We start from the raw sequence: 122,158 nt of genomic DNA, 5'->3' as shown, positions 1-122,158 counted from the left end.
AGGTATATTAAGAACGACCTGATTTAATCGCGTTAATAGTCTTGCACTCGAAAAAAATGAAGTTCGCTTGTCATTTCTGTTTTGCTTACATGAACGAACTGTAACTTTTCAACCTATTTTTGACTGCAATTCCGAATTGGCTCGTGAAAACCGTTTAATTTTATCTCATTTCGTTTACGTTTTATGGCCAATAAGGTATATTAAGAACGACCTGATTTAATCGCGTTAATAGTCTTGCACTCGAAAAAAAATGAAGTTCGCTTGTCATTTCTGTTTTGCTTACATGAACGAACTGTAACTTTTCAAGCTATGTCTAAATGCAATTCCGAATTGACTCGTGAAAACCGTTTAATTTTATCTCATTTCGTTTACGTTTTATAGCCAGCAAGGTACATTAAGAACGACCTGATTTAATCGCGTTAATAGTCTTGCACTCGAAAAAAAATGAAGTTCGCTTGTCATTTCCGTTTTGCTTACATGAACGAATTGAAACTTTTTAAGCTATTTCTGACTGCAATTCCGAATTGGCTCGTGAAAACCGTTTAATTTTATCTCATTTCGTTTACGTTTTATAGCCAATAAGGTATTTTAAGAACGACCTGATTTAATCGCGTTAATAGTCTTGCCCCGGAAAAACAGTATGAAGTTCGCTTGTCATTTCCGTTTTGCTTACATGAACGAATTAAAACTTTGCAAGCTATGTCTGACTGCAATTCCGAATTGGCTCGTGAAAACCGTTTAATTTTATCTCATTTCGTTTACGTTTTATGGCCAATAAGGTATATTAAGAACGACCTGATTTAATCGCGTTAATAGTCTTGCACTCGAAAAAAAATGAAGTTCGCTTGTCATTTCCGTTTTGCTTACATGAACGAACTGTAACTTTTCAAGCTATTTCTGACTGCAATTCCGAATTGGCTCGTGAAAACCGTTTAATTTTATGTCATTTCGTTTACGTTTTATGGCCAGCAAGGTACATTAAGAACGACCTGATTTAATCGCGTTAATAGTCTTGCACTCGAAAAAAATGAAGTTCGCTTGTCATTTCTGTTTTGCTTACATGAACGAACTGTAACTTTTCAAGCTATGTCTAAATGCAATTCCGAATTGGCTCGTGAAAACCGTTTAATTTTATCTCATTTCGTTTACGTTTTATAGCCAATAAGGTATTTTAAGAACGACCTGATTTAATCGCGTTAATAGTCTTGCCCCGGAAAAACAGTATGAAGTTCGCTTGTCATTTCCGTTTTGCTTACATGAACGAATTAAAACTTTGCAAGCTATGTCTGACTGCAATTCCGAATTGGCTCGTGAAAACCGTTTAATTTTATGTCATTTCGTTTACGTTTTATGGCCAGCAAGGTATATTAAGAACGACCTGATTTAATCGCGTTAATAGTCTTGCACTCGAAAAAAAAATGAAGTTTGCTTGTCATTTCCGTTTTGCTTACATGAACGAATTGAAACTTTTCAAGCTATTTTTGACTGCAATTCCGAATTGGCTCGTGAAAACCGTTTAATTTTATCTCATTTCGTTTACGTTTTATAGCCAGTAACGTATATTAAGAACGACCTGATTGAATCGCGTTAATATAGTCGTGCCCCCGAAAAACAGTATGAAGTTCGCTTGTCATTTCCGTTTTGCTTACATGAACGAATTGAAACTTTTCAAGCTATGTCTGACTGGAATTCCGAATTGGCTCGTGAAAACCGTTTAATTTTATCTCATTTCGTTTACGTTTTATGGCCAGTAAGGTATATTAAGAACGACCTGATTTAATCGCGTTAATAGTCTTGTCCTCGAAAAAAAAAGAAGTTCGCTTGTCATTTCCGTTTTGCTTACATGAACGAATCAAAACTTTTCAAGCTATGTCTAAATGCAATTCCGAATTGGCTCGTGAAAACCGTTTGATTTTATCTCATTTCGTTTACGTTTTATGGCCAGTAAGGTATATTAAGAACGACCTGATTTAATTGCGTTAATAGTCTTGCCCTCGAAAAAAAAATGAAGTTCGCTTGTCATTTATGTTTTACTTACATGAACGAATCAAAACTTTTCAAGCTATGTCTAAATGCAATTCCGAATTGGCTCGTGAAAACCGTTTGATTTTATCTCATTTAGTTTACGTTTTATGGCCAGTAAGGTATATTAAGAACGACCTGATTTAATTGCGTTAATAGTCTTGCCCTCGAAAAAAAATGAAGTTCGCTTGTCATTTCCGTTTTACTTACATGAACGAATTGAAACTTTTCAAACTATGTCTCACTGCAATTCCGAATTGGTTCGTGAAAACCGTTTAATTTTATCTCATTTCGTTTACGTTTTATAGCCAGTAACGTATAGAACGACCTGATTTAATCGCGTTAATATAGTCGTGCCCCCGAAAAACAGTATGAAGTTCGCTTGTCATTTCCGTTTTGCTTACATGAACGAATTGAAACTTTTCAAGCTATTTTTGACTGCAATTCCGAATTGCCTCGTGAAAACCGTTTAATTTTATCTCATTTCGTTTACGTTTTATAGCCAGTAAGGTATATTAAGAACGACCTGATTTAATCGCGTTCATAGTCTTGCCCTCGAAAATAAAAAGAAGTTCGCTTGTCATTTCCGTTTTGCTTACATGAACGAATTGAAACTTTTCAAGGTATGTCTCACTGCAATTCCGAATTGGCTCGTGAAAACCGTTTAATTTTATCTCATTTCGTTTACGTTTTATGGCCAGTAAGGTATATTAAGAACGACCTGATTTAATTGCGTTAATAGTCTTGCCCTCGAAAAAAAATGAAGTTCGCTTGTCATTTCCGTTTTGCTTACATGAACGAACTGTAACTTTTCAAGCTATGTCTCACTGCAATTCCGAATTGGCTCGTGAAAACCGTTTAATTTTATGTCATTTCGTTTACGTTTTATGGCCAGTAAGGTATATTAAGAACGACCTGATTTAATTGCGTTAATAGTCTTGCCCTCGAAAATAAAATGAAGTTCGCTTGTCATTTCCGTTTTGCTTACATGAACGAATTGAAACTTTTCAAGCTATTTTTGACTGCAATTCCGAATTGGTTCGTGAAAACCGTTTAATTTTATCTCATTTCGTTTACGTTTTATAGCCAATAAGGTATATTAAGAACGACCTGATTTAATCGCGTTAATAGTCTTGCCCTCGAAAAAAAAATGAAGTTCGCTTGTCATTTCCGTTTTGCTTACATGAACGAACTGTAACTTTTCAAGCTATGTCTAAATGCAATTCCGAATTGGCTCGTGAAAACCGTTTAATTTTATGTCATTTCGTTTACGTTTTATGGCCAGTAAGGTATATTAAGAACGACCTGATTTAATTGCGTTAATAGTCTTGCCCTCGAAAAAAAAATGAAGTTCGCTTGTCATTTCCGTTTTGCTTACATGAACGAATTGAAACTTTTCAAGCTATTTTTGACTGCAATTCCGAATTGGTTCGTGAAAACCGTTTAATTTTATCTCATTTCGTTTACGTTTTATAGCCAATAAGGTATATTAAGAACGACCTGATTTAATCGCGTTAATAGTCTTGCACTCGAAAAAAATGAAGTTCGCTTGTCATTTCTGTTTTGCTTACATGAACGAACTGTAACTTTTCAAGCTATGTCTAAATGCAATTCCGAATTGGCTCGTGAAAACCGTTTAATTTTATCTAATTTCGTTTACGTTTTATGGCCAATAAGGTATATTAAGAACGACCTGATTTAATCGCGTTAATAGTCTTGCACTCGAAAAAAAATGAAGTTCGCTTGTCATTTCCGTTTTGCTTACATGAACGAACTGTAACTTTTCAAGCTATTTCTGACTGCAATTCCGAATTGGCTCGTGAAAACCGTTTAATTTTATGTCATTTCGTTTACGTTTTATGGCCAGCAAGGTACATTAAGAACGACCTGATTTAATCGCGTTAATAGTCTTGCACTCGAAAAAAATGAAGTTCGCTTGTCATTTCTGTTTTGCTTACATGAACGAACTGTAACTTTTCAAGCTATGTCTAAATGCAATTCCGAATTGGCTCGTGAAAACCGTTTAATTTTATCTCATTTCGTTTACGTTTTATAGCCAATAAGGTATTTTAAGAACGACCTGATTTAATCGCGTTAATAGTCTTGCCCCGGAAAAACAGTATGAAGTTCGCTTGTCATTTCCGTTTTGCTTACATGAACGAATTAAAACTTTGCAAGCTATGTCTGACTGCAATTCCGAATTGGCTCGTGAAAACCGTTTAATTTTATGTCATTTCGTTTACGTTTTATGGCCAGCAAGGTATATTAAGAACGACCTGATTTAATCGCGTTAATAGTCTTGCACTCGAAAAAAAAATGAAGTTTGCTTGTCATTTCCGTTTTGCTTACATGAACGAATTGAAACTTTTCAAGCTATTTTTGATTGCAATTCCGAATTGGCTCGTGAAAACCGTTTAATTTTATCTCATTTCGTTTACGTTTTATAGCCAATAAGGTATATTAAGAACGACCTGATTTAATCGCGTTAATAGTCTTGTCCTCGAAAAAAGAAGAAGTTCGCTTGTCATTTCCGTTTTGCTTACATGAACGAATCAAAACTTTTCAAGCTATGTCTAAATGCAATTCCGAATTGGCTCGTGAAAACCGTTTGATTTTATCTCATTTCGTTTACGTTTTATGACCAGTAAGGTATATTAAGAACGACCTGATTTAATTGCGTTAATAGTCTTGCCCTCGAAAAAAAAATGAAGTTCGCTTGTCATTTATGTTTTACTTACATGAACGAATCAAAACTTTTCAAGCTATGTCTAAATGCAATTCCGAATTGGCTCGTGAAAACCGTTTGATTTTATCTCATTTAGTTTACGTTTTATGGCCAGTAAGGTATATTAAGAACGACCTGATTTAATTGCGTTAATAGTCTTGCCCTCGAAAAAAAATGAAGTTCGCTTGTCATTTCCGTTTTACTTACATGAACGAATTGAAACTTTTCAAACTATGTCTCACTGCAATTCCGAATTGGTTCGTGAAAACCGTTTAATTTTATCTCATTTCGTTTACGTTTTATAGCCAGTAACGTATAGAACGACCTGATTTAATTGCGTTAATAGTCTTGCCCTCGAAAATAAAAAGAAGTTCGCTTGTCATTTCCGTTTTGCTTACATGAACGAATTGAAACTTTTCAAGGTATGTCTCACTGCAATTCCGAATTGGCTCGTGAAAACCGTTTAATTTTATCTCATTTCGTTTACGTTTTATGGCCAGTAAGGTATATTAAGAACGACCTGATTTAATTGCGTTAATAGTCTTGCCCTCGAAAAAAAATGAAGTTCGCTTGTCATTTCCGTTTTGCTTACATGAACGAACTGTAACTTTTCAAGCTATGTCTCACTGCAATTCCGAATTGGCTCGTGAAAACCGTTTAATTTTATGTCATTTCGTTTACGTTTTATAGCCAGTAAGGTATATTAAGAACGACCTGATTTAATCGCGTTAATAGTCTTGTCCTCGAAAATAAAAAGAAGTTCGCTTGTCATTTCCGTTTTGCTTACATGAACGAATTGAAACTTTTCAAGGTATGTCTCACTGCAATTCCGAATTGGCTCGTGAAAACCGTTTAATTTTATCTCATTTCGTTTACGTTTTATGGCCAGTAAGGTATATTAAGAACGACCTGATTTAATTGCGTTAATAGTCTTGCCCTCGAAAAAAAATGAAGTTCGCTTGTCATTTCCGTTTTGCTTACATGAACGAACTGTAACTTTTCAAGCTATGTCTCACTGCAATTCCGAATTGGCTCGTGAAAACCGTTTAATTTTATGTCATTTCGTTTACGTTTTATGGCCAGTAAGGTATATTAAGAACGACCTGATTTAATTGCGTTAATAGTCTTGCCCTCGAAAAAAAAATGAAGTTCGCTTGTCATTTCCGTTTTGCTTACATGAACGAATTGAAACTTTTCAAGCTATTTTTGACTGCAATTCCGAATTGGTTCGTGAAAACCGTTTAATTTTATCTCATTTCGTTTACGTTTTATAGCCAATAAGGTATATTAAGAACGACCTGATTTAATCGCGTTAATAGTCTTGCCCTCGAAAAAAAAAAGTTCGCTCGTCATTTCCGTTTTGCTTACATGAACGAATTGAAACTTTTCAAGCTATGTCTCACTGCAATTCCGAATGGGCTCGTGAAAACCGTTTAATTTTATCTCATTTCGTTTACGTTTTATAGCCAATAAGGTATATTAAGAACGACCTGATTTAATCGCGTTAATAGTCTTGCCCTCGAAAAAAAATGAAGTTCGCTTGTCATTTCCGTTTTGCTCACATGAACGAATTGAAACTTTTCAAGCTATGTCTCACTGCAATTCCGAATTGGTTCGTGAAAACCGTTTGATTTTATCTCATTTCGTTTACGTTTTATAGCCAATAAGGTACATTAAGAACGACCTGATTTAATCGCGTTAATAGTCTTGCACTCGAAAAAAAAATGAAGTTCGCTTGTCATTTCCGTTTTGCTTACATGAACGAATTGAAACTTTTCAAGCTATGTCTCACTGCAATTCCGAATTGGTTCGTGAAAACCGTTTAATTTTATGTCATTTCGTTTACGTTTTATGGCCAGCAAGGTACATTAAGAACGACCTGATTTAATCGCGTTAATAGTCTTGCACTCGAAAAAAAATGAAGTTCGCTTGTCATTTCCGTTTTGCTTACATGAACGAACTGTAACTTTTCAAGCTATTTCTGACTGCAATTCCGAATTGGCTCGTGAAAACCGTTTAATTTTATGTCATTTCGTTTACGTTTTATGGCCAGCAAGGTACATTAAGAACGACCTGATTTAATCGCGTTAATAGTCTTGCACTCGAAAAAAAATGAAGTTCGCTTGTCATTTCCGTTTTGCTTACATGAACGAATTGAAACTTTTTAAGCTATTTCTGACTGCAATTCCGAATTGGCTCGTGAAAACCGTTTAATTTTATCTCATTTCGTTTACGTTTTATAGCCAATAAGGTATTTTAAGAACGACCTGATTTAATCGCGTTAATAGTCTTGCCCCGGAAAAACAGTATGAAGTTCGCTTGTCATTTCCGTTTTGCTTACATGAACGAATTAAAACTTTGCAAGCTATGTCTGACTGCAATTCCGAATTGGCTTGTGAAAACCGTTTAATTTTATCTAATTTCGTTTACGTTTTATGGCCAATAAGGTATATTAAGAACGACCTGATTTAATCGCGTTAATAGTCTTGCACTCGAAAAAAATGAAGTTCGCTTGTCATTTCTGTTTTGCTTACATGAACGAACTGTAACTTTTCAAGCTATGTCTAAATGCAATTCCGAATTGGCTCGTGAAAACCGTTTAATTTTATCTCATTTCGTTTACGTTTTATGGCCAATAAGGTATATTAAGAACGACCTGATTTAATCGCGTTAATAGTCTTGCACTCGAAAAAAAATGAAGTTCGCTTGTCATTTCTGTTTTGCTTACATGAACGAATTAAAACTTTGCAAGCTATGTCTAAATGCAATTCCGAATTGGCTCGTGAAAACCGTTTAATTTTATGTCATTTCGTTTACGTTTTATGGCCAATAAGGTATATTAAGAACGACCTGATTTAATCGCGTTAATAGTCTTGCACTCGAAAAAAAATGAAGTTCGCTTGTCATTTCTGTTTTGCTTACATGAACGAATTAAAACTTTGCAAGCTATGTCTAAATGCAATTCCGAATTGGCTCGTGAAAACCGTTTAATTTTATGTCATTTCGTTTACGTTTCATAGCCAATAAGGTATATTAAGAACGACCTGATTTAATCGCGTTAATAGTCATGCACTCGAAAAAAAAAGAAGTTTGCTTGTCATTTCCGTTTTGCTTACATGAACGAATTGAAACTTTTCAAGCTATTTTTGACTGCAATTCCGAATTGGCTCGTGAAAACCGTTTAATTTTATCTAATTTCGTTTACGTTTTATAGCCAGTAACGTATATTAAGAACGACCTGATTTAATCGCGTTAATATAGTCGTGCCCCCGAAAAACAGTATGAAGTTCGCTTGTCATTTCCGTTTTGCTTACATGAACGAATTGAAATTTTTCAAGCTATGTCTGACTGGAATTCCGAATTGGCTCGTGAAAACCGTTTAATTTTATCTCATTTCGTTTACGTTTTATGGCCAGTAAGGTATATTAAGAACGACCTGATTTAATCGCGTTAATAGTCTTGCCCTCGAAAAAAAGAAGTTCGCTTGTCATTTCCGTTTTGCTTACATGAACGAATTAAAACTTTTCAAGCTATGTCTCACTGCAATTCCGAATTGGTTCGTGAAAATCGTTTAATTTTATGTCATTTCGTTTACGTTTTATAGCCAGTAACGTGTATTAAGAACGACCTGATTTAATCGCGTTAATATAGTCGTGCCCCCGAAAAACAGTATGAAGTTCGCTTGTCATTTCCGTTTTGCTTACATGAACGAATTGAAACTTTTCAAGCTATTTTTGACTGCAATTCCGAATTGGCTCGTGAAAACTGTTTAATTTTATCTCATTTCGTTTACGTTTTATAGCCAGTAAGGTATATTAAGAACGACCTGATTTAATCGCGTTAATAGTCTTGTCCTCGAAAATAAAAAGAAGTTCGCTTGTCATTTCCGTTTTGCTTACATGAACGAATTGAAACTTTTCAAGCTATGTCTCACTGCAATTCCGAATTGGCTCGTGAAAACCGTTTGATTTTATCTCATTTCGTTTACGTTTTATGGCCAGTAAGGTATATTAAGAACGACCTGATTTAATTGCGTTAATAGTCTTGCCCTCGAAAAAAAATGAAGTTCGCTTGTCATTTCCGTTTTGCTTACATGAACGAACTGTAACTTTTCAAGCTATTTCTGACTGCAATTCCGAATTGGCTCGTGAAAACCGTTTAATTTTATGTCATTTCGTTTACGTTTTATGGCCAGCAAGGTACATTAAGAACGACCTGATTTAATCGCGTTAATAGTCTTGCACTCGAAAAAAAATGAAGTTCGCTTGTCATTTCCGTTTTGCTTACATGAACGAATTGAAACTTTTTAAGCTATTTCTGACTGCAATTCCGAATTGGCTCGTGAAAACCGTTTAATTTTATCTCATTTCGTTTACGTTTTATAGCCAATAAGGTATTTTAAGAACGACCTGATTTAATCGCGTTAATAGTCTTGCCCCGGAAAAACAGTATGAAGTTCGCTTGTCATTTCCGTTTTGCTTACATGAACGAATTAAAACTTTGCAAGCTATGTCTGACTGCAATTCCGAATTGGCTTGTGAAAACCGTTTAATTTTATCTAATTTCGTTTACGTTTTATGGCCAATAAGGTATATTAAGAACGACCTGATTTAATCGCGTTAATAGTCTTGCACTCGAAAAAAATGAAGTTCGCTTGTCATTTCTGTTTTGCTTACATGAACGAACTGTAACTTTTCAAGCTATGTCTAAATGCAATTCCGAATTGGCTCGTGAAAACCGTTTAATTTTATCTCATTTCGTTTACGTTTTATGTCCAATAAGGTATATTAAGAACGACCTGATTTAATCGCGTTAATAGTCTTGCACTCGAAAAAAAATGAAGTTCGCTTGTCATTTCTGTTTTGCTTACATGAACGAATTAAAACTTTGCAAGCTATGTCTAAATGCAATTCCGAATTGGCTCGTGAAAACCGTTTAATTTTATGTCATTTCGTTTACGTTTTATGGCCAATAAGGTATATTAAGAACGACCTGATTTAATCGCGTTAATAGTCTTGCACTCGAAAAAAAATGAAGTTCGCTTGTCATTTCTGTTTTGCTTACATGAACGAATTAAAACTTTTCAAGCTATGTCTAAATGCAATTCCGAATTGGCTCGTGAAAACCGTTTAATTTTATGTCATTTCGTTTACGTTTCATAGCCAATAAGGTATATTAAGAACGACCTGATTTAATCGCGTTAATAGTCATGCACTCGAAAAAAAAAGAAGTTTGCTTGTCATTTCCGTTTTGCTTACATGAACGAATTGAAACTTTTCAAGCTATTTTTGACTGCAATTCCGAATTGGCTCGTGAAAACCGTTTAATTTTATCTCATTTCGTTTACGTTTTATAGCCAGTAACGTATATTAAGAACGACCTGATTTAATCGCGTTAATATAGTCGTGCCCCCGAAAAACAGTATGAAGTTCGCTTGTCATTTCCGTTTTGCTTACATGAACGAATTGAAATTTTTCAAGCTATGTCTGACTGGAATTCCGAATTGGCTCGTGAAAACCGTTTAATTTTATCTCATTTCGTTTACGTTTTATGGCCAGTAAGGTATATTAAGAACGACCTGATTTAATCGCGTTAATAGTCTTGTCCTCGAAAAAAAAAGAAGTTCGCTTGTCATTTCCGTTTTGCTTACATGAACGAATCAAAACTTTTCAAGCTATGTCTAAATGCAATTCCGAATTGGCTCGTGAAAACCGTTTGATTTTATCTCATTTCGTTTACGTTTTATGGCCAGTAAGGTATATTAAGAACGACCTGATTTAATTGCGTTAATAGTCTTGCCCTCGAAAAAAAAATGAAGTTCGCTTGTCATTTCCGTTTTACTTACATGAACGAATTGAAACTTTTCAAACTATGTCTCACTGCAATTCCGAATTGGTTCGTGAAAACCGTTTAATTTTATCTCATTTCGTTTACGTTTTATAGCCAGTAACGTATATTAAGAACGACCTGATTTAATCGCGTTAATAGTCTTGCCCTCGAAAAAAAGAAGTTCGCTTGTCATTTCCGTTTTGCTTACATGAACGAATTGAAACTTTTCAAGCTATTTTTGACTGCAATTCCGAATTGGCTCGTGAAAACCGTTTAATTTTATCTCATTTCGTTTACGTTTTATGGCCAGTAAGGTATATTAAGAACGACCTGATTTAATCGCGTTAATAGTCTTGCCCTCGAAAAAAAGAAGTTCGCTTGTCATTTCCGTTTTGCTTACATGAACGAATTAAAACTTTTCAAGCTATGTCTAAATGCAATTCCGAATTGGCTCGTGAAAACCGTTTAATTTTATCTCATTTCGTTTTCGTTTGATGGCCAGTGAGGTATATTAAGAACGACCTGATTTAATTGCGTTAATAGTCTTGCCCTCGAAAAAAAATGAAGTTCGCTTGTCATTTCCGTTTTGCTTACATGAACGAATTGAAAATTTTTAAACTATGTCTCACTGCAATTCCGAATTGGTTCGTGAAAATCGTTTAATTTTATCTAATTTCGTTTACGTTTTATAGCCAGTAACGTGTATTAAGAACGACCTGATTTAATCGCGTTAATATAGTCGTGCCCCCGAAAAACAGTATGAAGTTCGCTTGTCATTTCCGTTTTGCTTACATGAACGAATTGAAACTTTTCAAGCTATTTTTGACTGCAATTCCGAATTGGCTCGTGAAAACTGTTTAATTTTATCTCATTTCGTTTACGTTTTATAGCCAGTAAGGTATATTAAGAACGACCTGATTTAATCGCGTTAATAGTCTTGTCCTCGAAAATAAAAAGAAGTTCGCTTGTCATTTCCGTTTTGCTTACATGAACGAATTGAAACTTTTCAAGCTATGTCTCACTGCAATTCCGAATTGGCTCGTGAAAACCGTTTGATTTTATCTCATTTCGTTTACGTTTTATGGCCAGTAAGGTATATTAAGAACGACCTGATTTAATTGCGTTAATAGTCTTGCCCTCGAAAAAAAATGAAGTTCGCTTGTCATTTCCGTTTTGCTTACATGAACGAACTGTAACTTTTCAAGCTATGTCTCACTGCAATTCCGAATTGGCTCGTGAAAACCGTTTAATTTTATGTCATTTCGTTTACGTTTTATGGCCAGTAAGGTATATTAAGAACGACCTGATTTAATCGCGTTAATAGTCTTGCCCTCGAAAAAAAGAAGTTCGCTTGTCATTTCCGTTTTGCTTACATGAACGAATTAAAACTTTTCAAGCTATGTCTAAATGCAATTCCGAATTGGCTCGTGAAAACCGTTTAATTTTATCTCATTTCGTTTTCGTTTGATGGCCAGTGAGGTATATTAAGAACGACCTGATTTAATTGCGTTAATAGTCTTGCCCTCGAAAAAAAATGAAGTTCGCTTGTCATTTCCGTTTTGCTTACATGAACGAATTGAAAATTTTTAAACTATGTCTCACTGCAATTCCGAATTGGTTCGTGAAAATCGTTTAATTTTATCTAATTTCGTTTACGTTTTATAGCCAGTAACGTGTATTAAGAACGACCTGATTTAATCGCGTTAATATAGTCGTGCCCTCGAAAAAAAAATGAAGTTCGCTTGTCATTTCCGTTTTGCTTACATGAACGAATTGAAACTTTTCAAGCTATTTTTGACTGCAATTCCGAATTGGCTCGTGAAAACTGTTTAATTTTATCTCATTTCGTTTACGTTTTGTAGCCAGTAAGGTATATTAAGAACGACCTGATTTAATCGCGTTAATAGTCTTGTCCTCGAAAATAAAAAGAAGTTCGCTTGTCATTTCCGTTTTGCTTACATGAACGAATTGAAACTTTTCAAGCTATGTCTCACTGCAATTCCGAATTGGCTCGTGAAAACCGTTTGATTTTATCTCATTTCGTTTACGTTTTATGGCCAGTAAGGTATATTAAGAACGACCTGATTTAATTGCGTTAATAGTCTTGCCCTCGAAAAAAAATGAAGTTCGCTTGTCATTTCCGTTTTGCTTACATGAACGAACTGTAACTTTTCAAGCTATTTCTGACTGCAATTCCGAATTGGCTCGTGAAAACCGTTTAATTTTATGTCATTTCGTTTACGTTTTATGGCCAGCAAGGTACGATAAGAACGACCTGATTTAATCGCGTTAATAGTCTTGCACTCGAAAAAAAATGAAGTTCGCTTGTCATTTCCGTTTTGCTTACATGAACGAATTGAAACTTTTTAAGCTATTTCTGACTGCAATTCCGAATTGGCTCGTGAAAACCGTTTAATTTTATCTCATTTCGTTTACGTTTTATAGCCAATAAGGTATTTTAAGAACGACCTGATTTAATCGCGTTAATAGTCTTGCCCCGGAAAAACAGTATGAAGTTCGCTTGTCATTTCCGTTTTGCTTACATGAACGAATTAAAACTTTGCAAGCTATGTCTGACTGCAATTCCGAATTGGCTTGTGAAAACCGTTTAATTTTATCTAATTTCGTTTACGTTTTATGGCCAATAAGGTATATTAAGAACGACCTGATTTAATCGCGTTAATAGTCTTGCACTCGAAAAAAATGAAGTTCGCTTGTCATTTCTGTTTTGCTTACATGAACGAACTGTAACTTTTCAAGCTATGTCTAAATGCAATTCCGAATTGGCTCGTGAAAACCGTTTAATTTTATCTCATTTCGTTTACGTTTTATGGCCAATAAGGTATATTAAGAACGACCTGATTTAATCGCGTTAATAGTCTTGCACTCGAAAAAAAATGAAGTTCGCTTGTCATTTCTGTTTTGCTTACATGAACGAATTAAAACTTTGCAAGCTATGTCTAAATGCAATTCCGAATTGGCTCGTGAAAACCGTTTAATTTTATGTCATTTCGTTTACGTTTTATGGCCAATAAGGTATATTAAGAACGACCTGATTTAATCGCGTTAATAGTCTTGCACTCGAAAAAAAATGAAGTTCGCTTGTCATTTCTGTTTTGCTTACATGAACGAATTAAAACTTTTCAAGCTATGTCTAAATGCAATTCCGAATTGGCTCGTGAAAACCGTTTAATTTTATGTCATTTCGTTTACGTTTCATAGCCAATAAGGTATATTAAGAACGACCTGATTTAATCGCGTTAATAGTCATGCACTCGAAAAAAAAAGAAGTTTGCTTGTCATTTCCGTTTTGCTTACATGAACGAATTGAAACTTTTCAAGCTATTTTTGACTGCAATTCCGAATTGGCTCGTGAAAACCGTTTAATTTTATCTCATTTCGTTTACGTTTTATAGCCAGTAACGTATATTAAGAACGACCTGATTTAATCGCGTTAATATAGTCGTGCCCCCGAAAAACAGTATGAAGTTCGCTTGTCATTTCCGTTTTGCTTACATGAACGAATTGAAATTTTTCAAGCTATGTCTGACTGGAATTCCGAATTGGCTCGTGAAAACCGTTTAATTTTATGTCATTTCGTTTACGTTTTATGGCCAGTAAGGTATATTAAGAACGACCTGATTTAATCGCGTTAATAGTCTTGTCCTCGAAAAAAAAAGAAGTTCGCTTGTCATTTCCGTTTTGCTTACATTAACGAATCAAAACTTTTCAAGCTATGTCTAAATGCAATTCCGAATTGGCTCGTGAAAACCGTTTGATTTTATCTCATTTCGTTTACGTTTTATGGCCAGTAAGGTATATTAAGAACGACCTGATTTAATTGCGTTAATAGTCTTGCCCTCGAAAAAAAAATGAAGTTCGCTTGTCATTTCCGTTTTACTTACATGAACGAATTGAAACTTTTCAAACTATGTCTCACTGCAATTCCGAATTGGTTCGTGAAAACCGTTTAATTTTATCTCATTTCGTTTACGTTTTATAGCCAGTAACGTATTTTAAGAACGACCTGATTTAATCGCGTTAATAGTCTTGCCCTCGAAAATAAAAAGAAGTTCGCTTGTCATTTCCGTTTTGCTTACATGAACGAATTGAAACTTTTCAAGCTATGTCTCACTGCAATTCCGAATTGGCTCGTGAAAACCGTTTAATTTTATCTCATTTCGTTTACGTTTTATGGCCAGTAAGGTATATTAAGAACGACCTGATTTAATCGCGTTAATAGTCTTGCCCTCGAAAAAAAGAAGTTCGCTTGTCATTTCCGTTTTGCTTACATGAACGAATTAAAACTTTTCAAGCTATGTCTAAATGCAATTCCGAATTGGCTCGTGAAAACCGTTTAATTTTATCTCATTTCGTTTTCGTTTGATGGCCAGTGAGGTATATTAAGAACGACCTGATTTAATTGCGTTAATAGTCTTGCCCTCGAAAAAAAATGAAGTTCGCTTGTCATTTCCGTTTTGCTTACATGAACGAATTGAAAATTTTTAAACTATGTCTCACTGCAATTCCGAATTGGTTCGTGAAAATCGTTTAATTTTATCTAATTTCGTTTACGTTTTATAGCCAGTAACGTGTATTAAGAACGACCTGATTTAATCGCGTTAATATAGTCGTGCCCCCGAAAAACAGTATGAAGTTCGCTTGTCATTTCCGTTTTGCTTACATGAACGAATTGAAACTTTTCAAGCTATTTTTGACTGCAATTCCGAATTGGCTCGTGAAAACTGTTTAATTTTATCTCATTTCGTTTACGTTTTATAGCCAGTAAGGTATATTAAGAACGACCTGATTTAATCGCGTTAATAGTCTTGTCCTCGAAAATAAAAAGAAGTTCGCTTGTCATTTCCGTTTTGCTTACATGAACGAATTGAAACTTTTCAAGCTATGTCTCACTGCAATTCCGAATTGGCTCGTGAAAACCGTTTGATTTTATCTCATTTCGTTTACGTTTTATGGCCAGTAAGGTATATTAAGAACGACCTGATTTAATTGCGTTAATAGTCTTGCCCTCGAAAAAAAATGAAGTTCGCTTGTCATTTCCGTTTTGCTTACATGAACGAACTGTAACTTTTCAAGCTATGTCTCACTGCAATTCCGAATTGGCTCGTGAAAACCGTTTAATTTTATGTCATTTCGTTTACGTTTTATGGCCAGTAAGGTATATTAAGAACGACCTGATTTAATCGCGTTAATAGTCTTGCCCTCGAAAAAAAAATGAAGTTCGCTTGTCATTTCCGTTTTGCTTACATGAACGAATTGAAACTTTTCAAGCTATTTTTGACTGCAATTCCGAATTGGTTCGTGAAAACCGTTTAATTTTATCTCATTTCGTTTACGTTTTATAACCAATAAGGTATATTAAGAACGACCTGATTTAATCGCGTTAATAGTCTTGCCCTCGAAAAAAAAAAAGTTCGCTTGTCATTTCCGTTTTGCTTACATGAACGAATTGAAACTTTTCAAGCTATGTCTCACTGCAATTCCGAATGGGCTCGTGAAAACCGTTTAATTTTATCTCATTTCGTTTACGTTTTGTAGCCAATAAGGTATATTAAGAACGACCTGATTTAATCGCGTTCATTGTCTTGCCCTCGAAAAAAAATGAAGTTCGCTTGTCATTTCCGTTTTGCTTACATGAACGAATTGAAACTTTTCAAGCTATGTCTGACTGCAATTCCGAATTGGTTCGTGAAAACCGTTTGATTTTATCTCATTTCGTTTACGTTTTATAGCCAATAAGGTATATTAAGAACGACCTGATTTAATCGCGTTAATAGTCTTGCACTCGAAAAAAAATGAAGTTCGCTTGTCATTTCCGTTTTGCTTACATGAACGAATTGAAACTTTTCAAGCTATGTCTCACTGCAATTCCGAATTGGTTCGTTAAAACCGTTTAATTTTATCTCATTTCGTTTACGTTTTATAGCCAATAAGGTATATTAAGAACGACCTGATTTAATCGCGTTAATAGTCTTGCACTCGAAAAAAAATGAATTTCGCTTGTCATTTCCGTTTTGCTTACATGAACGAATTGAAACTTTTTAAGCTATGTCTAAATGCAATTCCGAATTGGCTCGTGAAAACCGTTTAATTTTATCTCATTTCGTTTACGTTTTATGGCCAATAAGGTATATTAAGAACGACCTGATTTAATCGCGTTAATAGTCTTGTCCTCGAAAAAAAAAGGAAGTTCGCTTGTCATTTCCGTTTTGCTTACATGAACGAATTGAAACTTTTCAAGCTATTTTTGACTGCAATTCCGAATTGGCTCGTGAAAACCGTTTGATTTTATCTCATTTCGTTTACGTTTTATAGCCAATAAGGTACATTAAGAACGACCTGATTTAATCGCGTTAATAGTCTTGCCCTCGAAAAAAAATGAAGTTCGCTTTTCATTTCCGTTTTGCTTACATTAACGAATTGAAACTTTTCAAGCTATGTCTAAATGCAATTCCGAATTGGCTCGTGAAAACCGTTTAATTTTATCTCATTTCGTTTACGTTTTATAGCCAATAAGGTATATTAAGAACGACCTGATTTAATCGCGTTAATAGTCTTGCCCTAAAAAAATGAAGTACGCTTGTCATTTCCGTTTTGCTTACATGAACGAATTGAAACTTTTCAAGCTATGTCTCACTGCAATTCCGAATTGGCTCGTGAAAACCGTTTAATTTTATCTCATTTCGTTTACGTTTTATAGCCAATAAGGTATATTAAGAACGACCTGATTTAATCGCGTTAATAGTCTTGCCCTAAAAAAATGAAGTTCGCTTGTCATTTCCGTTTTGCTTACATGAACGAATTGAAACTTTTCAAGCTATTTTTGACTGCAATTCCGAATTGGCTCGTGAAAACCGTTTGATTTTATCTAATTTCGTTTACGTTTTATGGCCAATAAGGTATATTAAGAACGACCTGATTTAATCGCGTTAATAGTCTTGCCCTCGAAAAAAAATGAAGTTCGCTTGTCATTTCCGTTTTGCTTACATGAACGAATTGAAACTTTTCAAGCTATTTTTGACTGCAATTCCGAATTGGCTCGTGAAAACCGTTTGATTTTATCTCATTTCGTTTACGTTTTATGGCCAATAAGGTATATTAAGAACGACCTGATTTAATCGCGTTAATAGTCTTGCCCTCGAAAAAAAATGAAGTTCGCTTGTCATTTCCGTTTTGCTTACATGAACGAATTGAAACTTTTCAAGCTATGTCTGACTGCAATTCCGAATTGGCTTGTGAAAACCGTTTAATTTTATCTCATTTCGTTTACGTTTTATAGCCAATAAGGTATATTAAGAACGACCTGATTTAATCGCGTTAATAGTCTTGCCCTCGAAAAAAATGAAGTTCGCTTGTCATTTCCGTTTTGCTTACATTAACGAATTGAAACTTTTCAAGCTATGTCTAAATGCAATTCCGAATTGGCTCGTGAAAACCGTTTAATTTTATCTCATTTCGTTTACGTTTTATAGCCAATAAGGTATATTAAGAACGACCTGATTTAATCGCGTTAATAGTCTTGCCCTAAAAAAATGAAGTACGCTTGTCATTTCCGTTTTGCTTACATGAACGAATTGAAACTTTTCAAGCTATTTTCGACTGCAATTCCGAATTGGCTCGTGAAAACCGTTTGATTTTATCTCATTTCGTTTACGTTTTATGGCCAATAAGGTATATTAAGAACGACCTGATTTAATCGCGTTAATAGTCTTGTCCTCGAAAAAAAATGAAGTTCGCTTTTCATTTCCGTTTTGCTTACATGAACGAATTGAAACTTTTCAAGCTATTTTTGACTGCAATTCCGAATTGGCTCGTGAAAACCGTTTGATTTTATCTCATTTCGTTTACGTTTTATGGCCAGTAAGGTGCAAGGTATATTAAGAACGACCTGATTTAATCGCGTTAATAGTCTTGCCCTCGAAAAAAATGAAGTTCGCTTGTCATTTCTGTTTTGCTTACATGAACGAATTGAAACTTTTCAAGCTATTTTTGACTGCAATTCCGAATTGGCTCGTGAAAACCGTTTGATTTTATCTCATTTCGTTTACGTTTTATAGCCAATAAGGTACATTAAGAACGACCTGATTTAATCGCGTTAATAGTCTTGCCCTCGAAAAAAAATGAAGTTCGCTTGTCATTTCCGTTTTGCTTACATTAACGAATTGAAACTTTTCAAGCTATTTTTTACTGCAATTCCGAATTGGCTCGTGAAAACCGTTTAATTTTATCTCATTTCGTTTACGTTTTATAGCCAATAAGGTATATTAAGAACGACCTGATTTAATCGCGTTAATAGTCTTGCCCTAAAAAAATGAAGTTCGCTTGTCATTTCCGTTTTGCTTACCCAGAACGAATTGAAACTTTTCAAGCTATGTCTGACTGTAATTCCGAATTGGCTCGTGAAAACCGTTTAATTTTATCTCATTTCGTTTACGTTTTATAGCCAGTAAGGTATATTAAGAACGACCTGATTTAATCGCGTTAATAGTCTTGCCCTCGAAAAAAAACGAAGTTCGCTTGTCATTTCCGTTTTGCTTACATGAACGAATTGAAACTTTTCAAGCTATGTCTGACTGCAATTCCGAATTGGCTCGTGAAAACCGTTTAATTTTATCTCATTTCGTTTACGTTTTATAGCCAATAAGGTATATTAAGAACGACCTGATTTAATCGCGTTAATAGTCTTGCACTCGAAAAAAAATGAATTTCGCTTGTCATTTCCGTTTTGCTTACATGAACGAATTGAAACTTTTCAAGCTATTTTTGACTGCAATTCCGAATTGGCTCGTGAAAACCGTTTGATTTTATCTCATTTCGTTTACGTTTTATGGCCAATAAGGTATATTAAGAACGACCTGATTTAATCGCGTTAATAGTCTTGCCCTAAAAAAACGAAGTTCGCTTGTCATTTCCGTTTTGCTTACATGAACGAATTGAAACTTTTCAAGCTATTTTTGACTGCAATTCCGAATTGGCTCGTGAAAACCGTTTGATTTTATCTCATTTCGTTTACGTTTTATAGCCAATAAGGTATATTAAGAACGACCTGATTTAATCGCGTTAATAGTCTTGCCCTCGAAATAATGTGGAAACCAATCAATGGAAGATAATGGAAAAGCTCCTTAAAATTTTAAAGCAATTTGTTGATTGTACAGCTCTAATGAGTGGATCAAATGTCACTGCGACTTTGATTATTCCTCACATCAAAGTCTTTTGTCACTTTTTTGAGATAGGAGAACAGAAAGGGTTGTTTGTAGGGCTAGGCACAACTTTGACTACATGGAAAGCGTCCCTAAATATTTGCTTTAAAAGTTTTTTGGAGGACGAATACAACAACGTTTCGCTGGAAGATGCTGTCGTTGTTTTGTTGTCAAAAGACTTGAGTGAACCAGCTACAAGTAACTCAGGCACCAGAAGAAAAAAGTGAAAGGGCAGCACTACATGAAGAGGTCGTTAAGTACCAAAGTCTGGCTGTAATAAAGACGGAAGAAGATCCCTTTCAGAGTTGCAAAGTGCACCGCATCAAATTTGACCGCCTCAAGTCAGCTGTGAGAAAGTATTTGTCAGCCCCTCCATACTCTATAGAAAGTGAGAGAATTTTCAGTGTCGGGGGCAATATATGTACTCCAAAACGAAACAGGCTGCAGAGTGAAACAGCGGAAAAGTTCCTGCATTATAATTTGAGAGTACTTGGATTAAAGTACGAGTAATGCAGTGCGAGTATCTTCTGTCGGCTCAGTTCTCTTCTGTTCATGCGTGTTGTTGTAAAGAATAAACATAATAACTTGCTTGTTGGTATTTTTTTATATTGGATGTGTAACGAATGGGTAGAGCTACTGACACAAGAACGCACAACAGACAAAGTTTGCTAAATCGTGTTCTTAAAAAAAGACACAGTTATTTAAATTAACAATGAGACTAGGATGTGGGTAAACACATGAGACTAGGATGTGGTAAAAGTTTATAATTTGGGTTTATTGTTATTATAAAACACCACCGCAAATAGCTCTAACCGTAAGCATTTTTGCTTAACTTGGTTTTTGCATATTCACAAATGCTATTGGTTTACTTATCGATATTTAGCAAACTTTGTCTGATGTGAGCTCTTACGTTTGTTCAATTTGAAAACAAATGAATGCAAATACCTGGTGTACAAAATAGCCAAGCTTTCGTCCAACTGTAGCAAACGAGTGCACTTCTTATTCAGGAACAACATATCTAAAAGTGCAATAGCGTCGAGCTGCTAGGCCGACGGAAGTTGCCGTTCCGCTAGGTTATGTAAACTTTTTCGTTATCATGTGGAGATTACATTTTTCTACATGCTTCGGCATTTGTGTGCACGCCTGTAACCTAAATTGGCTAGTGATATACAACAAGGTACATTTTGGGTGTAATGTGTTGGTCTCAGAAGGTAACATAAGATAAGACATGTTACATTTAAATTCAAGCTGTTATTTTTATGTTTTGATTCAAACAGGCTAACTTATGTAGATATAAACCCCTATCCTTTCAGCACCAATTGTTGTTTCTACTTTGTATTTGTAGCCTAATTGCTGTATATGTTCATTAGTGTGTCCCTTGATTTCACAAACCTTCCTGCTTGAAAACATTTGACATTGCATCGCCTCAGACAGTAAGGTTGCTGAAATAGTTTTAATAGAAGATGTGTTTTGTAGAAGGCATGGTTCCAGTAAATGAAATGTCCTATTTTAGTGGATCCTATTATGTATGCTTTCGCTTGTGTTCAAAATCTGGTGCATGTTTTTGGCGTAAATAAAGTTTTCTTTTAGATCCGTCCGTGTTGTTTTGCATTGTGTAAAATATCTCTTTATTATGTTTGTGTTGTTACTTGATAAGGCAGACAGAGATTTATTTAAACATAGAATAAAAGGAATCCATAAAATCACATGTAAACGTTGAGATTTGTCAAAAAATGTTTGTTGACAAGCTTTTTGTGGAAATTTGGTCACGCACTAACGACCATGTCATGAAAAGTGATACCATAAAAAAATACTTTGTTATCAATTGCGGCATGAATTTGGGGAAAAAATTGCACTTTTGGAGTTAAAATAAAATTTGGTGTTTTAATTTACCGCAGTTGTTTAAAAAATTTATTAGTAATGTTTTCTGAATCTAATTAACGTGACGCAATAATTCATGAGTTAGCCAAATATGATTTCAGTGGTTAGTTATGACGTAACATTTTTTCAGAAGTTTCCAGTGCCGAAATTCAGCTATTGCTGGCTATCTCCGGTTTTGTTTTGTGCCAATGAATGGGTAATAAATTCTTTTTCATAAAAATTTGACTGCGTGATGACCTTTTGCCAAATGCAAACTCAAATAAAGAAGTAACGTTTCATTGGTCCAAGAACGATAGTAGATTGCGTTTTTTTGCTGCACAAGTGACTTACAAGTTAAACTTTTACGCCTTGATGGAATTGCAAGTTCAGAAGTTCGTTAATGTGCATTTATTTCCGAAAATTATTGAGCGCGAAACATATTTATTGAACAGCTGTGAAAATAAACATTGCGTCATCAGCGATCAGCTGTTTGTAAACAGACGTGGCGAAATATTTTCATCTTTAAAGTTGAGACTGTTTTTGGTCGTTTTGTCGCAAAATTATGAAGATTAAAGACAAAATCGTGCTTTTGCTTTTGCTGCCTGATAAGAAGTCGTATTTTGTTAAAAGTTAGTTTCAAAATTTTTACATATTTAATGAGAAAAATAACGGCCCAAGTAGACATAAAAAGCAACTTGCCTCAATATCACTGATGTGGGCATGAGCATTTGCAGAAGCAGTTATAAAATAATAAACCATGTTGCATTTACATCTATTTGAGCTTTTATTTTTATGACTAAATTTATGAACAGATCCAGGCATATTGTTTAATATATTTTTACATTAATTATTTTGAACTTACAATTGGATTTTTGCAGAGGTTATGAAGTGCTTGCGATGTCAGTAGATGTCTACAACATGTGGCTGCATCTTGTATTTTCTGATCACTCACTTGTTATAACTGATGTGATGGATTTTGAAAAACCAAATGTCACTTCAGTTTCCAGGTTTCACAGCTCGTGTGTCTAGGAAATCAAGGTTTGTCTTTATAACATACATATATTGAAGTTACATCACTAAAAAAATTATATTTCATCACAAAAGACAGACACACTGCTCTTCGATATCCAAAATACTGAAAAACAGTGACTGATCATTTTTTAGTGATTTATTTTTTTAAATGTTAAATGTGCTCAAAAAAAGCATCGTCAGTTTCTGTACCCCTCACATCCATGGAGATCATTACATAATTCATAACAAAAAGTATATAAGCTTATGTCAATAGACATACTATAACTATTCAAATATCATCAGTAGTGGCTAAAAGTGAATGAAATGTTGTAACGTCAGCTGCTGTAATCATGTCTCATGAGTGTAAATTGTCTGCTCCACACTAATTATAACAGTGGAATTATAAATGTAAACCAAATTCAGAAAAGTCTTTCTGATTTAATTTATATAGTCAAATTCTTGTTTTGTTTTTGCCACTGATTTAAATCACTGGGGCACAAAACCCTGTTTACATGTAATAATAGTTTCTTCCTTATGGTGTTTTTGCAGACTCTTTCTGATTGTGCTGAGTCAGCTGTTTTGTTTCGGTTTCAAATGACGGCAGAGTCAGGATTTGGAAAATCGATGACCAAACATGTGTACGAACCTTATATATTGTGGCTGTTTGTAGGATCTATGTATTGGACGATCAATAAGAACATTATATATTGTGGCTGTTTGTAGGATATATGTATTGAACGAGCAATAAGTTAGTTATTAAATATTTGTAGGTTCTGAAACACACAATTCTATTGGAAAGTATGGAGAAACACTCCACGGACACTAAAACATCGGTTGAAGCACGTTGCATTTCTGTTCATAATGACGGCAAACACATGCGGTTGGCGACAGGAGTGGGAGTATCCAGCAGTATGTATTCAACATACTTCCCAATTCAATTTGTAGTCATCTTTATGTCTGGGCACATTGGGGAATTCTGCACACAATTTAACACTCTTTATCATAAATATGCATCAGTAATTTCATCGCTGGTTTCTAGGCTGATCCTATTTTAGCTTGTTTTTCCAAGCCACAGTAAATTTGGAATTTGGTTTTAAGTTGTTATTTTTGATTTGTTTTTTTGTAATCCTTAAGACTAAATAGTTTTGCTTTTTTTATGACAACCAATCATTTGTTTTTAGTGTGTACGACCTTATGACGTTTAAGAGGATATCATTTATTTCGTCACACGACGGGGATATATTAAGCATGGATTATTCTCACCGTGGTTCGATGCTTGCAAGCGCGAGTAGAGATCGATGTGTTCACATGTTTACTGATAATTATATTCCGTCCAACACGATACCTGATCATTCTGCTGCCGTCACTGCTGTGAAGTTTGCGAACCGAGATTATGAGGTAAACTGTCATGTAGGGAAGTTGAAACTAGTATAAGTAGGTATTTTAGAATAGTTGTTTCGATTCTAGAATATCTAATCCAAGTCTTATATAATTTTTTATTGTGATCTGGACAACAATGTTTCCCGAGGTAAACTGTCACTGGTGTGGCTATTTCCATCCAGTTGACACAAAATGTAAATTCAATGCACTAAGTATCATTTACACAAGGGGTGGGCAACCTGCGGCCCGCGGGCCGCATGCGGCCCTCCATTAAAGGTTGTGTGGCCCGCAGAGACGCTTGGATTTCAAAAGTACTGGCAAACGAGTGAAATTATTACATATTTTTGAACTGATTAATGCGTCTGATGCTAGTTTTCTGCGATCTGGAAAAATGTGGCAAGAATCAAATACTACAAAAACTTGTAGTTAGGTATATTTGGTAAGAAACAAAGCAAAATCACTTTGTGTTATGTACATGTGCGGCCCGCGATCCAATTTTGACATTTATAATTGGCCCTACAGTAAAAAAGGTTGCCCACCCCTGATTTACACGAACTACAATAAACTGCATTAAAATGCTGAAATTTGAATGATACAAGTTAACAAGGGTAAATTTGGCAAATGCAACACACACGTTTAAGTGATTTGCCTTTGTTGAACCAAATATGTAAGATTTGAAAATCTAACTTTTTTCTGAACCTTTCTTTGTACATTGCTTTTTACTTTGCCTAAGCTTTTTTAATTATATATATATATATATCAGTCACAGTGAAAGTGTCCAGTTTTTAGCTGCATTTGTTTTTGTACCACTTTTGTGATTTTTGTGTTTTAGTCTCATTATGTTGTTTAACAGAGAGCATAGTTGTTTAATCTTGATGTTGACAATTCTTGGTCTAAATCAGATTTATAATTGCAGTTTCGACTAATGAGCTGTGGAACAGACAAGTCTCTCTACTACTACAACTGACATCAGTTGAGAACAACATTACATTGAGAAACACTCGATGGCTGACATGGACATTGTTAAGTAAGCAAATCCACAAAATTTTAAACCCAGTCATTCTAACTGTGGATTTTATTCATCGATGATTCAGTGCTAGTTGCGTGCAGCTGCAATTTAACTGAATATGACATCTTTGGTGCAAAACGCTTGTTGCAACCTCGTGTGTTGATAAAAACATCTATGTCCTCCCGTACACCACAGGTCAGTGTTGGTTTGCATTGTTGAGAAAATTGAAAAGCAATTTGCAGTTATACAATATTAATAAGCACTTCCACTTAATTCAATCAAACATGTTTTATTCATGTCAAATGACTAAATGTATGTCTAGCAAATTTACTCATGGTAGGAATTTCACAATACTGGCCTTTTACAAGTTTGCATTTTTTCTGCATCAGTTTTTAAATTGCTTTAATGTATTTGCAACTGTTTTTCCAATTAACATTTTTAACAAGAATCTTTTGTTTGTCTCGCAGGAGATTGTGTTTGCATGATCAGCCGGCATTCAGAGGTAGCGGTTGCTCTCACTTTCGACCACAACTCTCATATAATCTCCGCATCTGCCGACAGTTGCATATTTGGGCGGACATTTAGCCATCGGGTGACAGAAGAGCTCAAACAAACCCAGAAAGGTGCCACCTCCATGCCTGGAAGTCCAGATTTGAATAAAACCTCGTATTTTGCTACAAACGACTAGTTTACAGTAGAAATAATCGATGATTCGACGCATCCTAGTAATGTTGACATCCCGTTCAGTGATGAGTTTGACGACCCTTCAACTTGGACATTTCACAACAATCCAGGTAATTTCTGTTGCTGCGATTTCCAAATGATTTGTCCGTTAGTTGAGGTGTTTGCAGAGTTGCTTTGGTAATGATCCCAGAAAATATCCTGCATTAGGAAAGACATTATTTATGTTTTCCGAAATAATTTTATTTTATCACATATTCAAACTTATAATCTTTTTTTGTATCTTGATTTTTGTTCCTTGATTTAAACAGAATGACCACTGTTTTGGCTGGTTTGATATGTTACTATTATCATATTTATTGACATTCAGAATACACTTTTTTATTTTATTATGATTCCTTTATTGTTTTTCTTATTACACACATCAGTACAAACTTCATTATGTAAATTTAATTTGTAAAGAAGTGTCAACATTTTTATGCATTTTGCTGGTTTGTATGTATTTTGTTTGGCTTTTTAAGAACTTACAATTGCTTTTTCAGATGCTGAGCAACAAAATACTGATGAGTCATTGTTGTCAAAGTGAGTGACTAAGCAGTTGTCCAACGATGAGTCAGGGTTATTAAGCAACAAACCTTTACCTGAACTGGGGAAATGGGAGATAAATTACACAAAGAAAAGGTGGGATGTTGGGATTTAACTTTACAAATATGTGACAGACTAAAAACTTTGACAAGTCTGAAGTCGTCCACTGTTTTATTTAGACATATATATTTCACCTAAGTAATAGGCAGTGTTAGTTTCTAAAAACAACTAAGTCACATTGCTAAGCTGTTTATGTTTGGCCTGGAAACCAATTTTCTTAGGCAAGTGTAGGCTGACCCTTGGGGCTAAATAGTTTTGACCAGTATATGCTTGGCAAAGCCACATATACATTTTAAACTTTGATTTCATTTCTAAATGTCTTTTTGTATTCTATCAGGCTTGCACAGTAGCAGAAGGACACATACATACCAACATTTGAGTCATAGCTTGGATTTGCTGATGGATTATTTTCTTTGTCCCCCCCCCCCCACACACACACACTTTTATATGGTATTTTCAAGATTATCCACTAGAGCATTGATGGTTTAATGTGTCGGGTATGCAATTTTTTTACAGCAAGTGTTTTGTGTTATGGCAAAGTACGGAAACCCCTGGTTTTTGCACCTTTTTCTTCACTGTAGGTTTTTAAAGCTGTTTAATTGAAGCCGGTCATAGAATATACTTTACAAATTTACACTCTTTAAGCCATGTGTGCGTATAGTGCTGGAATTGTGTCTTTCCATTTTTCATTTTGGGTGTAATGTGTTGGTCTCAGAAGGTAACATAAGATAAGACATGTTACATTTAAATTCAAGCTGTTATTTTTATGTTTTGATTCAAACAGGCTAACTTATCTAGATATAAACCCCTATGTTTTTTGCACCAATTGTTTAAGTTGTTTCTACTTTGTATTTGTAGTCTAATTGCTGTATATGTTCATTAGTGTGTCCCTTGATTTCACAAACCTTCCTGCTTGGAAACATTTGACATTGCATCTCCTCAGACAGTAAGGTTGCTGAAATAGTTTAATAGAAGATGTGTTTTGTAGAAGGCATGGTTCCAGTAAATGAAATGTCCTATTTTAGTGGATCCTATTATGTATGCTTTCGCTTGTGTTCAAAATCTGATGCATGTTTTTGGCGTAAATAAAGTTTTCTTTTAGATCTGTCCGTGTTGTTTTGCATTGTGTAAAATAACTAAACTCTTTATTATGTTTGTGTTGTTACTTGATAAGGCAGACAGAGATTTATTTAAACATAGAATAAAAGGAATCCATAAAATCACATGTAAACGTTGAGATTTGTCAAAAAATGTTTGTTGACAAGCTTTTTGTGGAAATTTGGTCACGCACTAACGACCATGTCATGAATAGTGATACCATAAAAAAATACTTTGTTATCAATTGCGGCATGAATTTGGGGAAAAAATTGCACTTTTGTAGTTAAAATAAAACTTGGTGTTTTAATTTACCGCAGTTGTTTAAAAAAAATTATTAGTAATGTTTTCTGAATCTAATTAACGTGACGCAATAATTCATGAGTTTGCCAAATATGATTTCAGTGGTTAGTTGTGACGTAACATTTTTTCAGAAGTTTCCAGTGCCGAAATTCAGCTATTGCTGGCTATCTCCGGTTTTGTTTTGTGCCAATGAATGGGCAATAAATTCTTTTTCATAAAAATTTGACCGCGTGATGACCTTTTGCCAAATGCAAACTCAAATAAAGAAGTAACCTTTCATTGGTCCAAGAACGATAGTAGATTGCGTTTTTTTGCTGCACAAGTGATTTACAAGTTAAACTTTTACGCCTTGATGGAATTGCAAGTTCAGAAGTTCGTTAATGTGTATTTATTTCCGAAAATTATTGAGCGCGAAACATATTTATTGAACAGCTGTGAAAATAAACATTGCGTCATCAGCGATCAGCTGTTTGTAAACAGACGTGGCGAAAAATTTTCATCTTTAAAGTTGAGACTGTTTTTGGTCGTTTTGTCGCAAAATTATGAAGATTAAAGACAAAATCGTGCTTTTGCTTTTGCTGCCTGATAAAGAAGTTGTATTTTGGTAAAAGTTAGTTTCAAAATTTTTACATATTTAATGAGAAAAATAACGGCCCAAGTAGACATAAAAAGCAACTTGCCTCAATATCACTGATGTGGGCACCAGCATTTGCAGAAGCAGTTATAAAATAATAAACCATGTTGCATTTACATCTATTTGAGCTTTTATTTTTATGACTAAATTTATGAACAGATCCATGCATATTGTTTAATATATTTTTACATTAATTATTTTGAACTTACAATTGGATTTTTGCAGAGGTTATGAAGTGCTTGCGACGTCAGTAGATGTCTACAACATGTGGCTGCATCTTGTATTTTCTGATCACTCACTTGTTATAACTGATGTGATGGATTTTGAAAAACCAAATGTCACTTCAGTTTCCTGGTTTCACAGCTCGTGTGTCTAGGATATCAAGGTTTGTCTTTGTAACATACATATATTGAAGTTACATCGCTAAAAAAATTATATTTTATCACAAAAGACAATTGTAAACAATAAATGTTATTAATCGGGACACACTGCTCTTCGATATCCAAAATACTGAAAAACAGTGACTGATCATTTTTTAGTGATTTATTTTTTTTAAATGTTAAATGTGCTCAAAAAAAGCATCGTCAGTTTCTGTACCCCTCACATCCATGGAGATCATTACATAATTCATAACAAAAAGTATATAAGCTTATGTCAATAGACATACTATAACTATTCAAATATCATCAGTAGTGGCTGAAAATGAATGAAATGTTGTAACGTCAGCTGCTGTAATCATGTCTCATGAGTGTAAATTGTCTGCTCCACACTAATTATAACAGAGGAATTATAAATGTAAACCAAATTCAGAAAAGTCTTTCTGATTTAATTTATTTAGTCAAATTCTTGTTTTGTTTTTGTCACTGATTTAAATCACTGGGGCACAAAACCCTGTTTACATGTAATAATAGTTTCTTCCTTATGGTGTTTTTGCAGACTCTTCCTGATTGTGCTGAGTCAGCTGTTTTGTTTCGGTTTCAAATGACGGCAGAGTCAGGATTTGGAAAATCGATGACCAAACATGTGTATGAACCTTATATATTGTGGCTGTTTGTAGGATATATGTATTGGACGATCAATAAGAACATTATATATTGTGGCTGTTTGTAGGATATATGTATTGGACAATCAATAAGAACATTATATATTGTGGCTGTTTGTAGGATATATGTATTGAACGAGCAATAAGTTAGTTATTGAATATTTGTAGGTTCTGAAACACACAATTCTATTGGAAAGTATGGAGAAACACTCCACGGACACTAAAACATCGGTTGAAGCACGTTGCATTTCTGTTCATAATGATGCAAACACATGCGGTTGGCGACAGGAGTGGGAGTATCCAGCAGTATGTATTCAACATACTTCCTAATTCAATTTGTAGTCATTTTTATGTCTGGGCACATTGGGGAATTCTGCACACAATTTAACACTCTTTATCATAAATATGCATCAGTAATTTCATCGCTGGTTTTTAGGATGCACCTATTTTAGCTTGTTTTTCCAAGCCACAGTAAATTTGGAATTTGGTTGTTATTTTGGATTTGTTTTTTTGTAATCCTTAAGACTAAATAGTTTTGCGTTTTTTATGACAACCAATCATTTGTTTTTAGTGTGTACGACCTTATGACGTTTAAGAGGATATCATTTATTTCGTCACACGACGGGGATATATTAGGCATGGATTATTCTCACCGTGGTTCGATGCTTGCAAGCGCGAGTAGAGATCGATGTGTTCACATGTTTACTGTCGATTATATTCCGTCCAACACGATAGCTGATCATTCTGCTGCCGTCACTGCTGTGAAGTTTGCGAACCGAAATTATGAGGTAAACTGTCATGTAGGGAAGTTGAAACTAGTATAACTAGGTATTATAGAATAGTTATTTCGATTCTAGAATTTCTAATCCAAGTCTTATATAATTTTTTATTGTGATCTGGACAACAATGTTTCCCGAGGTAAACTGCCACTGGTGTGGCTAATTCGACCCAGTTGACACAAAATGTAAATTCAATGCACTAAGTATCATTTACACGAACTACAATAAACTGCATTAAAACGCTGAAATTTGAATCATACAAGTTAACAAGGGTAAATTTGGAAAATGAAACACACACGTTTAAGTGATTTGCCTTTGTTTGAACCAAATGTGTAACATTTAAAAATCTGACTTTTTTCCGAACCTTTCTTTGTACATTGCTTTTTACTTTGCCTAAGCTTTCTTAATTATATATATATATATCAGTCACAGTGAAAGTGTCCAGTTTTCAGCTTCATTTGTTTTTGTACCACTTTTGTGATTTTTGTGTTTTAGTCTCATTATGTTGTTTAACAGAGAGCATAGTTGTTTAATCTTGATGCTGACAATTCTTGGTCTAAATCAGATTTATAATTACAGTTTCGACTAATGAGCTGTGGAACAGACAAGTGTCTCTACTACTACAACTGACATCAGTTGAGAACAACATTACATTGAGAAACACTCGATGGCTGACATGGACATTGTTGAGTAAGCAAATCCACAAAATTTTAAACCCAGCCATTCTAACTGTGGATTTTATTCATCGATGATTCAGTGCTTGTTGTGTGCTGCTGCAATTTAACCGAATATGACATCTTTGATGCAAAACGCTTGTTGCAACCTCGTGTGTTGATAAAAACATCTATGTCCTCCCATACACCACAGGTCAGTGTTGATTTGCATTTGATGAGAAAATTGAAAAGCAATTTGCAGTTATGCAGTATTAATAAGTATTTCCACTTAATTCAATCAAACATGTTTTATTCATGTCAAATGACTAAATGTATGTCTAGCAAATTTACTCATGGTAGGAATTTCACAATACTGGCCTTTTACAAGTTTGCATTTTTTCTGCATCAGTTTTTAAAATGCTTTAATGTATTTGCAACTGTTTTTCCAATTAACATTTTTAACAAGAATCTTTTGTTTGTCTCGCAGGAGATTGTGTTTGCATGATCAGCCGGCATTCAGAGGTAGCGGTTGCTCTCACTTTCGACCACAACTCTCACTTGATCTCCGCATCTGCCGACAGTTGCATATTTGGGCGGACATTTAGCCATCGGGTGACAGAAGAGCTCAAACAAACCCAGAAAGGTGCCACCTCCATGCCTGGAAGTCCAGATTTGAATAAAACCTCGTATTTTGCTACAAACGACTAGTTTACAGTAGAAATAATCGATGATTCGACGCATCCTAGTAATGTTGACATCCCGTTCAGTGATGAGTTTGACGACCCTTCAACTTTGACATTTCACAACAATCCAGGTAATGTCCCTTGCTGCGATTTCCAAATGATTTGTCCGTTAGTTGAGGTGTTTGCAGAGTTGCTTTGGTAATGATCCCAGAAAATATCTTGCATTAGGAAAGACATTATTTATGTTTTCCGAAATAATTTTATTTTATCACATATTTAAACTTATAATCTTTTTTTATATCTTGATTTTTGTTCCTTGATTTAAACAGAATGACCACTGTTTTGGCTGGTTTGATATGTTACTATTATCATATTTATTGACATTCAGAATACACTTTTTTATTTTATTATGATTCCTTTATTGTTTTTCTTATTGCACACATCAGTACAAACTTCATTATGCAAATTTAATTTGTAAAGAAGTGTCAACATTTTTATGCATTTTGCTGGTTTGTATTTATTTTGTTTGGCTTTTTAAGAACTTACAATTGCATTTTCAGATGCTGAGCAACAAAATACTGATGAGTCAGGGGTGCAAAAATGCGTTCGCACGGTCGCGCCGCGCGGAGTCGAGCGGCGACCGAATTACGTTAATTGCATATTTTATAGGCACTATCGCGATGTAACTGTGTAAAATGTGCAATCATCAATTGACATGACATGACGTGACTGTGTCTGTCATCTGTTGAAGTAGTGATTTCCGCAAACGTTTTTAAAACCTAAAAAGAACATTTACTTTTCACTATCATAATAAGCATTCTTACACATTGGGCGCGAATGTGATGCTAATAGTCGTGGGTATGGTGCAATCGCACACGTGTCTCAAAAAGAATTTGCAACGCACATGCACTCAACAACACGTCACTCACGCCGCACAAACATTTTCAACGGATTGTAGCTATTAAATTGTTTTTTTTATGTTCTTTTCAACAATGTGTCCTCCTCTTTGGGGATAGAAATATGGTAGGCCTAGTTGCAACACAATCTCTGCGTCAAGTTTGGACGTTTGCTGTTCCTATCTGAGAACGTATGAGACGAGCCGAAAGACCGATTTGCCGAATCAGCAATTTTAACGACGATTTGTCATGCGTCGGGATAAAAACTGGATATCGGGCAAACCCCAATTCCAAAACCTATGTCAATAGACTATGCCGTGATGTTACCGAAGCACAGTGCTCCACAACCTGTCGCCGTATGCTACTCGAAAATGCGACCGCGAAACCGTATATGGAAGTAAATGTGTGGGCGGTACTGCATTGATTTAAACTTAATTTTAAACGACTAGCAATGGATTTTTCGGGGCTACTCTCGGTAGCAATACGTGACAGACTTTTTGTACGCCCTTGTGTGCAAACAATGCCAAATGTCGGGCAACAAACAACTTAACAATTTAGATAGTGGCGTCATTAACAATTGAAACAAATCATTAAAGCTGCACAGTTCAATCTATGGATTAGACATAAAATTCTTTAAATCACTAGATTATAAACAATTTGATACATTTGGTGGCAGTTTGTAAAATAGGGACCTGTGATACGGCCTGTGATTAGCGAAATGGTTGTGCATTAGGTGGAAAAAGACACATACACAAAACGGTGTGTGCTACTAAAATTTTTTGCGCGCTACCAGATTCCGAAAAAATTTTTGCACCCCTGTGATGAGTCATTGTTGTCAAAGTGAGTGACTAAGCAGTTGTCCAACGATGAGTCAGGGTTATTAAGCAACAAACCTTTACCTGAACTGGGGAAATGGGAGATAAATTACACAAAGAAAAGGTGGGATGTTGGGATTTAACTTTACAAATATGTGACAGACTAAAAACTTTGACAAGTCTGAAGTCGTCCACTGTTTTATTTAGACATATATATTTCACCTAAGTAATAGGCAGTGTTAGTTTCTAAAAACAACTAAGTCACATTGCTAAGCTGTTTATGTTTGGCCTGGAAACCAATTTTCTTAGGCAAGTGTAGGCCTACCCTTGGGGCTAAATATTTTTGACCAGTATATGCTTGGCAAAGCCACATATACATTTTAAACTTTGATTTCATTTCTAAATGTCTTTTTGTATTCTTATTTCAGGCTTGCACAGTAGCAGAAGGACACATACATACCATCATTTGAGTCATAGCTTGGATTTACTGATGGATTATTTTCTTTGTCCCCCCCCACACACACACACTTTTGTACGGTATTTTCAAGATTATCCACCAGAGCATTGATGGTTTAATGTGTCGGGTATGCAATTTTTTTACAGCAAGTGTTTTGTGTTATGGCAAAGTACGGAAACCCCTGGTTTTTGCACCTTTTTCTTCACTGTAGGTTTTTAAAGCTGTTTAATTGAAGCCGGTCATAGAATATACTTTACAAATTTACACTCTTTAAGCCATGTGTGCGTATAGTGGGATTGTGTCTTTCCGTTTTTGATTTTGGGTGTAATGTGCTGGTCTCAGAAGGTAACATAAGATAAGACATGTTACATTTAAATTCAAGCTGTTATTTTTATGTTTTGATTCAAACAGGCTAACTTATGTGGATACAAACCCCTATCCTTTCAGCACCAATTGTTGTTTCTACTTTGTATTTGTAGCCTAATTGCTGTATATGTTCATTTGTGTGTCCCTTGATTTCACAAACCTTCCTGCTTGAAAACATTTGACATTGCATCGCCTCAGACAGTAAGGTTGCTGAAATAGTTTTAATAGAAGATGTGTTTTGTAGAAGGCATGGTTCCAGTAAATGAAATGTCCTATTTTAGTGGATCCTATTATGTATGCTTTCGCTTGTGTTCAAAATCTGGCGCATATTTTTGGCGTAAATAAAGTTTTCTTTTAGATCCGTCCGTGTTGTTTTGCATTGTGTAAAATATCTCTTTATTATGTTTGTGCTGTTACTTGATAAGGCAGACAGAGATTTATTTAAACATAGAATAAAAGGAATCCATAAAATCACATGTAAACGTTGAGATTTGTCAAAAAATGTTTGTTGACAAGCTTTTTGTGGAAATTTGGTCACGCACTAACGACCATGTCATGAAAAGTGATACCATAAAAAAATACTTTGTTATCAATTGCGGCATGAATTTGGGGAAAAAATTGCATTTTTGGAGTTAAAATAAAATTTGGTGTTTTAATTTACCGCAGTTGTTTAAAAAATTTATTAGTAATGTTTTCTGAATCTAATTAACGTGACGCAATAATTCATGAGTTTGCCAAATATGATTTCAGTGGTTACCGTATTTGCTCGATTATAAGCCGCGGCTTATATTGTTTTTCAGCTGCCGTTTGTGAGGCTTATAATCGAGGGCGGCTTATATTTTAATTTTTTCCGAAATCATTTCTACACTCCAACATTTTAAATTATTTGGGGTTCAAAACATGTATGCGTGTACAGATCATACGTCGATATACGTTCTGTTGGGTACAGTTATCAACGTAACTAACATATATGGGCAAATAGTCATACCATATAACCAGGGGCGGCTCGTGCGAGGGGGCTGCGGAGCTGCAGCACCCCCAGTATTTTTACTTGACATTCCTATTCCAAGTTGTTATACAAAACAATCTTTACATATAGTTTTTATGTTTGATCAGTGTATACTAAGAATAACTTTTATGGCATTAATCGGCATTTTATTAAAATAAAATTAATAAAAATTTTGTATTATTTAAAAAAAAAATTTTGAAAAAATAATAATATGTTATCTATGGCGGAGCTGCAGCTCCAGTTTCGTGACGTTTCATGACGTTTTCAGTTGTGCGCATGCGCACTTGGAAAAGCTACATGCCGGGCGAAATAGGCGAGAGGGGGCTGTGGCTCGCGCAGCCCCTCGCGTGACGTAGCGCTAGTTGTGTTGTCTGCTTCGCATCAGTGAGCTCCAAAGCCAAACGCGTGTACTGTGTTTTTAAGTTCGACAGTAAGTGCAGTTAAAGAATTACTTTGCTATCATTAAATTTGTTGTTTGACTGTTAGTCGTGACTTTTTAAGATGACTGTAAGTGGGTTTCAGGTTTTACAGTTATCATTGAATTAAATAAGTGTATCTAATCTAACACCTTGAAAAAGAAAAAAAAGGTCATCTAACACCTTCAAAAGTCACAATTAACCTTTATAATAAATAACTGAATTTAAAAGAGTTATGAAAGTATGGGACAAAACATCTGCTACTCCAATGTCATGCAGGAATAAGCAACAACAAGAAATACTTAGTTTTAGTTCCTAATGCTACCAAACAATAATTAAATTTGTGACTGTGAAGTTAAATGCCTTACTGAAATTCAGGCAATATCAAATGCAGAACTAACAACTGCAAGCAACAGGAATTTTGAAATGAAGACAAAAAAGAGTGAAGACAATTTAAAGTGTGGATTTCTTAACACACCATATGGACAGTATTTGGCAAATACAAATACTATTTGCAACCAAGTGCAATCATGTGTATTGATATAATGGACATGTACTGTTTGTCTAAACAGTAGCTGCTAAATTGCTTCACAGGAAGTGTTGCTTAAGAATGATTATTCTACAGACAAGATAGTAGTGACACCAAGCACATCCTATTGTTGACAAAGAACAGCTAGCTACTCAAAATGTTTCTGTAGATCTGATGTTCATGATTACTTTGAAAATAATTAATCTAGAGATGATGTTTTGACAAGTTAAACTACTAGGATGAAAAATCCTTTTTTGCTGTTTCCATGATTCCTTCAAAGGCAAAACAGTTCTTTTTAACACTGACAAAGATGCCAGTTTTGCTGAGGAACACCAATATATCCAAAAGACTTGCAGTGCTAGTACTAAATAGAAAAACATTTTCTTAGTTATCATTTGGGATTAAGGAAGAAGCTATCAATTATCATGCCCTAACTATAACCTCATGATTCATTTTGGTTGGAAAAAGGAAGCACAAGATTCAATAGTATGGTTTAAATTTAAGTGGGAGTGTTGTAAATTTTAAAGCTTGAAGGCGGTTTGAACTTGAAGGAGGAATTACAAGCTATTTGTCAGCAAGCAGCAATTATTGCAGTTAAGAAACTAAAATACAATTAATAGTCTGTACGCAAAAATTCAAGAAAGATGTTTAAATGAACAAGTTCTGAAACCAATGTAATGTGGTTGTTAAATTTGTTAGTTATGATACCAATAAAAAGCTGTATGGCTAGTTTTTTTGTGTGACAATAATCTGTGAAGTGTCATAGAATATGTTGAAAACGCTGACTGTGACTAAATTTACTTAAATGAAACATGAAAATTTTTGTTGTCGAACTGAAATTCCTGTTGTGTTTTACCGTATTTACAACCGCTTCGTTTCGAAGCTGTGCCACGTATGTTTTTGTTTTTCACATTATGACTGAACGTTATTGTGTTTAGCCCGTCGCTGTGCAAGTAAACAAAATACACAAATGATGCCGTCTGCTGTTTACACTCGTGTACATTATTGCGTCACAATAAAATTGCGTCACAATGGGTTATTGTGTTTAGCCCGTCGCTGTGCAAGTTATTGTGTTTAGCCCGTCGCTGTGCAAGTAAACAAAATACACAAATGATGCCGTCTGCTGTTTACACTCGTGTACATTATTGCGTCACAATAAAATTGCGTCACAATGGGCAGCACCCCCACAAATTTTAGGCACGAGCCGCCACTGCATATAACTACAGAAAGATGCATTAGGAAACAATCGTATCTAAAATTCCAGCGTGCGGCTTCCAATCGAGGGCACCTTACATTATTTTTTTAACGCCTCAACATGCGGCTTACAATCGAGGGCGGCTTATAAACGAGGGCGGCTTACAATCGAGCAAATGCGGTAGTTATGACGTAACATTTTTTCAGAAGTTTCCAGTGCCGAAATTCAGCTATTGCTGGCTATCTCCGGTTTTGTTTTGTGCCAATGAATGGGCAATAAATTCTTTTTCATAAAAATTTGACCGCGTGATGACCTTTTGCCAAATGCAAACTCAAATAAAGAAGTAACGTTTCATTGGTCCAAGAACGATAGTAGATTGCGTTTTTTTGCTGCACAAGTGATTTACAAGTTAAACTTTTACGCCTTGATGGAATTGCAAGTTCAGAAGTTCGTTAATGTGCATTTATTTCCGAAAATTATTGAGCGCGAAACATATTTATTGAACAGCTGTGAAAATAAACATTGCGTCATCAGCGATCAGCTGTTTGTAAACAGACGTGGCTAAATATTTTCATCTTTAAAGTTGAGACTGTTTTTGGTCGTTTTGTCGCAAAATTATGAAGATTAAAGACAAAATCGTGCTTTTGCTTTTGCTGCCTGATAAGAAGTCGTATTTTGGTAAAAGTTAGTTTCAAAATTTTTACATATTTAATGAGAAAAATAACGGCCCAAGTAGACATAAAAAGCAACTTGCCCCAATATCACTGATGTGGGCATGAGCATTTGCAGAAGCAGTTATAAAATAATAAATCATGTTGCATTTACATCTATTTGAGCTTTTATTTTTATGACTAAATTTTTGAACAGATCCATGCATATTGTTTAATATATTTTTACTTTAATTATTTTGAACTTACAATTGGATTTTTGCAGAGGTTATGAAGTGCTTGCGACGTCAGTAGATGTCTACAACATGTGGCTGCATCTTGTATTTTCTGATCACTCACTTGTTGTAACTGATGTGATGGATTTTGAAAAACCAAATGTCACTTCAGTTTCCAGGTTTCACAGCTCGTGTGTCTAGGAAATCAAGGTTTGTCTTTGTAACATACATATATTGAAGTTACATCACTAAAAAAATTATATTTCATCTCATAAGACAATTGTAAACAATAAATGTTATTAATCGGGACACACTGCTCTTCGATATCCAAAATACTGAAAAACAGTGACTGATCATTTTTTAGTGATTTTTTTTAAATGTTAAATGTGCTCAAAAAAAGCATTGTCAGTTTCTGTACCCCTCACATCCATGGAGATCATAACATAATTCATAACAAAAAGTATAAAAGCTTATGTCAATAGACTTACTATAACTATTCAAATATCATCAGTAGTTGCTGAAAATGAATGAAATGTTGTAACGTCAGCTGCTGTAATCATGTCTCGTGAGTGTAAATTGTCTGCTCCACACTAATTATGGGTTCCCTTCCCTGAAGGGGACACATATTGTTTTTGTCTATCTTTTTTTTTCTTTTTTCTTTTTTTCTTTCTAACGCAGATTTGTTCCCACGTTTTGGTCAAGAAAGATTGGTTCAAACTTTTCCAAATTTACACACATGACAGATATTGGTCTAAACATGGTCCATGTGACTTTTGACCCCGTTTGATCCCTCGGTTCACCCACAGCACCCCAAAACGTGAAATTTTTAGCACGGCTATTGTTCCCATGTTTTGGTCAAGAAATAATGGTTCAAACTTTTTCAAATTTACACACATTACAGATATTGGTCTAAAATGGTCCATGTGAATTTTGACCCCGTATGACCCAGAGGTTCACCCACAGGCCCCCGAAATGTAAATGTGTCTAACGCTCGTTTGGTCAAGAAAGACACTGTAGGCAGAAGTACCAAGAGAGTAACTCACTGGTTTACGATAGCGGGAGGGCTCAGCTTGACGTCGGACAGACGTTTTACGAGACGTCGTTTCAGTGATTAGAAATCAGCTGTTTTGCACAGAAATGCTATGTCGTTTTATTAAGTTATCACTCACATTTTTAGTTTTGGCGAAGGTTTTACACCTATGACGTGATTTAAGCCTAATAACCGTGCTTCGGTTTTGTACATGTCAAGAAAAACTTTGTTAATTAAGATGAAACAATTAACTTGACTTTTTTGCCAAAGAAATGTTTTTTTAAATGCTCGCTGTCAGGTTGGTCGCTGCATGATCACGGGTTACTTAAGGTCAACTAGTCGGTATTACAAGCACAGCTCAGAACTTTCTTTATAACGTAGCGTTTTTTGACAATCAATTAAGGAGTCAATACTCAAGGCATGTATAAATTAGGCTTAACAGTATTGTTGAACACGAATGACGGCGTGCTATTGAAAACGGTGTCAAAAGGTCAAACAGTCGTTTGGCGTGTGCACCCTGAAAGGTTACTACAGGTCAATGGTACTCGTTTTGCGAAACAAAGTTAAACGAAAAACAATTTGTTATGTATACACTTGTAGCAAATTGCTTTTTAATTTAAAGTGTCTGTAACACAACTGTTACAGCATTCTAAAAAAAATTGTGTTCAAAACCCGACCTTGGAGGACTATATCTGGGTCAAAGCAAGAGATTAGATTTAAGTCTTTGTTACGTTTTTTTAATTTTGTAATTACATGACAATAATATTGCAAAAAGAATACAAACATTTTTTTTTATTGTTGGGTTAATGCTTTCTAAAAATTTGTCCTTAAGAATGTAAAAATCACCGCAACATTTGTTTACTGTAAATCCGCACAAACGCACGTGTGGGGACCCATTAGTTTTTGTTTACAAAAACAATCATATGTGTAGATCAAATGATGTGTATAGTAAATTGGTAAATATCGTATAGAATATATAAAATGGAAGTATATCAGAAAGCCACTCTTCTAGTTATAACAGTGGAATTGTAAATGTAAACCAAATTCAGAAAAGTTTTTCTGATTTAATTTATTTAGTCAAATTCTTGTTTTATTTTTGTCACTGATTTAAATCACTGGGGCACAAAACCCTGTTTACATGTAATAATAGTTTCTTCCTTATGGTGTTTTTGCAGACTCTTCCTGATTGTGCTGAGTCAGCTGTTTTGTTTCGGTTTCAAATGACGGCAGAGTCAGGATTTGGAAAATCGATGACCAAACATGTGTACGAACCTTATATATTGTGGCTGTTTGTAGGATATATGTATTGGACGATCAATAAGAACATTATATATTGTGGCTGTTTGTAGGATATATGTATTGAACGAGCAATAAGTTAGTTATTGAATATTTGTAGGTTCTGAAACACACAATTCAATTGGAAAGTATGGAGAAACACTCCACGGACACTAAAACATCGGTTGAAGCACGTTGCATTTCTGTTCATAATGACGGCAAACACATGCGGTTGGCGACAGGAGTGGGAGTATCCAGCAGTATGTATTCAACATACTTCCTAATTCAATTTGTAGTCATCTTTATGTCTGGGCACATTGGGGAATTCTGCACACAATTTAACACTCTTTATCATAAATATGCATCAGTAATTTCATCGCTGGTTTCTAGACTGCACCTATTTTAGCTTGTTTTTCCAAGCCACAGTAAATTTGGAATTTGGTTTTAAGTTGTTATTTTGGATTTGTTTTTTTGTAATCCTTAAGACTAAATAGTTTTGCGTTTTTTATGACAACCAATCATTTGTTTTTAGTGTGTACGACCTTATGACGTTTAAGAGGATATCATTTATTTCGTCACACGACGGGGATATATTAGGCATGGATTATTCTCACCGTGGTTCGATGCTTGCAAGCGCGAGTAGAGATCGATGTGTTCACATGTTTACTGATGATTATATTCCGTCCAACACGATAGCTGATCATTCTGCTGCCGTCACTGCTGTGAAGTTTGCGAACCGAGATTATGAGGTAAACTGTCATGTAGGGAAGTTGAAACTAGTATAACTAGGTATTTTAGAATAGTTGTTTTGATTCTAGAATATCTAATCCAAGTCTTATATAATTTTTTATTGTGATCTGGACAGCAATGTTTCCCGAGGTAAACTGTCACTGGTGTGGCTAATTCGACCCAGTTGACACAAAATGTAAATTCAATGCACTAAGTATCATTTACATGAACTACAATAAACTGCATTAAAACGCTGAAATTTGAATGATACAAGTTAACAAGGGTAAATTTGGCAAATGCAACATGCACGTTTAAGTGATTTGCCTTTGTTTGAACCAAATGTGTAACATTTAAAAATCTGACTTTTTTCCGAACCTTTCTTTGTACATTGCTTTTTACTTTGCCTAAGCTTTCTTAATTATATATATATATATCAGTCACAGTGAAAGTGTCCAGTTTTCAGCTTCATTTGTTTTTGTACCACTTTTGTGATTTTTGTGTTTTAGTCTCATTATGTTGTTTAACAGAGAGCATAGTTGTTTAATCTTGATGCTGACAATTCTTGGTCTAAATCAGATTTATAATTACAGTTTCGACTAATGAGCTGTGGAACAGACAAGTCTCTCTACTACTACAACTGACATCAGTTGAGAACAACATTACATTGAGAAACACTCGATGGCTGACATGGACATTGTTGAGTAAGCAAATCCACAAAATTTTAAACCCAGCCATTCTAACTGTGGATTTTATTCATCGATGATTCAGTGCTTGTTGCGTGCAGCTGCAATTTAACCGAATATGACATCTTTGGTGCAAAACGCTTGTTGCAACCTCGTGTGTTGATAAAAACATCTATGTCCTCCAGTACACCACAGGTCAGTGTTGGTTTGCATTTAATGAGAAAATTGAAAAGCAATTTGCAGTTATGCAGTATTAATAAGTATTTCCACTTAATTCAATCAAACATGTTTTATTCATGTCAAATGACTAAATGTATGTCTAGCAAATTTACTCATGGTAGGAATGTCACAATACTGGCCTTTTACAAGTTTGCATTTTTTCTGCATCAGTTTTTAAATTGCTTTAATGTATTTGCAACTGCTTTTCCAATTAACATTTTTAACAAGAATCTTTTGTTTGTCTCGCAGGAGATTGTATTTGCATGATCAGCCGGCATTCAGAGGTAGCGGTTGCTCTCACTTAATCTCCGCATCTGCCGACAGTTGCATATTTGGGCGGACATTTAGCCATCGGGTGACAGAAGAGCTCAAACAAACCCAGAAAGGTGCCACCTCCATGCCTGGAAGTCCAGATTTAAATAAAACCTCATATTTTGCTACAAACGACTAGTTTACAGTAGAAATAATCGATGATTCGACGCATCCTAGTAATGTTGACATCCCGTTCAGTGATGAGTTTGACGACCCTTCAACTTTGACATTTCACAACAATCCTGGTAATGTCCCTTGCTGCGATTTCCAAATGATTTGTCCGTTAGTTGAGGTGTTTGCAGAGGTTTGATATGTTACTATTATCATATTTATTGACATTCAGAATACACTTTTTTATTTTATTATGATTCCTTTATTGTTTTTCTTATTACACACATCAGTACAAACTTCATTATGCAAATTTAATTTGTAAAGAAGTGTCAACATTTTTATGCATTTTGCTGGTTTGTATTTATTTTGTTTGGCTTTTTAAGAACTTACAATTGCTTTTTCAGATGCTGAGCAACAAAATACTGATGAGTCATTGTTGTCAAAGTGAGTGTCTAAGCAGTTGTCCAACGATGAGTCAGGGTTATTAAGCAACAAACCTTTACCTGAACTAGGGAAATGGGAGATAAATTACACAAAGAAAAGGTGGGATGTTGGGATTTAACTTTACAAATATGTGACAGACTAAAAACTTTGACAAGTCTGAAGTCGTCCACTGTTTTATTTAGACATATATATTTCACCTAAGTAATAGGCAGTGTTAGTTTCTAAAAACAACTAAGTCACATTGCTAAGCTGTTTATGTTTGGCCTGGAAACCAATTTTCTTAGGCAAGTGTAGGCTGACCCTTGGGGCTAAATATTTTTGACCAGTATATGCTTGGCAAAGCCACATATACATATTAAACTGTGATTTCATTTCTAAATGTCTTTTTGTATTCTTATTTCAGGCTTGCACAGTAGCAGAAGGACACATACATACCAACATTTGAGTCATAGCTTGGATTTACTGATGGATTATTTTCTTTGTCCCCCCCCCCCCCCCCCCACACACACACACACACTTTTATACGGTATTTTCAAGATTATCCACCAGAGCATTGATGGTTTAATGTGTCGGGTATGCAATTTTTTTACAGCAAGTGTTTTGTGTTATGGCAAAGTACGGAAACCCCTGGTTTTTGAACCTTTTTCTTCACTGTAGGTTTTTAAAGCTGTTTAATTGAAGCCGGTCATAGAATATACTTTACAAATTTACACTCTTTAAGCCATGTGTGCGTATAGTGGGATTGTGTTTTTCCGTTTTTGATTTTGGGTGTAATGTGTTGGTCTCAGAAGGTAACATAAGATAAGACATGTTACATTTAAATTCAAGCTGTTATTTTTATGTTTTGATTCAAACAGGCTAACTTATGTGGATACAAACCCCTATCCTTTCAGCACCAATTGTTGTTTCTACTTTGTATTTGTAGCCTAATTGCTGTATATGTTCATTTGTGTGTCCCTTGATTTCACAAACCTTCCTGCTTGAAAACATTTGACATTGCATCGCCTCAGACAGTAAGGTTGCTGAAATAGTTTTAATAGAAGATGTGTTTTGTAGAAGGCATGGTTCCAGTAAATGAAATGTCCTATTTTAGTGGATCCTATTATGTATGCTTTCGCTTGTGTTCAAAATCTGGTGCATGTTTTTGGCGTAAATAAAGTTTTCTTTTAGATCCGTCCGTGTTGCTTTGCATTGTGTAAAATATCTCTTTATTATGTTTGTGCTGTTACTTGATAAGGCAGACAGAGATTTATTTAAACATAGAATAAAAGGAATCCATAAAATCACATGTAAACGTTGAGATTTGTCAAAAAATGTTTGTTGACAAGCTTTTTGTGGAAATTTGGTCACGCACTAACGACCATGTCATGAAAAGTGATACCATAAAAAAAATACTTTGTTATCAATTGTGGCATGAATTTGGGAAAAAAATTGTACTTTTGGAGTTAAAATAATATTTGGTGTCTTAATTGATCGCAATTGTTTTCAAACTTTTTTGGTACAGTTTTCTGAATCTAATAAATGTGACGTAATAATTCCTAAATTGACAAATATGATTTCAGTGTTTAGTTATGACGTAACATTTTTTCAGAAATTTCCAGTGCCGAAATTCAGCTACTGCTTGCTATGTCCGGTTTTGTTTTGTGCCAATGAATGGGGAATAAATGCTTTTTCATTAAAAAATGATCGCGTGCTAACCTTTTGCCGAATGCAAACTCAAATAAAGAAGTAACGTTCATTGGTCCAAGAACGGTAGTAGATTGCGTCTTTTTGCTGCACAAGTGATTTACAAGTTAAACTTTTACGCCTCGATGGAATTGCAAGTTCAGAAGTTCGTTAATGTGCATTTATTTCCGAAAATTATTGAGCGCGAAACATGTTTTTTGAACAGCTGTGAAAATAAACATTACGTCATCAGCTGTTTGTAAACAGACGTGGTGAAAATTTGTGTCTTAAAAGTTGAGACCTTGAGACTGTTCTTGGTCGTTTTGTCGCAGATATATAAAGATTAAAGACAGAATCGTTAGGTAACTCAGCAGGGCTGCCACTCCTTGGGATTTTTCCCAAGATCTTGGGATTTCAGTGCTGAGCTTGGGACTTTGGAAAAAACGTTTTAAATCTTGGGATTTTTTTATATTATCCGTTGAATACGTTTAAGGTTAACTTATTACCATTTTTCATCAAAAATAATCGTTTTTCAAAATCCATTTTTTGAATTAACAGTTTGCATAACAGTGCTTTGTCAATTTAGTGATCGAAGCCGTGTAAGTTGATTGAAAAACACTGTCAAAACTAGTAAGTCAGGCCAGCATTATTGCTTTTTCGATGTATCATGTACCAGTAAAAAGATGTACACAAAAACTATTTTTTCTTTCGTATTTTACTGGTATTTCTTAGCGTCTGTTTGAAGGTACGTGGTGGCTGGGTTCTGGCGTACTATAATAATTATGTTGCCTGCACTAGATTAGATATATATTGTGTGTTTGCCATTTTTTAGGTGAACTTGTGATTTTTCGACAAACCTTGGAATTTTTGGTAAGTGATGAACCTTGGGATATTTTAAAATTTTCAGCGGCAGCTCTGTGACCCTGTTTTACAGTTTACTAAGAAACTTTTCTGCCTTGTACGAACTTTAACTTGTACCTTATGTTTTGTCAGGTTTCTAGAGTATTAATATTCAATTCATTCCAAAGATCTGAATTGCAACAGAGAGAATGGTATCCAAACTTTGTCTTCTACTCCAGCTTAAATTATGACAAGATTGGGTGCTATTTTTCCATTGCCAGTCACCTACCTTATATCACTGTCCTGTGAAGATGCAGCTGGTGGGCTTGGACGGCTGAGGCAGTTTTTTCGTTCTAAGCAAAGACTTTAGAACAACATTCAACATCTGAAAGGTGGGCATGTGTGTTGTAGTTTTCTACTGTTTAGCTGTTAGCCTTGGAACAGTACTATACAGCCGAATTATGTCCAATTGGTACCTAGTCCGAAATGGCCTGTGCGATAATTTGGATTTTCTCTTGTATCCTATATGCTGTAAAATTTAGGGATACAAATATGATATAGAATCAAATGCATTTAGTGCTATGATTTGATCTTAAATTTATATTGTTGATTTTGTTTTAGGTTTGAGATATTGGCTAACCCGCTGAGGCACACACTTATGATACCAATTAGAAAACTGATGGATATTATTTTTTTGAAGACAGCACAGCATCTATTAATGAGGTATTTTAATGTGAGGTGATATGTTAAGTTTTATTTGTTTTATTTTAATGTATATGCTACATGGTTTGGAGTAGCATGCTCTTCTCCACTATAAAGCTCTTTGAATGAGACATGATACTGCTGGTTGACTTTTTGATGACAGCGAGCCCGGTATCAGTAAAAGGCTCAGTAGCAAGCAAAAATGTGTATGTATATAATAGTTTTTGACTCAGTTAGGCGATGGGGCTGTAGGTACATACCATGCATTGTAAGGCAGATTAATTTATTCATAGTATAAATCATTAGTTGAGTGTTTCTTGGCACATGTAGGTTTTTCAACCAGTGTCCTCAAATATTTAAGAGGCTCCTAGGTGGATCTTTGGCGAATAGTACCATAACACATTTTCTCGCCAAACATTTTTTGTTTGCCTTATGTACTGCTCTTTTTATATTTATGTTGCAGGTGGCCACATAAGTTCAATTCGCTTTCCATGCGAACTATTGTCTTAGCGGGATGCAGTGGTGATGCAGGAGGTAGAAGAAATCTTTGCAATAAACTCATTTGGGCTACAAAATACAGTGCTTTTGCTGCATGATCAGAAGTATCCACCAGCGTATGTACACAAAAATGCTGTCTTTGCAATTTCGAACAGCTATCCTAGGTAAATGCTGCAAAATGACACTTATACAATTAGTCTTTTTCCTGTTTTTTTTGTAGTGTAATGTTTATGTGTTGTACCTAAACAAATCCCACAGCCTGGCAATGAGTTGTGGCAAACATATTGTCATCTTCTGCTTTAGTGTGTAGAAAACAAATATAGAATCGATGTATTTACAGCTTTGATTAGATCAGTGGTTCTTATCACTAACTGGACTATACCGTCAACTGTATACGAAACAGATATTTACAAGAGACTCTAGTTCTAGTTTGATGACATCACAAATAGCATGGTTATGAGTGAAACATATTGAGACTGTTAGAGTAGAAGTGCATAACAACATTTGCCATCGAAGTTACTTCTTTTTTATTTTGAAAACGTTGCAGGACGCGGAGAAATTTATTTAGTTTAACTTTTTATTGAATTATTTTGAATAAATTTTACCCTCATTACAAAATTTTTGCTGGTTACAATAATGATAATTAAGAATCTAAAAATAACTATAACAGAAAATCTATGTTACCCCTTTTAAAATGCCAAATTACCACTTTGGGGGTAACTACCCACAGGTTAAGAACCACTGGATTAGATCTTAAATTTATATATTGTTGATTTTGTTTTAGGTTTGAGATATTGGCTAACTTCTTTGTTTTAAGAGACAGCACAGCATCTTTTAATTAGGAATTTTAATGTGATGTGATATGTCAACTTTTATTTGTTTGATTTTAATGTATATACTACATGGTTTGGAATAAAATACTCTTGGAGTAGCATGTTTATCGAAAGCATTCGTGACCCCCACTAAAATGGTAAACAACCCTATCTTAGGTCGCAACACATAGGTTAAACACCACTGGTGTAGATTCTGCTCAAACCATTGGTAGCTGTTGTTTTTTTGTTGTTTGATGCACAGGTATATTTTCCTTTTAGATGTTAAACTTTTCTGTTTTTAACAGGTTTGTTTGGTCACATGATCCAACATGTGTTCATCCAGATTACAAGTGACATCCATCATGAGTCTTTTATGCAAGCCTGATATAGAAAAGATTGGATTATTATGGGTCCCTTTCCCTGAAGGGGACACATATTGATTTTACTCAAAATGTTTTTGTTTTTTTCTTCTCTTTTCTCCTACCCAAAGTTTGTCCGACTCTTTTTTTTAATTTAATGTTTGATGGCTTTTCCTGAAATTTACACGGATGGTAGATATAGTCATGTAGATGTTCATCTCACTTTGTTTTTGTTGATAACCTCAGTATTTACCCCACTAGCCCCCTAAAATAGGTATTTTCCCCCGACTTGTTTTTCTATCAAATGCTTGATGGATGTGGCTGAAACTTATACAGATGGTAGATATAGTTATGTAAATGTGCATCCCACTTGGATACTCGTAGTATTTACTCCACCAGCCCCCTAAAATGGGTGAGTTTGTAAACAATGTCAGAATTGGCTAAAATTTGGATAGCTTGTAAAGTATGCCAATTATCGTTATTGCACCATTGCAGTTCGGGGGTTGTTAACAGCCCTTTGACGTCAGAAACATTAACGGTTGTTGTTTAAAACACCTCTAGTGGTTAAAATTTTAAATGTTGGCAGATTGGACTGAAATTTTGCAGTACTATTAATTGAGTCATTGTGGTTTCCGACTTTTAAGTTTGTTTGTGTTGAACCTCAATTAGTTATCCTACTAGCCCCTTACAATGAGTTTTTCAATTTAAATAGTTTTTACTCCATATAACATATTTAGATATGCACAGTACCAATCACTGTGTTTGTCTTCACAATACCAAACTTACTCATTGTTATCTATTGAATTGCATTATTTTCAACTTTGCATGTGTGGGGACCCATGAGTTTTTGCCTGCAGAAACAACCAAGGTTATAAAAGACGATGGCTAATATGGGACTCAATACAAAATAAGCATAGGAAATTAATTTATGTTTTAAAATAGATCATAGTGTTTCTGCAAGGGCAATGTGTTCTAAGCCACCCTTCTAGTTTTCTGTTGTTTAATGCCCCAATGTATTCCTTTGAGATGTTAAACTTTTCTGTTTTTAACTGGTTTGCTTGGTCACATAATCCAACATGTGTTCATCTAAACATTTTTTGTTTGCCTTACCTACTGTTCTTTGCATGTATTGTAGGTGACCAAATAAGTTCCATTCACTTTCCATGTGAGCTGTTGTCTTAGCAGGATGCAGTGGTGATGCAGGATGTGGAAGGAATCATTGCAATAAAAAGTGCTTTTGCTGCATGATCAGAAGTATACGCACAAAAATGTTGTCCTTGCAATTTCACACAGGTAACCAAGGTAGCTCCTGTAAATTATACCTATTTTTGTATTTATATTCCTGTTCTTTGTAGTGCAGTGTTTATGTGTTGCCCACAAACAAATCCCACAGCCTGTTCTTGGAAACTCTTTGGCACACTGCAGGGCATAAATATGCAAATTTCATACTCGGGTCAGTTTGTGCAACTGCTCAGCCGAGCAGCGAGCATCAAAACAACAGTGCTCGGTACCGAGTACTCGGGTTCTAGCTCGGCTTCGCCCATCCCTTGCCAATAAGGTACATAAGAACGACCTGATTTAATCGCGTTAATAGTCGTGCCCCCGAAAAACAGTATGAAGTTCGCTTGTCATTTCCGTTTTGCTTACATGAACGAATTGAAACTTTTCAAGCTATGTCTAAATGCAATTCCGAATTGGCTCGTGAAAACCGTTTAATTTTATCTCATTTCGTTTACGTTTTATGGCCAATAAGGTATATTAAGAACGACCTGATTTAATCGCGTTAATAGTCTTGCACTCGAAAAAAAATGAAGTTCGCTTGTCATTTCCGTTGTGCTTACATGAACGAATTGAAACTTTTCAAGCTATGTCTAAATGCAATTCCGAATTGGCTCGTGAAAACCGTTTAATTTTATCTCATTTCGTTTACGTTTTATGGCCAATAAGGTATATTAAGAACGACCTGATTTAATCGCGTTAATAGTCTTGCACTCGAAAAAAAATGAAGTTCGCTTGTCATTTCCGTTGTGCTTACATGAACGAATTGAAACTTTTCAAGCTATGTCTAAATGCAATTCCGAATTGGCTCGTGAAAACCGTTTAATTTTATCTCATTTATTTTACGTTTTATGGCCAATAAGGTACATAAGAACGACCTGATTTAATCGCGTTAATAGTCGTGCCCCCGAAAAACAGTATGAAGTTCGCTTGTCATTTCCGTTTTGCTTACATGAACGAACTGTAACTTTTCAAGCTATGTCTAAATGCAATTCCGAATTGGCTCGTGAAAACCGTTTAATTTTATCTCATTTCGTTTACGTTTTATGGCCAATAAGGTGTATTAAGAACGACCTGATTTAATCGCGTTAATAGTCTTGCCCTCAAAAAAAAGAAGTTCGCTTATCATTTCCGTTTTGCTTACATGAACGAATTGAAACTTTTCAAGCTATTTCTGACTGCAATTCCGAATTGGCTCGTGAAAACCGTTTAATTTTATCTCATTTCGTTTACGTTTTATGGCCAATAAGGTATATTAAGAACGACCTGATTTAATCGCGTTAATAGTCTTGCCCTCGAAAAAAAATGAAGTTCGCTTGTCATTTCCGTTTTGCTTACATGAACGAATTGAAACTTTTCAAGCTATTTCTGACTGCAATTCCGAATTGGCTCGTGAAAACCGTTTAATTTTATCTCATTTCGTTTACGTTTTATGGCCAATAAGGTATATTAAGAACGACCTGATTTAATCGCGTTAATAGTCTTGCCCTCGAAAAAAAAATGAAGTTCGCTTGTCATTTCCGTTTTGCTTACATGAACGAATTGAAACTTTTCAAGCTATTTCTGACTGCAATTCCGAATTGGCTCGTGAAAACCGTTTAATTTTATCTCATTTCGTTTACGTTTTATGGTCAATAAGGTATATTAAGAACGACCTGATTTAATCGCGTTAATAGTCTTGCACTCGAAAAAAAAATGAAGTTCGCTTGTCATTTCCGATTTGCTTACATGAACGAACTGTAACTTTGCAAGCTATGTCTAAATGCAATTCCGAATTGGCTCGTGAAAACCGTTTAATTTTATCTCATTTCGTTTACGTTTTATGGCCAATAAGGTATATTAAGAACGACCTGATTTAATCGCGTTAATAGTCTTGCCCTCAAAAAAAATAAAGTTCGCTTGCCATTTCCGTTTTGCTTACATGAACGATTTAAAACTTTTCAAGCTATTTCTGACTAAAATTCCGAATTGGCTCGTCAAAACCGTTTAATTTTATCTCATTTCGTTTACGTTTTATGGTCAATAAGGTATATTAAGAACAACCTGATTTAATCGCGTTAATAGTCTTGCCCTCGAAAAAAAAATGAAGTTCGCTTGTCATTTCCGTTTTGCTTACATGAACGAATTAAAACTTTTCAAGCTATTTCTGACTGCAATTCCGAATTGGCTCGTGAAAACCGTTTAATTTTATCTCATTTCGTTTACGTTTTATGGCCAATAAGGTATATTAAGAACGACCTGATTTAATCGCGTTAATAGTCTTGCACTCGAAAAAAAAATGAAGTTCGCTTGTCATTTCCGTTTTGCTTACATGAACGATTTGAAACTTTTCAAGCTATTTCTGACTGCAATTCCGAATTGGCTCGTGAAAACCGTTTAATTTTATCTCATTTCGTTTACGTTTTATGGTCAATAAGGTATATTAAGAACGACCTGATTTAATCGCGTTAATAGTCTTGCCCTCGAAAAAAAATAAAGTTCGCTTGCCATTTCCGTTTTGCTTACATGAACGAATTAAAACTTTGCAAGCTATTTCTGACTGCAATTCCGAATTGGCTCGTGAAAACCGTTTAATTTTATCTCATTTCGTTTACGTTTTATGGCCAATAAGGTATATTAAGAACGACCTCATTTAATCGCGTTAATAGTCTTGCCCTCGAAAAAACAATGAAGTTCGTTTGTCATTTCCGTTTTGCTTACATGAACGAATTGAAACTTTTCAAGCTATTTCTGACTGCAATTCCGAATTGGCTCGTGAAAACCGTTTAATTTTATCTCATTTCGTTTACGTTTTATGGCCAATAAGGTATATTAAGAACGACCTCATTTAATCGCGTTAATAGTCTTGCACTCGAAAAAAAATGAAGTTCGCTTGTCATTTCCGATTTGCTTACATGAACGAATTGAAACTTTTCAAGCTATTTCTGACTGCAATTCCGAATTGGCTCGTGAAAACCGTTTAATTTTATCTCATTTCGTTTACGTTTTATGGTCAATAAGGTATATTAAGAACGACCTGATTTAATCGCGTTAATAGTCTTGCCCTCGAAAAAAAATAAAGTTCGCTTGCCATTTCCGTTTTGCTTACATGAACGAATTAAAACTTTGCAAGCTATTTCTGACTGCAATTCCGAATTGGCTCGTGAAAACCGTTTAATTTTATCTCATTTCGTTTACGTTTTATGGCCAATAAGGTATATTAAGAACGACCTGATTTAATCGCGTTAATAGTCTTGCCCTCGAAAAAAAAATGAAGTTCGCTTGTCATTTCCGTTTTGCTTACATGAACGAATTAAAACTTTTCAAGCTATTTCTGACTGCAATTCCGAATTGGCTCGTGAAAACTGTTTAATTTTATCTCATTTCGTTTACGTTTTATGGTCAATAAGGTATATTAAGAACGACCTGATTTAATCGCGTTAATAGTCTTGCCCTCGAAAAAAAAAAGAAGTTCGCTTGTCATTTACGTTTTGCTTACATGAACGAATTAAAACTTTTCAAGCTATTTCTGACTGCAATTCCGAATTGGCTCGTGAAAACCGTTTAATTTTATCTCATTTCGTTTACGTTTTATGGCCAATAAGGTATATTAAGAACGACCTGATTTAATCGCGTTAATAGTCTTGCCCTCGAAAAAAAAATGAAGTTCGCTTGTCATTTCCGTTTTGCTTACATGAACGAATTAAAACTTTTCAAACTATTTCTGACTGCAATTCCGAATTGGCTCGTGAAAACTGTTTAATTTTATCTCATTTCGTTTACGTTTTATGGCCAATAAGGTATATTAAGAACGACCTGATTTAATCGCGTTAATAGTCTTGCACTCGAAAAAAAAATGAAGTTCGCTTGTCATTTCCGTTTTGCTTACATGAACGAATTAAAACTTTGCAAGCTGTGTCTGACTGCAATTCCGAATTGGCTCGTGAAAACCGTTTAATTTTATCTCATTTCGTTTACGTTTTATGGCCAATAAGGTATATTAAGAACGACCTGATTTAATCGCGTTAATAGTCTTGCACTCGAAAAAAAAATGAAGTTCGCTTGTCATTTCCGATTTGCTTACATGAACGAACTGTAACTTTTCAAGCTATTTCTGACTGCAATTCCGAATTGGCTCGCGAAAACCGTTTAATTTTATCTCATTTCGTTTACGTTTTATGGCCAATAAGGTATATTAAGAACGACCTGATTTAATCGCGTTAATAGTCTTGCACTCGAAAAAAAAATGAAGTTCGCTTGTCATTTCCGTTTTGCTTACATGAACGATTTGAAACTTTTCAAGCTATTTCTGACTGCAATTCCGAATTGGCTCGTGAAAACCGTTTAATTTTATCTCATTTCGTTTACGTTTTATGGCCAATAAGGTATATTAAGAACGACCTGATTTAATCGCGTTAATAGTCTTGCACTCGAAAAAAAAATGAAGTTCGCTTGTCATTTCCGTTTTGCTTACATGAACGAATTGAAACTTTTCAAGCTATTTCTGACTGCAATTCCGAATTGGCTCGTGAAAACCGTTTAATTTTATCTCATTTCGTTTACGTTTTATGGTCAATAAGGTATATTAAGAACGACCTGATTTAATCGCGTTAATAGTCTTGCCCTCGAAAAAAAATAAAGTTCGCTTGCCATTTCCGTTTTGCTTACATGAACGAATTAAAACTTTGCAAGCTATTTCTGACTGCAATTCCGAATTGGCTCGTGAAAACCGTTTAATTTTATCTCATTTCGTTTACGTTTTATGGCCAATAAGGTATATTAAGAACGACCTCATTTAATCGCGTTAATAGTCTTGCCCTCGAAAAAACAATGAAGTTCGTTTGTCATTTCCGTTTTGCTTACATGAACGAATTGAAACTTTTCAAGCTATTTCTGACTGCAATTCCGAATTGGCTCGTGAAAACCGTTTAATTTTATCTCATTTCGTTTACGTTTTATGGCCAATAAGGTATATTAAGAACGACCTCATTTAATCGCGTTAATAGTCTTGCACTCGAAAAAAAATGAAGTTCGCTTGTCATTTCCGATTTGCTTACATGAACGAATTGAAACTTTTCAAGCTATTTCTGACTGCAATTCCGAATTGGCTCGTGAAAACCGTTTAATTTTATCTCATTTCGTTTACGTTTTATGGTCAATAAGGTATATTAAGAACGACCTGATTTAATCGCGTTAATAGTCTTGCCCTCGAAAAAAAATAAAGTTCGCTTGCCATTTCCGTTTTGCTTACATGAACGAATTAAAACTTTGCAAGCTATTTCTGACTGCAATTCCGAATTGGCTCGTGAAAACCGTTTAATTTTATCTCATTTCGTTTACGTTTTATGGCCAATAAGGTATATTAAGAACGACCTGATTTAATCGCGTTAATAGTCTTGCCCTCGAAAAAAAAATGAAGTTCGCTTGTCATTTCCGTTTTGCTTACATGAACGAATTAAAACTTTTCAAGCTATTTCTGACTGCAATTCCGAATTGGCTCGTGAAAACCGTTTAATTTTATCTCATTTCGTTTACGTTTTATGGCCAATAAGGTATATTAAGAACGACCTGATTTAATCGCGTTAATAGTCTTGCCCTCGAAAAAAAAATGAAGTTCGCTTGTCATTTCCGTTTTGCTTACATGAACGAATTAAAACTTTTCAAACTATTTCTGACTGCAATTCCGAATTGGCTCGTGAAAACTGTTTAATTTTATCTCATTTCGTTTACGTTTTATGGCCAATAAGGTATATTAAGAACGACCTGATTTAATCGCGTTAATAGTCTTGCACTCGAAAAAAAAATGAAGTTCGCTTGTCATTTCCGTTTTGCTTACATGAACGAATTAAAACTTTGCAAGCTGTGTCTGACTGCAATTCCGAATTGGCTCGTGAAAACCGTTTAATTTTATCTCATTTCGTTTACGTTTTATGGCCAATAAGGTATATTAAGAACGACCTGATTTAATCGCGTTAATAGTCTTGCACTCGAAAAAAAAATGAAGTTCGCTTGTCATTTCCGTTTTGCTTAAATGAACGATTTGAAACTTTTCAAGCTATTTCTGACTGCAATTCCGAATTGGCTCGTGAAAACCGTTTAATTTTATCTCATTTCGTTTACGTTTTATGGCCAATAAGGTATATTAAGAACGACCTGATTTAATCGCGTTAATAGTCTTGCCCTCGAAAAAAAAAATGAAGTTCGCTTGTCATTTCCGATTTGCTTACATGAACGAACTGTAACTTTTCAAGCTATTTCTGACTGCAATTCCGAATTGGCTCGTGAAAACCGTTTAATTTTATCTCATTTCGTTTACGTTTTATGGCCAATAAGGTATATTAAGAACGACCTGATTTAATCGCGTTAATAGTCTTGCACTCGAAAAAAAATGAAGTTCGCTTGTCATTTCCGTTTTGCTTACATGAACGATTTGAAACTTTTCAAGCTATTTCTGACTGCAATTCCGAATTGGCTCGTGAAAACCGTTTAATTTTATCTCATTTCGTTTACGTTTTATGGCCAATAAGGTATATTAAGAACGACCTGATTTAATCGCGTTAATAGTCTTGCACTCGAAAAAAAAATGAAGTTCGCTTGTCATTTCCGTTTTGCTTACATGAACGAATTGAAACTTTTCAAGCTATTTCTGACTGCAATTCCGAATTGGCTCGTGAAAACCGTTTAATTTTATCTCATTTCGTTTACGTTTTATGGCCAATAAGGTATATTAAGAACGACCTGATTTAATCGCGTTAATAGTCTTGCCCTCGAAAAAAGAAGAAGTTCGCTTGTCATTTACGTTTTGCTTACATGAACGAATTAAAACTTTTCAAGCTATTTCTGACTGCAATTCCGAATTGGCTCGTGAAAACCGTTTAATTTTATCTCATTTCGTTTACGTTTTATGGCCAATAAGGTATATTAAGAACGACCTGATTTAATCGCGTTAATAGTCTTGCCCTCGAAAAAAAAATGAAGTTCGCTTGTCATTTCCGTTTTGCTTACATGAACGAATTAAAACTTTGCAAGCTATGTCTGATTGCAATTCCGAATTGGCCCGTGAAAACCGTTTAATTTTATCTCATTTTGTTTACGTTTTATGGCCAATAAGGTATATTAAGAACGACCTGATTTAATCGCGTTAATAGTCTTGCCCTCGAAAAAAAAAGAAGTTCGCTTGTCATTTACGTTTTGCTTACATGAACGAATTACGAGCCGTGCAAACTACGTTTTAGGTATCAACTTTTTTGCAAATGATCAATTACCGTGATAGTAAGTTTTTTGTCATCATTGAATCTTTTTTACCATGGGTGATAGACTAGAATGGCATACATAATTTTGTTGTTTATAACTAGCCTGCATTGCTGTGCTGTTTATGTTTGGCCCGGAAACAAATTTTCATGGTCAAGTGTAGCTGACACTTGCCACAAAATATTCTTGAGAACTATAAGCTTCGTAAAGCGACATGTGCATTTTAAAGTTCTTTGATTTCACTTCTAAATGTCTTTTTGTATTCTTATTACAGGCGTGCAAAGTCGCCAAAGGACACATACATACAGACATTTGAATCATAGCTTGGATTTACTGACAGATTCTTTTCTTCGTGAATGCACCCCTACATTTATACGGTATTTGGTTTTGCTCTATAAGGACATTAAAAAAGCAATGGTTTTAGGTATAAACTTTTTTGCAAATGATCAATTACCATGATAGTGAGTTTTTTGTCATCATTAAATCTTTTTCACCAGGGATGATAGAGTAGAATAGGCATACATAATTTTTTTGTTTATAACTAGCCTGCATTGCTGTGCTGTTTATGTTTGGCCCGGAAACAAATTTTCATGGTCAAGTGTAGCTGACACTTGCCACAAAATATTGTTGAGAACTATAAGCTTGGTAAAGCCACATGTGCATTTTAAAGTTCTTTGATTTCACTTCTAAATGTCTTTTTGTATTCTTATTACAGGCGTGCAAAGTCGCCTAAGGACACATACATACAGACATTTGAATCATAGCTTGGATTTACTGGCAGATTCTTTCCTTCGTGAATGCACCCCTACATTTATACGGTATTTGGTTTTGCTCTATGAGGACATTAAAAAGCAATGGTTTTAGGTATCAACTTTTTTGCAAATGATCAATTACCATGATAGTGAGTTTTTTGTCATCATGAAATCTTCTTCACCCGGGGTGATAGACTAGAATGGCATACATAATTTTGTTGTTAATAACTAGCCTGCATTGCTGTGCTGTTTATGTTTGGCCCGGAAGCAAATTTTCATGGTCAAGTGTAGCTGACACTTGCCACAAAGTATTCTTAAGATCTATAAGCTTGGTAAAGCGACATGTGCATTTTAAAGTTCTTTGATTTCACTTCTAAATGTCTTTTTGTATTCTTATTACAGGCGTGCAAAGTCGCCAAAGGACACATACATACAGACATTTGAATCATAGCTTGGATTTACTGACAGATTCTTTTCTTCGTGAATGCACCCCTACATTTATACGGTATTTGGTTTTGCTCTATAAGGACATTAAAAAAGCAATGGTTTTAGGTATCAACTTTTTTGCAAATGATCAATTACCATGATAGTGAGTTTTTTGTCATCATTAAATCTTTTTCACCAGGGATGATAGAGTAGAATAGGCATACATAATTTGTTGTTTATAACTAGCCTGCATTGCTGTGCTGTTTATGTTTGGCCCGGAAACAAATTTTCATGGTCAAGTGTAGCTGACACTTGCCACAAAATATTGTTGAGAACTATAAGCTTGGTAAAGCCACATGTGCATTTTAAAGTTCTTTGATTTCACTTCTAAATGTCTTTTTGTATTCTTATTACAGGCGTGCAAAGTCGCCAAAGGACACATACATACCGACATTTGAATCATAGCTTGGATTTACTGACAGATTCTTTTCTTCGTGAATGCACCCCTACATTTATACGGTATTTGGTTTTGCTCTATAAGGACATTAAAAAAGCAATGGTTTTAGGTATCAACTTTTTTGCAAATGATCAATTACCATGATAGTGAGTTTTTTGTCATCATGAAATCTTTTTTACCAGGGGTGATAGACTAGAATGGCATGCATAATTTTGTTGTTTATAACTAGCCTGCATTGCTGTGCTGTTTATGTTTGGCCCGGAAACAAATTTTCATGGTCAAGTGTAGCTGACACTTGCCACAAAATATTGTTGAGAACTATAAGCTTGGTAAAGCCACATGTGCATTTTAAACTTTGATTTCACTTCTAAATGTCTTTTTGTATTCTTATTACAGGCGTGCAAAGTCGCCAAAGGACACATACATACAGACATTTGAATCATAGCTTGGATTTACTGACAGATTCTTTTCTTCGTGAATGCACCCCTACATTTATACGGTATTTGGTTTTGCTCTATAAGGACATTAAAAAAGCAATGGTTTTAGGTATAAACTTTTTTACAAATGATCAATTACCATGGTAGTGATTTTTTTGTCAACATAAAATCTTTTTCACCAGGGGTGATAGACTAGAATGGCATACATAATTTTTTTGTTTATAACTAGCCTGCATTGCTGTGCTGTTTATGTTTGGCCCGGAAACAAATTTTCATGGTCAAGTGTAGCTGACACTTGCCACAAAATATTCTTGAGAACTATAAGCTTGGTAAAGCCACATGTGCATTTTAAAGTTCTTTGATTTCACTTCTAAAAGTCTTTTTGTATTGTTATTACAGGCGTGCAATGTCGCCAAAGGACACATACATACAGACATTTGAATCATAGCTTGGATTTACTGACAGATTCTTTTCTTCATGAATGCACCCCTACATTTATACGGTATTTGGTTTTGCTCTATAAGGACATTAAAAAAGCAATGGTTTTAGGTATAAACTTTTTTGCAAATGATCAATTACCATGGTATTGAGTTTTTTGTCATCATAAAATCTTCTTCACCAGGGGTGATAGACTAGAATGACATACATAATTTTGTTGTTTATAACTAGCCTGCAATTTTCATGGTCAAGTGTAGCTGACACTTGCCACAAAATATTCTTGAGAACTATAAGCTTGGTAAAGCCACATGTGCATTTTAAAGTTCTTTGATTTCACTTCTAAATGTCTTTTTGTATTCTTATTACAGGCGTGCAAAGTCGCCAAAGGACACATACATACAGACATTTGAATCATAGCTTGGATTTACTGACAGATTCTTTTCTTCGTGAATGCACCCCTACATTTATACGGTATTTGGTTTTGCTCTATAAGGACATTCAATGGTTTTAGGTTTCAACTTTTTTACAAATGATCAATTACCATCGTAGTGATTTTTTGTCATCATAAAATCTTTTTCACCAGGGGTGATAGACTAGAATGGCATACATAATTTGTTGCCTATAACTATCCTGCATTGCTGTGCTGTTTATGTTTGGCCTGGAAACAAATTTTCATGGTCAAGTGTAGCTGAAACTTGCCTCACAATATTCTTGAGAACTATATGCTTGGTAAAGCCACCTGTGCATTTTAAACTTTGATTTCACTTCTGAATGTCTGTTTGTATTCTTATTACAGGTGTGCAAAGTAGCCAAAGGACACATACATACAGACATTTGAATCATAGCTTGGATTTACTGACAGATTCTTTTCTTCATGAATGCACCCCTACATTTATACGGTATTTGGTTTTGCTCTATAAGGACATTAAAAAAGCAATGGTTTTAGGTATCAACTTTTTTACAAATGATCAATTACCATGGTAGTGATTTTTTTGTCATCATAAAATCTTTTTCACCAGGGGTGATAGACTAGAATGGCATACATAATTTTGTTGTTTATAACTATCCTGCATTGCTGTGCTGTTTATGTTTGGCCCGGAAGCAAATTTTCATGGTCAAGTGTAGCTGACACTTGCCACAAAGTATTCTTAAGATCTATAAGCTTGGTAAAGCGACATGTGCATTTTAAAGTTCTTTGATTTCACTTCTAAATGTCTTTTTGTATTCTTATTACAGGCGTGCAAAGTCGCCAAAGGACACATACATACAGACATTTGAATCATAGCTTGGATTTACTGACAGATTCTTTTCTTCGTGAATGCACCCCTACATTTATACGGTATTTGGTTTTGCTCTATAAGGACATTAAAAAAGCAATGGTTTTAGGTATCAACTTTTTTGCAAATGATCAATTACCATGATAGTGAGTTTTTTGTCATCATGAAATCTTTTTTACCAGGGGTGATAGACTAGAATGGCATGCATAATTTTGTTGTTTATAACTAGCCTGCATTGCTGTGCTGTTTATGTTTGGCCCGGAAACAAATTTTCATGGTCAAGTGTAGCTGACACTTGCCACAAAATATTGTTGAGAACTATAAGCTTGGTAAAGCCACATGTGCATTTTAAACTTTGATTTCACTTCTAAATGTCTGTTTGTATTCTTATTACAGGCGTGCAATGTCGCCAAAGGACACATACATACAGACATTTGAATCATAGCTTGGATTTACTGACAGATTCTTTTCTTCATGAATGCACCCCTACATTTATACGGTATTTGGTTTTGCTCTATAAGGACATTAAAAAAGCAATGGTTTTAGGTATAAACTTTTTTGCAAATGATCAATTACCATGGTAGTGAGTTTTTTGTCATCATAAAATCTTCTTCACCAGGGGTGATAGACTAGAATGGCATACATAATTTTGTTGTTTATAACTAGCCTGCATTGCTGTGCTGTTTATGTTTGGCCCGGAAACAAATTTTCATGGTCAAGTGTAGCTGACACTTGCCACAAAATATTGTTGAGAACTATAAGCTTGGTAAAGCCACATGTGCATTTTAAAGTTCTTTGATTTCACTTCTAAATGTCTTTTTGTATTCTTATTACAGGCGTGCAAAGTCGCCAAAGGACACATACATACAGACATTTGAATCATAGCTTGGATTTACTGACAGATTCTTTTCTTCGTGAATGCACCCCTACATTTATACGGTATTTGGTTTTGCTCTATGAGGACATTAAAAAGCAATGGTTTTAGGTATAAACTTTTTTGCAAATGATCAATTACCATGATAGTGAGTTTTTTGTCATCATGAAATCTTCTTCACCAGGGGTGATAGACTAGAATGGCATACATAATTTTGTTGTTTATAACTAGCCTGCATTGCTGTGCTGTTTATGTTTGGCCCGGAAACAAATTTTCATGGTCAAGTGTAGCTGACACTTGCCACAAAATATTGTTGAGAACTATAAGCTTGGTAAAGCCACATGTGCATTTTAAAGTTCTTTGATTTCACTTCTAAATGTCTTTTTGTATTCTTATTACAGGCGTGCAAAGTCGCCAAAGGACACATACATACCGACATTTGAATCATAGCTTGGATTTACTGACAGATTCTTTTCTTCATGAATGCACCCCTACATTTATACGGTATTTGGTTTTGCTCTATAAGGACATTAAAAAAGCAATGGTTTTAGGTATCAACTTTTTTACAAATGATCAATTACCATGGTAGTGATTTTTTTGTCATCATAAAATCTTTTTCACCAGGGGTGATAGACTAGAATGGCATACATAATTTTGTTGTTTATAACTATCCTGCATTGCTGTGCTGTTTATGTTTGGCCCGGAAACAAATTTTCATGGTCAAGTGTAGCTGACACTTGCCACAAAATATTGTTGAGAACTATAAGCTTGGTAAAGCCACATGTGCATTTTAAACTTTGATTTCACTTCTAAAAGTCTTTTTGTATTCTTATTACAGCCGTGCAAAGTCGCCAAAGGACACATACATACAGACATTTGAATCATAGCTTGGATTTACTGACAGATTCTTTTCTTCATGAATGCACCCCTACATTTATACGGTATTTGGTTTTGCTCTATAAGGACATTAAAAAAGCACTGGTTTTAGGTATAAACTTTTTTGCAAATGATCAATTACCATGATAGTGAGTTTTTTGTCATCATGAAATCTTCTTCACCAGGGGTGATAGACTAGAATGGCATACATAATTTTGTTGTTTATAACTAGCCTGCATTGCTGTGCTGTTTATGTTTGGCCCGGAAACAAATTTTCATGGTCAAGTGTAGCTGACACTTGCCACAAAATATTGTTGAGAACTATAAGCTTGGTAAAGCCACATGTGCATTTTAAAGTTCTTTGATTTCACTTCTAAATGTCTTTTTGTATTCTTATTACAGGCGTGCAAAGTCGCCAAAGGACACATACATACAGACCGTTGAATCATAGCTTGGATTTACTGACAGATTCTTTTCTTCGTGAATGCACCCCTACATTTATACGGTATTTGGTTTTGCTCTATAAGGACATTAAAAAAGCAATGGTTTTAGGTATAAACTTTTTAACAAATGATCAATTACCATGGTAGTGATTTTTTGTCATCATAAAATCTTCTTCACCAGGGGTGATAGACTAGAATGGCATACATAATTTTGTTGTTTATAACTATCCTGCATTGCTGTGCTGTTTATGTTTGGCCCGGAAACAAATTTTCATGGTCAAGTGTAGCTGACGCTTGCCACAAAATATTCTTGAGAACTATAAGCTTGGTAAAGCCACATGTGCATTTTAAACTTTGATTTCACTTCTAAAAGTCTGTTTGTATTCTTATTACAGGCGTGCAAAGTCGCCAAAGGACACATACATACAGACATTTGAATCATAGCTTGGATTTACTGACAGATTCTTTTCTTCGTGAATGCACCCCTACATTTATACGGTATTTGGTTTTGCTCTATGAGGACATTAAAAAGCAATGGTTTTAGGTATCAACTTTTTTGCAAATGATCAATTACCATGATAGTGAGTTTTTTGTCATCATGAAATCTTCTTCACCAGGGGTGATAGACTAGAATGGCATACATAATTTTGTTGTTTATAACTAGCCTGCATTGCTGTGCTGTTTATGTTTGGCCCGGAAACAAATTTTCATGGTCAAGTGTAGCTGACACTTGCCACAAAATATTGTTGAGAACTATAAGCTTGGTAAAGCGACATGTGCATTTTAAAGTTCTTTGATTTCACTTCTAAATGTCTTTTTGTATTCTTATTACAGGCGTGCAAAGTCGCCAAAGGACACATACATACAGACATTTGAATCATAGCTTGGATTTACTGACAGATTCTTTTCTTCGTGAATGCACCCCTACATTTATACGGTATTTGGTTTTGCTCTATAAGGACATTAAAAAAGCAATGGTTTTAGGTATCAACTTTTTTGCAAATGATCAATTACCATGATAGTGAGTTTTTTGTCATCATTAAATCTTTTTCACCAGGGATGATAGAGTAGAATAGGCATACATAATTTGTTGTTTATAACTAGCCTGCATTGCTGTGCTGTTTATGTTTGGCCCGGAAACAAATTTTCATGGTCAAGTGTAGCTGACACTTGCCACAAAATATTGTTGAGAACTATAAGCTTGGTAAAGCCACATGTGCATTTTAAAGTTCTTTGATTTCACTTCTAAATGTCTTTTTGTATTCTTATTACAGGCGTGCAAAGTCGCCAAAGGACACATACATACAGACATTTGAATCATAGCTTGGATTTACTGACAGATTCTTTTCTTCGTGAATGCACCCCTACATTTATACGGTATTTGGTTTTGCTCTATAAGGACATTAAAAAAGCACTGGTTTTAGGTATCAACTTTTTTGCAAATGATCAATTACCATGATAGTGAGTTTTTTGTCATCATGAAATCTTCTTCACCCGGGGTGATAGACTAGAATGGCATACATAATTTTGTTGTTTATAACTAGCCTGCATTGCTGTGCTGTTTATGTTTGGCGCGGAAACAAATTTTCATGGTCAAGTGTAGCTGACACTTGCCACAAAATATTGTTGAGAACTATAAGCTTGGTAAAGCCACATGTGCATTTTAAAGTTCTTTGATTTCACTTCTAAATGTCTTTTTGTATTCTTATTACAGGCGTGCAAAGTAGCCGAAGGATACATATGCTAAACCCATGGGTTCCGCATCTTTTTCTTCGCTGTAAGTTTTTAAAGCTGTGTAATTGAAACCCGTCAAAAAACATACTTTCAGATTTGCACTCTTTAAGCCACATGTGAGTATAGTACTGGGATTGTGTCTTTCCGTTTTTCATTTCTGGGTTAATGTGTTGGTCTCAGAAGGTAACATTTGATAAGACATCCTACATTGAAATTCCAGACGTTATTTTTATGTTTTGATTCAAACAGGCTAACTTATGTGGATACAAACCCCTATCCTTTCAGCACCAATTGTTGTTTCTACTTTGTATTTGTAGCCTAATTGCTGTATATGTTCATTAGTGTGTCCCTTGATTTTACAAACCTGCCTGCTTGAAAACATTTGACATTGCATCGCTTCAGACAGTAAGGTTGCTGAAATAGTTTTGATAGAAGGTGTGTTTTGTAGAAGGCATGCTTCCAGTAAATGAAATGTCATTTTTTAGTCGCTACTATTTTGTATGTTTTCGCCTGTGTTCAAAATCTGTTGCATGTTTTTGGCGTGAATAAAGTTTTCTTCTAGATTGATCAGTGTTGTTTTGCATTTTGTAAAGTATCTCTTGATTATGTTTGCGTTGTTTCTTGAGAAGGCAGATAGAGATTGATTTAAACATAGAATAAAAGGAGTCCATAAAATCACATGTAGCCGTTGAGATTTGTCAAAAATGTTTGTTTACAAGCTTTTTGTGGAAATTTGGTCACGCACTAATGACCATGTGATGAAAAGTGATACCATAAAAAAATACTTCGTTATCAATTGCGGCATGAATTTGGGGAAAAAATTGCACTTTTGGAGTTAGAATAATATTTTGTGTTTTAATTTGCCGAAATTGTTTAAACACTTTATGAGTGAAGTTTTCTGAATCTAATTAACGTGACGCAATAATTCATGAATTTGGCAAATATGATTTCAGTGTTTAGTTATGACGTAACATTTTTCCAGAAGTTTCCAGTGCCGAAATTGAGCTACTGCTTGCTATGTCCGATTTTGTTTTGTGCCAATAAATGGGTAATAAATTCTTTTTTTTGAAAAAATTGATCGCGTGATGACGTTTTGCCGAATGCAAACTCAAATAAAGAAGTACCGTTTCATTGGCCTAAGAACGATAGTAGTGCGTCTTTTTGCTGCAAAAGTGATTTGCAAGTTAAACTTTTACGCCTCGATGGAATAGCAAGTTCAGGAGTTCGTTAATATGCATTTATTTTCGAAAAATATTGAGCGCGAAACATATTTATTGAACAACTGTGAAAATAAACATTGCGTCATCAGCGATCAGCTGTTTGTAAACAGACGTGGCGAAAATTTTGATCTTAAAAGTTGAGACTGTTTTTGGTCGTTTTGTCGCAAAATTATGAAGATCAAAGACAAAATCGTTTGGTAACTCGTTTTTGGAATAATATTCTAAAAGTTTGAGTTTCAATTTAACTTGGAAACATTGTCTGCCGATGACTCAGTTTTTCAGTTTACTAAGAAAAAACTTTGATTTCACTTCTAATTGTCTTTTTGTATTCTCTTTACAGGCGTGCAAAGTCGCCAAAGGACACATACATACAGACATTTGAATCATAGCTTGGATTTACTGACAGATTCTTTTCTTCGTGATTTCACCCCTACATTTCTACGGTATTTGGTTTTGCTCAATGAGGACATTAAAAAAGCAAAGGTTTTAGGTATCAACTTTTTTGTAAATGATCAATTACCATGATAGTGAGTTTTTTGTCATCATGAAATGTTTTTCATAGGGGTGATAGACTAGAACAGTGCTCTTCAATCTTTTTTGGTGTGGTGAACCCTTGAAGTTGTTGTGACGAACTCATGCACCCTGTTTACTTAAAAGGTAAACTGAGATAAAAAGCGATATGAAAAATTGTTATGCATATCATTTTGTCAAATAACTCCAAGCATATGTTCGCAAATTTTCTATGAAACATTGGCGAAAAAATCATCACTCGATATCCAATCATCACCCGATTGTAACACAGACACTATCAAACTGGACACAGGTATAAACCATGGAAAAAGTTTACCTTGGTGTTGTACATGAGTTGAAACCTACATCTTTTTTCTAATATCTTGTAAGTCAAATATTAATGGTTCATTAAAAGTTTGTGATGCACCCTTGTATACCTTTTCGTACTGGTGCACCCCATGCATGTTTTGGTGCACCTTGCACACCGGTTGAAGAGCATTGGACTAGAATGGTGTACATAATTTGTTGCCTATAACTATCCTGCATTGCTGTGCTGTTTATGTTTGGCCTGGAAACAAATTTTCATGGTCAAGTGTAGCTGACACTTGCCTCACAATATTCTTGAGAACTATATGCTTGGTAAAGCCACCTGTGCATTTTAAACTTTGATTTCACTTCTGAATGTCTGTTTGTATTCTTATTACAGGTGTGCAAAGTAGCCAAAGGACACATACATACAGACATTTGAATCATAGCTTGGATTTACTGACAGATTCTTTTCTTCGTGAATGCACCCCTACATTTATACGGTATTTGGTTTTGCTCTATAAGGACATTAAAAAAGCAATGGTTTTAGGTATCAACTTTTTTGCAAATGATCAATTACCATGATAGTGATTTTTTGTCATCATGAAATCTTTTTGACCGGGGGTGATAGACTAGAATGGCATACATAATTTTGTTGTTTATAACTAGCCTGCATTGCTGTGCTGTTTATGTTTGGCCCGGAAGCAAATTTTCATGGTCAAGTGTAGCTGACACTTGCCACAAAGTATTCTTAAGATCTATAAGCTTGGTAAAGCGACATGTGCATTTTAAAGTTCTTTGATTTCACTTCTAAATGTCTTTTTGTATTCTTATTACAGGCGTGCAAAGTCGCCAAAGGACACATACATACAGACATTTGAATCATAGCTTGGATTTACTGACAGATTCTTTTCTTCGTGAATGCACCCCTACATTTATACGGTATTTGGTTTTGCTCTATAAGGACATTAAAAAAGCAATGGTTTTAGGTATCAACTTTTTTGCAAATGATCAATTACCATGATAGTGAGTTTTTTGTCATCATGAAATCTTTTTTACCAGGGGTGATAGACTAGAATGGCATGCATAATTTTGTTGTTTATAACTAGCCTGCATTGCTGTGCTGTTTATGTTTGGCCCGGAAACAAATTTTCATGGTCAAGTGTAGCTGACACTTGCCACAAAATATTGTTGAGAACTATAAGCTTGGTAAAGCCACATGTGCATTTTAAACTTTGATTTCACTTCTAAATGTCTGTTTGTATTCTTATTACAGGCGTGCAATGTCGCCAAAGGACACATACATACAGACATTTGAATCATAGCTTGGATTTACTGACAGATTCTTTTCTTCATGAATGCACCCCTACATTTATACGGTATTTGGTTTTGCTCTATAAGGACATTAAAAAAGCAATGGTTTTAGGTATAAACTTTTTTGCAAATGATCAATTACCATGGTAGTGAGTTTTTTGTCATCATAAAATCTTCTTCACCAGGGGTGATAGACTAGAATGGCATACATAATTTTGTTGTTTATAACTAGCCTGCATTGCTGTGCTGTTTATGTTTGGCCCGGAAACAAATTTTCATGGTCAAGTGTAGCTGACACTTGCCACAAAATATTGTTGAGAACTATAAGCTTGGTAAAGCCACATGTGCATTTTAAAGTTCTTTGATTTCACTTCTAAATGTCTTTTTGTATTCTTATTACAGGCGTGCAAAGTCGCCAAAGGACACATACATACAGACATTTGAATCATAGCTTGGATTTACTGACAGATTCTTTTCTTCGTGAATGCACCCCTACATTTATACGGTATTTGGTTTTGCTCTATGAGGACATTAAAAAGCAATGGTTTTAGGTATAAACTTTTTTGCAAATGATCAATTACCATGATAGTGAGTTTTTTGTCATCATGAAATCTTCTTCACCAGGGGTGATAGACTAGAATGGCATACATAATTTTGTTGTTTATAACTAGCCTGCATTGCTGTGCTGTTTATGTTTGGCCCGGAAACAAATTTTCATGGTCAAGTGTAGCTGACACTTGCCACAAAATATTGTTGAGAACTATAAGCTTGGTAAAGCCACATGTGCATTTTAAAGTTCTTTGATTTCACTTCTAAATGTCTTTTTGTATTCTTATTACAGGCGTGCAAAGTCGCCAAAGGACACATACATACCGACATTTGAATCATAGCTTGGATTTACTGACAGATTCTTTTCTTCATGAATGCACCCCTACATTTATACGGTATTTGGTTTTGCTCTATAAGGACATTAAAAAAGCAATGGTTTTAGGTATCAACTTTTTTACAAATGATCAATTACCATGGTAGTGATTTTTTTGTCATCATAAAATCTTTTTCACCAGGGGTGATAGACTAGAATGGCATACATAATTTTGTTGTTTATAACTATCCTGCATTGCTGTGCTGTTTATGTTTGGCCCGGAAACAAATTTTCATGGTCAAGTGTAGCTGACACTTGCCACAAAATATTGTTGAGAACTATAAGCTTGGTAAAGCCACATGTGCATTTTAAACTTTGATTTCACTTCTAAAAGTCTTTTTGTATTCTTATTACAGCCGTGCAAAGTCGCCAAAGGACACATACATACAGACATTTGAATCATAGCTTGGATTTACTGACAGATTCTTTTCTTCATGAATGCACCCCTACATTTATACGGTATTTGGTTTTGCTCTATAAGGACATTAAAAAAGCACTGGTTTTAGGTATAAACTTTTTTACAAATGATCAATTACCATGATAGTGAGTTTTTTGTCATCATGAAATCTTCTTCACCAGGGGTGATAGACTAGAATGGCATACATAATTTTGTTGTTTATAACTAGCCTGCATTGCTGTGCTGTTTATGTTTGGCCCGGAAACAAATTTTCATGGTCAAGTGTAGCTGACACTTGCCACAAAATATTGTTGAGAACTATAAGCTTGGTAAAGCCACATGTGCATTTTAAAGTTCTTTGATTTCACTTCTAAATGTCTTTTTGTATTCTTATTACAGGCGTGCAAAGTCGCCAAAGGACACATACATACAGACCGTTGAATCATAGCTTGGATTTACTGACAGATTCTTTTCTTCGTGAATGCACCCCTACATTTATACGGTATTTGGTTTTGCTCTATAAGGACATTAAAAAAGCAATGGTTTTAGGTATAAACTTTTTAACAAATGATCAATTACCATGGTAGTGATTTTTTGTCATCATAAAATCTTCTTCACCAGGGGTGATAGACTAGAATGGCATACATAATTTTGTTGTTTATAACTATCCTGCATTGCTGTGCTGTTTATGTTTGGCCCGGAAACAAATTTTCATGGTCAAGTGTAGCTGACGCTTGCCACAAAATATTCTTGAGAACTATAAGCTTGGTAAAGCCACATGTGCATTTTAAACTTTGATTTCACTTCTAAAAGTCTTTTTGTATTCTTATTACAGGCGTGCAAAGTCGCCAAAGGACACATACATACAGACATTTGAATCATAGCTTGGATTTACTGACAGATTCTTTTCTTCGTGAATGCACCCCTACATTTATACGGTATTTGGTTTTGCTCTATGAGGACATTAAAAAGCAATGGTTTTAGGTATCAACTTTTTTGCAAATGATCAATTACCATGATAGTGAGTTTTTTGTCATCATGAAATCTTCTTCACCAGGGGTGATAGACTAGAATGGCATACATAATTTTGTTGTTTATAACTAGCCTGCATTGCTGTGCTGTTTATGTTTGGCCCGGAAACAAATTTTCATGGTCAAGTGTAGCTGACACTTGCCACAAAATATTGTTGAGAACTATAAGCTTGGTAAAGCGACATGTGCATTTTAAAGTTCTTTGATTTCACTTCTAAATGTCTTTTTGTATTCTTATTACAGGCGTGCAAAGTCGCCAAAGGACACATACATACAGACATTTGAATCATAGCTTGGATTTACTGACAGATTCTTTTCTTCGTGAATGCACCCCTACATTTATACGGTATTTGGTTTTGCTCTATAAGGACATTAAAAAAGCAATGGTTTTAGGTATCAACTTTTTTGCAAATGATCAATTACCATGATAGTGAGTTTTTTGTCATCATTAAATCTTTTTCACCAGGGATGATAGAGTAGAATAGGCATACATAATTTGTTGTTTATAACTAGCCTGCATTGCTGTGCTGTTTATGTTTGGCCCGGAAACAAATTTTCATGGTCAAGTGTAGCTGACACTTGCCACAAAATATTGTTGAGAACTATAAGCTTGGTAAAGCCACATGTGCATTTTAAAGTTCTTTGATTTCACTTCTAAATGTCTTTTTGTATTCTTATTACAGGCGTGCAAAGTCGCCAAAGGACACATACATACAGACATTTGAATCATAGCTTGGATTTACTGACAGATTCTTTTCTTCGTGAATGCACCCCTACATTTATACGGTATTTGGTTTTGCTCTATAAGGACATTAAAAAAGCAATGGTTTTAGGTATCAACTTTTTTGCAAATGATCAATTACCATGATAGTGAGTTTTTTGTCATCATGAAATCTTCTTCACCCGGGGTGATAGACTAGAATGGCATACATAATTTTGTTGTTTATAACTAGCCTGCATTGCTGTGCTGTTTATGTTTGGCGCGGAAACAAATTTTCATGGTCAAGTGTAGCTGACACTTGCCACAAAATATTGTTGAGAACTATAAGCTTGGTAAAGCCACATGTGCATTTTAAAGTTCTTTGATTTCACTTCTAAATGTCTTTTTGTATTCTTATTACAGGCGTGCAAAGTAGCCGAAGGATACATATGCTAAACCCATGGGTTCCGCATCTTTTTCTTCGCTGTAAGTTTTTAAAGCTGTGTAATTGAAACCCGTCAAAAAACATACTTTCAGATTTGCACTCTTTAAGCCACATGTGAGTATAGTACTGGGATTGTGTCTTTCCGTTTTTCATTTCTGGGTTAATGTGTTGGTCTCAGAAGGTAACATTTGATAAGACATCCTACATTGAAATTCCAGACGTTATTTTTATGTTTTGATTCAAACAGGCTAACTTATGTGGATACAAACCCCTATCCTTTCAGCACCAATTGTTGTTTCTACTTTGTATTTGTAGCCTAATTGCTGTATATGTTCATTAGTGTGTCCCTTGATTTTACAAACCTGCCTGCTTGAAAACATTTGACATTGCATCGCTTCAGACAGTAAGGTTGCTGAAATAGTTTTGATAGAAGGTGTGTTTTGTAGAAGGCATGCTTCCAGTAAATGAAATGTCATTTTTTAGTCGCTACTATTTTGTATGTTTTCGCCTGTGTTCAAAATCTGTTGCATGTTTTTGGCGTGAATAAAGTTTTCTTCTAGATTGATCAGTGTTGTTTTGCATTTTGTAAAGTATCTCTTGATTATGTTTGCGTTGTTTCTTGAGAAGGCAGATAGAGATTGATTTAAACATAGAATAAAAGGAGTCCATAAAATCACATGTAACCGTTGAGATTTATCAAAAATGTTTGTTTACAAGCTTTTTGTGGAAATTTGGTCACGCACTAATGACCATGTGATGAAAAGTGATACCCTAAAAAAATACTTTGTTATCAATTGCGGCATGAATTTGGGGAAAAAATTGCACTTTTGGAGCTAGAATAATATTTTGTGTTTTAATTTGCCGAAATTGTTTAAACACTTTATTAGTGAAGTTTTCTGAATCTAATTAACGTGACGCAATAATTCATGAGTTTGGCAAATATGATTTCAGTGTTTAGTTATGACGTAACATTTTTCCAGAAGTTTCCAGTGCCGAAATTGAGCTACTGCTTGCTATGTCCGATTTTGTTTCGTGCCAATAAATGGGTAATAAATTCTTTTTTTTGAAAAAATTGATCGCGTGATGACGTTTTGCCGAATGCAAACTCAAATAAAGAAGTACCGTTTCATTGGCCTAAGAACGATAGTAGTGCGTCTTTTTGCTGCAAAAGGGATTTGCAAGTTAAACTTTTACGCCTCGATGGAATAGCAAGTTCAGGAGTTCGTTAATATGCATTTATTTTCGAAAAATATTGAGCGCGAAACATATTTATTGAACAACTGTGAAACTAAACATTGCGTCATCAGCGATCAGCTGTTTGTAAGCAGACGTGGCGAAAAATTTTATCTTAAAAGTTGAGACTGTTTTTGGTCGTTTTGTCGCAAAATTATGAAGATCAAAGACAAAATCGTTTGGTAACTCGTTTTTGGAATAATATTCTAAAAGTTTGAGTTTCAATTTAACTTGGAAACATTGTCTGCCGATGACTCAGTTTTTCAGTTTACTAAGAAAAAACTTTGATTTCACTTCTAATTGTCTTTTTGTATTCTCTTTACAGGCGTGCAAAGTCGCCAAAGGACACATACATACAGTAATTGTAATCAATTGTTTATTTGTTTCAGCGCCCAAGCATAATCATAGGTCAGGTGACATGTAGGTAAACGTGTGAAATAAGGGTGGAAACAAAAAGGGTGCAGCTGGAACCACAATTGGCTGTTTTTTAAAAGCTGACCCTATCTATTTGATGGTGAATTTTTAGTACAAATTGTAAACACAAGAAGAAAAAATATAAAGTAAGCACTGCGTGACAACCGTTTTAAATGCATCGAGTAAATAATAAACATGAACACATGTGAAAATACGACAATAACAGTAGTTCAGTTTGCATTTCTTCAGGCAGTAATCGCACACCTGTCTGGAGGGATAATTAGGAAGCGGTAATTGGGTTGCGTAAGTAATCAAGACCATAACACCCCGTGGAATGTAAATAATGCACCACGTGGTGTGGTGCATGCCAAATGAACAGCTAATCTTGGGAATTTATAGAGTGACAGTCATGACTCATGTATATGTTTCCAGTATTAAAGATTTGCTGTTATTCATGAAAGCTTTTAATCCAGTTTTTTTGTTAGTTAATTTGTTGGGTAGTTTATTCCAAACTGTGGTGCACTTGTATCTGAGTGTATTTTGGGCTCGGCTTGAAGAAACTTGGGGAACGAAAAATTTTTGTGTTGTGGCACCTCTTGTTGCATGTTTATGTATTAATGAAGTGAAAGTGAAAAAGTTGTCGAAAGCCGGAGGCAGTCTTTTGTGTACGAACTGAAACGCAAATTTTGCCAATTCCATGTTGTGCATGTCATGTAATTTGAGAATGTTAGTTTTTTTGTACAACTTGTTAATTGAGGTTCGAAGAGGGCTGTTGGTCATGATTTTTAAAATTCTATTTTGCATAACTGACAGTTGGTGTATGTCGGTTTTGTTTGCAAAACCCCAAGAGAGTAATCCATAAAGGAGGTGTGGATGCACCAAGGAAAAATAAAGACAGCGTAGCGTTGATGATTGCAGATAATGTCTTAGCTTGGAGAAAACTCCTGCAGCTGAAGCAATTTTATTTCGGATGAAGTGGATGTGTTCAGCCCAAGACATTTTCTCATCAACAATCACACCCAGATATTTTAGTGACTTTACTTTTTCCAATTCCTTACCATTTACAGAGATTCGCAGATTGAAGGAAGCGGATTGCGGAGAAAACATCATATATTTGGTTTTTGTGTGATTGAGGGACAGTTGATTGGCTCTCATCCACTTGTCAACCTTTGTCAGTTCTTCATTGACGGTCATCTGCAGTGTTGAAATGTTATCATTGGACATCCAGAGACAGGTGTCATCGGCAAACAAACGGGTTTCAAAGTTGGATGCAGTCGGAAGGTCATTAATGTAAATTAAAAAGAGCAGAGGGCCAAGGACTGAGCCTTGCGGTACGCCACATGTCAAGTAGCAAAATGGTGATCGGTGTCCTGAAAAGCAAGTGCTTTAATGTCTTCTATTTAAATAACTTCTGAGAAACATGTTTATGTGTCCACGAAAGCCATAATGTTCAAGCTTTTGAAGTAATACTTCATGATTGACTGTATCAAATGCTTTAGCTAAGTCTAGAAATATAGCACAAGTGTGAAGTTTTTTGTCCTTTGCTGCAACTAAGTTGTCATGAATTTCAGCAATTGTTAAGTTTGTGGAATGTAAAGGTCTAAATCCATTTTGATGTTTTGTTAATACATGATATTTTTCCAAAAAGGTTGCCATACGCTTGTATATAAGTTTTTCGAATATTTTAGAAAAGATAGGAAGTAAGGAGATGGGACGATAATTTCCTAATTGTTTGGCACAACCTGCTTTGAAAAGTGGAATGACTTTGGCGATTTTTAAGGAATTTGGAAATGAACCAACCTGAACTGCATCATTAAAAAGTGTGCAAAGAATTGGTGAAAGAGCAGGAGCTGCAAGCTTGGTTAGACGGATTGGAATTTCGTATGGACCTATGGATTTTTTTTCGTCGAGATTATGGATGATATTATACACTTCTGTTGTGCATACATCATGAAACTGAAATGAGTTGGACATTGGATTGTGAAGATATGACTTGGGTGGAACTGTTGCAGGTACAATTTTTGAAGCCATGTCCTTACCTATACTTGAAAAATGTATGTTAAAAGTGTTAGCAATTTGCTTTGGGTTGGTGAGTGTTCTATTTTGATGGATTATTTGAGATGCCCGGGGGTTTGCTGAGTGCCTGTGTGAAATAATTTTGTTTATAAGTTGCCATGTCTTTTTCGTATTATTTGTGTTATTATCAAATAAGGTTTTGTAATAATTTTGTTTTGCTGCTCTGATAATGTTTTTTAGCCTTTTTGCATATTGTTTGTATTTGTCACTTATTTTACCAATAGCAACACATTGTTTGTACAGTTTGTTTTTCTTTTTAATGGATGTAAGGATTCCTTTAGTAAACCATGGTTTCCTTTGTTTTGTAGATTTTCCAACAGAACTAGTAATGGGGGCATGGTGATTAATTACATTCTGGAATTCAGTTATTAAAATTTCAAATTTTTTATGTATAGATTGATTTGTTTGAATGGTCTCTGCAATGCTATACACATCATATAAGTAATTATCAATGTTAAGACGCCTGTAGTCTCTTCTTGGTTTTAGCTGCTGTAATTGCATTGGGCTAGTCTTTCTTACAATGGCAAATGATGGCAGATGATCAGAGATATCAAAAGTTATGAGGCCAGGTATAATTGTATCATTTGTGTTATTTGTATATATGTGATCAATAGCTGACATTGAATTTGACGGTGCAGTATGTGATGGAATTGTAATTAGCATATTTGCATTTAAACTTATTGTCATTGACTTATACTGTATTATTGTGGATGTTGAGGCCAGGCTGTTGATGTTGAAATCTCCAAGAATGTAGTATGTAACATTTCTTTTATTCAGGTCAAACAAGCACTTTTCAAAGTGTGTTGAAAAGAATGTGATGCCAGGACCAGGGTGTCTGTAGATTATGCCAACAACCACATTTTTTTGGTGGTGTAACTTCATTTCAATCCAAAGGTTTTCACATTTTGCCATTTGAAAATTGTATTGAGTTGTGACCTGGTACTGCAAAGAATTTTTGATGTACATTCCAACACCTCCTGCATTTGTTGGTGAATCAGCATGCAGAAAGGTATAACCGCTTAGTGAAATGTTGCTTGTATTGTTTGCATTTAACTTTGTTTCTGTGATTGCAATTATATGAGGCTCAAAGTCAATTGTATGCAGAAATTCTTCCATTATGTGTAAATTGTGTGCAAGACTTCTAACATTAAATTGTAGTAATGTTAAGTCATTAGTGGTAGCGGTGTGTATTAGTGTTTTAAACTCTTTTATATCAAAATATTTGGATTCTTTGATGTTGGTCATGGATTTATTGGGGTATCTGATGAAAAATTGCTGTGTGATGCATTATGCAAATGGTGAAATGACAATAAGGGACATTTTAACAGGTGCTTACAAATCAAGAAATTGTGAGGTGCAAAAACAAACAAAAAGAAAGAATACATACAGATTGGATTGCCAGTTGATGTGCTACAACAGTTATGATGATGTGGGAATGTTGTTTTTCTGCATATCTCCTTCATTGTGGATCGCAATTGTAGAAGATGTTTCATTCTTCTTTAATAGAATGGTCCCGTTTCGTGTCCAAATGAACTTGTAGTTTTTTGTCGCTTATGTTGTAGACATTGGTAAACATTTTTTTGTTTGCTCTTGTAAGACTTTCATTTATGTATATTGGTGACTGGTGTGAATTTTCCTCGGAAACCCTTGTTTTGAACAATTTAGACCGATTGTTGTAGATTTCATCACGGATTTTTCTGTTTGTAAACTTCACAATTATTGGGGTTGATTGTTTGTTGTGTTGTTCATTTTGCAATGAACCAAGTCTGTGGGAGATGCTTATGTTTTCTTTTCTAACTGTGACACCAAGACGTTTAGCAACTGCAACAACAATTTCATCAGTACATTCATTGGTGGTTTGTGGGATACCTTTTATTTCCAAACATTCACATCTACCGTATTGTTCCAATGTATTTACTTCATTTTTGCATGCCTCCACATCTTCTTTCAGTTGTTTCATTTCTTCTTTCAGTTGTGAGTTTTCCCTTTTAATTGTTTTTAATTCTTGTTCTGTGCCAAGTAGTTTTTTTTCAATGAAGTCATATTTATTTGATAAAAATGTTTGGCTTCTTTTAATGGTCTGCAGCTCAGCCAAAACAGAATTTAATTTTGTTGCCATTTCATCTTTATTCTGGTTGATTTGGGAAAGAAGGACATCTATTTTGGCTGACACATTACAAGAACTTCCATTTTTCTTCGGTGTTGTTGGTGACATTGTACAGTTTTTTTAAATGTTATTCACTTTGTTACAATGTTGTTATTCATATACTTGCATTAAACACCTTATCACCTTATTCAAATACAGACATTTGAATCATAGCTTGGATTTACTGACAGATTCTTTTCTTCGTGATTTCACACCTACTTTTCTACGGTATTTGGTTTTGCTCTATAAGGACATTAAAAAAGCAATGGTTTTAGGTATCAACTTTTTTGCAAATGATCAATTACCATGATAGTGAGTTTTTTGTCATCATGAAATGTTTTTCATAGGGGTGATAGACTAGAACAGTGCTCTTCAATCTTTTTTGGTGTGGTGAACCCTTGAAGTTGTTGTGACGAACTCATGCACCCTGTTTACTTAAAAGGTAAACTGAGATAAAAAGCGATATGAAAAATTGTTATGCATATCATTTTGTCAAATAACTCCAAGCATATGTTCGCAAATTTTCTATGAAACATTGGCGAAAAAATCATCACTCGATATCCAAACATCACCCGATTGTAACACAGACACTATCAAACTGGACACAGGTATAAACCATGGAAAAAGTTTACCTTGGTGTTGTACATAAGTTGAAACCTACATCTTTTTTCTAATATCTTGTAAGTCAAATATTAATGGTTCATTAAAAGTTTGTGATGCACCCTTGTATACCTTTTCGTACTGGTGCACCCCATGCATGTTTTGGTGCACCTTGCACACCGGTTGAAGAGCATTGGACTAGAATGGTGTACATAATTTGTTGCCTATAACTATCCTGCATTGCTGTGCTGTTTATGTTTGGCCTGGAAACAAATTTTCATGGTCAAGTGTAGCTGACACTTGCCTCACAATATTCTTGAGAACTATATGCTTGGTAAAGCCACCTGTGCATTTTAAACTTTGATTTCACTTCTAAATGTCTGTTTGTATTCTTATTACAGGTGTGCAAAGTAGCCAAAGGACACATACATACAGACATTTGAATCATAGCTTGGATTTACTGACAGATTATTTTCTTCGTGAATGCACCCCTACATTTATACGGTATTTGGTTTTGCTCTATAACGACATTAAAAAAGCAATGGTTTTAGGTATCAACTTTTTTGCAAATGATCAATTACCATGATAGTGAGTTTTTTGTCATCATTAAATCTTTTTCACCAGGGATGATAGAGTAGAATAGGCATACATAATTTGTTGTTTATAACTATCCTGCATTGCTGTGCTGTTTATGTTTGGCCCGGAAACAAATTTTCATGGTCAAGTGTAGCTGACACTTGCCACAAAATATTGTTGAGAACTATAAGCTTGGTAAAGCCACATGTGCATTTTAAACTTTGATTTCACTTCTAAATGTCTTTTTGTATTCTTATTACAGGCGTGCAAAGTCGCCAAAGGACACATACATACCGACATTTGAATCATAGCTTGGATTTACTGACAGATTCTTTTCTTCGTGAATGCACCCCTACATTTATACGGTATTTGGTTTTGCTCTATAAGGACATTAAAAAAGCAATGGTTTTAGGTATCAACTTTTTTGCAAATGATCAATTACCATGATAGTGAGTTTTTTGTCATCATGAAATCTTTTTTACCAGGGGTGATAGAGTAGAATGGCATGCATAATTTTGTTGTTTATAACTAGCCTGCATTGCTGTGCTGTTTATGTTTGGCCCGGAAACAAATTTTCATGGTCAAGTGTAGCTGACACTTGCCACAAAATATTCTTGAGAACTATAAGCTTGGTAAAGCCACATGTGCATTTTAAACTTGGATTTCACTTCTAAATGTCTTTTTGTATTCTTATTACAGGCGTGCAAAGTCGCCAAAGGACACATACATACCGACATTTGAATCATAGCTTGGATTTACTGACAGATTCTTTTCTTCGTGAATGCACCCCTACATTTATACGGTATTTGGTTTTGCTCTATAAGGACATTAAAAAAGCAATGGTTTTAGGTATAAACTTTTTTACAAATGATCAATTACCATGGTAGTGATTTTTTTGTCATCATAAAATCTTTTTCACCAGGGGTGATAGACTAGAATGGCATACATAATTTTGTTGTTTATAACTAGCCTGCATTGCTGTGCTGTTTATGTTTGGCCCGGAAACAAATTTTCATGGTCAAGTGTAGCTGACACTTGCCACAAAATATTCTTGAGAACTATAAGCTTGGTAAAGCCACATGTGCATTTTAAACTTTGGTTTCACTTCTAAAAGTCTTTTTGTATTGTTATTACAGGCGTGCAAAGTCGCCAAAGGACACATACATACAGACATTTGAATCATAGCTTGGATTTACTGACAGATTCTTTTCTTCATGAATGCACCCCTACATTTATACGGTATTTGGTTTTGCTCTATAAGGACATTAAAAAAGCAATGGTTTTAGGTATCAACTTTTTTGCAAATGATCAATTACCATGATAGTGAGTTTTTTGTCATCATAAAATCTTTTTCACCAGGGGTGATAGACTAGAATGACATACATAATTTTGTTGTTTATAACTAGCCTGCAATTTCCATGGTCAAGTGTAGCTGACACTTGCCACAAAATATTCTTGAGAACTATAAGCTTGGTAAAGCCACATGTGCATTTTAAAGTTCTTTGATTTCACTTCTAAATGTCTTTTTGTATTCTTATTACAGGCGTGCAAAGTCGCCAAAGGACACATACATACAGACATTTGAATCATAGCTTGGATTTACTGACAGATTCTTTTCTTCATGAATGCACCCCTACATTTATACGGTATTTGGTTTTGCTCTATCAGGACATTAAAAAAGCACTGGTTTTAGGTATCAACTTTTTTACAAATGATCAATTACCATGGTAGTGATTTTTTTGTCATCATAAAATCTTTTTCACCAGGGGTGATAGACTAGAATGGCATACATAATTTTGTTGTTTATAACTAGCCTGCATTGCTGTGCTGTTTATGTTTGGCCCGGAAACAAATTTTCATGGTCAAGTGTAGCTGACACTTGCCACAAAATATTCTTGAGAACCATAAGCTTGGTAAAGCCACATGTGCATTTTAAAGTTCTTTGATTTCACTTCTAAAAGTCTTTTTGTATTCTTATTACAGGCGTGCAAAGTCGCCAAAGGACACATACATACAGACATTTGAATCATAGCTTGGATTTACTGACAGATTCTTTTCTTCATGAATGCACCCCTACATTTATACGGTATTTGGTTTTGCTCTATAAGGACATTAAAAAAGCACTGGTTTTAGGTATCAACTTGTTTGCAAATGATCAATTACCATGATAGTGAGTTTTTTGTCATCATGAAATCTTCTTCACCAGGGGTGATAGACTAGAATGGCATACATAATTTTGTTGTTTATAACTAGCCTGCATTGCTGTGCTGTTTATGTTTGGCCCGGAAACAAATTTTCATGGTCAAGTGTAGCTGACACTTGCCACAAAATATTCTTGAGAACTATAAGCTTGGTAAAGCCACATGTGCATTTTAAAGTTCTTTGATTTCACTTCTAAATGTCTTTTTGTATTCTTATTACAGGCGTGCAAAGTCGCCAAAGGACACATACATACAGACATTTGAATCATAGCTTGGATTTACTGACAGATTCTTTTCTTCGTGAATGCACCCCTACATTTATACGGTATTTGGTTTTGCTCTATAAGGACATTAAAAAAGCAATGGTTTTAGGTATCAACTTTTTAACAAATGATCAATTACCATGGTAGTGAGTTTTTTGTCATCATGAAATGTTTTTCATAGGGGTGATAGACTAGAACAGTGCTCTTCAATCTTTTTTGGTGTGGTGAACCCTTGAAGTTGTTGTGACGAACTCATGCACCCTGTTTACTTAAAAGGTAAACTGAGATAAAAAGCGATATGAAAAATTGTTATGCATATCATTTTGTCAAATAACTCCAAGCATATGTTCGCAAATTTTCTATGAAACATTGGCGAAAAAATCATCACTCGATATCCAAACATCACCCGATTGTAACACAGACACTATCAAACTGGACACAGGTATAAACCATGGAAAAAGTTTACCTTGGTGTTGTACATAAGTTGAAACCTACATCTTTTTTCTAATATCTTGTAAGTCAAATATTAATGGTTCATTAAAAGTTTGTGATGCACCCTTGTATACCTTTTCGTACTGGTGCACCCCATGCATGTTTTGGTGCACCTTGCACACCGGTTGAAGAGCATTGGACTAGAATGGTGTACATAATTTGTTGCCTATAACTATCCTGCATTGCTGTGCTGTTTATGTTTGGCCTGGAAACAAATTTTCATGGTCAAGTGTAGCTGACACTTGCCTCACAATATTCTTGAGAACTATATGCTTGGTAAAGCCACCTGTGCATTTTAAACTTTGATTTCACTTCTAAATGTCTGTTTGTATTCTTATTACAGGTGTGCAAAGTAGCCAAAGGACACATACATACAGACATTTGAATCATAGCTTGGATTTACTGACAGATTCTTTTCTTCGTGAATGCACCCCTACATTTATACGGTATTTGGTTTTGCTCTATAAGGACATTAAAAAAGCAATGGTTTTAGGTATCAACTTTTTTGCAAATGATCAATTACCATGATAGTGAGTTTTTTGTCATCATAAAATCTTTTTCACCAGGGATGATAGAGTAGAATAGGCATACATAATTTGTTGTTTATAACTATCCTGCATTGCTGTGCTGTTTATGTTTGGCCCGGAAACAAATTTTCATGGTCAAGTGTAGCTGACACTTGCCACAAAATATTCTTGAGAACTATAAGCTTGGTAAAGCCACATGTGCATTTTAAACTTGGATTTCACTTCTAAATGTCTTTTTGTATTCTTATTACAGGCGTGCAAAGTCGCCAAAGGACACATACATACAGACATTTGAATCATAGCTTGGATTTACTGACAGATTCTTTACTTCATGAATGCACCCCTACATTTATACGGTATTTGGTTTTGCTCTATCAGGACATTAAAAAAGCAATGGTTTTAGGTATAAACTTTTTTACAAATGATCAATTACCATGGTAGTGATTTTTTTGTCATCATAAAATCTTTTTCACCAGGGGTGATAGACTAGAATGGCATACATAATTTTGTTGTTTATAACTAGCCTGCATTGCTGTGCTGTTTATGTTTGGCCCGGAAACAAATTTTCATGGTCAAGTGTAGCTGACACTTGCCACAAAATATTCTTGAGAACCATAAGCTTGGTAAAGCCACATGTGCATTTTAAAGTTCTTTGATTTCACTTCTAAAAGTCTTTTTGTATTGTTATTACAGGCGTGCAAAGTCGCCAAAGGACACATACATACAGACATTTGAATCATAGCTTGGATTTACTGACAGATTCTTTTCTTCATGAATGCACCCCTACATTTATACGGTATTTGGTTTTGCTCTATAAGGACATTAAAAAAGCACTGGTTTTAGGTATCAACTTGTTTGCAAATGATCAATTACCATGATAGTGAGTTTTTTGTCATCATAAAATCTTTTTCACCAGGGGTGATAGACTAAAATGACATACATAATTTTGTTGTTTATAACTAGCCTGCATTGCTGTGCTGTTTATGTTTGGCCCGGAAACAAATTTTCATGGTCAAGTGTAGCTGACACTTGCCACAAAATATTCTTGAGAACTATAAGCTTGGTAAAGCCACATGTGCATTTTAAAGTTCTTTGATTTCACTTCTAAATGTCTTTTTGTATTCTTATTACAGGCGTGCAAAGTCGCCAAAGGACACATACATACAGACATTTGAATCATAGCTTGGATTTACTGACAGATTCTTTTCTTCGTGAATGCACCCCTACATTTATACGGTATTTGGTTTTGCTCTATAAGGACATTAAAAAAGCAATGGTTTTAGGTATCAACTTTTTTGCAAATGATCAATTACCATGATAGTGAGTTTTTTGTCATCATGAAATGTTTTTCATAGGGGTGATAGACTAGAACAGTGCTCTTCAATCTTTTTTGGTGTGGTGAACCCTTGAAGTTGTTGTGACGAACTCATGCACCCTGTTTACTTAAAAGGTAAACTGAGATAAAAAGCGATATGAAAAATTGTTATGCATATCATTTTGTCAAATAACTCCAAGCATATGTTCGCAAATTTTCTATGAAACATTGGCGAAAAAATCATCACTCGATATCCAAACATCACCCGATTGTAACACAGACACTATCAAACTGGACACAGGTATAAACCATGGAAAAAGTTTACCTTGGTGTTGTACATAAGTTGAAACCTACATCTTTTTTCTAATATCTTGTAAGTCAAATATTAATGGTTCATTAAAAGTTTGTGATGCACCCTTGTATACCTTTTCGTACTGGTGCACCCCATGCATGTTTTGGTGCACCTTGCACACCGGTTGAAGAGCATTGGACTAGAATGGTGTACATAATTTGTTGCCTATAACTATCCTGCATTGCTGTGCTGTTTATGTTTGGCCTGGAAACAAATTTTCATGGTCAAGTGTAGCTGACACTTGCCTCACAATATTCTTGAGAACTATATGCTTGGTAAAGCCACCTGTGCATTTTAAACTTTGATTTCACTTCTAAATGTCTGTTTGTATTCTTATTACAGGTGTGCAAAGGACACATACATACAGACATTTGAATCATAGCTTGGATTTACTGACAGATTCTTTTCTTCGTGAATGCACCCCTACATTTATACGGTATTTGGTTTTGCTCTATAAGGACATTAAAAAAGCAATGGTTTTAGGTATCAACTTTTTTGCAAATGATCAATTACCATGATAGTGAGTTTTTTGTCATCATAAAATCTTTTTCACCAGGGATGATAGAGTAGAATAGGCATACATAATTTGTTGTTTATAACTATCCTGCATTGCTGTGCTGTTTATGTTTGGCCCGGAAACAAATTTTCATGGTCAAGTGTAGCTGACACTTGCCACAAAATATTCTTGAGAACTATAAGCTTGGTAAAGCCACATGTGCATTTTAAACTTGGATTTCACTTCTAAATGTCTTTTTGTATTCTTATTACAGGCGTGCAAAGTCGCCAAAGGACACATACATACAGACATTTGAATCATAGCTTGGATTTACTGACAGATTCTTTTCTTCGTGAATGCACCCCTACATTTATACGGTATTTGGTTTTGCTCTATCAGGACATTAAAAAAGCAATGGTTTTAGGTATAAACTTTTTTACAAATGATCAATTACCATGGTAGTGATTTTTTTGTCATCATAAAATCTTTTTCACCAGGGGTGATAGACTAGAATGGCATACATAATTTTGTTGTTTATAACTAGCCTGCATTGCTGTGCTGTTTATGTTTGGCCCGGAAACAAATTTTCATGGTCAAGTGTAGCTGACACTTGCCACAAAATATTCTTGAGAACCATAAGCTTGGTAAAGCCACATGTGCATTTTAAAGTTCTTTGATTTCACTTCTAAAAGTCTTTTTGTATTGTTATTACAGGCGTGCAAAGTCGCCAAAGGACACATACATACAGACATTTGAATCATAGCTTGGATTTACTGACAGATTCTTTTCTTCATGAATGCACCCCTACATTTATACGGTATTTGGTTTTGCTCTATAAGGACATTAAAAAAGCAATGGTTTTAGGTATAAACTTTTTTGCAAATGATCAATTACCATGATAGTGAGTTTTTTGTCATCATAAAATCTTTTTCACCAGGGGTGATAGACTAGAATGACATACATAATTTTGTTGTTTATAACTAGCCTGCAATTTCCATGGTCAAGTGTAGCTGACACTTGCCACAAAATATTCTTGAGAACTATAAGCTTGGTAAAGCCACATGTGCATTTTAAAGTTCTTTGATTTCACTTCTAAATGTCTTTTTGTATTCTTATTACAGGCGTGCAAAGTCGCCAAAGGACACATACATACAGACATTTGAATCATAGCTTGGATTTACTGACAGATTCTTTTCTTCATGAATGCACCCCTACATTTATACGGTATTTGGTTTTGCTCTATCAGGACATTAAAAAAGCACTGGTTTTAGGTATCAACTTTTTTACAAATGATCAATTACCATGGTAGTGATTTTTTTGTCATCATAAAATCTTTTTCACCAGGGGTGATAGACTAGAATGGCATACATAATTTTGTTGTTTATAACTAGCCTGCATTGCTGTGCTGTTTATGTTTGGCCCGGAAACAAATTTTCATGGTCAAGTGTAGCTGACACTTGCCACAAAATATTCTTGAGAACCATAAGCTTGGTAAAGCCACATGTGCATTTTAAACTTTGATTTCACTTCTAAAAGTCTTTTTGTATTCTTATTACAGGCGTGCAAAGTCGCCAAAGGACACATACATACAGACATTTGAATCATAGCTTGGATTTACTGACAGATTCTTTTCTTCGTGAATGCACCCCTACATTTATACGGTATTTGGTTTTGCTCTATAAGGACATTAAAAAAGCAATGGTTTTAGGTATCAACTTTTTTGCAAATGATCAATTACCATGATAGTGAGTTTTTTGTCATCATGAAATGTTTTTCATAGGGGTGATAGACTAGAACAGTGCTCTTCAATCTTTTTTGGTGTGGTGAACCCTTGAAGTTGTTGTGACGAACTCATGCACCCTGTTTACTTAAAAGGTAAACTGAGATAAAAAGCGATATGAAAAATTGTTATGCATATCATTTTGTCAAATAACTCCAAGCATATGTTCGCAAATTTTCTATGAAACATTGGCGAAAAAATCATCACTCGATATCCAAACATCACCCGATTGTAACACAGACACTATCAAACTGGACACAGGTATAAACCATGGAAAAAGTTTACCTTGGTGTTGTACATAAGTTGAAACCTACATCTTTTTTCTAATATCTTGTAAGTCAAATATTAATGGTTCATTAAAAGTTTGTGATGCACCCTTGTATACCTTTTCGTACTGGTGCACCCCATGCATGTTTTGGTGCACCTTGCACACCGGTTGAAGAGCATTGGACTAGAATGGTGTACATAATTTGTTGCCTATAACTATCCTGCATTGCTGTGCTGTTTATGTTTGGCCTGGAAACAAATTTTCATGGTCAAGTGTAGCTGACACTTGCCTCACAATATTCTTGAGAACTATATGCTTGGTAAAGCCACCTGTGCATTTTAAACTTTGATTTCACTTCTAAATGTCTGTTTGTATTCTTATTACAGGTGTGCAAAGTAGCCAAAGGACACATACATACAGACATTTGAATCATAGCTTGGATTTACTGACAGATTCTTTTCTTCGTGAATGCACCCCTACATTTATACGGTATTTGGTTTTGCTCTATAAGGACATTAAAAAAGCAATGGTTTTAGGTATCAACTTTTTTGCAAATGATCAATTACCATGATAGTGAGTTTTTTGTCATCATAAAATCTTTTTCACCAGGGATGATAGAGTAGAATAGGCATACATAATTTGTTGTTTATAACTATCCTGCATTGCTGTGCTGTTTATGTTTGGCCCGGAAACAAATTTTCATGGTCAAGTGTAGCTGACACTTGCCACAAAATATTGTTGAGAACTATAAGCTTGGTAAAGCCACATGTGCATTTTAAACTTTGATTTCACTTCTAAATGTCTTTTTGTATTCTTATTACAGGCGTGCAAAGTCGCCAAAGGACACATACATACCGACATTTGAATCATAGCTTGGATTTACTGACAGATTCTTTTCTTCGTGAATGCACCCCTACATTTATACGGTATTTGGTTTTGCTCTATAAGGACATTAAAAAAGCAATGGTTTTAGGTATCAACTTTTTTGCAAATGATCAATTACCATGATAGTGAGTTTTTTGTCATCATGAAATCTTTTTTACCAGGGGTGATAGAGTAGAATGGCATGCATAATTTTGTTGTTTATAACTAGCCTGCATTGCTGTGCTGTTTATGTTTGGCCCGGAAACAAATTTTCATGGTCAAGTGTAGCTGACACTTGCCACAAAATATTCTTGAGAACTATAAGCTTGGTAAAGCCACATGTGCATTTTAAACTTGGATTTCACTTCTAAATGTCTTTTTGTATTCTTATTACAGGCGTGCAAAGTCGCCAAAGGACACATACATACATACAGACATTTGAATCATAGCTTGGATTTACTGACAGATTCTTTTCTTCATGAATGCACCCCTACATTTATACGGTATTTGGTTTTGCTCTATAAGGACATTAAAAAAGCAATGGTTTTAGGTATCAACTTTTTTGCAAATGATCAATTACCATGATAGTGAGTTTTTTGTCATCATAAAATCTTTTTCACCAGGGGTGATAGACTAGAATGACATACATAATTTTGTTGTTTATAACTAGCCTGCAATTTCCATGGTCAAGTGTAGCTGACACTTGCCACAAAATATTCTTGAGAACTATAAGCTTGGTAAAGCCACATGTGCATTTTAAAGTTCTTTGATTTCACTTCTAAATGTCTTTTTGTATTCTTATTACAGGCGTGCAAAGTCGCCAAAGGACACATACATACAGACATTTGAATCATAGCTTGGATTTACTGACAGATTCTTTTCTTCATGAATGCACCCCTACATTTATACGGTATTTGGTTTTGCTCTATCAGGACATTAAAAAAGCACTGGTTTTAGGTATCAACTTTTTTACAAATGATCAATTACCATGGTAGTGATTTTTTTGTCATCATAAAATCTTTTTCACCAGGGGTGATAGACTAGAATGGCATACATAATTTTGTTGTTTATAACTAGCCTGCATTGCTGTGCTGTTTATGTTTGGCCCGGAAACAAATTTTCATGGTCAAGTGTAGCTGACACTTGCCACAAAATATTCTTGAGAACCATAAGCTTGGTAAAGCCACATGTGCATTTTAAAGTTCTTTGATTTCACTTCTAAAAGTCTTTTTGTATTCTTATTACAGGCGTGCAAAGTCGCCAAAGGACACATACATACAGACATTTGAATCATAGCTTGGATTTACTGACAGATTCTTTTCTTCATGAATGCACCCCTACATTTATACGGTATTTGGTTTTGCTCTATAAGGACATTAAAAAAGCACTGGTTTTAGGTATCAACTTGTTTGCAAATGATCAATTACCATGATAGTGAGTTTTTTGTCATCATGAAATCTTCTTCACCAGGGGTGATAGACTAGAATGGCATACATAATTTTGTTGTTTATAACTAGCCTGCATTGCTGTGCTGTTTATGTTTGGCCCGGAAACAAATTTTCATGGTCAAGTGTAGCTGACACTTGCCACAAAATATTCTTGAGAACTATAAGCTTGGTAAAGCCACATGTGCATTTTAAAGTTCTTTGATTTCACTTCTAAATGTCTTTTTGTATTCTTATTACAGGCGTGCAAAGTCGCCAAAGGACACATACATACAGACATTTGAATCATAGCTTGGATTTACTGACAGATTCTTTTCTTCGTGAATGCACCCCTACATTTATACGGCATTTGGTTTTGCTCTATAAGGACATTAAAAAAGCAATGGTTTTAGGTATCAACTTTTTAACAAATGATCAATTACCATGGTAGTGAGTTTTTTGTCATCATGAAATGTTTTTCATAGGGGTGATAGACTAGAACAGTGCTCTTCAATCTTTTTTGGTGTGGTGAACCCTTGAAGTTGTTGTGACGAACTCATGCACCCTGTTTACTTAAAAGGTAAACTGAGATAAAAAGCGATATGAAAAATTGTTATGCATATCATTTTGTCAAATAACTCCAAGCATATGTTCGCAAATTTTCTATGAAACATTGGCGAAAAAATCATCACTCGATATCCAAACATCACCCGATTGTAACACAGACACTATCAAACTGGACACAGGTATAAACCATGGAAAAAGTTTACCTTGGTGTTGTACATAAGTTGAAACCTACATCTTTTTTCTAATATCTTGTAAGTCAAATATTAATGGTTCATTAAAAGTTTGTGATGCACCCTTGTATACCTTTTCGTACTGGTGCACCCCATGCATGTTTTGGTGCACCTTGCACACCGGTTGAAGAGCATTGGACTAGAATGGTGTACATAATTTGTTGCCTATAACTATCCTGCATTGCTGTGCTGTTTATGTTTGGCCTGGAAACAAATTTTCATGGTCAAGTGTAGCTGACACTTGCCTCACAATATTCTTGAGAACTATATGCTTGGTAAAGCCACCTGTGCATTTTAAACTTTGATTTCACTTCTAAATGTCTGTTTGTATTCTTATTACAGGTGTGCAAAGTAGCCAAAGGACACATACATACAGACATTTGAATCATAGCTTGGATTTACTGACAGATTCTTTTCTTCGTGAATGCACCCCTACATTTATACGGTATTTGGTTTTGCTCTATAAGGACATTAAAAAAGCAATGGTTTTAGGTATCAACTTTTTTGCAAATGATCAATTACCATGATAGTGAGTTTTTTGTCATCATAAAATCTTTTTCACCAGGGATGATAGAGTAGAATAGGCATACATAATTTGTTGTTTATAACTATCCTGCATTGCTGTGCTGTTTATGTTTGGCCCGGAAACAAATTTTCATGGTCAAGTGTAGCTGACACTTGCCACAAAATATTCTTGAGAACTATAAGCTTGGTAAAGCCACATGTGCATTTTAAACTTGGATTTCACTTCTAAATGTCTTTTTGTATTCTTATTACAGGCGTGCAAAGTCGCCAAAGGACACATACATACAGACATTTGAATCATAGCTTGGATTTACTGACAGATTCTTTTCTTCATGAATGCACCCCTACATTTATACGGTATTTGGTTTTGCTCTATCAGGACATTAAAAAAGCAATGGTTTTAGGTATAAACTTTTTTACAAATGATCAATTACCATGGTAGTGATTTTTTTGTCATCATAAAATCTTTTTCACCAGGGGTGATAGACTAGAATGGCATACATAATTTTGTTGTTTATAACTAGCCTGCATTGCTGTGCTGTTTATGTTTGGCCCGGAAACAAATTTTCATGGTCAAGTGTAGCTGACACTTGCCACAAAATATTCTTGAGAACCATAAGCTTGGTAAAGCCACATGTGCATTTTAAAGTTCTTTGATTTCACTTCTAAAAGTCTTTTTGTATTGTTATTACAGGCGTGCAAAGTCGCCAAAGGACACATACATACAGACATTTGAATCATAGCTTGGATTTACTGACAGATTCTTTTCTTCATGAATGCACCCCTACATTTATACGGTATTTGGTTTTGCTCTATAAGGACATTAAAAAAGCACTGGTTTTAGGTATCAACTTGTTTGCAAATGATCAATTACCATGATAGTGAGTTTTTTGTCATCATAAAATCTTTTTCACCAGGGGTGATAGACTAAAATGACATACATAATTTTGTTGTTTATAACTAGCCTGCATTGCTGTGCTGTTTATGTTTGGCCCGGAAACAAATTTTCATGGTCAAGTGTAGCTGACACTTGCCACAAAATATTCTTGAGAACTATAAGCTTGGTAAAGCCACATGTGCATTTTAAAGTTCTTTGATTTCACTTCTAAATGTCTTTTTGTATTCTTATTACAGGCGTGCAAAGTCGCCAAAGGACACATACATACAGACATTTGAATCATAGCTTGGATTTACTGACAGATTCTTTTCTTCGTGAATGCACCCCTACATTTATACGGTATTTGGTTTTGCTCTATAAGGACATTAAAAAAGCAATGGTTTTAGGTATCAACTTTTTTGCAAATGATCAATTACCATGATAGTGAGTTTTTTGTCATCATGAAATGTTTTTCATAGGGGTGATAGACTAGAACAGTGCTCTTCAATCTTTTTTGGTGTGGTGAACCCTTGAAGTTGTTGTGACGAACTCATGCACCCTGTTTACTTAAAAGGTAAACTGAGATAAAAAGCGATATGAAAAATTGTTATGCATATCATTTTGTCAAATAACTCCAAGCATATGTTCGCAAATTTTCTATGAAACATTGGCGAAAAAATCATCACTCGATATCCAAACATCACCCGATTGTAACACAGACACTATCAAACTGGACACAGGTATAAACCATGGAAAAAGTTTACCTTGGTGTTGTACATAAGTTGAAACCTACATCTTTTTTCTAATATCTTGTAAGTCAAATATTAATGGTTCATTAAAAGTTTGTGATGCACCCTTGTATACCTTTTCGTACTGGTGCACCCCATGCATGTTTTGGTGCACCTTGCACACCGGTTGAAGAGCATTGGACTAGAATGGTGTACATAATTTGTTGCCTATAACTATCCTGCATTGCTGTGCTGTTTATGTTTGGCCTGGAAACAAATTTTCATGGTCAAGTGTAGCTGACACTTGCCTCACAATATTCTTGAGAACTATATGCTTGGTAAAGCCACCTGTGCATTTTAAACTTTGATTTCACTTCTAAATGTCTGTTTGTATTCTTATTACAGGTGTGCAAAGTAGCCAAAGGACACATACATACAGACATTTGAATCATAGCTTGGATTTACTGACAGATTCTTTTCTTCGTGAATGCACCCCTACATTTATACGGTATTTGGTTTTGCTCTATAAGGACATTAAAAAAGCAATGGTTTTAGGTATCAACTTTTTTGCAAATGATCAATTACCATGATAGTGAGTTTTTTGTCATCATAAAATCTTTTTCACCAGGGATGATAGAGTAGAATAGGCATACATAATTTGTTGTTTATAACTATCCTGCATTGCTGTGCTGTTTATGTTTGGCCCGGAAACAAATTTTCATGGTCAAGTGTAGCTGACACTTGCCACAAAATATTCTTGAGAACTATAAGCTTGGTAAAGCCACATGTGCATTTTAAACTTTGATTTCACTTCTAAATGTCTTTTTGTATTCTTATTACAGGCGTGCAAAGTCGCCAAAGGACACATACATACAGACATTTGAATCATAGCTTGGATTTACTGACAGATTCTTTTCTTCGTGAATGCACCCCTACATTTATACGGTATTTGGTTTTGCTCTATCAGGACATTAAAAAAGCAATGGTTTTAGGTATCAACTTTTTTGCAAATGATCAATTACCATGATAGTGAGTTTTTTGTCATCATAAAATCTTTTTCACCTGGGGTGATAGACTAGAATGACGTACATAATTTTGTTGTTTATAACTAGCCTGCAATTTCCATGGTCAAGTGTAGCTGACACTTGCCACAAAATATTCTTGAGAACTATAAGCTTGGTAAAGCCACATGTGCATTTTAAAGTTCTTTGATTTCACTTCTAAATGTCTTTTTGTATTCTTATTACAGGCGTGCAAAGTCGCCAAAGGACACATACATACAGACATTTGAATCATAGCTTGGATTTACTGACAGATTCTTTTCTTCATGAATGCACCCCTACATTTATACGGTATTTGGTTTTGCTCTATCAGGACATTAAAAAAGCACTGGTTTTAGGTATCAACTTTTTTACAAATGATCAATTACCATGGTAGTGATTTTTTTGTCATCATAAAATCTTTTTCACCAGGGGTGATAGACTAGAATGGCATACATAATTTTGTTGTTTATAACTAGCCTGCATTGCTGTGCTGTTTATGTTTGGCCCGGAAACAAATTTTCATGGTCAAGTGTAGCTGACACTTGCCACAAAATATTCTTGAGAACCATAAGCTTGGTAAAGCCACATGTGCATTTTAAACTTTGATTTCACTTCTAAAAGTCTTTTTGTATTCTTATTACAGGCGTGCAAAGTCGCCAAAGGACACATACATACAGACATTTGAATCATAGCTTGGATTTACTGACAGATTCTTTTCTTCATGAATGCACCCCTACATTTATACGGTATTTGGTTTTGCTCTATAAGGACATTAAAAAAGCACTGGTTTTAGGTATCAACTTGTTTGCAAATGATCAATTACCATGATAGTGAGTTTTTTGTCATCATGAAATCTTCTTCACCAGGGGTGATAGACTAGAATGGCATACATAATTTTGTTGTTTATAACTAGCCTGCATTGCTGTGCTGTTTATGTTTGGCCCGGAAACAAATTTTCATGGTCAAGTGTAGCTGACACTTGCCACAAAATATTCTTGAGAACTATAAGCTTGGTAAAGCCACATGTGCATTTTAAAGTTCTTTGATTTCACTTCTAAATGTCTTTTTGTATTCTTATTACAGGCGTGCAAAGTCGCCAAAGGACACATACATACAGACATTTGAATCATAGCTTGGATTTACTGACAGATTCTTTTCTTCGTGAATGCACCCCTACATTTATACGGTATTTGGTTTTGCTCTATAAGGACATTAAAAAAGCAATGGTTTTAGGTATCAACTTTTTAACAAATGATCAATTACCATGGTAGTGATTTTTTTGTCATCATAAAATCTTTTTCACCAGGGGTGATAGACTAGAATAGGCATACATAATTTGTTGTTTATAACTAGCCTGCATTGCTGTGCTGTTTATGTTTGGCCCGGAAACAAATTTTCATGGTCAAGTGTAGCTGACACTTGCCACAAAATATTGTTGAGAACTATAAGCTTGGTAAAGCCACATGTGCATTTTAAAGTTCTTTGATTTCACTTCTAAATGTCTTTTTGTATTCTTATTACAGGCGTGCAAAGTCGCCAAAGGACACATACATACCGACATTTGAATCATAGCTTGGATTTACTGACAGATTCTTTTCTTCGTGAATGTACCCCTACATTTATACGGTATTTGGTTTTGCTCTATAAGGACATTAAAAAAGCACTGGTTTTAGGTATAAACTTTTTTACAAATGATCAATTACCATGATAGTGATTTTTTTGTCATCATAAAATCTTTTTCACCAGGGGTGATAGACTAGAATGGCATACATAATTTTGTTGTTTATAACTAGCCTGCATTGCTGTGCTGTTTATGTTTGGCCCGGAAACAAATTTTCATGGTCAAGTGTAGCTGACACTTGCCACAAAATATTGTTGAGAACTATAAGCTTGGTAAAGCCACATGTGCATTTTAAAGTTCTTTGATTTCACTTCTAAATGTCTTTTTGTATTCTTATTACAGGCGTGCAAAGTCGCCAAAGGACACATACATACAGACATTTGAATCATAGCTTGGATTTACTGACAGATTCTTTTCTTCGTGATTTCACACCTACTTTTCTACGGTATTTGGTTTTGCTCTATAAGGACATTAAAAAAGCAAAGGTTTTAGGTATAAACTTTTTTGTAAATGATCAATTACCATGATAGTGAGTTTTTTGTCATCATGAAATGTTTTTCATAGGGGTGATAGACTAGAACAGTGCTCTTCAATCTTTTTTGGTGTGGTGAACCCTTGAAGTTGTTGTGACGAACTCATGCACCCTGTTTACTTAAAAGGTAAACTGAGATAAAAAGCGATATGAAAAATTGTTATGCATATCATTTTGTCAAATAACTCCAAGCATATGTTCGCAAATTTTCTATGAAACATTGGCGAAAAAATCATCACTCGATATCCAAACATCACCCGATTGTAACACAGACACTATCAAACTGGACACAGGTATAAACCATGGAAAAAGTTTACCTTGGTGTTGTACATCAGTTGAAACCTACATCTTTTTTCTAATATCTTGTAAGTCAAATATTAATGGTTCATTAAAAGTTTGTGATGCACCCTTGTATACCTTTTCGTACTGGTGCACCCCATGCATGTTTTGGTGCACCTTGCACACCGGTTGAAGAGCATTGGACTAGAATGGTGTACATAATTTGTTGCCTATAACTATCCTGCATTGCTGTGCTGTTTATGTTTGGCCTGGAAACAAATTTTCATGGTCAAGTGTAGCTGACACTTGCCTCACAATATTCTTGAGAACTATATGCTTGGTAAAGCCACCTGTGCATTTTAAACTTTGATTTCACTTCTAAATGTCTGTTTGTATTCTTATTACAGGTGTGCAAAGTAGCCAAAGGACACATACATACAGACATTTGAATCATAGCTTGGATTTACTGAATGATTCTTTTCTTCGTGAATGCACCCCTACATTTATACGGTATTTGGTTTTGCTCTATAAGGACATTAAAAAAGCAATGGTTTTAGGTATAAACTTTTTTACAAATGATCAATTACCATGGTAGTGATTTTTTTGTCATCATAAAATCTTTTTCACCAGGGGTGATAGACTAGAATGGCATACATAATTTTGTTGTTTATAACTAGCCTGCATTGCTGTGCTGTTTATGTTTGGCCCGGAAACAAATTTTCATGGTCAAGTGTAGCTGACACTTGCCACAAAATATTCTTGAGAACCATAAGCTTGGTAAAGCCACATGTGCATTTTAAAGTTCTTTGATTTCACTTCTAAAAGTCTTTTTGTATTCTTATTACAGGCGTGCAAAGTCGCCAAAGGACACATACATACAGACATTTGAATCATAGCTTGGATTTACTGACAGATTCTTTTCTTCATGAATGCACCCCTACATTTATACGGTATTTGGTTTTGCTCTATAAGGACATTAAAAAAGCACTGGTTTTAGGTATAAACTTGTTTGCAAATGATCAATTACCATGATAGTGAGTTTTTTGTCATCATAAAATCTTTTTCACCAGGGGTGATAGACTAGAATGACATACATAATTTTGTTGTTTATAACTAGCCTGCATTGCTGTGCTGTTTATGTTTGGCCCGGAAACAAATTTTCATGGTCAAGTGTAGCTGACACTTGCCACAAAATATTGTTGAGAACTATAAGCTTGGTAAAGCCACATGTGCATTTTAAAGTTCTTTGATTTCACTTCTAAATGTCTTTTTGTATTCTTATTACAGGCGTGCAAAGTCGCCAAAGGACACATACATACCGACATTTGAATCATAGCTTGGATTTACTGACAGATTCTTTTCTTCGTGAATGCACCCCTACATTTATACGGTATTTGGTTTTGCTCTATAAGGACATTAAAAAAGCAATGGTTTTAGGTATCAACTTTTTTGCAAATGATCAATTACCATGATAGTGAGTTTTTTGTCATCATTAAATCTTTTTCACCAGGGATGATAGAGTAGAATAGGCATACATAATTTGTTGTTTATAACTAGCCTGCATTGCTGTGCTGTTTATGTTTGGCCCGGAAACAAATTTTCATGGTCAAGTGTAGCTGACACTTGCCTCACAATATTCTTGAGAACTATATGCTTGGTATAGCCACCTGTGCATTTTAAACTTTGATTTCACTTCTAAATGTCTGTTTGTATTCTTATTACAGGTGTGCAAAGTAGCCAAAGGACACATACATACAGACATTTGAATCATAGCTTGGATTTACTGACAGATTCTTTTCTTCGTGAATGCACCCCTACATTTATACGGTATTTGGTTTTGCTCTATAAGGACATTAAAAAAGCAATGGTTTTAGGTATAAACTTTTTTACAAATGATCAATTACCATGATAGTGATTTTTTTGTCATCATAAAATCTTTTTCACCAGGGGTGATAGACTAGAATGGCATACATAATTTTGTTGTTTATAACTAGCCTGCATTGCTGTGCTGTTTATGTTTGGCCCGGAAACAAATTTTCATGGTCAAGTGTAGCTGACACTTGCCACAAAATATTGTTGAGAACTATAAGCTTGGTAAAGCCACATGTGCATTTTAAAGTTCTTTGATTTCACTTCTCAATGTCTTTTTGTATTCTTATTACAGGCGTGCAAAGTCGCCAAAGGACACATACATACCGACATTTGAATCATAGCTTGGATTTACTGACAGATTCTTTTCTTCGTGAATGCACCCCTACATTGATACGGTATTTGGTTTTGCTCTATAAGGACATTAAAAAGCAATGGTTTTAGGTATCAACTTTTTTGCAAATGATCAATTACCATGATAGTGAGTTTTTTGTCATCATGAAATCTTCTTCACCAGGGGTGATAGACTAGAATGGCATACATAATTTGTTGTTTATAACTAGCCTGCATTGCTGTGCTGTTTATGTTTGGCCCGGAAACAAATTTTCATGGTCAAGTGTAGCTGACACTTGCCACAAAATATTCTTGAGAACTATAAGCTTGGTAAAGCCACATGTGCATTTTAAACTTTGATTTCACTTCTAAAAGTATTTTTGTATTCTTATTACAGGCGTGCAAAGTCGCCAAAGGCCACATACATACAGACATTTGAATCATAGCTTGGATTTACTGACAGATTCTTTTCTTCGTGAATGCACCCCTACATTTATACGGTATTTGGTTTTGCTCTATAAGGACATTAAAAAAGCAATGGTTTTAGGTATCAACTTTTTTCCAAATGATCAATTACCATGGTAGTGATTTTTTTGTCATCATAAAATCTTTTTCACCAGGGGTGATAGACTAGAATGGCATACATAATTTTGTTGTTTATAACTAGCCTGCATTGCTGTGCTGTTTATGTTTGGCCCGGAAACAAATTTTCATGGTCAAGTGTAGCTGACACTTGCCACAAAATATTGTTGAGAACTATAAGCTTGGTATAGCCACATGTGCATTTTAAAGTTCTTTGATTTCACTTCTAAATGTCTTTTTGTATTCTTATTACAGGCGTGCAAAGTCGCCAAAGGACACATACATACAGACATTTGAATCATAGCTTGGATTTACTGACAGATTCTTTTCTTCGTGAATGCACCCCTACATTTATACGGTATTTGGTTTTGCTCTATAAGGACATTAAAAAAGCAATGGTTTTAGGTATAAACTTTTTAACAAATGAACAATTACCATGGTAGTGATTTTTTTGTCATCATAAAATCTTTTTCACCAGGGGTGATAGACTAGAATGGCATACATAATTTTGTTGTTTATAACTAGCCTGCATTGCTGTGCTGTTTATGTTTGGCCCGGAAACAAATTTTCATGGTCAAGTGTAGCTGACACTTGCCACAAAATATTCTTGAGAACTATAAGCTTGGTAAAGCCACATGTGCATTTTTAACTTTGATTTCACTTCTAAAAGTCTTTTTGTATTCTTATTACAGGCGTGCAAAGTCGCCAAAGGACACATACATACAGACATTTGAATCATAGCTTGGATTTACTGACAGATTCTTTTCTTCATGAATGCACCCCTACATTTATACGGTATTTGGTTTTGCTCTATAAGGACATTAAAAAAGCAATGGTTTTAGGTATAAACTTTTTTGCAAATGATCAATTACCATGGTAGTGAGTTTTTTGTCATCATAAAATCTTTTTCACCAGGGGTGATAGACTAGAATGACATACATAATTTTGTTGTTTACAACTAGCCTGCATTGCTGTGCTGTTTATGTTTGGCCCGGAAACAAATTTTCATGGTCAAGTGTAGCTGACACTTGCCACAAAATATTGTTGAGAACTATAAGCTTGGTAAAGCCACATGTGCATTTTAAAGTTCTTTGATTTCACTTCTAAATGTCTTTTTGTATTCTTATTACAGGCGTGCAAAGTCGCCAAAGGACACATACATACCGACATTTGAATCATAGCTTGGATTTACTGACAGATTCTTTTCTTCGTGAATGCACCCCTACATTTATACGGTATTTGGTTTTGCTCTATGAGGACATTAAAAAGCAATGGTTTTAGGTATCAACTTTTTTGCAAATGATCAATTACCATGATAGTGAGTTTTTTGTCATCATGAAATCTTCTTCACCAGGGGTGATAGACTAGAATGGCATACATAATTTGTTGTTTATAACTAGCCTGCATTGCTGTGCTGTTTATGTTTGGCCCGGAAACAAATTTTCATGGTCAAGTGTAGCTGACACTTGCCACAAAATATTCTTGAGAACTATAAGCTTGGTAAAGCCACATGTGCATTTTAAAGTTCTTTGATTTCACTTCTAAATGTCTTTTTGTATTCTTATTACAGGCGTGCAAAGTAGCCGAAGGATACATATGCTAAACCCATGGGTTCCGCATCTTTTTCTTCGCTGTAAGTTTTTAAAGCTGTGTAATTGAAACCCGTCAAAAAACATACTTTCAGATTTGCATACTTTAAGCCACATGTGAGTATAGTACTGGGATTGTGTCTTTCCGTTTTTCATTTCTGGGTTAATGTGTTGATCTCAGAAGGTAACATTTGATAAGACATCCTACATTGAAATTCCAGCCGTTATTTTTATGTTTTGATTCAAACAGGCTAACTTATGTGGATACAAACCCCTATCCTTTCAGCACCAATTGTTGTTTCTACTTTGTATTTGTAGCCTAATTGCTGTATATGTTCATTAGTGTGTCCCTTGATTTTACAAACCTGCCTGCTTGAAAACATTTGACATTGCATCGCTTCAGACAGTAAGGTTGCTGAAATAGTTTTAATAGAAGGTGTGTTTTGTAGAAGGCATGCTTCCAGTAAATGAAATGTCATTTTTTAGTCGATACTATTTTGTATGTTTTCGCCTGTGTTCAAAATCTGTTGCATGTTTTTGGCGTGAATAAAGTTTTCTTCTAGATTGATCAGTGTTGTTTTGCATTTTGTAAAGTATCTCTTGATTATGTTTGCGTTGTTTCTTGAGAAGGCAGATAGAGATTGATTTAAACATAGAATAAAAGGAGTCCATAAAATCACATGTAACCGTTGAGATTTGTCAGAAATGTTTGTTTACAAGCTTTTTGTGGAAATTTGGTCACGCACTAATGACCATGTGATGAAAAGTGATACCATAAAAAAATACTTTGTTATCAATTGCGGCATGAATTTGGGGAAAAAATTGCACTTTTGGAGTTAGAATAATATTTTGTGTTTTAATTTGCCGAAATTGTTTGAACACTTTATTAGTGAAGTTTTCTGAATCTAATTAACGTGACGCAATAATTCATGAGTTTGGCAAATATGATTTCAGTGTTTAGTTATGACGTAACATTTTTCCAGAAGTTTCCAGTGCCGAAATTGAGCTACTGCTTGCTATGTCCGATTTTGTTTCGTGCCAATAAATGGGTAATAAATTCTTTTTTTTTAAAAAATTGATCGCGTGATGACGTTTTGCCGAATGCAAACTCAAATAAAGAAGTACCGTTTCATTGGCCTAAGAACGATAGTAGTGCGTCTTTTTGCTGCAAAAGGGATTTGCAAGTTAAACTTTTACGCCTCGATGGAATAGCAAGTTCAGGAGTTCGTTAATATGCATTTATTTTCGAAAAATATTGAGCGCGAAACATATTTATTGAACAACTGTGAAAATAAACATTGCGTCATCAGCGATCAGCTGTTTGTAAACAGACGTGGCGAAAAATTTTATCTTAAAAGTTGAGACTGTTTTTGGTCGTTTTGTCGCAAAATTATGAAGATCAAAGACAAAATCGTTTGGTAACTCGTTTTTGGAATAATATTCTAAAAGTTTGAGTTTCAATTTAACTTGGAAACATTGTCTGCCGATGACTCAGTTTTTCAGTTTACTAAGAAAAAACTTTGATTTCACTTCTAATTGTCTTTTTGTATTCTCTTTACAGGCGTGCAAAGTCGCCAAAGGACACATACATACAGACATTCGAATCATAGCTTGGATTTACTGACAGATTCTTTTCTTCGTGATTTCACACCTACTTTTCTACGGTATTTGGTTTTGCTCAATGAGGACATTAAAAAAGCAAAGGTTTTAGGTATCAACTTTTTTGTAAATGATCAATTACCATGATAGTGAGTTTTTTGTCATCATGAAGTGTTTTTCATAGGGGTGATAGACTAGAACAGTGCTCTTCAATCTTTTTTGGTGTGGTGAACCCTTGAAGTTGTTGTGACGAACTCATGCACCCTGTTTACTTAAAAGGTAAACTGAGATAAAAAGCGATATGAAAAATTGTTATGCATATCATTTTGTCAAATAACTCCAAGCATATGTTCGCAAATTTTCTATGAAACATTGGCGAAAAAATCATCACTCGATATCCAAACATCACCCGATTGTAACACAGACACTATCAAACTGGACACAGGTATAAACCATGGAAAAAGTTTACCTTGGTGTTGTACATGAGTTGAAACCTACATCTTTTTTCTAATATCTTGTAAGTCAAATATTAATGGTTCATTAAAAGTTTGTGATGCACCCTTGTATACCTTTTCGTACTGGTGCACCCCATGCATGTTTTGGTGCACCTTGCACACCGGTTGAAGAGCATTGGACTAGAATGGTGTACATAATTTGTTGCCTATAACTATCCTGCATTGCTGTGCTGTTTATGTTTGGCCTGGAAACAAATTTTCATGGTCAAGTGTAGCTGACACTTGCCTCACAATATTCTTGAGAACTATATGCTTGGTAAAGCCACCTGTGCATTTTAAACTTTGATTTCACTTCTAAATGTCTGTTTGTATTCTTATTACAGGTGTGCAAAGTAGCCAAAGGACACATACATACAGACATTTGAATCATAGCTTGGATTTACTGAATGATTCTTTTCTTCGTGAATGCACCCCTACATTTATACGGTATTTGGTTTTGCTCTATAAGGACATTAAAAAAGCAATGGTTTTAGGTATCAACTTTTTTGCAAATGATCAATTACCATGATAGTGAGTTTTTTGTCATCATAAAATCTTTTTCACCAGGGATGATAGAGTAGAATAGGCATACATAATTTGTTGTTTATAACTATCCTGCATTGCTGTGCTGTTTATGTTTGGCCCGGAAACAAATTTTCATGGTCAAGTGTAGCTGACACTTGCCTCACAATATTCTTGAGAACTATATGCTTGGTAAAGCCACCTGTGCATTTTAAACTTTGATTTCACTTCTAAATGTCTTTTTGTATTCTTATTACAGGCGTGCAAAGTCGCCAAAGGACACATACATACAGACATTTGAATCAAGCTTGGATTTACTGACAGATTCTTTTCTTCGTGAATGCACCCCTACATTTATACGGTATTTGGTTTTGCTCTATCAGGACATTAAAAAAGCAATGGTTTTAGGTATAAACTTTTTTACAAATGATCAATTACCATGGTAGTGATTTTTTTGTCATCATAAAATCTTTTTCACCAGGGGTGATAGACTAGAATGGCATACATAATTTTGTTGTTTATAACTAGCCTGCATTGCTGTGCTGTTTATGTTTGGCCCGGAAACAAATTTTCATGGTCAAGTGTAGCTGACACTTGCCACAAAATATTCTTGAGAACCATAAGCTTGGTAAAGCCACCTGTGCATTTTAAAGTTCTTTGATTTCACTTCTAAAAGTCTTTTTGTATTCTTATTACAGGCATGCAAAGTCGCCAAAGGACACATACATACAGACATTTGAATCATAGCTTGGATTTACTGACAGATTCTTTTCTTCATGAATGCACCCCTACATTTATACGGTATTTGGTTTTGCTCTATAAGGACATTAAAAAAGCACTGGTTTTAGGTATCAACTTGTTTGCAAATGATCAATTACCATGATAGTGAGTTTTTTGTCATCATAAAATCTTTTTCACCAGGGGTGATAGACTAGAATGACATACATAATTTTGTTGTTTATAACTAGCCTGCATTGCTGTGCTGTTTATGTTTGGCCCGGAAACAAATTTTCATGGTCAAGTGTAGCTGACACTTGCCACAAAATATTGTTGAGAACTATAAGCTTGGTAAAGCCACATGTGCATTTTAAAGTTCTTTGATTTCACTTCTAAATGTCTTTTTGTATTCTTATTACAGGCGTGCAAAGTCGCCAAAGGACACATACATACCGACATTTGAATCATAGCTTGGATTTACTGACAGATTCTTTTCTTCGTGAATGCACCCCTACATTTATACGGTATTTGGTTTTGCTCTATAAGGACATTAAAAAAGCAATGGTTTTAGGTATCAACTTTTTTGCAAATGATCAATTACCATGATAGTGAGTTTTTTGTCATCATTAAATCTTTTTCACCAGGGATGATAGAGTAGAATAGGCATACATAATTTGTTGTTTATAACTAGCCTGCATTGCTGTGCTGTTTATGTTTGGCCCGGAAACAAATTTTCATGGTCAAGTGTAGCTGACACTTGCCTCACAATATTCTTGAGAACTATATGCTTGGTATAGCCACCTGTGCATTTTAAACTTTGATTTCACTTCTAAATGTCTGTTTGTATTCTTATTACAGGTGTGCAAAGTAGCCAAAGGACACATACATACAGACATTTGAATCATAGCTTGGATTTACTGACAGATTCTTTTCTTCGTGAATGCACCCCTACATTTATACGGTATTTGGTTTTGCTCTATAAGGACATTAAAAAAGCAATGGTTTTAGGTATAAACTTTTTTACAAATGATCAATTACCATGATAGTGATTTTTTTGTCATCATAAAATCTTTTTCACCAGGGGTGATAGACTAGAATGGCATACATAATTTTGTTGTTTATAACTAGCCTGCATTGCTGTGCTGTTTATGTTTGGCCCGGAAACAAATTTTCATGGTCAAGTGTAGCTGACACTTGCCACAAAATATTCTTGAGAACTATAAGCTTGGTAAAGCCACATGTGCATTTTAAAGTTCTTTGATTTCACTTCTCAATGTCTTTTTGTATTCTTATTACAGGCGTGCAAAGTCGCCAAAGGACACATACATACAGACATTTGAATCATAGCTTGGATTTACTGACAGATTCTTTTCTTCGTGAATGCACCCCTACATTGATACGGTATTTGGTTTTGCTCTATAAGGACATTAAAAAGCAATGGTTTTAGGTATCAACTTTTTTGCAAATGATCAATTACCATGATAGTGAGTTTTTTGTCATCATGAAATCTTCTTCACCAGGGGTGATAGACTAGAATGGCATACATAATTTGTTGTTTATAACTAGCCTGCATTGCTGTGCTGTTTATGTTTGGCCCGGAAACAAATTTTCATGGTCAAGTGTAGCTGACACTTGCCACAAAATATTCTTGAGAACTATAAGCTTGGTAAAGCCACATGTGCATTTTAAAGTTCTTTGATTTCACTTCTAAATGTCTTTTTGTATTCTTATTACAGGCGTGCAAAGTCGCCAAAGGACACATACATACAGACATTTGAATCATAGCTTGGATTTACTGACAGATTCTTTTCTTCATGAATGCACCCCTACATTGATACGGTATTTGGTTTTGCTCTATAAGGACATTAAAAAGCAATGGTTTTAGGTATCAACTTTTTTGCAAATGATCAATTACCATGATAGTGAGTTTTTTGTCATCATGAAATCTTCTTCACCAGGGGTGATAGACTAGAATGGCATACATAATTTGTTGTTTATAACTAGCCTGCATTGCTGTGCTGTTTATGTTTGGCCCGGAAACAAATTTTCATGGTCAAGTGTAGCTGACACTTGCCACAAAATATTCTTGAGAACTATAAGCTTGGTAAAGCCACATGTGCATTTTAAAGTTCTTTGATTTCACTTCTAAATGTCTTTTTGTATTCTTATTACAGGCGTGCAAAGTCGCCAAAGGACACATACATACAGACATTTGAATCATAGCTTGGATTTACTGACAGATTCTTTTCTTCGTGAATGCACCCCTACATTTATACGGTATTTGGTTTTGCTCTATAAGGACATTAAAAAAGCAATGGTTTTAGGTATAAACTTTTTAACAAATGAACAATTACCATGGTAGTGATTTTTTTGTCATCATAAAATCTTTTTCACCAGGGGTGATAGACTAGAATGGCATACATAATTTTGTTGTTTATAACTAGCCTGCATTGCTGTGCTGTTTATGTTTGGCCCGGAAACAAATTTTCATGGTCAAGTGTAGCTGACACTTGCCACAAAATATTCTTGAGAACTATAAGCTTGGTAAAGCCACATGTGCATTTTTAACTTTGATTTCACTTCTAAAAGTCTTTTTGTATTCTTATTACAGGCGTGCAAAGTCGCCAAAGGACACATACATACAGACATTTGAATCATAGCTTGGATTTACTGACAGATTCTTTTCTTCATGAATGCACCCCTACATTTATACGGTATTTGGTTTTGCTCTATAAGGACATTAAAAAAGCAATGGTTTTAGGTATCAACTTTTTAACAAATGAACAATTACCATGGTAGTGATTTTTTTGTCATCATAAAATCTTTTTCACCAGGGGTGATAGACTAGAATGGCATACATAATTTTGTTGTTTATAACTAGCCTGCATTGCTGTGCTGTTTATGTTTGGCCCGGAAACAAATTTTCATGGTCAAGTGTAGCTGACACTTGCCACAAAATATTCTTGAGAACTATAAGCTTGGTAAAGCCACATGTGCATTTTTAACTTTGATTTCACTTCTAAAAGTCTTTTTGTATTCTTATTACAGGCGTGCAAAGTCGCCAAAGGACACATACATACAGACATTTGAATCATAGCTTGGATTTACTGACAGATTCTTTTCTTCATGAATGCACCCCTACATTTATACGGTATTTGGTTTTGCTCTATAAGGACATTAAAAAAGCAATGGTTTTAGGTATAAACTTTTTTGCAAATGATCAATTACCATGGTAGTGAGTTTTTTGTCATCATAAAATCTTTTTCACCAGGGGTGATAGACTAGAATGACATACATAATTTTGTTGTTTACAACTAGCCTGCATTGCTGTGCTGTTTATGTTTGGCCCGGAAACAAATTTTCATGGTCAAGTGTAGCTGACACTTGCCACAAAATATTGTTGAGAACTATAAGCTTGGTAAAGCCACATGTGCATTTTAAAGTTCTTTGATTTCACTTCTAAATGTCTTTTTGTATTCTTATTACAGGCGTGCAAAGTCGCCAAAGGACACATACATACCGACATTTGAATCATAGCTTGGATTTACTGACAGATTCTTTTCTTCGTGAATGCACCCCTACATTTATACGGTATTTGGTTTTGCTCTATGAGGACATTAAAAAGCAATGGTTTTAGGTATCAACTTTTTTGCAAATGATCAATTACCATGATAGTGAGTTTTTTGTCATCATGAAATCTTCTTCACCAGGGGTGATAGACTAGAATGGCATACATAATTTGTTGTTTATAACTAGCCTGCATTGCTGTGCTGTTTATGTTTGGCCCGGAAACAAATTTTCATGGTCAAGTGTAGCTGACACTTGCCACAAAATATTCTTGAGAACTATAAGCTTGGTAAAGCCACATGTGCATTTTAAAGTTCTTTGATTTCACTTCTAAATGTCTTTTTGTATTCTTATTACAGGCGTGCAAAGTAGCCGAAGGATACATATGCTAAACCCATGGGTTCCGCATCTTTTTCTTCGCTGTAAGTTTTTAAAGCTGTGTAATTGAAACCCGTCAAAAAACATACTTTCAGATTTGCATACTTTAAGCCACATGTGAGTATAGTACTGGGATTGTGTCTTTCCGTTTTTCATTTCTGGGTTAATGTGTTGATCTCAGAAGGTAACATTTGATAAGACATCCTACATTGAAATTCCAGCCGTTATTTTTATGTTTTGATTCAAACAGGCTAACTTATGTGGATACAAACCCCTATCCTTTCAGCACCAATTGTTGTTTCTACTTTGTATTTGTAGCCTAATTGCTGTATATGTTCATTAGTGTGTCCCTTGATTTTACAAACCTGCCTGCTTGAAAACATTTGACATTGCATCGCTTCAGACAGTAAGGTTGCTGAAATAGTTTTAATAGAAGGTGTGTTTTGTAGAAGGCATGCTTCCAGTAAATGAAATGTCATTTTTTAGTCGATACTATTTTGTATGTTTTCGCCTGTGTTCAAAATCTGTTGCATGTTTTTGGCGTGAATAAAGTTTTCTTCTAGATTGATCAGTGTTGTTTTGCATTTTGTAAAGTATCTCTTGATTATGTTTGCGTTGTTTCTTGAGAAGGCAGATAGAGATTGATTTAAACATAGAATAAAAGGAGTCCATAAAATCACATGTAACCGTTGAGATTTGTCAGAAATGTTTGTTTACAAGCTTTTTGTGGAAATTTGGTCACGCACTAATGACCATGTGATGAAAAGTGATACCCTAAAAAAATACTTCGTTATCAATTGCGGCATGAATTTGGGGAAAAAATTGCACTTTTGGAGTTAGAATAATATTTTGTGTTTTAATTTGCCGAAATTGTTTGAACACTTTATTAGTGAAGTTTTCTGAATCTAATTAACGTGACGCAATAATTCATGAGTTTGGCAAATATGATTTCAGTGTTTAGTTATGACGTAACATTTTTCCAGAAGTTTCCAGTGCCGAAATTGAGCTACTGCTTGCTATGTCCGATTTTGTTTCGTGCCAATAAATGGGTAATAAATTCTTTTTTTTGAAAAAATTGATCGCGTGATGACGTTTTGCCGAATGCAAACTCAAATAAAGAAGTACCGTTTCATTGGCCTAAGAACGATAGTAGTGCGTCTTTTTGCTGCAAAAGGGATTTGCAAGTTAAACTTTTACGCCTCGATGGAATAGCAAGTTCAGGAGTTCGTTAATATGCATTTATTTTCGAAAAATATTGAGCGCGAAACATATTTATTGAACAACTGTGAAAATAAACATTGCGTCATCAGCGATCAGCTGTTTGTAAACAGACGTGGCGAAAAATTTTATCTTAAAAGTTGAGACTGTTTTTGGTCGTTTTGTCGCAAAATTATGAAGATCAAAGACAAAATCGTTTGGTAACTCGTTTTTGGAATAATATTCTAAAAGTTTGAGTTTCAATTTAACTTGGAAACATTGTCTGCCGATGACTCAGTTTTTCAGTTTACTAAGAAAAAACTTTGATTTCACTTCTAATTGTCTTTTTGTATTCTCTTTACAGGCGTGCAAAGTCGCCAAAGGACACATACATACAGACATTCGAATCATAGCTTGGATTTACTGACAGATTCTTTTCTTCGTGATTTCACACCTACTTTTCTACGGTATTTGGTTTTGCTCAATGAGGACATTAAAAAAGCAAAGGTTTTAGGTATCAACTTTTTTGTAAATGATCAATTACCATGATAGTGAGTTTTTTGTCATCATGAAGTGTTTTTCATAGGGGTGATAGACTAGAACAGTGCTCTTCAATCTTTTTTGGTGTGGTGAACCCTTGAAGTTGTTGTGACGAACTCATGCACCCTGTTTACTTAAAAGGTAAACTGAGATAAAAAGCGATATGAAAAATTGTTATGCATATCATTTTGTCAAATAACTCCAAGCATATGTTCGCAAATTTTCTATGAAACATTGGCGAAAAAATCATCACTCGATATCCAAACATCACCCGATTGTAACACAGACACTATCAAACTGGACACAGGTATAAACCATGGAAAAAGTTTACCTTGGTGTTATACATCAGTTGAAACCTACATCTTTTTTCTAATATCTTGTAAGTCAAATATTAATGGTTCATTAAAAGTTTGTGATGCACCCTTGTATACCTTTTCGTACTGGTGCACCCCATGCATGTTTTGGTGCACCTTGCACACCGGTTGAAGAGCATTGGACTAGAATGGTGTACATAATTTGTTGCCTATAACTATCCTGCATTGCTGTGCTGTTTATGTTTGGCCTGGAAACAAATTTTCATGGTCAAGTGTAGCTGACACTTGCCTCACAATATTCTTGAGAACTATATGCTTGGTAAAGCCACCTGTGCATTTTAAACTTTGATTTCACTTCTAAATGTCTGTTTGTATTCTTATTACAGGTGTGCAAAGTAGCCAAAGGACACATACATACAGACATTTGAATCATAGCTTGGATTTACTGACAGATTCTTTTCTTCGTGAATGCACCCCTACATTTATACGGTATTTGGTTTTGCTCTATAAGGACATTAAAAAAGCAATGGTTTTAGGTATTAACTTTTTTGCAAATGATCAATTACCATGGTAGTGAGTTTTTTGTCATCATAAAATCTTTTTCACCAGGGGTGATACACTAGAATGACATACATAATTTTGTTGTTTATAACTAGCCTGCATTGCTGTGCTGTTTATGTTTGGCCCGGAAACAAATTTTCATGGTCAAGTGTAGCTGACACTTGCCACAAAATATTCTTGAGAACTATAAGCTTGGTAAAGCCACATGTGCATTTTAAAGTTCTTTGATTTCACTTCTAAATGTCTTTTTGTATTCTTATTACAGGCGTGCAAAGTCGCCAAAGGACACATACATACAGACATTTGAATCATAGCTTGGATTTACTGACAGATTCTTTTCTTCGTGAATGCACCCCTACATTTATACGGTATTTGGTTTGGCTCTATGAGGACATTAAAAAGCAATGGTTTTAGGTATCAACTTTTTTGCAAATGATCAATTACCATGATAGTGAGTTTTTTGTCATCATGAAATCTTCTTCACCAGGGGTGATAGAGTAGAATGGCATACATAATTTTGTTGTTTATAACTAGCCTGCATTGCTGTGCTGTTTATGTTTGGCCCGGAAACACATTTTCATGGTCAAGTGTAGCTGACACTTGCCACAAAATATTCTTGAGAACTATAAGCTTGGTAAAGCCACATGTGCATTTTAAAGTTCTTTGATTTCACTTCTAAATGTCTTTTTGTATTCTTATTACAGGCGTGCAAAGTCGCCAAAGGACACATACATACAGACATTTGAATCATAGCTTGGATTTACTGACAGATTCTTTTCTTCGTGAATGCACCCCTACATTTATACGGTATTTGGTTTTGCTCTATAAGGACATTAAAAAAGCAATGGTTTTAGGTTTCAACTTTTTTACAAATGATCAATTACCATGGTAGTGATTTTTTTGTCATCATAAAATCTTTTTCACCAGGGGTGATAGACTAGAATGGCATACATAATTTGTTGTTTATAACTAGCCTGCATTGCTGTGCTGTTTATGTTTGGCCCGGAAACAAATTTTCATGGTCAAGTGTAGCTGACACTTGCCACAAAATATTCTTGAGAACCATAAGCTTGATAAAGCCACATGTGCATTTTAAAGTTCTTTGATTTCACTTCTAAAAGTCTTTTTGTATTCTTATTACAGGCGTGCAAAGTCGCCAAAGGACACATACATACAGACATTTGAATCATAGTTTGGATTTACTGACAGATTCTTTTCTTCATGAATGCACCCCTACATTTATACGGTATTTGGTTTTGCTCTATAAGGACATTCAATGGTTTTAGGTTTCAACTTTTTTACAAATGATCAATTACCATCGTAGTGATTTTTTGTCATCATAAAATCTTTTTCACCAGGGGTGATAGACTAGAATGGCATACATAATTTGTTGTTTATAACTAGCCTGCATTGCTGTGCTGTTTATGTTTGGCCCGGAAACAAATTTTCATGGTCAAGTGTAGCTGACACTTGCCACAAAATATTCTTGAGAATTATAAGCTTGATAAAGCCACATGTGCATTTTAAAGTTCTTTGATTTCACTTCTAAAATTCTTTTTGTATTCTTATTACAGGCGTGCAAAGTCGCCAAAGGACACATACATACATACAGACATTTGAATCATAGCTTGGATTTACTGACAGATTCTTTTCTTCGTGAATGCACCCCTACATTTATACGGTATTTGGTTTTGCTCTATAAGGACATTAAAAAAGCACTGGTTTTAGGTATAAACTTTTTTGCAAATGATCAATTACCATGATAGTGAGTTTTTTGTCATCATAAAATCTTCTTCACCAGGGGTGATAGACTAGAATGGCATACATAATTTGTTGTTTATAACTAGCCTGCATTGCTGTGCTGTTTATGTTTGGCCCGAAAACAAATTTTCATGGTCAAGTGTAGCTGACACTTGCCACAAAATATTGTTGAGAACTATAAGCTTGGTAAAGCCACATGTGCATTTTAAAGTTCTTTGATTTCACTTCTAAATGTCTTTTTGTATTCTTATTACAGGCGTGCAAAGTCGCCAAAGGACACATACATACAGACATTTGAATCATAGCTTGGATTTACTGACAGATTCTTTTCTTCGTGATTTCACACCTACTTTTCTACGGTATTTGGTTTTGCTCTATAAGGACATTAAAAAAGCAAAGGTTTTAGGTATAAACTTTTTTGTAAATGATCAATTACCATGATAGTGAGTTTTTTGTCATCATGAAATGTTTTTCATAGGGGTGATAGACTAGAACAGTGCTCTTCAATCTTTTTTGGTGTGGTGAACCCTTGAAGTTGTTGTGACGAACTCATGCACCCTGTTTACTTAAAAGGTAAACTGAGATAAAAAGCGATATGAAAAATTGTTATGCATATCATTTTGTCAAATAACTCCAAGCATATGTTCGCAAATTTTCTATGAAACATTGGCGAAAAAATCATCACTCGATATCCAAACATCACCCGATTGTAACACAGACACTATCAAACTGGACACAGGTATAAACCATGGAAAAAGTTTACCTTGGTGTTGTACATGAGTTGAAACCTACATCTTTTTTCTAATATCTTGTAAGTCAAATATTAATGGTTCATTAAAAGTTTGTGATGCACCCTTGTATACCTTTTCGTACTGGTGCACCCCATGCATGTTTTGGTGCACCTTGCACACCGGTTGAAGAGCATTGGACTAGAATGGTGTACATAATTTGTTGCCTATAACTATCCTGCATTGCTGTGCTGTTTATGTTTGGCCTGGAAACAAATTTTCATGGTCAAGTGTAGCTGACACTTGCCTCACAATATTCTTGAGAACTATATGCTTGGTAAAGCCACCTGTGCATTTTAAACTTTGATTTCACTTCTAAATGTCTGTTTGTATTCTTATTACAGGTGTGCAAAGTAGCCAAAGGACACATACATACAGACATTTGAATCATAGCTTGGATTTACTGAATGATTCTTTTCTTCGTGAATGCACCCCTACATTTATACGGTATTTGGTTTTGCTCTATAAGGACATTAAAAAAGCAATGGTTTTAGGTATCAACTTTTTTGCAAATGATCAATTACCATGATAGTGAGTTTTTTGTCATCATAAAATCTTTTTCACCAGGGATGATAGAGTAGAATAGGCATACATAATTTGTTGTTTATAACTATCCTGCATTGCTGTGCTGTTTATGTTTGGCCCGGAAACAAATTTTCATGGTCAAGTGTAGCTGACACTTGCCACAAAATATTCTTGAGAACTATAAGCTTGGTAAAGCCACATGTGCATTTTAAACTTGGATTTCACTTCTAAATGTCTTTTTGTATTCTTATTACAGGCGTGCAAAGTCGCCAAAGGACACATACATACAGACATTTGAATCATAGCTTGGATTTACTGACAGATTCTTTTCTTCGTGAATGCACCCCTACATTTATACGGTATTTGGTTTTGCTCTATCAGGACATTAAAAAAGCAATGGTTTTAGGTATAAACTTTTTTACAAATGATCAATTACCATGGTAGTGATTTTTTTGTCATCATAAAATCTTTTTCACCAGGGGTGATAGACTAGAATGGCATACATAATTTTGTTGTTTATAACTAGCCTGCATTGCTATGCTGTTTATGTTTGGCCCGGAAACAAATTTTCATGGTCAAGTGTAGCTGACACTTGCCACAAAATATTCTTGAGAACCATAAGCTTGGTAAAGCCACATGTGCATTTTAAAGTTCTTTGATTTCACTTCTAAAAGTCTTTTTGTATTCTTATTACAGGCGTGCAAAGTCGCCAAAGGACACATACATACAGACATTTGAATCATAGCTTGGATTTACTGACAGATTCTTTTCTTCATGAATGCACCCCTACATTTATACGGTATTTGGTTTTGCTCTATAAGGACATTAAAAAAGCACTGGTTTTAGGTATCAACTTGTTTGCAAATGATCAATTACCATGATAGTGAGTTTTTTGTCATCATAAAATCTTTTTCACCAGGGGTGATAGACTAGAATGACATACATAATTTTGTTGTTTATAACTAGCCTGCATTGCTGTGCTGTTTATGTTTGGCCCGGAAACAAATTTTCATGGTCAAGTGTAGCTGACACTTGCCACAAAATATTCTTGAGAACTATAAGCTTGGTAAAGCCACATGTGCATTTTAAAGTTCTTTGATTTCACTTCTAAATGTCTTTTTGTATTCTTATTACAGGCGTGCAAAGTCGCCAAAGGACACATACATACCGACATTTGAATCATAGCTTGGATTTACTGACAGATTCTTTTCTTCGTGAATGCACCCCTACATTTATACGGTATTTGGTTTTGCTCTATAAGGACATTAAAAAAGCAATGGTTTTAGGTATCAACTTTTTTGCAAATGATCAATTACCATGATAGTGAGTTTTTTGTCATCATTAAATCTTTTTCACCAGGGATGATAGAGTAGAATAGGCATACATAATTTGTTGTTTATAACTAGCCTGCATTGCTGTGCTGTTTATGTTTGGCCCGGAAACAAATTTTCATGGTCAAGTGTAGCTGACACTTGCCTCACAATATTCTTGAGAACTATATGCTTGGTATAGCCACCTGTGCATTTTAAACTTTGATTTCACTTCTAAATGTCTGTTTGTATTCTTATTACAGGTGTGCAAAGTAGCCAAAGGACACATACATACAGACATTTGAATCATAGCTTGGATTTACTGACAGATTCTTTTCTTCGTGAATGCACCCCTACATTTATACGGTATTTGGTTTTGCTCTATAAGGACATTAAAAAAGCAATGGTTTTAGGTATAAACTTTTTTACAAATGATCAATTACCATGATAGTGATTTTTTTGTCATCATAAAATCTTTTTCACCAGGGGTGATAGACTAGAATGGCATACATAATTTTGTTGTTTATAACTAGCCTGCATTGCTGTGCTGTTTATGTTTGGCCCGGAAACAAATTTTCATGGTCAAGTGTAGCTGACACTTGCCACAAAATATTCTTGAGAACTATAAGCTTGGTAAAGCCACATGTGCATTTTAAAGTTCTTTGATTTCACTTCTCAATGTCTTTTTGTATTCTTATTACAGGCGTGCAAAGTCGCCAAAGGACACATACATACAGACATTTGAATCATAGCTTGGATTTACTGACAGATTCTTTTCTTCGTGAATGCACCCCTACATTGATACGGTATTTGGTTTTGCTCTATAAGGACATTAAAAAGCAATGGTTTTAGGTATCAACTTTTTTGCAAATGATCAATTACCATGATAGTGAGTTTTTTGTCATCATGAAATCTTCTTCACCAGGGGTGATAGACTAGAATGGCATACATAATTTGTTGTTTATAACTAGCCTGCATTGCTGTGCTGTTTATGTTTGGCCCGGAAACAAATTTTCATGGTCAAGTGTAGCTGACGCTTGCCACAAAATATTCTTGAGAACTATAAGCTTGGTAAAGCCACATGTGCGTTTTAAAGTTCTTTGATTTCACTTCTAAATGTCTTTTTGTATTCTTATTACAGGCGTGCAAAGTCGCCAAAGGACACATACATACAGACATTTGAATCATAGCTTGGATTTACTGACAGATTCTTTTCTTCGTGAATGCACCCCTACATTGATACGGTATTTGGTTTTGCTCTATAAGGACATTAAAAAGCAATGGTTTTAGGTATCAACTTTTTTGCAAATGATCAATTACCATGATAGTGAGTTTTTTGTCATCATGAAATCTTCTTCACCAGGGGTGATAGACTAGAATGGCATACATAATTTGTTGTTTATAACTAGCCTGCATTGCTGTGCTGTTTATGTTTGGCCCGGAAACAAATTTTCATGGTCAAGTGTAGCTGACACTTGCCACAAAATATTCTTGAGAACTATAAGCTTGGTAAAGCCACATGTGCATTTTAAACTTTGATTTCACTTCTAAAAGTATTTTTGTATTCTTATTACAGGCGTGCAAAGTCGCCAAAGGACACATACATACAGACATTTGAATCATAGCTTGGATTTACTGACAGATTCTTTTCTTCGTGAATGCACCCCTACATTTATACGGTATTTGGTTTTGCTCTATAAGGACATTAAAAAAGCAATGGTTTTAGGTATCAACTTTTTTCCAAATGATCAATTACCATGGTAGTGATTTTTTTGTCATCATAAAATCTTTTTCACCAGGGGTGATAGACTAGAATGGCATACATAATTTTGTTGTTTATAACTAGCCTGCATTGCTGTGCTGTTTATGTTTGGCCCGGAAACAAATTTTCATGGTCAAGTGTAGCTGACACTTGCCACAAAATATTGTTGAGAACTATAAGCTTGGTAAAGCCACATGTGCATTTTAAACTTTGATTTCACTTCTAAATGTCTTTTTGTATTCTTATTACAGGCGTGCAAAGTCGCCAAAGGACACATACATACAGACATTTGAATCATAGCTTGGATTTACTGACAGATTCTTTTCTTCGTGAATGCACCCCTACATTTATACGGTATTTGGTTTTGCTCTATAAGGACATTAAAAAAGCAATGGTTTTAGGTATAAACTTTTTAACAAATGATCAATTACCATGGTAGTGATTTTTTTGTCATCATAAAATCTTTTTCACCAGGGGTGATAGACTAGAATGGCATACATAATTTTGTTGTTTATAACTAGCCTGCATTGCTGTGCTGTTTATGTTTGGCCCGGAAACAAATTTTCATGGTCAAGTGTAGCTGACACTTGCCACAAAATATTCTTGAGAACTATAAGCTTGGTAAAGCCACATGTGCATTTTAAACTTTGATTTCACTTCTAAAAGTCTTTTTGTATTCTTATTACAGGCGTGCAAAGTCGCCAAAGGACACATACATACAGACATTTGAATCATAGCTTGGATTTACTGACAGATTCTTTTCTTCATGAATGCACCCCTACATTTATACGGTATTTGGTTTTGCTCTATAAGGACATTAAAAAAGCAATGGTTTTAGGTATCAACTTTTTTGCAAATGATCAATTACCATGGTAGTGAGTTTTTTGTCATCATAAAATCTTTTTCACCAGGGGTGATAGACTAGAATGACATACATAATTTTGTTGTTTACAACTAGCCTGCATTGCTGTGCTGTTTATGTTTGGCCCGGAAACAAATTTTCATGGTCAAGTGTAGCTGACACTTGCCACAAAATATTCTTGAGAACTATAAGCTTGGTAAAGCCACATGTGCATTTTAAAGTTCTTTGATTTCACTTCTAAATGTCTTTTTGTATTCTTATTACAGGCGTGCAAAGTCGCCAAAGGACACATACATACCGACATTTGAATCATAGCTTGGATTTACTGACAGATTCTTTTCTTCGTGAATGCACCCCTACATTTATACGGTATTTGGTTTTGCTCTATAAGGACATTCAATGGTTTTAGGTTTCAACTTTTTTACAAATGATCAATTACCATCGTAGTGATTTTTTGTCATCATAAAATCTTTTTCACCAGGGGTGATAGACTAGAATGGCATACATAATTTGTTGTTTATAACTAGCCTGCATTGCTGTGCTGTTTATGTTTGGCCCGGAAACAAATTTTCATGGTCAAGTGTAGCTGACACTTGCCACAAAATATTCTTGAGAATTATAAGCTTGATAAAGCCACATGTGCATTTTAAAGTTCTTTGATTTCACTTCTAAAATTCTTTTTGTATTCTTATTACAGGCGTGCAAAGTCGCCAAAGGACACATACATACATACAGACATTTGAATCATAGCTTGGATTTACTGACAGATTCTTTTCTTCGTGAATGCACCCCTACATTTATACGGTATTTGGTTTTGCTCTATAAGGACATTAAAAAAGCACTGGTTTTAGGTATAAACTTTTTTGCAAATGATCAATTACCATGATAGTGAGTTTTTTGTCATCATAAAATCTTCTTCACCAGGGGTGATAGACTAGAATGGCATACATAATTTGTTGTTTATAACTAGCCTGCATTGCTGTGCTGTTTATGTTTGGCCCGAAAACAAATTTTCATGGTCAAGTGTAGCTGACACTTGCCACAAAATATTGTTGAGAACTATAAGCTTGGTAAAGCCACATGTGCATTTTAAAGTTCTTTGATTTCACTTCTAAATGTCTTTTTGTATTCTTATTACAGGCGTGCAAAGTCGCCAAAGGACACATACATACAGACATTTGAATCATAGCTTGGATTTACTGACAGATTCTTTTCTTCGTGATTTCACACCTACTTTTCTACGGTATTTGGTTTTGCTCTATAAGGACATTAAAAAAGCAAAGGTTTTAGGTATAAACTTTTTTGTAAATGATCAATTACCATGATAGTGAGTTTTTTGTCATCATGAAATGTTTTTCATAGGGGTGATAGACTAGAACAGTGCTCTTCAATCTTTTTTGGTGTGGTGAACCCTTGAAGTTGTTGTGACGAACTCATGCACCCTGTTTACTTAAAAGGTAAACTGAGATAAAAAGCGATATGAAAAATTGTTATGCATATCATTTTGTCAAATAACTCCAAGCATATGTTCGCAAATTTTCTATGAAACATTGGCGAAAAAATCATCACTCGATATCCAAACATCACCCGATTGTAACACAGACACTATCAAACTGGACACAGGTATAAACCATGGAAAAAGTTTACCTTGGTGTTGTACATGAGTTGAAACCTACATCTTTTTTCTAATATCTTGTAAGTCAAATATTAATGGTTCATTAAAAGTTTGTGATGCACCCTTGTATACCTTTTCGTACTGGTGCACCCCATGCATGTTTTGGTGCACCTTGCACACCGGTTGAAGAGCATTGGACTAGAATGGTGTACATAATTTGTTGCCTATAACTATCCTGCATTGCTGTGCTGTTTATGTTTGGCCTGGAAACAAATTTTCATGGTCAAGTGTAGCTGACACTTGCCTCACAATATTCTTGAGAACTATATGCTTGGTAAAGCCACCTGTGCATTTTAAACTTTGATTTCACTTCTAAATGTCTGTTTGTATTCTTATTACAGGTGTGCAAAGTAGCCAAAGGACACATACATACAGACATTTGAATCATAGCTTGGATTTACTGAATGATTCTTTTCTTCGTGAATGCACCCCTACATTTATACGGTATTTGGTTTTGCTCTATAAGGACATTAAAAAAGCAATGGTTTTAGGTATCAACTTTTTTGCAAATGATCAATTACCATGATAGTGAGTTTTTTGTCATCATAAAATCTTTTTCACCAGGGATGATAGAGTAGAATAGGCATACATAATTTGTTGTTTATAACTATCCTGCATTGCTGTGCTGTTTATGTTTGGCCCGGAAACAAATTTTCATGGTCAAGTGTAGCTGACACTTGCCACAAAATATTCTTGAGAACTATAAGCTTGGTAAAGCCACATGTGCATTTTAAACTTGGATTTCACTTCTAAATGTCTTTTTGTATTCTTATTACAGGCGTGCAAAGTCGCCAAAGGACACATACATACAGACATTTGAATCATAGCTTGGATTTACTGACAGATTCTTTTCTTCGTGAATGCACCCCTACATTTATACGGTATTTGGTTTTGCTCTATCAGGACATTAAAAAAGCAATGGTTTTAGGTATAAACTTTTTTACAAATGATCAATTACCATGGTAGTGATTTTTTTGTCATCATAAAATCTTTTTCACCAGGGGTGATAGACTAGAATGGCATACATAATTTTGTTGTTTATAACTAGCCTGCATTGCTATGCTGTTTATGTTTGGCCCGGAAACAAATTTTCATGGTCAAGTGTAGCTGACACTTGCCACAAAATATTCTTGAGAACCATAAGCTTGGTAAAGCCACATGTGCATTTTAAAGTTCTTTGATTTCACTTCTAAAAGTCTTTTTGTATTCTTATTACAGGCGTGCAAAGTCGCCAAAGGACACATACATACAGACATTTGAATCATAGCTTGGATTTACTGACAGATTCTTTTCTTCATGAATGCACCCCTACATTTATACGGTATTTGGTTTTGCTCTATAAGGACATTAAAAAAGCACTGGTTTTAGGTATCAACTTGTTTGCAAATGATCAATTACCATGATAGTGAGTTTTTTGTCATCATAAAATCTTTTTCACCAGGGGTGATAGACTAGAATGACATACATAATTTTGTTGTTTATAACTAGCCTGCATTGCTGTGCTGTTTATGTTTGGCCCGGAAACAAATTTTCATGGTCAAGTGTAGCTGACACTTGCCACAAAATATTCTTGAGAACTATAAGCTTGGTAAAGCCACATGTGCATTTTAAAGTTCTTTGATTTCACTTCTAAATGTCTTTTTGTATTCTTATTACAGGCGTGCAAAGTCGCCAAAGGACACATACATACCGACATTTGAATCATAGCTTGGATTTACTGACAGATTCTTTTCTTCGTGAATGCACCCCTACATTTATACGGTATTTGGTTTTGCTCTATAAGGACATTAAAAAAGCAATGGTTTTAGGTATCAACTTTTTTGCAAATGATCAATTACCATGATAGTGAGTTTTTTGTCATCATTAAATCTTTTTCACCAGGGATGATAGAGTAGAATAGGCATACATAATTTGTTGTTTATAACTAGCCTGCATTGCTGTGCTGTTTATGTTTGGCCCGGAAACAAATTTTCATGGTCAAGTGTAGCTGACACTTGCCTCACAATATTCTTGAGAACTATATGCTTGGTATAGCCACCTGTGCATTTTAAACTTTGATTTCACTTCTAAATGTCTGTTTGTATTCTTATTACAGGTGTGCAAAGTAGCCAAAGGACACATACATACAGACATTTGAATCATAGCTTGGATTTACTGACAGATTCTTTTCTTCGTGAATGCACCCCTACATTTATACGGTATTTGGTTTTGCTCTATAAGGACATTAAAAAAGCAATGGTTTTAGGTATAAACTTTTTTACAAATGATCAATTACCATGATAGTGATTTTTTTGTCATCATAAAATCTTTTTCACCAGGGGTGATAGACTAGAATGGCATACATAATTTTGTTGTTTATAACTAGCCTGCATTGCTGTGCTGTTTATGTTTGGCCCGGAAACAAATTTTCATGGTCAAGTGTAGCTGACACTTGCCACAAAATATTCTTGAGAACTATAAGCTTGGTAAAGCCACATGTGCATTTTAAAGTTCTTTGATTTCACTTCTCAATGTCTTTTTGTATTCTTATTACAGGCGTGCAAAGTCGCCAAAGGACACATACATACAGACATTTGAATCATAGCTTGGATTTACTGACAGATTCTTTTCTTCGTGAATGCACCCCTACATTGATACGGTATTTGGTTTTGCTCTATAAGGACATTAAAAAGCAATGGTTTTAGGTATCAACTTTTTTGCAAATGATCAATTACCATGATAGTGAGTTTTTTGTCATCATGAAATCTTCTTCACCAGGGGTGATAGACTAGAATGGCATACATAATTTGTTGTTTATAACTAGCCTGCATTGCTGTGCTGTTTATGTTTGGCCCGGAAACAAATTTTCATGGTCAAGTGTAGCTGACGCTTGCCACAAAATATTCTTGAGAACTATAAGCTTGGTAAAGCCACATGTGCGTTTTAAAGTTCTTTGATTTCACTTCTAAATGTCTTTTTGTATTCTTATTACAGGCGTGCAAAGTCGCCAAAGGACACATACATACAGACATTTGAATCATAGCTTGGATTTACTGACAGATTCTTTTCTTCGTGAATGCACCCCTACATTGATACGGTATTTGGTTTTGCTCTATAAGGACATTAAAAAGCAATGGTTTTAGGTATCAACTTTTTTGCAAATGATCAATTACCATGATAGTGAGTTTTTTGTCATCATGAAATCTTCTTCACCAGGGGTGATAGACTAGAATGGCATACATAATTTGTTGTTTATAACTAGCCTGCATTGCTGTGCTGTTTATGTTTGGCCCGGAAACAAATTTTCATGGTCAAGTGTAGCTGACACTTGCCACAAAATATTCTTGAGAACTATAAGCTTGGTAAAGCCACATGTGCATTTTAAACTTTGATTTCACTTCTAAAAGTATTTTTGTATTCTTATTACAGGCGTGCAAAGTCGCCAAAGGACACATACATACAGACATTTGAATCATAGCTTGGATTTACTGACAGATTCTTTTCTTCGTGAATGCACCCCTACATTTATACGGTATTTGGTTTTGCTCTATAAGGACATTAAAAAAGCAATGGTTTTAGGTATCAACTTTTTTCCAAATGATCAATTACCATGGTAGTGATTTTTTTGTCATCATAAAATCTTTTTCACCAGGGGTGATAGACTAGAATGGCATACATAATTTTGTTGTTTATAACTAGCCTGCATTGCTGTGCTGTTTATGTTTGGCCCGGAAACAAATTTTCATGGTCAAGTGTAGCTGACACTTGCCACAAAATATTGTTGAGAACTATAAGCTTGGTAAAGCCACATGTGCATTTTAAAGTTCTTTGATTTCACTTCTAAATGTCTTTTTGTATTCTTATTACAGGCGTGCAAAGTCGCCAAAGGACACATACATACAGACATTTGAATCATAGCTTGGATTTACTGACAGATTCTTTTCTTCGTGAATGCACCCCTACATTTATACGGTATTTGGTTTTGCTCTATAAGGACATTAAAAAAGCAATGGTTTTAGGTATAAACTTTTTAACAAATGATCAATTACCATGGTAGTGATTTTTTTGTCATCATAAAATCTTTTTCACCAGGGGTGATAGACTAGAATGGCATACATAATTTTGTTGTTTATAACTAGCCTGCATTGCTGTGCTGTTTATGTTTGGCCCGGAAACAAATTTTCATGGTCAAGTGTAGCTGACACTTGCCACAAAATATTCTTGAGAACTATAAGCTTGGTAAAGCCACATGTGCATTTTAAACTTTGATTTCACTTCTAAAAGTCTTTTTGTATTCTTATTACAGGCGTGCAAAGTCGCCAAAGGACACATACATACAGACATTTGAATCATAGCTTGGATTTACTGACAGATTCTTTTCTTCATGAATGCACCCCTACATTTATACGGTATTTGGTTTTGCTCTATAAGGACATTAAAAAAGCAATGGTTTTAGGTATCAACTTTTTTGCAAATGATCAATTACCATGGTAGTGAGTTTTTTGTCATCATAAAATCTTTTTCACCAGGGGTGATAGACTAGAATGACATACATAATTTTGTTGTTTACAACTAGCCTGCATTGCTGTGCTGTTTATGTTTGGCCCGGAAACAAATTTTCATGGTCAAGTGTAGCTGACACTTGCCACAAAATATTCTTGAGAACTATAAGCTTGGTAAAGCCACATGTGCATTTTAAAGTTCTTTGATTTCACTTCTAAATGTCTTTTTGTATTCTTATTACAGGCGTGCAAAGTCGCCAAAGGACACATACATACCGACATTTGAATCATAGCTTGGATTTACTGACAGATTCTTTTCTTCGTGAATGCACCCCTACATTTATACGGTATTTGGTTTTGCTCTATGAGGACATTAAAAAGCAATGGTTTTAGGTATCAACTTTTTTGCAAATGATCAA

At 34.9% G+C, this 122,158-nt stretch overlaps 2 protein-coding genes and 6 long non-coding RNA genes across 10 annotated transcripts; 7 read left to right on the top strand and 1 right to left on the bottom strand.

Annotated features, from left to right (window-relative positions):
• Positions 1-22,179: 22,179 nt before the first annotated feature.
• LOC145213370 (uncharacterized) lies at positions 22,180-23,983 on the top strand. Its single transcript, XR_013856825.1, has 3 exons — positions 22,180-22,695; positions 23,218-23,306; positions 23,439-23,983. It is a non-coding gene; the product is annotated as an uncharacterized LOC145213370 (long non-coding RNA).
• Positions 23,984-24,934: 951 nt separating this feature from the next.
• On the top strand, positions 24,935-26,409 carry LOC145213369 (uncharacterized). The gene is made up of 3 exons (XR_013856824.1): positions 24,935-25,252; positions 25,525-25,851; positions 26,281-26,409. It is a non-coding gene; the product is annotated as an uncharacterized LOC145213369 (long non-coding RNA).
• A 2,796-nt stretch (positions 26,410-29,205) lies between these two features.
• Positions 29,206-34,468, top strand: LOC145214801 (mitogen-activated protein kinase-binding protein 1-like). Its single transcript, XM_080083405.1, has 7 exons — positions 29,206-29,440; positions 29,626-29,763; positions 30,029-30,245; positions 30,816-31,103; positions 31,377-31,703; positions 32,133-33,407; positions 33,712-34,468. The coding sequence occupies exons 2-4, from the start codon at positions 29,717-29,719 to the stop codon at positions 30,864-30,866; spliced, it is 315 nt and encodes a 104-aa protein (XP_079939531.1). The 5' UTR covers positions 29,206-29,440; positions 29,626-29,716; the 3' UTR covers positions 30,867-31,103; positions 31,377-31,703; positions 32,133-33,407; positions 33,712-34,468.
• A 5,781-nt stretch (positions 34,469-40,249) lies between these two features.
• LOC145214258 (uncharacterized) lies at positions 40,250-43,281 on the top strand. The gene is made up of 4 exons (XR_013857008.1): positions 40,250-40,703; positions 40,976-42,050; positions 42,324-42,631; positions 42,902-43,281. It is a non-coding gene; the product is annotated as an uncharacterized LOC145214258 (long non-coding RNA).
• Positions 43,282-44,615: 1,334 nt separating this feature from the next.
• On the top strand, positions 44,616-49,336 carry LOC145214257 (uncharacterized). 3 transcript variants are annotated; one of them, XR_013857006.1, is made up of 8 exons: positions 44,624-45,476; positions 45,600-45,838; positions 46,068-46,169; positions 46,612-46,810; positions 47,431-47,498; positions 47,764-48,229; positions 48,953-49,110; positions 49,173-49,336. It is a non-coding gene; the product is annotated as an uncharacterized LOC145214257 (long non-coding RNA). The 3 variants fall into 3 exon arrangements; XR_013857005.1 differs by having other exon boundaries at positions 44,616-45,476; positions 47,764-49,110; XR_013857007.1 differs by lacking the exon at positions 47,431-47,498 and having other exon boundaries at positions 44,616-45,476; positions 47,764-49,110.
• A 15,644-nt stretch (positions 49,337-64,980) lies between these two features.
• Positions 64,981-71,449, top strand: LOC145213443 (uncharacterized). The gene is made up of 2 exons (XR_013856832.1): positions 64,981-65,702; positions 70,863-71,449. It is a non-coding gene; the product is annotated as an uncharacterized LOC145213443 (long non-coding RNA).
• Positions 71,450-72,607: 1,158 nt separating this feature from the next.
• On the bottom strand, positions 72,608-75,723 carry LOC145215513 (uncharacterized). Its single transcript, XM_080084211.1, has 4 exons — positions 75,127-75,723; positions 74,826-74,961; positions 74,462-74,570; positions 72,608-73,915 (listed from the first exon to the last, which is right to left on the bottom strand). The coding sequence occupies exons 1-4, from the start codon at positions 75,721-75,723 to the stop codon at positions 72,946-72,948; spliced, it is 1,812 nt and encodes a 603-aa protein (XP_079940337.1). The 3' UTR covers positions 72,608-72,945.
• A 12,486-nt stretch (positions 75,724-88,209) lies between these two features.
• Positions 88,210-101,295, top strand: LOC145213840 (uncharacterized). Its single transcript, XR_013856900.1, has 5 exons — positions 88,210-88,277; positions 98,668-99,735; positions 100,248-100,397; positions 101,124-101,226; positions 101,274-101,295. It is a non-coding gene; the product is annotated as an uncharacterized LOC145213840 (long non-coding RNA).
• The last annotated feature ends 20,863 nt before the right edge of the window (positions 101,296-122,158 follow it).

This window comes from Phallusia mammillata, chromosome 2 (assembly GCF_965637545.1).
Source record: "Phallusia mammillata chromosome 2, kaPhaMamm4.hap1.1, whole genome shotgun sequence".
In the NCBI taxonomy this organism is placed as follows: Eukaryota; Metazoa; Chordata; class Ascidiacea; order Phlebobranchia; family Ascidiidae; genus Phallusia; species Phallusia mammillata.
This window is presented reverse-complemented; position numbering and strand designations above follow the sequence as displayed.

Coding starts and splice junctions, on each gene's coding strand:
- LOC145215513 (XM_080084211.1), bottom strand. CDS start 75,723: ATGGAAGAATTTCTGCATACAATTGACTTTGAGCCTCATATAATTGCA. Junction 74,962..75,126: donor ATCTGCCATCATTTGCCATT/GTAAGAAAGACT, acceptor ACTGAATTCCAG/AATGTAATTAATCACCATGC. Junction 74,571..74,825: donor CAAACAATGTGTTGCTATTG/GTAAAATAAGTG, acceptor TTTCAAGTATAG/GTAAGGACATGGCTTCAAAA.
- LOC145214801 (XM_080083405.1), top strand. CDS start 29,717: ATGATGCAAACACATGCGGTTGGCGACAGGAGTGGGAGTATCCAGCA. Junction 29,764..30,028: donor AGGAGTGGGAGTATCCAGCA/GTATGTATTCAA, acceptor ATTTGTTTTTAG/TGTGTACGACCTTATGACGT. Junction 30,246..30,815: donor TTGCGAACCGAAATTATGAG/GTAAACTGTCAT, acceptor TTATAATTACAG/TTTCGACTAATGAGCTGTGG.